This window comes from Sorex fumeus, unplaced genomic scaffold (genome assembly GCF_029834395.1).
Source record: "Sorex fumeus unplaced genomic scaffold, SorFum_2.1 ptg000098l, whole genome shotgun sequence".
Taxonomy (NCBI): domain Eukaryota; kingdom Metazoa; phylum Chordata; class Mammalia; order Eulipotyphla; family Soricidae; genus Sorex; species Sorex fumeus.
The window spans coordinates 69,840,368-69,984,546 of record NW_026606155.1 but is presented as its reverse complement, the minus strand read 5'-3'; the positions used below and the strand labels follow the sequence as shown (position 1 = coordinate 69,984,546).

The 144,179-nt window shown below is 38.1% G+C and overlaps 1 non-coding gene and 1 pseudogene across 1 annotated transcript; one reads left to right on the top strand and one right to left on the bottom strand.

Moving 5' to 3' along the window:
* Positions 1–29,921: 29,921 nt before the first annotated feature.
* LOC130041639 (protein Red-like) lies at positions 29,922–130,878 on the bottom strand (annotated as a pseudogene).
* On the top strand, positions 85,918–86,040 carry LOC130042252 (U6atac minor spliceosomal RNA). The gene has a single exon (XR_008795190.1). It is a non-coding gene; the product is annotated as a U6atac minor spliceosomal RNA (small nuclear RNA).
* Positions 130,879–144,179: the final 13,301 nt, after the last annotated feature.

The window sequence follows — 144,179 nt, the reverse complement described above, 5'->3', positions numbered from 1 at the left end:
GAACTAAAGTTGACATCAATTTAGTAGAACTGTCCTCTCGTTGTTCATCTATTTGCTTGGGTGGGCACCAGTAACATCTCCACTGTGAGACTTGTTACTGTGTTTGGCACATTGAATACATCACGGGTAGCATGCGAGGCTTTGCCGTGGGGGCGAGGTACTCTTGGTAGCTTGCCAGGCTCTCCGAGAGGGGCGAAGAAATTGAACCCGGGTCGGCTGTGTGTAAGGCAAACGCCCTACCAGCTGTGCTATCCCTCCAGCCCCCATGTATTTAGTACTTAAATACCAAGTTTTGTAAAAATGACTCATTCACTTCTATAGCAATCTGATGAGACATGGCTAAATAATTTGCCAAAGTTTATACAGCTAGAATTGAGTGCAGACAGATTGGAACCAGTCTGAATCAGAGCCTTTGCAAGACAGGTGTGTCATGCCTGATACGCAGTAGGACCTAAACTTTTCATTCTTTGCCTATTTCATTCTCCTGGGATGTAAACGTAATTAATTAAAGATAATTCATTAACTGCTAATTCAGCCTGGTGATAGTAATAGAAAAATATTAAACTTTAATTGAGTGTAAATCAAAAACTAAATCAATGAAGATTCAAATTAATGCTTACCAATATAACTATTGCTGAGCATTTGAGGAACCAGTACAAAGTTCCCTTGGTCATGATCTCTTTTCTTTCTCTTTACATTCTGATCTTAATATGAAAGAATTAATTGAAAGTTAGGTCAGAGGTTAAAAGCATCAAAGAACTTTTGTTTAATTTGTTTTACTAAATTTCTGTTAGAAATGAAAATGAAAGTAGTGAAGATGTTTATTTATTTAAAATTTACTTGTTGCATGATAAATGTTATCACCATATTTCCAAAAGGAAAACATTAGAATATGGTATTTTTCTAAATTATTGCAAATTTCTTTAATGCCTGGTATTTTATTTATTTATTTATTTATTTTTATTAATTTTTATTAGTGAAACACCATGAGGTACAGTTGTATACTTACAAATTTTTGTGCTTGGGTTTCAATTATACAATGATCAAATACCTATCCCTCCACCAGTGCCCATTTTCCATCACCATGGATCCCAGTATCCCCCCCACTCTTATCCCCCCCATCCCACCCTGCCTCTGTGGCAGGGCATTCCCTTTTGTACTGTCTCTCCTTTTGGGTGTTGTGGTCTGCAAAAGAATGCCTGTTATTTTAGGAGAAAAATAGATTTTCCTATTCTCTATTGCCTTTAATCTGCTGCAGTAACATATATCAGGTAACCTCCGGAAAACTCTCTTGCCAACTTGTGTTACAAGTAGTTCATTATCACTACTATGTTTTTATGATTTATTTTTAGTATTATTATAATTTCTCATTATAAAAATTACTAGTATTGTAAAAAATATAGTTTGACTTGAAAGTCCCCTGAAAGAATTTTAGATATTAGATCATGTTTTGAGAGAACACTATGGCAGGGATATTAGATCGTATTTTGAGGGGGATACCATGTTGTGGATGGTTGCAGACAAGTGCATCATTATTGCAGAAATCTCTCACTCTTTCTCTTTGCTCTTACTGAAAATTTTTGGGCACTGGTTTATCAGTCCAGCGTTAACTAGAGTGAATCCACTTACATAAAATTGTGCCAGGGACTCCAGAACATAAGGCACAAAGTATTGTAGCACAACAGAAAATATGAGTAAACTTTATTTTGATTTATTTGCATTAGTCTGTTAGTTTTCGCTGCCCCAATAAACCTAGCAACAGTGGGAAAGAAAGATAATGAGGAAAAGGATAGTGAAATTCAAGCCCTATTCCTCCCACACACCAAATTGTGTTCATGTATGTATGTGTATCTCATATCTAATCATAAGTGTTTCAAAGTGCCTAAAATATTGGTGCTCAGCACATTGTGTTATAGATAAGTAGGAACTTGGTATTTATGGTTTTATTTAATAAATATTATGCACTTGAAAGATTTTAAGAATATATGAAGCCCAGATCAATTCAAATGTGTATTACTGAGGCTTTGGTAATTTTGCAAGACAATGAATAATAGCGTTTTGAATCTTTTCGAAAACTCTAGTGTACCAGGATAGTGTGAAGTAAGGATGCTATGGTTATTACCAACATTTGCTCTTTTGTCCAGGCAGACAGATTAAAAGTAATGATGATTTCTCCTTTTACTCTTTCAAATAATCAGAAATTGTACTAAAGCAAGACATTTTTTAATAAATTCTCCAAAATCTTGCTATTTCTTGGGCTGAGTATTTAAACTCCATACATTACATGTGAATGAAGCGTGCTTGTCAGCCAGTTTTGATTTTCTTAAGAAACATGAAATACAACCCCCAATGTAAATTTAGAATGCCAAATATGCTGTATTATTCATATTTATGATATCTCAATTCAATTTCAATGTCACAGATAAGTCCAGTGAAATTACAACAGGTTAAACAGGATGGCTCATGTTAATATTGTACAGTTCTGCAAGAAGTTGTACATAAAATGTATACCATGAACATAATACTTATAATAGTATAGATTGTTTGACACGTTTGGTAGGTATTTTATAAGCACATCTGAAATTTTATATCATCTCAAACAGATGGGAAATAAACAGTAACAGGAGCTGTTAATTTTTTTTATTATGCAATGGAAGAAAACAGTAATAATGTTAGGAAAAACATATTGAGGCTAAAAAACTATATAAAATCTTTTTAAACCCATTTTAAAATCTTGGAAAAAAAATAAAATGTAAAGTAACTTGAAATGTTTCAACATCTGTTACCAATAATGGCAGCCCTAGGAAAAAAAAATCAGTTACTATTAGGTAAGAAAAACAATTTCTGGCTAAAATACAACCACCTGGGTTTTTTCTGGGTTTTTTTTTTTTTGTGATGCTGAGCACAAGTATTTGCTGAATAGATAATGGGGAAGAAAAAAATTGTAAAACTGAACTTCAAGTCTTAAATACTGATTTCAGTTTAAAGTAGTTACAAATACACACAGGAAGCACACACAGTGTCTTTTGTCAAGAGGTAATTTTGAGACAGCTTTGTTGTTGCCTTGAATCCTGCCTGACCCTCCGAGGAAATCTTTTCTCTCTCTTGCTTCTTCTCCATGTAGTTCAAGCTTTAACACCTCTCCCTGACTTATGCCGCTTATTACCTCTTGAGACCAGAAGCAAGTCTTTTCCAGCTCCCTGCTTTAATCCTCTTGCAAACAGTATGAACATTTCACCCCCAAGTTGACCAGCCTTTCTTTCATTGGCTCTGGTTGCCCCCACACAACCTTGTAAGACCATTTATTTATTTATTTATTTATTCATTCATTTATGCTTTTTGGGTAACACCCAGCGATGCACAGGGGTTACTCCTGGCTCTGCACTCAGGAATCACCCCTGGAGGTGCTTGGGGTACCATATGGGATGCTGGGAATCGAACCTGGGTAGGCTGCAAGACAAACTCCCCTACCCACTGTGCTATTGCTCCAGCCCCAAGAAACTTTATTTTTAACCCCACTTAATGTTCCAAACTCAACTTTGTCCACTGCTACTGCATTTGCCTGTAGCCCCTCGCCTTTTCATACACTGAACAGTTTTAAATTCTTTTTTGCTGGTGCATACTCTGTCTCCAATCTAGAGGTATGTGTTTCTCTATGAATCTCCTTCTCTTGTGAAAGGGGCAAATATTTCTTCCCTGGAATAGTGTCTCCTTATCTCCCAGGTATCTCAGAGATCTCATTGCCTTTGTACCTACTCTTGACAATGCCTCTAGATTCACAACTTTATGGAAAAGGCTACAATTTTGTTGAAAGCTAATAAGCCGACATATATTATATTTTTGAAAGTTTGTTTAGACATCTAATGATTGTAATTGTACAACACAAAGCCAGAGTGGTTAGAATTTTCCTTCCTCCAAAAGCTCAGCTTTCATAGAGAAAATGTGGAAGCAAAGTAAGTGAATTATTGTTGTATTTTAAATTTTATTTTAGGCCCTGTAATTTACAATATTAATAATGTTAGGGTTTTCTGCATAAAAATATTCCAACATCATATACTACATGTACATGAAAATTATCATTGGTTAGAACTTAAAGTCTAGTTCGCTGTGATTGGTTGTCTTTTGTTTTCAATTTTATGACCTTTAGACATTTACAGGATTCAGGGTAGGTTTGCTTAAGTGAAAAATTAGAGTACCTTCAGCCAAAAAGCCACCTTGTCTAGTTTAACAATGTTCTTTGGACTATAGGCCTCTGAACAGAATCTTGTGTTTTAAAAAGAGCACCATATTTTCTCCTTCCTTCCTTCCTTCCTTCCTTCCTTCCTTCCTTCCTTCCTTCCTTCCTTCTCTTTTCTCCTTTTTCCTCCCTCTGTCTCTTTCTCTCTTTTCCTCTTTCTTTTCTTATTTTTGGGTCTCACTCAAAGTGCTCAGGGATCACTCATGGCAGTTCTGGGGGTCCATATGCCATGCTAGGGACACATTCAATGCAAGTGCCACATTCAGTTGGCCACATCAAATGCAAGTGCCATACCCACTGTACTATCTATCTCTCTGGCTGAGAAGGGCACTTTCTTGATAAATGAATATTTGTTACCAATTGAGAGGTAAATCTCTGAAATAGTTTAATAGTTATGGAAGCCTATCATCCGGAAACACAAAAGTGACATAAATCCCAACGTACATTTGTTGAAATGGTGGTGGATAGATGGTGTTCTAAGAACTGAATGCAGAAACTCAGAGAAAAACAACCAAGTTTATAAGAATGCTGTGTGATAAGCAGAATGGGGGAAATTCCACAGGAAGATGAGGCTAGGGACTGTCAAGAAAAGAGAGGGGCCTCTTTGTTCTCTGTTTCCTTGTCTGAAGGACAATCTGATAGAGGCCTTTTGAATTAGAAGGGGAGTGCTGAATTTGTAAATTGTGCTTAAATTTGCTAAGTGCTTTGGATAGACCTGGTAAAAAGGTAATGCCACTTCAGGGAAAGGTGATAGGAACAGATAACTCTAATGTAATTTTTCACTTTCACCCAGAGAACAAAACCCAGGAGATGTATTGAATGCAGATGGGAGAGACACTTTGTCACCTCCAAGGAGGTCCTTTGGCTTAGTAACATGTGTCTGACCCATGCTGCCTCCTTGGTCTAAGAGGACATCTACTTATCATTTGAAGTCACAAAAGCAAAGGGCAAGGGCCAGAGCCATCGTCCAGTGTGTAGAGAACTGCCCTGTATGTGACTGAGCCACATTTGATCCGGGCATCCCATATGGTCCTATACCACTGCCAGGATTAACCCCTGAGCGTTTCTGGGTGTGGCCCCCAAACAAAAATAAAAAGCAAAGTGCCTGCACAGTTCTAAGGATTTGACAGTATTTTGTTGTCTCCAAACTTTCAGGACTTTCCACTCGGTTCACTAAATCTTAAGTTTGCAGTGTCTTTCAATTCCTCTAGGCTTTCTCGCCCACCTTCCTAGTGTGGAAACTGCCTGAAAAGGCTAGCTACTAGTGCCTGACAGAGCTAAGCTGTTAGAGACTGAGTTTACTAAATAAATTTCTTCTCAAACCAAGTAATCTTTCTGAAAGAGGATGCCTTGGAAGGAAACAGCAAAAAAGAACAAAGCACTAATGATGTACTAATAATCTCAAGCCTTAATTGGGGAAAGGATTTGCCCTCTAATTATGCGATGTGGGTGGTGACTTCATTTGTCTATGTACAAGGCTGGTGATCTTATTATCTTTACTTCTCCTTGTGAATCTAGTTTATATGGGTACTGAAAGAAATAAAAACCCTGTTCACAAGTGGGAAAATACTGGACAGATAAAATGTAATCCAGTTATATTTAACCAGCAATGGGATTCTACTTAACTGGGGTGAAGAGTGAGAGCATGAGAACAGCTCAATCAACACTGGGGAGGATGGGAGTAAGCTGACCTCTGCATATGTGAGAGGCTCCCCTAGCAGCTATGGGGATAGAGACAGACTTTTGCCCACAGCCCTCTTTCTTACCCAGATCATAATGAAGCTCAGAGGAACTCAGCTCCGCACAACCAATTGAGCTGTGCCTCTCCCACCACTAATTCCTGCGAATCTAGAAAAGGTAGCTGGGGAAGCAATTAGAGAAGAAAAAAATTTTTTTCAGAATCATACTGCCTTTTGTACAAAATCAGGGTTTTGTTGCTTGTTTTTTTTTCCCTCCCAGCACATAGCCTAAAGAAATAAAATAGTTCGAGACTTTAACATCAAATTTCTTCTTTCAAATTGGCAAAGGGGAAAATGCAAGGTAGACAAAAATGCCTTCATACAGAAACACACATGATTTCAAAAATAAATCTTCATTTGCATGGATGTTTGTTCTTTTCATGTAAACTGATTTTGGTTTAACAAACAATGATCATGTTCTTTTGATAAACACTGAATTAGATGTGAAATTAGGAAAAGAAATTTGACTTCATTCAGAAATAAGAACCATAAATAAGTGCCTTACTAGGATTTAGTAAGGGTACATAACAACAACTAAAACAACAAAGTAATCACTAACCTTTTATCCCCATAGTAAAGTTTTTCTTCCACTTCTAATTCACTTTTGCAGAGACTAGTTTCTTACTGGAATCAAAACATTTGCAATGCCCATTCAACTCTTGTTGGACATTTCAATTGCTTCCATTTCCTGGCTATTATACTAAGAGTTACAAGGAACATAAGAACATAGATATGCCTATTTCTTTCTGTGTTTTTTTTTGGGGGGGGGGGTGATACCTAAAAGTGGGAGAGCTGGTTCAAATGGGATCTTCATTCTTGCTTTTAAAAAGAAATCTCTACACTCAGCATCCTTGAGAAAAAATATAGTCATGCAGCTTATGGCAACTTGGATGATATTGGAGGGCATCATATTGGGCAAAAAAAATGCCTGGACAAAAGGAAAAGATAACTTCACTCATCTGTAGTATTTAGAGGAATGAACCAAGGGTATGGATAACATCCATTGATGATAAACTTATGATACTGGGATACAGATCTGGGAATACCAGGTTAGAGGAGAGGGAGTGAGGGGAAAAATTTATTGACTGGAAGTAATTTGGGAACATTAGTGGAAGGTCTTGATTTATATGGTCAGGTGAAGAGACTAAAACTGTAACTGTCAATCAACAAATAATGGAACAGGGCTGGGAGGGAAGGAAGTTCAGGCCAGAGGTAACATAGGAATGGGAAAAAAGTCATGGACACTTTGGTGGCTAGAGTATATACTAACTTTGTGCATCAATACCAGAAACTTGAACGCTATTGTAAGCTGGTTAACTAAATTGTTGTTTAAAATTTTTTTTAAATAAGAGTTTCTTATATTAAGAAGTGAAAAGAAGCACTTGGCATGAGGCAATCTAAATTTATCATCTCAGTTTTTTTCTAATGTAGGAGTACTGCTATTTATTCAGCCAATGATTGAGCTGATTGAAGCAGGCATGAACTCCACATTACTTTTTTTATGGAATGTCCATGAGATAGACCATTACAAAGCTGTTCATGATTGGGTTTCAGTCATAGAATGATCCAACACCCATCCCTTTTCACCATTGTACATTTCCCAACATCAATGTCCCCCATTTTCTTCCCACCATCCCCCAATACCCTACCCTCCACTGCCCGTCTCCCTCTATTTTTGTGCATTATGGTTTGCAATACAGATACTAAGAGGTCATGGTGTTTTTTTCAGGGCATTCATGATTTTTATCAGATTGGTAAGGCTGGAGTAGTTTTTTAACTGGATGTCAGCTTTGGGGTGTGTATGTGACTGCCAGGCTTCTAGAAATACAGGGAGGTGGGGGAAGATAGACCATCCTGACTCCGAGAAAATCTAGAGATTTCAGTCACAAAATCTGAATACTGCTAATTTTCATAGATTGTATCTCAATGATATCTATTCTGAGACAGTGGAGTAGGGTTGAGGGCATGGTGGCAATTTTGGATTGTGGGAGCAAGTGGCTGCTGGGGGCTCTGTTTGGGCAGACACCAAGGCTGATCTGAACCCTCACTCCCTCCAATCTACTCTGGTCTGTTCAGCCTTGTGTGGGTCTGAGGTTTACTGCAGTTTTTGATCTCTTTCGAGCTTTATTTATGGGTCTCTGAAGCAAGGTAAAAAAAAATGAACTTGTATAATTGAACCAGAGGTGGTTTTGGGGCATCACTCCCACATACCTATCTTTTGGCTATTTAGTTTCTCTGGAAACTTAGTCCCAAATTGTTGGGGTCTGGCCAGAGGAACGGCAGCAATTTTGGGGTATCAGGAAGCCTGAAGGCACCATCAGGCTGCTACTTGCCCCACATATACGGGTTGATCATTAACCCCACTTATCTCAGTTTGACACCCATGCCTCTTGCCTCTTGCTTTGGGTCTTATCTGAAGCTGTGCTATAGCTGTGTAACACCACATCCTGGTGCTTTAGTAATCTGGAAATGTGTGGGAATGAAGGTAGGTGTGGGTGGAGGGTATCTTTGCTTAGTCAAGAATAAGAGCTGTTGGATAAATACTTCCTTTCATGGTCTTTAGGGCTTACAATTCAGAGGATGCGGTTGTAGACTTTCCAGGAGGTTCTATGCAACCTATTCTATCACTTGCAGAGGTTACCAAACCTGCTACTGAGTCACCCTCTTTCCTGCTGATTCCTTCATCTTGTGTGCATTTTTCCAAGTGATTTACATGCATGGGAGTCTTTGCTGCAGAACTTTTACGAGGAACCAATCTAAGAAAAAATATTACTTTTGCGGGGATCCAGGCTAAAAGAAAAGATTATTTAAAAATTTGAATATTATTGAATATTTTAAATATTTTGAATATTTGCTTTGCAATGGGAATTATATTGAATACCCTATGTGATAGACAAGTTGATTCTTCAGATATAATTCTAATGTTAAAGTCTAACCTCTCACAGGAATAACAAAAAGCCTAAAGGCTTAGTATGGTGGGTGTTGTGGTACCCTGTTCAATGTCTGTCTCAGCTCTCTGCCTACATCTGCATTTCTCAACCAGGGAGCATATACCCCCTTATGGACCTCAGGATATTCCAAGGGGGCTATAGGATAAAATCACATAAATGAGGGTCACACCATGAGACCAGAGGACTGACCAGAGGACAGAGGGCCAAAAGAAAGAAACAGGGTAGGAAGAAAAAGGTTGAAAAACACCATTATATAGAGCATTGTGATTTGAATGGGTTTGGCCTTGCCTTTGTCCAACTTCAAGTGGAACCTTTGATCTGAATCTGATTCAGCCTATAATTTTTATCAGGGTATTTGCTTCAGATATTGCAGATATTGTCAGGTTCATGCTTGAGTAAAAGTTCAAAGAGGCCCCATAAGAGCTCACAAAATCCTTAGTACTAGATTGATCAAAGCTATGTATTTTGAGTCTATTTGTACTCTTTCACCTTGTAATCAGCTAGTGACATAGTTTTGAATATTTATACACCAAAATGTGCTGACATTTCTGTAAAGCCCAGATTTCTTCTTGAAACTTTAGTTGTGTATCAATTACCTCTTAGATGTTTACCTAATAATTTAGTAGACACATAAGACTTAGTAAGTCCCAAAAAACAGTGAACTCCATCTCCCCTTTTCTGTTGACTCAGTTAATGTCAAGTGCATCTTCTAATTGCTCAGATAAAAATTTTGGAGATATTTTTGACTTTTGGCTCATGACTTTTGGCCCATACAACAAATCATCAACAAATGACTGGCCTGATGTTTTAAGGCTGAGCAGCACATGCTACAGAGACTGGCACACATCAAAAAGAACAACTAGTGCCGGTGCATATGCAAGGAGAAAGGGACTCTCATTAATTGCTGGTGGGAATGCCAACTGATTCAATCTTTTTAGAAAACACTATGGGCATTCCTCAAAAATAAATTGAGCTAACAGATGACCCATTAATACTGCTTTTAGAAATATGACCCTAGGTGCCCAAAGACACAATGGAGAAAAGCCATCTACACTTCTATGTTCATTCTAGCATCATTCACAATAGCCAGAAACAACTGGTTACAACTGGAAACAACTCAAGTGTCGAAGAACAGATTACTGGATAAAGAAAGTATGGTACATCAACACAATGGGAAATTATGCAGCCAGTAGGAAAAATAAAGTCACAAAAATTGCTTATACATGGACAGACATGGACAGTATCGTGCTGGGTGAACTGAGTCAGGGGGAAAAGGACAGATGTAGAGTGATTGCTCATTTGTGGGAAATTTTTAAAAAAGCATTGTATAAAACTAATACTCAAAGACAGTAGAAATGAGAGCTGAGAGGACTGACTCACCACAAGTGGTAGGCGGGGAGTGCAGTTAGGACAGAGAAGGGAGCACTATGACAATGGTAGTAGGAAATTGTCAGTCCAGACAAGAACTGAGTGCTAAAAGGAAGACAAATGATATACATGATAACCTTTCAGTACCTCTACTACAAACCACAATTCCTAAACGAACAGGAAAAGAGAAAGGGAGGGAGGAAGGGGGAAGTGCCTGACAGAGAGAAAGGCTTACGGGTAGGTGGCAGGAGGGAAACTGGGGACATTGGTGCTGGGAAATGTACAATGATGAAGGGATGGGAATTGGAACATTGTATGACTGAAACCCAAACATAAACAACTTTGCAACTCTGTTTTTCACAGTGATTCCATAAAAAAGGAAGGAAAAATAAAGCACAATTTCATATTCCCTTAAAAGATATAAAGAAGCATGAATATCAGAACCTCTGTGTGCACACTACACTTTAGTCATCCGGCCCATGTTATTCAACCTTGTTTCTACCTTGTCCATCTGATTCCTTTGAGCTCTCAAAACCTATCTTTTTACTCACCTTTATCACAGGCTTTTCCTACCTTAACACCTTTGTTCTACCTTTGGAAAATGCTCTTGTCGTTTATACAGAATTAAGTGGTTCTGAATTTAAGAGTTTGTGAATGCATCATAATCATCTTCCTAGGCCTCTGGGGCAGAGTTGTTTTTAGTGATTGTTGAAATTCTTTAGAGGTTTTCAGAGGAATATATTCAGTAACATCATGACAAAGAAGAGGGAATCTTTTCTTTCTTGAACAGGTTCTTGAATGTTTTATCTTAGAGGTCAAATCATAACTTGGTTCAATTTTTACTAATTTAACTTGGCTACCTTGATATAGCACTGTAGCACTGTAGCACTGTCCTTGTGTTGTTCATTTATTTGCTCCGGCAGGTACCAGTAACATCTCTATTGTCAGACTTGTTGTTACTGTTTTTGGCATATCGAATATGCCACGGGGAGCTTGCCAGGCTCTGCTGTGCGGGCGGGATACTCTCAGTAACTTGCCGGACTTTCCAAGAGGGAGGGAAGAATCAAACCCGGATTGGTTACATGCAAGGCAAACACCCCACCTGCTGTGCTATTGCTCCAGCCCTTTAGAAAAGAGATCTAGGCAAGGAGCTAAGAAAGTTGATATTGATTCTGTCAATTTTTTTCCTTAGGTTTGTCACTTACGTTTCTGAGTTAATCTCCCCATGTATAAAATTAAATAAATAACACCTCACAAAGCCATTTTCCATACAATAAGATATAATTTATGAAGACTGACTTTTTTGAGGGGGGCACTCTCTGTTGTACTCAGGGATTACTCCTAGCTCTGTGCTAAAGGGTCACTACTTAAGGTGCCCAGGAACCATATGTGTTGCCAGTGATTGAATCCAGGTCAGCCACATGGAAGGCAAATTCCCTGTGCACTATCTGGCTCCTATAAACATAACACTTTTAACTGGTTCTCATGAAAATTTGTTAAAAGATGAGAATTCTTACAATTCCTAAACTGTAAGAAAAATAATATCTGTAACTGTATTTAAGAAGGGAGACATTCACGACATTGGCAACTATTGCCCGATCTGCCTATTGTCTGTTGTCTACAAGCTGTTCACTCAAGTCATCCTGAATAGGATTGGCAGAACACTAGATGAAGGACAACCATGAGAGCAAGCCGGGTTCTGCAAAAGATTCAGCATGATCGACTATATCCATACGATAACCAAGCTCATTGAGGTTTCTCTGGAGTTCAAGATGCTGCTCTGTCTAACGTTGATTGATTTAAAGAAGTCTTTTGATTCTGTTGAGATGGAAGCAGTCATCGAAGCCCTAGCCAAACAGGGCGTTCAAACTCAATACATCAGGATCCTCTGTGAGCTGTATTATAGATTCACTACCAGGATCTCACCATTCTACAAAGAAGTGATCATCCATGTCAAGAGGCAGGTTTGGCAGGGTGATACCATTTCACCGAAACTCTTCAGTGTCATCGTCAAGAATGCCATGCAATGAATGGAATGAAAAGGAATGGGAGTGAAGATAGATGGTCGGCAACTACACCACCTCCACATCACTTGATGACATCATTCTAATAACACCAAACATTAGCCAAGCAGCACAAATGCGGCCGACTTCGACCGTAAGTGTGGAAATGTCAGACTACAGCTGAATCTCATGAAGACAGTGTTTATGAGAAACGGTCTCATTCCTGATGCTCCATTCGCTCTCAACAGAACGAACATCTCCAAATGCAACAGTTATGTGTACCTAGGTTGAGAAGTCAACATGAAGAATGACCTGGCACCTGAGTTGCACAGGAGGAAGAGAGCGGTTTGGAACACCTTCAAGAGCATCGAAGACATAGCTAAGAGATGAAGAACCTCCAGCTCCGAGCACATCTCTTCGATTCCACTGTTCTTCCGGCATTAACATACGCCTCAGAGACCTGGGCCATACGAAAACAGGATGAAAACGCTATTCAGGTCTCCCAAAGAGGAATCGAAAGAGCTATGCTTGGAGTATCGTGCTTCACTCAAATGAGAGAAAGAATTCGGAGTTCCAACCTCTGTCAATGGTCAAAAATTAGGGATGCTGTCTCATTTGCCAAGGCATCAAAAATCAGATGGGCTGAACACGTAATAAGATTTGGAGATGACCGCTGAACTAGAGCTGTTACTGACTTGATTCCACAGGACATCAAAAGACTGTGTGGCCGCCCACCTACCAGATGGTCAGACTTCTTCGTCAAACCCTGAAAGATCGGTTTGAGGCTCTTTGTGTTCCTAGAACGAGCAGACACCATTGGGCTACACTACCATGTGACAGGGACAAATGGAGACATTATTGGCGCCCGCTCAATCAAATCAATGATTAACAGGAAGTCAAGTGATCAAGTGATTTTTCTTTATTTAAGTAAGAGTCCATAGTTTCATCTTATTTTCAAAATAAACTCAGATCAAATTTTTTGGTAGAACTGCTTGCAAAATAGAAAATGGGAATTATCACGCTGGACAAGATCTGAGGATTAAAAGTAGGTAAGGGATATTCTTGATAACCTTCCAATATCAATATTGCAAACCACAATGCCCAAAAGGAGAGAGAGAGAGAGAGAGACAGACAGACAGACAGACAGACACAGACACAGAGACACAGAGACACAGAGACACGGAGACAGAGACAGAGACAGAGAGAAGAAGAGTGCCTGCAAAGAAGCAGGCAGGGGATGGGATATGGGGGGTAATGGGAGGGAACCTTGTGACATATGTACACAGGTGGAGGGATGGGTGTTGAAATACTGTATGACTGAAATCCAACCATGACTGCTTCATAATGCTCTAAAATAGTTTTAAAAAAAGACAAAACAAAAGTACAATCTATTGGACCCTTGAAATCACCCTCAATTACCTTATGTATGTCGGGACAGAGATTCTTAAGTAAAAATTATAATTTGAGCCTTTAAAAACCAGTAATGAATCAAGGCTAGTGTGTCCACAGCCAATTAGCAAGGTTAGCAAAATTGGGTTCATTGAAAATTGTTCAGCAGATTGCAGTTCAATCATCCTGCTACTGCTGCAATCTAGAACTGCATATGAAGTCACGAAGACTATAGAGGTAACTACAATGGAAATATCTGAACAGTCCTTCTATTGCAATTTGCCAGACATAGCGGATTGCTATACTGAAAATTCCCTTCCAATAAGATGCTTTCCTCCCTCTTCCCTTCCTTCCTATTTCCCTTCTTCCCTGGCATTTTTGGAATGTTCGACCCTTGAACAGCACTCTGCTGCCTCACTTCCTCCAGTAGTCCTGTCTTGTGAATGTGGAGTCATCCGATCCCTGGTCTCTAGGGTAAAAAAGCGAGATTGTGAGACTAAAGATTGTGTGGGAGCCCGGTTGCACTATTCAAATCACTCAGTGACCCTCTGTGGGTCACATAACCCACGGGGCTGCTATTTGTTCCTCTCTAAAATTACTCTCCCACTTGTGTGCTACTTGTGAAGATAAAAGAAAATAATAGGTGGCAAAATGCACTGAATGGTAAAAGTTTAATACTAAATCAAAGTATTATCTTTTTAGAAGTTTATCCCTGACAGTGCTAACACTGACATAGCAAAGTTAAAACTGCAATTAGGGCCCTGCTTCAGATTTAATCCACCAATAATAAAGCCTTTTCCAAGCAGTGACCCAATTTCAGGTGCCCTATGGTTATCTGCGATGCTTCTTATTTTTGGTATGAGTACAGCAACTCAGAATTTTTAGGACAGTTCTAGTATCAGCTAGTTTGCTGTCTTGCTCCTGGAAGTGTGGGTGGGTTTGGGCAATGTATCATTAAAGCCACTAGGAGCTATATTAATGAATGCAGGCTTATTTTATAGTTTTGTTTTATTCAACACATCTTGACTAAGGCCTGTGTGGGTCAGAACTTGAGGATATAGATGTGGAAATATACATTCTAGACCTGAGGGAGCCAACAGTCTAAGAGGAGTCACATTAAGAAAATGTGTTCAAAGCGATGGGAATATAATTATAGCAGTTTTCCTTTAGGGAACATACTTTATATGCTAGGCACAGTGGTAAAGTTTTTTCATGAGTTATCATTTTTAGTCTCTTGACAATATAATGAAGTGTTTTATACTTATTTTCAGAGGTGCATTTGAGCCCCATAGATGTTATGACTTGGCCTGGATTACACAGCTCATATGTTTTAGCCAGGACACAAAGATTGTTCCAATTGTATTACTTATTTCTAGGTGTACCTATGTACTTGCATAGAACACTTGTTCATAAACTTTTATTTGAAGGGCTAAAGAGATAGTACAGCAGATAGGGCACCTTCCTTGCCTGTAGCCAACCTGAGTTTGATCCCCAGCATCCTATGTGGTCCTCCAACACTGTCAAAAGTAATTCCTGAGTACAGAGCTAGGAGTAAACCCTGAACATCACTGGATATGGCCACAAAAACAAACAAACAAACAAACAAATATAAACTTTTACTTATTTGTCACCTTCCAATCTATCTTTTGCAAGAGTAATTAATAGGGCTAAGGTTAGAGAAACTAAGATAAATAGATAAAAAAGATTTTTTTCCCCTCCAGTAGTCTCAGTCAGTGTCTGAATATGACAATTGTCAAATGGGTTATACAAATATGAACAGCTTTTCTTATATGAATCCTACAGGTTAGTGCTGTATTTGACATTGGAAGTAAGATAAAAAGGAAAAAGAAATCAAAGTAAATTAATTTAGAAATGACAAATATCATTTAATTTGAACATTATTAAAAGGTGATTTGCATAAACAACAGAGGTTTGAGATAGGGCTGTTAAATTTAATGAACGAAAATATAGAATATCCAGCTAAATTTGAATTTCAAGTAAACAGCAATTCTTTTATTCTGTGAATATTTCCCAAGTGGAGTGATGGAATAGGCTAATTGAGTTAATAGAATTAATAGATTGACAATAGATTAGTTTTATTCTATTAATTTTTCCCAAGTGGGAGTGGTGGAATAGGTGAAAGGAATCCTGCATTGGTTAATATAAAAAAGAAAAATACTTTTTATTTTAGCATGATTATGTCCCAAAGATGAGACTATTTTTTTTTTAAATCTGTGCTTATCTAAAATTCAGATTTATCTTCATTTCCTGTATTTTATCTGGCAGCTCTAGTTATGGCATTTGCTTAAATAATTTGAAGGGCTGGAGAGATAATACAGCTAGTAAGACGCTTGCCTTGTACCCAGAGGGCACAGGTTCAATCCCTAGCATCCCATTTCGAGTGACCGCTGAGTGCAGAGCCAGGAGTAAGTCCTGAGCACCACTGGGGGTGTCCCTCTACCCCCATAAAAAAGTCAGAGGGGAAATAAATAAAGGAAGATATATTAGTCTTTTTAAGATTGAGTGGAAATTTGAAATTCTTTCATGTGTTTAAAGGGTAGGAAGTGACTTGCTTTGGTTCATGTAACAACTTAGTTAAGACCCTTGTCTAACCCTCCAGCATTCTAATTCCCAGTACGGAGTTCTTTCTGTTCCTCTACTCAGTCGACTCTTCCCCAGAGGACACATTGCTGATTCCTGTGATTTAATACTAGTCTTTTAGAGATTTATTTGCCCTATGTTCCCTCCCTCCTTTTTCCCAATGGGTATTTATTATGAAATGACTTATTATTATTTTTTTTTTGTGGACAAACATTTGTGTGGTTAATTGACATCTATTAAAACTCTCTGCATGGATTTATAGATGTGTATTTCTATTTTTAAGATTAAAGTAGTTTTTATTAAAAAAATCATAAATGAAATCCTAACTATACATTAGGATTGGTAGAGTATATGCCATGCTTGTGTTTGATTCTCAGTGCTGCAAAACAAACAGGACAAAGAATAAAATAAAATTATCCATACTTGTCTATGTTTATAGATAATTACTATAAAAATTTTGGTAGGGGGAAAGAAAGATGGCGGCCGCACGGGAGCCTTGTGGAAAGCAGGTTTGAGCCGGGCTCGGGGGAGCGGCGGGGACCTCATGGGAAGGGGGGCTTTGTGGGCCGTCCCCCACGCCCCACCGAGGTCGCCAGCTGCCCCCCACGAGCGGCTCTCCGGCATGGCCACGGCCCCGGAGGCACAAGGACTTAGCACAGAGAACCAGCCGCTTGGAGCAGAAAAGCAAATGGACTTGTGTTGAACCGCGCCACCAAGCCTGCCCGGAGGGGGAAGGGCGTTGACCAGCCCGCCCGCTCCTCTCTGGAAAGAAAGATGGCGGCCGCACGGGAGCCTTGTGGAAAGCAGGTTTGAGCCGGGCTCGGGGGAGCGGCGGGGACCTCATGGGAAGGGGGGCTTTGTGGGCCGTCCCCCACGCCCCACCGAGGTCGCCAGCTGCCCCCCACGAGCGGCTCTCCGGCACGGCCACGGCCCCGGAGGCACAAGGACTTAGCACAGAGAACCAGCCGCTTGGAGCAGAAAAGCAAATGGATTTGTGTTGAACCGCGCCACCAAGCCTGCCCGGAGGGGGAAGGGCATTGACCGGCCCGCCCGCTCCTCTCTGGAAAGAAAGATGGCGGCCGCACGGGAGCCTTGTGGAAAGCAGGTTTGAGCCGGGCTCGGGGGAGCGGCGGGGACCTCATGGGAAGGGGGGCTTTGTGGGCCGTCCCCCACGCCCCACCGAGGTTGCCAGCTGCCCCCCACGAGCGGCTCTCCGGCACGGCCACGACTCCAGGGCACAGAAACCAATCTCTTAACTAGCTAACTTTTAATAGAAATTCTTCCAGGGTCAATAAGTAAAATAGCAGAAATTCAAATGATGTCGGCCGCGCGACATCATTTTATTCTTAAACCAAGTTGTAGAAAGCAAATCATTTCACAACGCTGTTTCAGCATGTCTGATTGTGGGGGGTGGGTCGTAAACTCTAAACAATAATTGTGCATCTTCTATCGAAATAATCTATCTAGTCAAAGTAGATAGAGTATTAACTAGAACTCATCTGCCTCACAAGAATTGGGAGGGGTGGGAGGTGGGGGTCTATTGGGGTTCGGGGTTAAAAATGAGTATTGGTAAAGGGAAATGTGTTCGGTATCTACATGACTGAGACCTAAACCCGAAAGCTCTGTAACTTTTCCCACAGTGATTCAATAAATAAATAAATTATAAAAAAAAAAAATTTGGTAGGGTCCTATTTTTCTATTTGATAAAACCAGCAAAACATAATTTAGTTATAATGTTAAAATAAAATTATAACTATATATAATGAAATCAATATATTTATATTTTAAAACATTATATTTAATATATGAACGTTTTTATGTTTTTAATCTTTACATGTTTAATTATATATATATATATATATATATATATGCTCTGGGGCCACAAATTGGTGGTGTTCAGGGTTTACTCCTGGTTTTGTGCTCAGGGGGGTAACTCTTTGCAGACTTGGGGACAATATGGGGTGCTGAGGATGAGAATTGAATCTGGGTCTGCTGCATTTAAGGCAGTGCTTTAAAGGTAAAGGCCCTCCCGTTGTTCATCGATTTGCTCGAGCGGGCCCAGTAACATCTCCATTGGAGACTTTGTTGTTACTGTGTCTGGCATATCGAATACGTCATGGGGAGCTTGCCAGGCTCTGCCGTGCGGGCGAGATACTCTCGGTAGCTTGCCGGGCTCTCTGAGAGGGGCAGAGGAATTAAACTCAGGTAGGGCACGTTGGCTGCGTGCAAGGCAAACGCCCTACCGCTGTGCTATCGCTCCAGCCCAAGGCAGTGCTTTAACCAATATATATATATATCGCCAGTCCCAAATTATGTAATATTTTTATTTAATTATATATCGTAAGCACTTCTACTTTAAACTTATTTATGACCTGTGAATTTTATAACCTGTTTCTGTAAATTAACAAATAACATTTTTTTAATTATTGTTTTATATTACAAAATACTTAATGCCTGGACAGGGCTTTATGAGTCTACTAGGTTTTACTCAACTGCCTTTCTACTGAAATATCTCGGGGAACAAAAATCTGCTACCCCTAATTATGTCTTTGATAACAAGATGATTTCATAAGAGGCACCTAAAGTGCAGATGAAGGTGCTTTAGAGAAAAAGAGATGTCATTCTTTAGGGTGCTTCCCTTTACAGAACTGGAGAAATACATTCCCTTACCTCTTGTATGAAAAGGCAGAACTTAACTCTGCTCTACCTTTTTTGGTTCCGTGCCTTCTTTGGTAACCTCCCCATCACACCAGCCCTTCTTCTCAATGTCTTAAATATGGTTTCTGGCATGACATGGGTAACTCACTCGGTTTTGCTGGGTCATTCCAATGTATACAGGAAGTAGTATACATGTTATTTATGTAGCACTGTAGCACTGTCCTCCCGTTGTTCATCGATTTGCTCGAGCAGACACATGTGATTTATATAATTTTATTTTCTTTATTAATTTTCATATCAATTCACCTGATGTTGATCACTTGGATAGTCTATAAAAAACCCAGAGGGGGTAACAGATGCTTGCTTTTGCATTCCCATCATATACTGTTTCTTCTCCTCTCCCCTACACATAGTAATTGATGTTCTGAACATTTGTTTAAATAAAACTTTGCTCTCTTTAAGACACTTCTACTCATAAAGGGTGTAATGAATTACTGATCTATAGAGAGAGGTTTCTTTAAAAAGTTATTGATTTATACCACATAAGTACTCTTCAGAAAGATTAAGCCAGTAAATAATTGAGAAACAATGCATGACCAATATCTTTAGTTTTGACTATTGCCACTTATAAAAAGTGTCCCAAAGAGAAATAAATAATAGATAGCATTATTTGTTTTTTTTAAGTCATTGATAACAAAAGAGCAGTAGAAATTTTTTCCATCATTTGTGGTCTATTTGTTTTATTTCTAGAGTGAATTGTTCACTTTTTGCTTTTTGCTTGCCATATTTTTCCCCCAGATTGGAGTGGTCATTTCCTTGCTGAGATTTTTAAAAATCGCATTAAGATTCTTAACCTTTTGTTTTATTAATGTCATATATACATATATTTTTCTATTTTGTCATTAGCCTTTAATTTTATTTGTGGATATTCTTATTATGCAAAAGTTCTGAGTTTGTATGTAATTAATTCTATCAATTTTGTCTTCATAGTCTTTGAAGTTATGCTGAGAAAGACCTTCATTGTGAAATATACTCACCTCATTTCCCTCATTTTTTTATGGACAAATTGAACTGTCTGCATTTAAATCTTTTACCCAGCCTGCACTCATTTTTGGTGGGCTATTTTCCTCTTGATTTTTGCAATCTGAGCATTTTAAATGCATTTAAAGACAAAAATTCCTTAGTAAAAACAGAGTTTGCACATACAAGTCATTTTCTCTCTTTCTTCATAGGAGTACATATGCAAAGAATGTGTAAATGTTCTGACCCCCAGGGAGCTCTCAAGAGAGAACACTTCTTTAATATCTTAATGCTTCAAAGGACCTGCTAACAAAGGAGGTTTTTCTTTTTCTATTGACCTATTATATTTGCATAATCTTTTCTGATGTCACTGGAAAGAAGAGAGAAGAGTTGTGCTGCTGTTGTCGAAAGGCAGAACTAGGACACATGGGTGAAAGCTGCACACAGAGAGACCTTCTCTCAAAACAAGGGGGAAGCTGTGTGGGAGTCACTGTCCTGACCTTCCAACCCACATTGTCTCTTTGCGGTCCTGTCACTCTCTGTGGTAGTCAGAGCAGGATCTCTCTTAGGACGGTTTGTAATGACAGTTAATGGGTAGACCGTCCACCTTCAGGAGAAAAAATGTCTTTCAGTTCCACCACTTTAACCTCATTATTCTGGTGACTCTTTATTGTCCCCAAACAAGGCAATTCAAACCATCTTTTAATGTTCATGACTTTCTGGGTCAGGAAAGGGAGTTGTTTAGTCTTGGGAATTTGCAGGCTTACAGTTAGCTCCAGTCTGAGGTGCAGTATAGTTGGGAGAACTCACTGAAGTGGGTATTCCACATAGCTGAGTGTGTGAGTTGAGTTTAGTGAGGACAGCTCACATGCATTTCTGTATGTGGATTCTCAAACATGCATAACTCAGGGTTATCAGACTGATGTTGGTGGGCCCCACAAGTGGCTTATGTGAAGTGGGGAGGAGAAAGATGGTCACTGTCTCCCCGTCTACCTCTGCCACCCTAGGACCCCCAGGGAAGACTAGGACTGATGAAATCCGCCATGAGCCCCTGCTCTGCACAGACCTGAGTCCCGCCAGCCCCACAGGGTGACTGTCAAGCCACATCTGAAAGGTCTGCTTGGTCTTCTAGGCATGGGAGTTGATCCCCACCACCTGATTTCTTGGGGAGCCACAGTCTCAGGTTGGAACAAGGATTTGTTCTTTGCAGGGAAGGAGAAACCAGTTCCAGGACTTAACCAGGATCTTGGGGTTCTTATCTCGCCTCATGGAAAGGAATTTCAGTAGACAAGCAGTGAAGTAAAACAGATTTTATTTGGAGGTTTCGAAGGAGAGGAGGGAGGGAAATTGGATGAAGGTGGAGAGTAATGCACTTAAAAGAGAGTGCAGGCTTCCTCAAAGATGAAGAGGCCTAGAATGGCCTTGTTCTTGTATCTGCTGAAGTGTGTCAGCTGTGTTTGTCCAGCCTTCTTTGGGTCTGTTACTGGCGCCAGGTGAGCCAGTTTAGCCTCAGTTCCTGTTTTCAGCAAAGTTGGTTTTTGCAACTTCAGCACTATCAGATACTATTAAATCCCAGGAATTACTTCCCTTGCCTTGGAACGCGGGGCCTTCCCTATCTGTCTGCCTACATCAAGTCCTTTTACATAGCACGTAGCTTCTCCTAAAGGAGGTACCCTTTAAGAAGCAGTCAGACACTGGATGGTCTTTTCTAATGTAGCCTTAATACTGTCACTGTCCTTCCATTGTTCATCTATTTGCTAGAATGGGCCCAGTAACATTGTGAGACTTGTTACTATGTTTGGCATATCCAATATGTCACGGGTAGCTCAGGGGTAGCTTGCCAGATTTTGCCGTGCGGGGGAGATACTCTCAGTATCTGAGAGTATACTCTCAGTAGCTTGCTGGGCTCTCCGAGAGGGATGGAGGAATTGAACTCGGGTTGGCCATGTAGGCCACATGCAAGGCAAATGCCCTACCCGCTATGCTATTGCTCCAGCCGTCCCTTCGATAGCTCAGCTGGTAGAGTGGAGGACTGTAGTTGTAGTCTTAACAATATTGTGTAATTTCCTTTGTCTTGTGTTGGGTTAAGCAATCACAGGTCCACCCAGATTCAGGAAAAGGGAAGACGTATCTCACTCTCATTGGGAGAAAGCTGGGGTGAGGGGGGTGGGGTGGGGAAACTAAACCTGCTCTATATTCTGTAATCATTTCCTGTTACCCCACTTTATCCTCTTTTTAGTTTTGCTCCTAAATAAGGGTCCTCTGAGCCATGCAGTGCTGGGGATTGAACTCAGGGCCTCACACATGCTAAGCATGTGCTCTCCCACTTGAGCCACCTTCTGAGCCTGTGCCCTGTCCTGTCTTGACCTAGGATTCATGATCTGTGGCTCCTTATCTGTGTGGCTCTACTGTGTTTTGTTCCAAGACTGACAGAGGAGGGGGGGTTGAAGTTTGCTGGAGACATGACTTCTTTTTGTTTATAGGGCATTTCAAGAAGATGATGTGCAGGGTTTATTTCAATTTTACAGTGGTTTACTATCTTCAGATTTATTGACCTAAAACACATAACCACACTCTAATTTCATTTACTTCTAGACAAACTCAGCTAGGGTGACAGGGTGTTGGTGTATTAAATTGTTTTCTGTCTCTGTTAAAAAGTTGTTTATTCCAGGGTTCAAAGGTTGACTTTGCTGACCCATAACTATAGACAGAATCTGCTATGGTTTCATATATTTCTGGGTCTGACCCTCTCTGACCTCCCACTTTGACTTACTCTATTGACAGACTACTTGATTCTGGAACACATTAGGACTACTTTACTGTGTAGAATTGTTGCAGATGACATGGGGGATGTTGAGAGTAAGAGAACTAGCCTTGAGAAAAGAATTCTTCTACTATTCTGCTTGACCCACCTCAGCCACCTGGGGAAAGGTTTGGTATGGGTCAGGATAGATAAAGACTGTTCTTGTTAGTGTGAAAGCAGCTTTTCCTGCGCTGCAGGGTTCTTGAGACTTGTATGAAAGATTTGCATACAAAAACTTGATAGATTAAAGGTTAGAGTTTATGAATCCAAGTCCCTCTCCAGCTATCCAGGCCTCTGCTTTACCTATGAACGTCACCAGTCCTGTGCCTTTGATGCACCTGTATAGGCCAGAAATGGTCTTATGAATGACTTCCCTGTCTTGTCCCACACAATCTACTTGCCTCTAGTGAACAGTGGACAGATTTTGTCCCTGTGCCACTCTTTCTATCCCTTGTACTCTTTCCCCAGTCTCTGGCCACAGTCACATGTGTGTGGGTGAGATACCTGTGTTCCTGAGTTTACCACACTGTCATTTCCTGAGCATCTGAACCTTACCTATATTCTGTCCCTCTCTGAGCCTATGAGGCCTGCTTGTACTAAGACATGTTTCTGGGATGCATAGCCCTACCTGAAAGAGGTGAGAGCCCAGAGAATGCTGCTTGGACTGGAGGTAGTGGTCTTGGGGCTTCTTTTTATCTGCTGCCAAATCCCAACCCCAGAATTCATTCTCTATTCTGATTGGATACCTGTTTCGTGGGTGGAGATTAATAGTGACCTGGATCTCCACACCTCAGCTCCTGCTGTATCACTCTGAGCATGAGTGATCCTCACCACGGAGTTCCCCAGGAGCCATGAATTCAGACTGAAGAAATGCACAGCTCTTTGCAGGAAAGGGGACATCAAGACTGACCTCAGCACATGTGTTCCAGGGTGGTACTTTCCCTTGCAGAAAAGAATTTCAGGAGGTGGTAAATGGCCAAGCAAAATACTTTTATTGGAATAAATTTAGAGAGATAGAGAGATATGGGGGGGGAGAGAAAGAAAGAGAGACAGAGACATAGAGACAGAGAGATAGAGAGACAGAGACAGAGACAGACAGAGAGACAGAGAGAGACAAATACAGAAACACCCTTTTTCAGAGGGTGTGTACTTTTCTCTGGGTGGTACCTCTCTGCCTCATCTCCAGAAAACTGGAGATTTGCATCTCAAAGGGATTTGAGAAATCTCCAAAAAACTGGAGATTTGCATCTCAAAGGATGCCATTCCTCATGCCTTTGGGCTAGTTCAGGGCTAATAAATTTCTTCTTAAGTTTTGTTATTTCAACCCCAAAGCTCCTTTACCAGGGCTCCCATTTCTCTGTCTGCAAGGGAATCTCCTGTAAGATCCTTTTATAAAAACAGGCTAAACAGGCAAAGACCCCTCATAAATGAAATTGGAGGATTCTGAGTTACAAATGAGTTTATATAATTCAAAAAGCTTTGCCATAACCCAGAGCTGAGGAATCTCTGGGTAAAGCTGGCGGGTAGAGCTGCTGCATTTGCCGTCTGGCTGAATCTGCAGAGCTCCTGTGTCTGCTTTAATTAGGGCATGTTTACAGTTCCACAGGGTATGAATGCCGCATCTATTTGTTGGTTTATATCCCAATAATGGCCTAGGGTTTATTTGCATCAACTGCTCTGGGTGTGGGTGGTGGTTTGATTGCTACCTTGCTTGGAGCAGCTTTGCAGGGACCCTTAGCATTGGAATGGGGAAGGAGTGACATAAAACAGAAGCTGCAGTGTTGAATTGTGGAGCAGCTTTCAAAGGGGGTGGCAACCAAGATCACAGAAGTTGATCTAATGGGACAGTGAACACTGGATAAGAGGAGTTACATCTCCCCTTTTTGACCTACTTTAGAAGTCCTTTTCCATGCAAGTTAACAAGAAAAAGGGCTGGGCAGAAAACTCTGGGCATCAAATATGTCATATGTTTGCTGTTCGATACGTGTGGTGATTTTGCAAGGAAACAGACTTGCCTTTGTAAGCAAGAATCTTCCTATTTACCCTTTGCTTGCTAGTGTAGTCTTACATGACATCATACCAAGCCTCCAGGCTACCTATGCTTGGAGATGAAGGCAAGAAATAAACAGAATGGATATCAAAACTCTCTGACATTAGCAGATGTTAGCTCACGCTCAAGGTCCTTCTCCCAAAGCCCTCTGCTGTATTCCTGGATCACAGCTACTCACATTTACTCCTTAGCTTCAGATCTTGATCCTGCACTGGCAGTTGAAGCTTGCCCTGTGCTCCGGCCATCACCCTTCTTTCATTTAGTTCATAACCTATTGCCTTTGATGTCTCAGTGTGACACCTGGAGTTGCAGCCACTGAACATTGTTCAGCTGTCAGATGAAATTTGTTTAGCGTGGAGGCATTCAGGAGCACTTTCTTACCAAAGCAGTGAAGAAGAGTTGATGTATTCTCTTTAGAAGCTGGAGATTGGGCAAGATTGCTTTATATTATGTTGAAGTCTATAACCACTGCTTCCCTCATGATTCTCGTACTTACTCAGTATTTAATATGTGTGAGGTACTAGAATGCAGTAAGACAATGTGACATTTAAAAAATGCTATGAAGGGGTAGGGATGGTGCTAGAGAGATAGCACAGAGGGTTAAGGGGCTTATCTTGCCTCGATCTCAGAAATGACATATGATCCCCAGAGCACCATGGTACAAGCAGAAGTAAGCTCTATTGGATGTGGTCCCCAAAACCAAACAGTAACAAAAGTGTTTTAGGGCCTGTGGATGTCCCTCAGTAGTCAAGAGTATGTCTGGCATGTGTGAGGCCCTGAACAATCCCCAGCAAGCTGTGGGGAAATTTAAATAAGACATTGGCATAGAGAATGAATGAAGGTCAGGCTTGAAAGACAATGATAAATTTTGTGACCAGAAAAAAGTGCTTCTAATAGAGAATGGGATGCAAAGGAAAACTATTAAAGGCAAAATTTGAGAGGAGAGGGCACTCCAGGCAGATGATAAAGTGTGTGATAATTTTAGGGAAGAATATAGTCTAACTAGTGCACATGGGCAAAGGTGAAGTGGAAAGAGTTAGAGAGACTGGAGAGATCTTTAAGGCATTGTAGGCCAGATTGTGGAGATCAGATTAAGACCTTACTTGTTAAGCCAAGGCAAGAGAATGGATTAGTTTGATTTTATACTGGACCACAAACTGCAAGCTATACACTGCTGATGCAATAGTTTTTCAGGTAAGAAATGGTGATAAAATGTGTGAGCGCGTAGTATCTTTGCTATGAAGAATTCATTAATGAAAATTCTAGAACTTGATGAATTTAGCTTGATATAAAATGGAAGACAAAAGAGCAAGGTCAAAGATGGCTTTTAGGTTTTTAGCTAAAGGAGATGTCATCTACTGAGATGGGTGAGACTAGAGAAGTAGCAAATTTGAAAGAAAAATAGATATTTCTATTGGGAATCTGGCAAAGTTAGATATAGGAATTTTAAGAAATTTTGTTGCTTTATTTATTTATTTATTTATTTATTGTTTGAGGGCCATACCCAGCTGCAATTAGGGCTTAATTCTGGCTCTGCGTTCAAGAATCACAAGTTCTAAGTTTTTACATGGTCTCTAAACCCTTCGGCAAGATGTAAATGTTCCTTCCATGAAAGCATCACACTAAAAAATCCAGAGAAGAGGAGCAGAGAAATAATTTTTTAGAGAAATCTGAGAAGTGGCTTAATATATCTATTGTATATAGAGTGAAAGAAAAAAACAAATGGACTTCACCTGAAGCAAAAGGGATTTATTGAAGCTAAAGAGACACATGAATCAACCTGAAAACCTGAAGAGAAAGTAGAATGGGTTTCATCATGATTTTTTAAAACTACATGTCAATATAGAGCTAGGAGCACATCTTATAAGTGGATAACACGCTGCTTTTTCACAAAATGAAAACATCTATCTGGATAACTAGCACCCAGATCAAGAAACATTACTGGAATCACTAGAATCAGTCATGTTCCTCACCATTAGAAAAGTGACTTCTGACAGCACAGATTAAACTTAGCCTCATTTAAATGTTTCAGAAATGAGAGCATGCGGCATATACAATTTGGGGAACTTCTTTTTTTAATTTTTGGTTTTTGAGTCATACCCAGTTGTGCTCAGAGCTTTCTACTGGCTCTGCTTCAGGGATCACTTCTGGAGGGCTCAGGGAGATCACCATATGGAGTGCCAGGTATCAAACCTGGGTAGGCAGTGTGCAAGGTAAATAGGTAAATGCCCTAATGGCTATGAAGCTCTTTCCCTACAGCATATACTATTTTGTATCAAAATATTTTCTCTCAATATCAGGCTTATAAGATGAATTTTTATTGTTTCAGATTCACTTTTTGTTGAGTAGTATCCCTGTGTATAAACAAATAGAATTGATTTGCCTGTAATTTCTATAAATTTACAGGCAAATAAATTCTATAAACATATAGAATGTCTAACCAAAACATATAGAATTTATTTGCCTGTAACTGGTTAGACATTTGTGTAATTTCTAGTTTAGGCTAATCCTGTATATATACCTTTCAAGTATATATTTTTGGCAAATATATCAACATATTTCTCCTGGGCCTAAAACTAGCAGTAGAATTGTTCAAGCTCCCCGTGACATATTCGATATGCCAAACACAGTAACAACAAAGTCTCCAATGGAGACGTTACTGGGCCCCCTCGAGCAAATCAATGATCAACGGGAGGGCCTTTACTTACTTTACTTTAGTATGTGCCAATGTTAATTCTGAGAATTTTTCAAAGTAGATATAACAATTTGCATTAGCAATGTTTGAGAGTTAACATTGTTCTAAAGCTTTAACAGTATTTGATTTGTTGCATTTTTTCATTTTAATAATTTGGGCTGGTGCATAAGTGATATCTCATTGCATAATATTTTGCATTTACCTAATATCTCATCAATTTGACTACAATTTTATATTTTACCTGCTCGAGCAAATCGATGAACAATGGGAGGACAGTGACAGTGACAGTGATTGCTCACTTAGGCATTTTCTGTTGTAAGGCATTATATCAATATTTTGGATAATTTTTCTCAGTTTTATGAGACTGACGCGCTGCCTACTGCGGAGCAATAGCACAGCGGTAGGGTGTTTGCCTTGCGTGCAGCCAGCCCGTCCGAGCCGGGTTCGATTCCTCTGCCCCTCTCGGAGAGCCTGGCAAGCTACCGAGAGTATCTCGCCCACACGGCAAAGCCTGGCAAGCTACCTGTGACGTATTTGATATGCCAAACACAGTAACAACAAGTCTCAAAAAAATGGAGATGTTACTGGGCCCGCTCGAGCAAACTGATGAACAATGGGAAGACAGCGTATTACAGGACAGCGTATTTCTCAGTTTTATTAACTTTTATTGGGTCGTAAAAATGCTTTATCTTTGATTGATATCTTATCATACCTATGACTTGTTAATATCCCTCTTTATTCTGTTGCTTTTATTCCCCTTTATGTTTTTAAAAAATTATTTTTTGCTTTTAACCCCTTTAATGGAATCTTGTGATAACCAGAAGTGATTCTTATAATAAAGTCAACAGTTTTATCCTTTATAGCAATTAAAAATTAATATTAAAATATCTTGGTCTACTTGTAGATCACACAATATTTCTCTCATATATTTTGTTTTAAAATATTTTAAATTTTACTTTTCACAGTTAAGTAGATACCAGAGTTAGAATTGGGGTGCTTTTATATGTGTTCAAGGGCTGGAGCGATAGCACAGCGGGTAGGGCATTCACCTTACAAGCGGCCAACATGGCCGACCCGAGTTCGATTCCTCCGCCCCTCTCGGAGAACCCGGCAAGCTACCGAGAGTATTCGATATGCCAGACACAGTAACAACAAAGTCTCCAATGGAGACGTTACTGGGCCCGCTCGAGCAAATCGACGATCAACGGGAGGGCCTTTACCTTTATATATGTGTTCACATATGTGTTTGTATGGTGCAAGGTATTTTTAAATACATATATGACTTTCTGTAGACATTCAAGCCAACCAGCAGAAGTTTTTGTGAAGTTCAGTGTTCCCTGATGGCAGCACTGCCTGATCATAAATTAGCTGACCATAAATGTGTGGGTTGGTAAAGATACCCAATCAATACCCAATATTTATCTGAAACGTCTTCCTCCATCAAATGGTAACCATAAAAGGCATTTAGGGTTGAAATATAAATTATGAGTAATCTGGTCCAGGGTTTCTCTTTGTTATGTCTATATATTATTTATTTAGAGCACTAAAAAGCCATTTATGATTGAATTTCAGTCATACATTATTCCAACACCCATCCCTCCACCAGTGTACATTTTCCAGCACCAGTGTCCCCAGGTCCCCTCCCATCATTTCCCCACCCCCACCTCTTGCCTCTTTTGCAGGCACTTTTCCTTTCTCTCTCTCTCTGTGTCTCTGTCTCTGTCTCTGTCTCTGTCTCTCTCTCTGTCTCTGTCTCTCTCTCTCTCTCTCTCTCTCTCTCTCTCTCTCTGTTTCCCCTTTTGGGCATTGTGGTTTGCAGCATTGATACTGAAAGGTTATCCAGAATATGCCTTAACTACTCTTTATTATTATTATTTATTTATTTATTTATTTATTTATTGTGAGGGCTACTTCTGGAGGTGTTCAGAGTTCATTAAGGCCACAACCAGCAGTGCTGGGGGAAAAGACAGGGAATACGAAGCCAGGGACCAATCCCTGTGCCTCACACATGCACACTATGTGCCCTGCCACTTGGGCCCCAGGATAACCAATTTTAATGGAGCCAAATGATTATACAGTAAAAGTTATAAACATTCACAAAAAAACTTGTGACTTTTCTGGGAACTTAAGAAAGAGCAATGGGACACACATCCTTGGAGAGATTTTTTTTTTTCCTTCCCCTTGGAGAGATTCTTTCTGTACATCAATGGAGATCAGTATTTTGGTCTTTTGACCTCAACCCCATCAGCTTCCATCTTCTTCCTCTTCTCAATGATTGCACTAATCTTCTTCCACTGACGATCAAGTTCTGCCTTGTCGTTGGTTTCCTTAAAGCACCTGGATTTCCGCCCTTCAGACATCTTGATGCCATACTGGAATGCGGCTTTGGTGAAAGCCTCTTTGTTGTTCATATATTCACTCTATTCCTCATGCCAGTGGAACCAGAAAATTTTTCATTGATGGACTTGATCAATGAAAATTTTTCATTGATGGACTTGATCAAATCCTTGGCAGATGCAGGTCCTTTGTCAACATCAATGGACTCATCTTCCACTTTTGGCTTCTCGAAGTAACTGTGTCTCTTTTTCTCCTCCTCTCTCTCACGATCCCGCTTCCGTTCCTCTCCCGCTCTCTGTCCCAGTCTCTGTCACTTTCACGATCACTCTCTGGTTCTCGGTATCTTTCCTGCTTCTTGTCCCGTGGTGTCTTGGTTGTGGAAGGTACATAATTCCCAATTTCTTCAAATATATTCATGTTGGCCTCTGGAGGCTTCCCTTTATCTTTCTTTTTGAGCTTCTTGTTACGGGTACCCTGCCTCAAATAGGAAACAATCTGTGTGAGCTTGCCGATGACAATGTCATTTGTTGTCAGTGTGGTCTGTGCCTCCATCAGCCTTGCTGCGGTTAAGAGTGGTGGGGATGTTCGTGTCTTCATACTCATCATCCAGGTCCACCACATAGGCCCTGAGGCCCGGCAGGAACAGCTCATTCCGTTCATATGCTTTGCTCTTGAAGAGCATACGGTAAACATTGGTCCTAAACGTGTTTTAAATTCAATTTTGTTTTCAGGGTCCTCATCTTTCTTGGTTTCCTTCTGGGGCTTTTCCATCAGTTCTTCCTCCTCTTTCTCCTTGATGGCAATCTCAGCTCGTATCTTCTGAAGCAGAGCAAAATCCAAGCCTTTCACCAAATGAGTATGTTCCATGTCACCACCCAAGAACTTGGATTCCTGAATCAACTGTCTTCTTTTCTCTGCAGCTGATTTCTCTGCCTCAGCAGTGGGGCCTCAGCTGTGTGTTTTGGGGTTCCCAGGGTATATTCCTAGAAGTGGTATTGCTGGATCAAATGGGAGCTAAATTTCTGTTTTTTTGAGAAACATCCATATTGCTTTCCAGAAAGGTGGTCCAGTGTTTTTTAAAATGGGATCTATGAGTGGCAGCAAGAACATTACCCTGGATATTATTATAAATGCAAGTTCTTGTCATACTGAATCAGAAAACTCTCAGGGTTCAACTAGACAATTGTAGTTTAACAGAATTTTCATCTAATTCTGACTCATATTCAATGTAGAGAAAGATGCTTTAGCATATCTTCTATTCAAAACTGAAGATATTATGGAAAACCCTAAAGATGGACATTTAAGAATTGTATTTAATTAGTTATAATTCATGTTGAAATAATTTTTGCAGAGATGGGGTACATTTGAGAAGTTCAGTATGTATGATATTTCTCAGCTGAACAAAATGCCTAGTACATTTGTTTAATAGAGTTTTTAAAAACTTTTTTTATTGAATCACTGTGAGATAGGTCCTTAAAAAGCTGTTCATGATTAAATTTCAGTCCTACAGTATTACAACACTCAACCCTCCACCAGTGTATATTCCCCAGCACCGGTGTCCCCAGGTTCCCTCCCATCCATCATCCCCCAACTCCACCCCCACCCCCTGCCTGTCTCTATGGCAGTTGCTTTTCTTCTCTCTCTCTCTCTCTCTCTCTCTCTCTCTCTCTCTCTCTCTCTCTCTCTCTCTCCCCTCTCTCTTTTTCTCTCTCTCTTCTTTTGAGCATTGTGGTTTGCAGTATTGATACTAAAAGGTTATCAAGCATATCCCTTTACCTACTTTTAACCCTCAGATCCTATCCAGCATGATCATTCCCTACTATTATTGTCATACTGGTCTCTTCTCTATCTTACCTACCCTCAGGTCCACACACACTTGTGGTTAGTTCCAATCATTGAGGAGTCCTCTTAGCCCCTGTTTTCCCTGCCATGAATATCAGTCTTCTACTATACATTTTTTTTATATACCACAAATGAATGCTAGACTTTCCTTCTAAGTAGAGATTTTTAGAGGATGAGTCACTGAGAAGGTTTAGAATCTCTTGCTTTCTTCCAACAGCTCTATGCCCTCAAACATAATGCAGGCAAATGGGTAAAATACCTAAGGCAGAAACGTGATAAAATAAAACTTTCTTCAGTTATTTCAAGCTATTGCTTGCAAAACATATCCATTTCTCTTAAAAGCTTTTCAAATCTTCTTTTCATTATCTTAGAATAGTAAAAACACAGTTTATTATTTGTGTGCAGTTCCCCTTCTTCCCAGACCTTTAGAGATGAAATCTGACCTTTGGTGCAAGACTTTGTGAGTTGTTGGTTAATTCTATGCAGCCCTGTGGATTATGTTATAATGACACTCACATACATGGGTCTACACTCCATGCTCACCTTCTTCAGCTCCTGAAATAAGCCATCATTCCTAAAGGATGTTCTGAGTGCCTTAGTAGAAGAAAGAAGGAATTTAGTGGATGTTCAGGAAAGGTCATTTGCACTATTACCACAATACCTTCTGCTCTTGAAATCATATGGCAAGACAAGTACATGCTACATAGGGGCTGCTCTCTGGAATGCAGATGTGGAGATCTAGGAACTGCCTCCAAAATACATATCAAATCTCAAACTACAGATTAAAATAAAAGAGCAGAGGGACACACTTAGGGATTCTCAAGTTCAACTTCTTTGCCTCTGCCTGCTAGTCAATTGATATTTTGCTACTCATTTGCCTTATGCTAAGACTGCATCTTCAGGGGAAGGATTCTAGTAAATATGAAACCACTTCAGAGGTTCTCTTTTCTGAGAATTTGGGGCAAACTTTTGAATCTTCTTTCTTACACAAGACAGTGGTGTTTCTTCACACTTAGCTTTGTAATGATAAATGAAGGACTCAGTACACTCGTGATTGCAAATGCAAAGGAGAGTCTAAATCTGAAAACAGAAGGTATTATTACTATTATTATTACATTTTATCTTCTTTTAGTAATTGCCTTTCCCCTTTATCCTTCTTTTTTTTAATTTGCTAGCTTTTCATGACCTTAATATTATTTATTTGTTTGCAGAGTAAGTAGAGTTAATGTTCATATTTAACATGGGACTTTTAATCTTCAAAGAACTCTTCAAATAAGCTAATTGCAAGGAAGTTAGCAGAAGAGTACAAAGTTAACATTTTAAAAAAACAGAGACTACAGCAAAAGGCAAGTGAATTAAAGCCATATTTGTGAGAATGAAATGAAGTCTGGATGAAGGTTGGATGATGTAAAGAATGGTGTAGAAGCTGCAAGTAAGTAGGTACACTCTACCGCCTTTATCAGCAAGGTGTTCAAACTTTGAAAAACTTCTACATATCTATTAACTCTAAGTTTTAAGATCAACCATTGTCATCTTATCATCCTCTTGCTACTGGTAGTCAGATTTAGATAAAAGGAAATTTGCTGCAAGGTTAGAGGTGGATGATTGGATAGTTTTCATACTTTATTTTTATGGAAAGTTGAGAGGCCTTTTGTGTGAACAATTGACCTGACTTTCATATTTTTTGTTTGCTGATTTAATTCTGTTGGCACCATTTAGAGGTATTTTCTCAGGATGAAAGAAAATAGTATGTTTGCGTCAGAGAGTTCCAAAAGTCTATATTTAAGTATGGCCTGATATCTTCACTGCTCTGTCCCATTGTCTATAATGTCTGGCTCCTAAAATACATTTACTTGATATTGGTAGAGTGAATGATTACATTAATGTGTCACCTTCAATCCCTTATAAAGCTCTTAGATGTTTAGTGTTAAGGGTCACCTGGATATGATCCTGTGTCTGATTGACCTTCCTTTTCTGTTGGTGATTTTTAGAAAATGTAAAACATTTATCAGAGTTCTTCCTGGTAAATATAGTTATTGGTTCATTCAAATTTCCCCATTGCTTTGAAACTATGAGTAACATATTAAGTTTAACATATTAAGTAACATATTAAGTTTTTTCCATCACAAGCATGGGAGACAATTTGCATAGAAGATCAGTAATTAATTTTACATGAAAAAATGAAAAGAACCGAATAATACTATAAATCTAGATACCCAAGTGACATACAAAATTTTCTTTTTTAGAAGTCTCTTTTCTACCTTAAGCCATAAACTATGCCACAGTTCCTCATATGAAGAAAATAACACCTTGTAACTAGTAAAAATTAGTTACTAGCAGAAAATAGGGAAGATCTTTGGGACCCTAGTTCTTTTTTTCTGAATTGTGTCTCATTCTTGAGATTTAACATTACTTAGATCATGGAAAACTTTCATGTTCTTTCACTTCTCTAACAAACTTTTTGTTTTTTACTGCAAATATGTTACTTTTTAAATGAGAAAAATGTGTGCATAGTTATAATTATCATTTTTATATTGCTTGTTTGGTGTCATCCACTATCCTTGGTGCTTGAAAAAGTATTTATTATTTTATTAAGGTACCATGATTTATAAAGTTATTCATATTAAACTTTGAGACATACAATGTAACAACACCAATTCTATTACCAATGTCAACTTTCCTTCACCAATGTTCCTTCATAGGCTCCCTCCCATTTCCTAGCCTGTCTCCTTGACAGAGCATTTTAAAGGTTTGTTATTGTAGCAGGTCTCATGCTTACAGTTTTGTTGACTCTGTATTTTATCACCTCTATACCACCTATGTGTCTTAGACACCTGTCCCCTGGACCTGTTACCTCCTGTCTGCCTCTTCTTACCCCCTATATTTTGCTTATTTTCTGTCCTTCTCATTTCTATAATCTAGGATCTAGGATAATATAGATATCCTCTTCTTGATATCTTATTCTCCCTTGTCCTGTTATTCTATATACCACAGATAAGTGACACCATTCAATATTTGTCCTCATTCTAACTTACTTAAATAATGCATTCTGGCCATGTGTGGAGACCTGACACTTTACTGCCCATAACAGAGTTTAGATAAGGTTGCCAGAAAGTGATGGTTTTTACTTGCGCAATACAATGAGTATTTCTGGCTGACCATTCCTAATAGTCTGATCTGAGCAGGTCACTTTGCCTCTCAAAATCATCCTTTGTCTGTGGAATAGAGACGCATATAATGTGCATTTTTTGAGATTTTGGAAAGTGCTGACTTAGACAATTTCAGGAAGATTTAGCATGGTCCCTCAGTGCATCTAAGTTCTCAATAAATGTTAGATATTACTTTTATGACAAAATGACACTATTGGTCAGGAAAAGGCAGAAAGAGATAAAGGAACATTAATGAAAAGGAACATTAATCTAGGTCATTGGATTTCTAAGACACAGATGTTTTCCGGTGCTGCCTATATTTGGTCTTCTTTATTTAATTTATTTATTTTAATGGGTGATAGCACAATGGGTAGAGTGTTTGCCTTGCATGTGGCCTACCCAGGTTCGATTCCTCTGTCCCTCTTGGAGAGCCCAGCAAGCTACTGAGAGTATCCCGCCCACATACAGAACCTGGCAAGCTCCCCATGGCATATTCAATATGCCAAAAACAGTAACAACAACTCTCACAATGGAGGCATTACTGGTGCCCACTTGAGCAAATCCTTGAACAATGGGAGGACAGTACTACAGTGCTAATGGGCGATCTATTGATATCTCCCAACATTCCCTTATAAAAATAATAGCAACAAGTCTCGTTAATAGTTCTCTTTAAAGGTAAAGGTAAAGGCCCTCCCGTTGTTCATCGATTTGCTCGAGCGGGCTGGAGTGATAGCACAGCGGTAGGGCATTTTCCTTGCATGCAGCCAACATGGCCAACCCGAGTTCGATTCCTCCGCCCCTCTCGCAGAGCCCGGCAAGCTACCAAGAGTATCTCTCCCGCATGGCAGAGCCTGGCAAGCTCCCCGTGACATATTCGATATGCCAGACACAGTAACAATAGTTCTCTTTAACATACGTTTTCACTATTTTTAAATAAAAAATTGATTTAACCACTGTTTACATTGGTATAAAAGTTTTGGGAGAATAGCAACCTATATCATTTATTTAAAAATTATTTTATTAAATAACTGATCTACAAAGCTATTGATAATTGAGTTTTAGGCATATATGTTTCAACACCAATCCCACCACAAGTGTTAGCTTCCCTTCACCAGTGTTACTGTGCTCCCTACTCAGGCACCCACTGCCATGCCACTCGCCATCTTTCCAGGTATATTTCAAAGTTCAGTGTCCACAGCTTAGATCTCATGTTTATTTATTTATTTATGTTGACATATCATTGTTGTTAATTTGCACTGTCCTGATAATCAGTGATAAAGAACACTTTTTTATAAGCCTGTTGGCTATCTTTATGTCTTTGCTGAGGAAGATTCTCTTCATTTTTAATCTTTTATTTTTTTGTTTTGCTTTTTAAAAATTAAGTCACTGTCAATTCCAAAGTTGCTCATGATTGGATTTCAGGCATACAGTGTTTCAAAATCAATCCCTTCACCAGTGTCCACTTCCCTCCACCAATGTCAGACCCCCTTGTTTTTTCTCCCTCCCACTTCTCTGTCTATATATGAGAGGCACTTTTTTTCTTTTTTTAAATAATGTTTGACATGGTGGTTTAAAGTACTGATGCTATAACACTTTACTGTCTTTTGAAGCTCCCCTCTCTTCCTCCCGATTGAACATGTTCCTCAACCACTGTTATAGGTTCCCTTCCCTGTCCTATCTTCCAACCTCGACCAGGCAAGGGGCAAGCTTCCTATTGAAGACCAGTTCTCAACATGCTGTATTTCTGTTGCCTTTGGGCATTTGCTATCCCATTATTATATTACTTTGAATTGACCCACTTTAACCACTTGATGTGCTCTGTGTTGTAGACACCATCCTAGTATATGGCATCTAGAAGTCTGGACTCAAGGTGTGGGACCGTATCATGAGAGAAATATCTTTTTCATTTCTACCTCTTTTTCTCCTACCCAGTTTCCTTTTCCTGCTGCGGAAGAAGCTGCCTCTTGCCAGATAATAGAAATGAGAACTGGCTTGCCCTCTGAGGAAAGGCCCCTGCTGGTGTGGGAGAGGAATGGGTGACCTCGGCAGGAAAATAGCACAATACAGCAAAATAAGCCTCACACACATAGAAGAGATACACGTAAATAGCAGCAATGGGGACATTTCATTATATCCAAACTTTTTCTCATTATTCTGTGATTTTCCCTATTACCTTCAAATGTGCTCTCCCACACACAATTAAGAGTTATTTTGTGTTCCATTCTTTTCCTTAAATTCCATCTGGGCAGCAACTTCTGGCAAAATAGGTCTTCCCTCTCAAACATTACAGACTAATGCAGACCCGGGAGACAGGTCTCTGTGAATAATAGCAAGGGGGGCCTACATAGCATGCCAGATGGAAGGATGACTTGTCTCCTACTCCATCACCAACTCTGACACTTAGGGGCCCTAATGAAAAGCAGACAGTGTGAGGATCAGCAGAAATCTGTGTGCTACTGCCCCATTTCAGAAAAGATCAGGAATATCACAAAACATAGTTCACTCAGAAACTTATTTTATGCTTCTCTGAGAGAGCATGATGAAAATGAGCATTTGAATAAGACATATCCATTGCACACTGAGAGTTTCTCCCTATATTCAGGGCCTCAAGGAAAAGAGAACATGTAGGAAGGCAGAATCCATAAAGGTGTCGGCAAAGACTTTGACTAGCACAAATCTGGGTTCAAATCCAGACTGTATCCCTTTAGTATCACTGTGATCATGGGCTGGAGTGATAGCAGAGCAGGTAGGGCATTTTCCTTGCATGCAGCCAACCTGGTCAACCAGAGCTCAATTCCTCCGCCCCTCTCAGAGAGCCCGGCAAGCTACCTAGAGTATCTGGCCCACACGGCAGAGCCTGGCAAGCTCCCCGTGGCATATTCAATATGCCAAACACAGTAACAACAAGTCTCACAATGTTACTAGGCCCGCTCAAGCAAATCAATGAACAATGGGAGGACAGTGACAGTGACAGTAACAGTGATCATGGGTATATTTCTTTGTGTTTTTGTTTGTTTGTTTTGGGTTACACCCAGCTATACACTCAGGAATTACTCTTTGCTGTGCATGGGGGGACTCTATGGGATGCCGGGATCAAACCCAGATCAGTTGTGTGCAAGGCAAGTGCCCTATTCACTGTACTATTGCTCAGGTCCCTGGGCACATTTATTAATGTCTCTAAAAAGTTATAGTGTTTTGCACTTGGCTGTACTCAGGGCTTACTCCTAGCTCTGTGCTCAGAAATCACTCCTGGCAATGCTTGGGAACCATAAATGGTGCCAGGGATGGAATCTGAACTGGGGGTGAGACAAGTATCTTTCCTACTGTACTAACTCTCCAACACTAAGTTGTAGTCTTTAAAAGGGAAATAGTTCTGTCAGGGACTGTACCCTGAAGGAAAAGGAAGACACGGTCAGACAAAGGATTGAATTCAGGTTGTTCATCTGTCAAAGAGAATAGCCACAGGGATCTGCAGTTGAGGAATATCAGTCCACTGATGGCCTGAGACTGAGAAACTGGGTAACAAAAGGGCATGAATCTAGGTAAAGAGTCCAGTTAAATGTTTTCATAATTTAGGCAAGTTGGAGTATAACAGACAAGTAGGACTACCAATAGAATTGCAGCTATGTTTGGCATTGTGAACTTTTGATTATCTCCTATCCTAAAGTTCAATTAACCTAGACTTTTGGGCAATTTTGAACTTGCAGACACAAGGACACACAGAAAGGGAAAGTCCGAGAACAAAGAAAGCAATATAGGCACCAAGATCAAGTCTAGATCCCACCAGGCCTCTGAACATCTCTTGCTCTCTGGCACCCTTTGTTGACTAGAATAAATTGATGCCTATAACCATACCAAAACCTCTACTTCCTGTATCACTTGCTTCAGAATGCAAAATCTTTCATATGCTATACTGAGAGCTGCATAATAATATAAAAGCATTATAACTGTGTTTTGGGAAAACATACTAAAGACAGCATTATAAGTGGGCCTGGCTTAGTAATAATACTCCTTTATTAAACATTAACTACTTAATTCAATAGAAACAAAATTCTAAGCATCTTCCAGAATTATGATTATTAAAAAAATTGCAGTTCAGAGAAATAATACCTCCTGCATGAGAATAATAAGCATGAAAATAAAAGTACAGAGTAGAATTAAAATGTATACACACAGATTTACACATATATGTACACATACAGACACAAAGAAATAAATAATTTTAACTTAACAAAACAACAACAAAATTTTGAAACATGAATTCTCAGGACTCAGTAGGCTAAAAAGTAGAAGGAGTACTCAAGCGTTAAAAATTACTTCCTTGGCAAAATGAGGTCTTTTGTGAAAGGAGTTTTTCAGCAAACACATTTTGACAATTGACACCCCATGAGCACCATTTGTGAAAAGCATTTTTTTTTTGCTGTAATTTGACGAAGCAGGAAGTGGAAATCGATAGGACATTGCCAAATTCGTTGTTTGCCAATGCCCCTCTTTCTCTCCTCTGCTCCTGTTCTATAGAAGATAAGAGATAGGAGGAGTCCAGAACACAATATATAGATTTTTTTTTTTTTAACTAGCAAAACAAAGGAAGCTACAGAATACTTTAACTCCAAAAGTGTTTCTAGTACCCTGCTGGAGATTTGCTATATAGGAGACTGATTTCAAGACGAAAGGTGGCTTGGGAGTTTCTATGATCCCCCAGAACTTTAGGGACAACCTTCCTCACTGGAGAGCTCATCTCTACCTCTCAGCACAGCTGGTTTCCATGACAACCGGGCCAAAGTCTAGTTCAGTTTTGCAAATACTTCCTAAAGCCCATTAGGCCTAAAATCTTCTCTATGGGCTTGCAAATCTGCTCCTTTTTTTTTCTCCTCCAATGCAGCTTTCCTACTGCATCCTCTAATCTTCCTCAATATAACATGCCAGGTGAGAAATTTTGTAGCAGCAAATATGCTTAATAGTCACACCACAAAAAAAAATAGATGCTAGAGAAAACAAAAAAGGGGACTAATTTAGTGTCCAGGTTGTCCTTGGGTCTGTTTCCCAATCATTAGTCCAGTGTTCTTATTCAGTTTTAGACCCTCGGGTGTTGGTCCGAGGCATAACTGCATGGTTGCTGTGAATGAGTATCCTCCAGGTACATAAATAAAAGGGGGAGATGCAGTGCAGTAGTGGGAATCCAGTTCAAGAACTGGAGAAGCTCTGTGCTGAGCTTCTGTCTCTATGACCATGAACTTCTGTAAAAGCAGTAAGCATAAAGAGGCTTTCTGGGGGGGAATTCTCTGCATTATCATTCCTTGAACTTGTAGGGAGTTGAGCTAATCTTTAAGTTTGAAAAAAATCGCTGTTTCCATAATTCAAGTATTTGACCTCACACTGGTGACTAAACAGGTCAATCCTAATCTTGATCAAGAATCTGAAAAACAATTTTTTTTTGCCTTAGAGAAGTACTTTGAAGTGTTCATCCAAATGATCCAGTTCTTTCCACAGGTGAGATGTGGAATGGAACATTTGGGGACATTTCTAAAGATAAAATATTTACCTTCCATTAAACCTTTACTCAGACTCACGCTGAGATTCATCTGACAGATTTATCTCTAATTTAAATATTTCAAAAATGTTTCTGTATTAACTAAAGTCAGAGGAAAATGTGTTATCGGAAAAGTCCTTTAAAATAAGGGTATTTTTTAGGTAGTTGGTCCAAAGTGAGAATATGTTTATTTCTCCCACAATTCTCACATGCCTAACATCCTAATTATCTTCAACCATGGCCCAGAATATGTTCCTTTGAGGGTCATTTGTGTATGTTTCTCATTTATAGATGACTTTAATCATTCACAGAGAAAGTCTTTGTTAGGGAAATTTTATGAGGTCATTATTTTAAGATCACACCAGAAACTGCTTTTTCTCATAGAAACTCCTTCTGAGAGAGCTTAGTAGTTGACTTGGTAGAGATATGCAGGTGCAGTTTGGGGCAAGATGAGTTGTTGTGAGGCAAATCGCAGCTATAGAACATACTGCTACTTGGTTGCTGGTAGAGTGGAGGAAGTCTTTTTACTGAGTGCCTTAGCTGGTTGGGGTGAAATCATGCTTTTCATTTTTCTTTCAATTGAGGCACCTTAATCTTTTATCTTATTATGTTCCTGTAACCTTTATTATTTGTGATTCCTGATTTCCCACTGGAGGTGTATTATGAGTGTCAGAGGAGATATCATAGGACAGGCAAATCATAGATAAGTATTTTGTAAAACTCTCTAGCCCTGGGCACTTTCAGGATTGTCCCAGCGGGCCTCAGTTTCCTTTCCTAAAATTAGGCAACCCATACCTGTTGACACAGTCAACTTGATTGGATTACATTTTGAGTCCCCCCCCCCCCCGCCATGTTAAGATGCTTCTCTAAAGTGTTACATTTCAGCATGGAAATGTTAGGTCATTGAGAGTGAATAAAGGTCAGTTGACATAGAGAAAGTATGGCCTTTGGAAACTTGGTGATAAATGGACGTATTTTCATTTTCTTAAGGTTACCTGCATTGCCTAAGAAGTAAGAGATATTTTTCTATGGAAGATTAAGGATTTGGCTGAATGCCTCTATATTTCACTGTACCAAATCCTAAGAACAGCCACTTGATTGCATTTAATTCAGCTCCTGTCAGCTTTGTTTAACACACACATACACACACACACACACACACACACACACACATACACACACACTTATACACATACCATAAAGTAAAACGCCGACAGAGCATTGTTTCCAAGTAAAATGAGATCTAAAAAAAATGAATAAAAGGCTCAATATCTATCTAATCAGTTTTCAAACAACTGCATTAATCCAAGAAAGAAGTATTTTTATCCCTAATGTCCCAGAAGGAAGGAGTTGTTTGGCATTCTGTCACCATCTTGCAGAACTTTGCTTTGGTTCTCTCACTATTGCTCAGTGTATTTCGAGAAAATTCAGAAAGAGGCTTAGACATCAAAGTGTAGGAAAGCCAACTTAAGCTTTAGAATAAATATCCAAATCTCTTATCTTTTCATATTCGTTATTTGCTCTAATCCTGCAAAGTTACCACTAATAATGAAGGGAGGATCTGGGAAATGAGGAGGAAGGAAAACTACTAGATTTGAATATCTGATTAAAACAAATAAATATGGGAATTCCCACATTCTTAAAATGTGAGTTAGAGAATGAAAGTAGGTAGAGGGACAAGGGAAGAGGGTCCAAAGTTTTCTTATAATTAAAAAATATTTTGCCAGTGAAAATAGTTTTTTTCTGAGGTTTTCTTGTGACTTAACCAGTGGGTTCTACTTATCATCCAGGAGAAACAGAAATTGGATTTTTGTTATTACCTTGATGTTTATAAGTCAAATGAAAACAGTGTTGGTCTCATAGTTGCCTGGATTTTAGTGTGGATTGTAGTCAGTTGTATAAAAGTGTTGTATAAAAGTTGGTTATTATAAATAATCCCTTAGTACCAGGTTTTTAAAACTCATTTCTACTGACAATTTGGCATGGATGGTTTATTTACTAATTTTATTTTTTAGGTCACACTCAGATCACAGAACCTGGAGTAAGCCAGGGCTTACTTTTGGCTCTGTGATCTGGAATCAATCCTGGCAGGGCCCAGGGGACCATATGGAGAGCCAGGGATCAAATCAAGGTTGGCAGTGTGCAAGGCAACTGACTTCCAGCTGTCCTATCTCTCCAGCCTTGAATAGTTATTCATTGTTGAGTACATACTAGAGTATTTAGTAATATCCTGAACTTCTGCCTATCAGATATCAATAACCCCTCATCCTGTTTTGTTTTGACAATTGGAGATTCTCTAAATACTGACATATTGCCAAATATTTTCTAAAAAGGTAAAGTCACACTCGGTTGAGAAGCACTGCCTTCATGTAAACCTGACACTCTTTCTGCAGTCTTAAATATCTTACTCATTGAAGATGTACTATTTGGAATGGGGAGGGCTTCCAAGTGGTGCTCAGAAGGCCTAGAGGTCTCTCTTGGCAATTCTCAGCTAACCAGCCTTTAGTTTAATGCTAGAACCCGAGGATGTGGTGCTGCTCTGGGATTATTCAGAGGTCTCCAGGGTCTGCTTAATGATGCTCAGGAGGACCCTGTGGTACCAGGTATGTAACCACACTTGTTAACATGCCAAATATGTCCCTTATCCTCTTTACTATCTCAATAGATGCTACTTTAAATTTCATCGTATAAATATAGCATCTGAGGATTAGAGAAAGGTTAGGTAATTTGCCAAAGTCACACACGGTTAACAATGGTAGTGCCAGTATTCAGATTTCATAGTCTGACATTCTTTACATGTTAAAATGTGTGGAAGCCTTTTAGAGTAAACAACAATGAAGGATATTATTAGTATTATTTCTGATGGAGTTATACTCATTTTGGGATACTGAAATGTGGTTAGTTGAATTCTAGAACAAACTAATTGTCATTCTCTACCATTTCATACAAAGAGACTTAACTAGACTACATTAACATTAATGATATGGATATGCTAGCATTCCCTGGGTTTCCTATGTATTCATTAGCCAAAGTAATGTCTTTTTGTCATAGTTAAATAACTCTTTTGGAACTTTGAAAGATTTAGACATTGTGTCACAAGGATTTAACAAACTGAGGAAAAACAGACTCCTGTGAGAGCTTGTCAACACCTGACTTTGAAAATTTCTCCTTTTCTTGAGTAAGAAAATTCCTATCCTTGTCTTGAGTAAGAAAGTCCCTAGCTGGAGACCCTGCTGTCACTGAGACCAAACCTGAGACTCAGTAGAGCAACTATGACAGAGTAAATGTCTTCAGCTGATTCTTGGAAGCTTCTGAATTCCTGGCTCCAGTTGTTTCCTAGGTTACCTGCGCTTCTGGGCCTCATGCAACTACCTCAGACATCTGATATTAAGGAAATCTCTTTAGATGATTCCCCCAAAGTTCGTTGTCTTTAAAAATCTAATTAAAATCACTGTCATTATTCAAGAAATTTACAAGGCTCCAGAGATATATCTGTGATACAGCTCTTGGAGGCCTTTTCTGAACTACCAGAGACAGAATCTGCCCAGTCTTTTCTTGGAGATCTGAGAACTCTTTATTATGAAGGTTGGCTGAATGAGGCCTCAGGTTGAGGATGAGAGATCTCTTGGGAATTTCTGTAGAAGTTCGAAGAGAAAGAAACGCAGTGTTAACATCCAGGCAAGATCAAGTGCTGATATAAATGAGAAAAAAAGAAGATACTGAATAAGATTTTCTTAAGTGCATAGTGTGATATAGGAATCATAGTCAAGATTAATATCTATGTTCTTTTGGAAATCCAGCAAGCTCTAATTTGGTTGTAGGTTAACTAGAAAGATCTTTTTTTCCCTTTGGTCTAATGAGAATAAAACTAACCATGAGAAGTGCATTCATTGGTCAAAAATATTAAGAAACTATCATATATAGATAACTTTCCAAGTGGATGATATAGCAGAAAAACACAGAAATAAAATATATCCCTTTGAATCTTAGATTCTTACAGGAGGAGAGATGAGCAAGACAGACAAACTTGGACAGTCAGGGAACGAGGGCAGAGGAAATTTTCAATTTAAAATCACTTGATTCTCTTTGAAAAGAAAGCATTTCTATTTCTCAAATAAGTTTTCTCCAGTCAAGGCTTAGGTAGACAACAGGAAAGCATGGCCCAGATCATTGCTTCTCACACGAGGTGTGCAGGATAGCCTTCTCATCCAAAGAAAAGTGAATGTATCATTATTTGCCATTCACTTTAAGGCAATGATTTCTGGAAGCTGATTTATACTTTAGAGCTAGTAGAAGCCTCTCTCAGCAGAAACGAGCTCCATGGTTAGCCTTTTAGACTGAGTGCCAAGGGGAAATGGGCTCGCCTGTGTCCCCCTGTTTATGCAGTAGCTAGAAAAGAAGCCAGATTCAGCAGTTTTATTAACAGCCAAATGATGCTCTCTCCAGAAACCCCTCCAGGAGCAGCAGATTTTTGGTTCTATGTGTGATGTGACCAAGTAAGGTCCCTCTGGGGGATCCAGACTGGAGACTCACCAGTGTGAGGGGTTGAGGTGAATGGCTGAAAAAGCAGGATCTTTTTTCTCATCCTATAGAGTTGCCAAAAGCATCTCTCTCTGCTTACAATAGATTCCTCTACCTCCTTTCCCTCTCCTCTTCCCCTAGGAGAGATAATTGGACTGTGTGATTTCCATTAAATGTAATGTACCACATGCAGATGAAACACAATAGCAAAATGCATTAAGATAGAATCCGTTGGAAAAAAAATGGCCTGGGTGTTTTTCCATTTGTTAAAATTAGCTACCAAATTATTTTTGTTTTTGCACACAATTAAATGCAAAGCTTTCATTTACTTTTTCTAAAGGTTATTTGCGTTCTTGTGAATAAATGATCTTGTTTTTAATAAGAGAAATATCACAATCATTTTTTGTTTTCTCATATTTATGTATATATATGCATATTATTTATATTTGAAAAATATATACACTCACATACTCACCAACAGACCACATAGTGGTGCTCTAAAACTGCCAGAATCACACAGAGAAGCTTTGAAGTTGTTAGATGAAAATGCATGCAGCCTGATTGCAGTTAGAATTCACTCTGAAATGGACTACTGATAAGTTTCCTTTAAAAATATGTCTTCTAGTATTCATCATTTTGCAAGATAGAGCCTTTGTACATGCTCTAAAATGAGTTGAACAAATAGCACTAAAGGAGAAAAAGTCATTTGAGAAAGCCCTTCTCATCCATAAACCTGAAATAATCATTTCTTTTTCCTTCCATAACTATCATATTAATAGGTTTTAATTAAGTTCATACCACAGCTCAGTGATCAGGTTCAGGAATCACATCCTCTGGACAAAAGGCAAAATGAATTCAACAGTATCTATTTCAGGCTCCCTATTTAATCAGTCTCCATGTCCCTCCCCAAACCATGTTTGACTGCCTGTTGTATTTGGTAGGCTATGTAATAGTTTAGAATATTGGGGGTCAGTGTTTTCACACAGGCCATATGCTATCAGGAATTAAGAAATTTATATTATTTTTTGAAGATGCTATTTTTTTCTTTTTAACAATTAGAGGAAACATGAGCAGTGACATCTGTAATAGAGCACACATGTAAAAGTGCAATGTGATCAAAACAACAATCAGTCTGAGTTGTACTGGAGACCACAGTATGTGGAAAGCCAATTGTCTTCTTTATGATTGACCTTTGCTATTACTACTATATTCCTGTGGGATGATATAGTTTACACGTAATTTAATTTTACTTGTAATTGTGTGATTGGGAATGGCCAGAGAAAACACTCTATTTGCTGTCTTGTGATAATTCGGGGAATTGTCCTTCAGTATACATTTGGAAAAGGTTTTGCTTTTATGGTGGTGTTTAAAAAATGCACCAGTTGTCTATTGTTATTCAATTACTGCATAGTAAGTAACAGAATCTAATGATAGAAATCTTAATTTCTTAGTCTATGTTGTAACTTAATGTGCTGGTCATGTAAAGTAAATTTTCTTCGATCTATTCTTGATAAATATTTGATTTGTATACCGATTTTGTATACCAATATACCCAAGTTTATGTAAAAATTTCTTGGGTGATAGAGGGAGTAAGTGAAAAAAAGTTTAGATAACCTTAGCTCAAACAATAAGCATATATTTTCTCATGAAATATAATTCTCATATCTGAGCTTGGTCTTCTGGTCTCAGCTATCTCACGACAATCTCAGATGAGTTTCTTCATGTGTCTGCAGTTAGGTACTAGACTGAGTTCTAGGCTCAAATGGTGAACTCCTCTGTGTGATCTTACTCCTCCAACAGATTAATCTGGGCTTGTTCTTATGGACAGGGCTGGCTCCCTGGAAATGAAGAAAGGGAATCATGCCAGACCCTTTGGGGTATATATAAATTTACAATCAGAATTTACAACCACTTCTGGCACATTATGTTCTCCAGGACCAAGCTCAGATTAAAGGGGTTATATGCAGGGCATGGGGAGGGGAAGAAACAGACTCTGACCCTTGACAGAGGAAGACTCAGAATCATTTATCTTTTTATTAATCTACCATCTCCTCTGTACCCTTACAAAGGTAATACAAACTCTGAAGTATAATGATACCAAGCGTGTGAGAGCCTAATTTAGTTGGGAATTTAAACCCAGTTTGTTGCTACCAGAGTATGTGGGATTTAAGTAAGATGAGTAATCTAAAGGAAAACAACAGTCAAACTTGTTTATAACATTGATGATTTCAATTATTAAACTATAAAAATTTATGTCCATATCTTCATGTATTTTAAAACATCTGTAGTCTTGTCTAATACTCTAATGAAGCCAGAATATTCTTCACTGAAAAAAATATTCATGACCAATTAGAGTTGGGTGGTTATAATAATGACTAATTATTGTTTTATTCTTTCTTTCTTTCTTTCTTTCTTTCTTTCTTTCTTTCTTTCTTTCTTCCTTCCTTCCTTCCTTCCTTCCTTCCTTTCTTTCTTTCTTTCTTTCTTTCTTTCTTTCTTTCTTTCTTTCTTTCTTCCTTCCTTCCTTCCTTCCTTCCTTCCTTTCTTTCTTTCTTTCTTTCTTTCTTTGCTTTTTTGGGGTGACACCCGGTGATGCACAGGGGTTAACTCCTGGCTCTGCACTCAGGAATTATTCCTGGCAATGCTTGGGGAACCATATGGAATGCTGGGAATCAAACCTGGGTCTGCTGCATTAAAGGCAAATGCCCTACCCACTGTGCTATCGCTCCAGCCCCTATTGTTTGTTTTTTTGTCTGAGTCTGTATATGTGACTTGGCCACACCAAAATCACAAAGTCAGTAAGATAGAATATGCACTATGAAGTTCTCCCTAAAGAAACTGTTAGAATTCTTTTGCATTAGACTTTATTTAAATATAGAGAAAAAGCATATCATAAGTCTGGTTTGCTAACTATGACAAATAGAGTGATTTTAATGAAGTACAAGGTTAGCCTGTGTGGCAGGTGTTCATCATGTTTGCCAATGAGAAGGGTTCATTATTATATTCATTTCCCTTCTGTTCTCCTATTCTCAACATAAAACTATTAAAATCCAACACAGAAGCAAAAAAACAAAGCAGACAGCCATGACTTGTCAAGCAAGTTCTTTGTTCTCAATATTAGATCACAGTTCTTTAGAGACAAGCTGCTGGAGATTGGTTGGTATTTGTGCAAAACTACTTTTCTTTTAAAAATTGAATAATGAAACATCTACAATAAATAGAAGCTGGTCTTCCTTCCTTCCTTCCTTCCTTCCTTCCTTCCTTCCTTCCTTCCTTCCTTCCTTCCTTCCTCCCTCCCTCCTCCTCCACCCTCTCTTTCTCTCTTCTAAATTTTGGTGCTGTGACTCAAACTCTGGTCCCCACATGCGAAGCAAGTACTTTATCACCGATATATGTCCTTGGTCCCAGTTTTCAAAACTGGAAGCTCAGTAGAATCATCAAGAAATCTTTTAAAAGACTTAAATTTCCTTCTTATCAAATACAAATTAAATTTGAACTTCACATGAGGTGGGCTCAAGCATCAGTATTTTTACAAATTTTTCTAGTAGTTTTACTGTTTGGTTAAAATAATATTTCAATTGAAATGATAGTATGCTAACTTTATTCAAGATTTAAGTCTAATCATATCTTCCTAATCTTAATTTTCAAGTCAATCTAAATGGACAATGTCGCTTAAACATCTACATTAAAAGGAAAAGAAAAATAATTTGTCTTTATGTAGAGACAATTGATCATTTTCCCTTTTAACTAGATGCTGGGGTCCTTGGAGATAGTATATTTGCATGGTGTTCTCTAGCAACATGAATTCTTACTTTAGGGAGAAGTTTTGAAGGTTTTCTCTCTGGTACGTTTCTTTCAAGGCACAAGTAAAGTTGTACATGAATTTGCAGGTTATCTAGCTTCATTCTAATAGGCCTGCATTAGTAAAAATTGTCATTTATTATATAGTGCTCAGAATTCCTAGAGAAACACCCAGTGATGCTCAGGGGTCACATCTGGCTCTGCATTCAGGAATATATTCCTGGAAGTACTTGGGGTTCATCATATGGGATGCAGGGATCAAACCCAGCTCAGCCACATGCAAAGCCCTACTCACTCTACTATTGCTCAAGCCCTTAATTGTGATTTATTAAAAAATTACTTTAAAAGTATCTACTTCTTATAGATAAAAAGGGCAAAAAAAGAGGAAAATGAATTTTTAAGGCCTTTATTGTCGTTTTACAAAGTTACCTGAGAAAAAATTATACTTACACCAATGGCAGCTCTCCAAACTAACAGTGAGGATGGCAAAATGAGTGGTCTTTTTCCTTCAAGCAAATGGGACAAAATTAAAATCCATTGCTTTGGAATGTTTTTATGAACCAGTCTTCTTGTAGTCTTTGCTTCTTTAGACATTTCAGGGCTTGGGGATGTGTTGTATGTTTGGGGATGATTGGTACATATATCACAATGTTCATGGGATACTCATTGCTCAGTGTTCAGGGACCACTCTCAGTGGTGCTAGGGTGGGGAGCATGTGGTGCTGGGTATTGAACCAAGGCCTTCAGCAGAGAAAGCAAATACTCATCTAGTTGAGCTGTTTCTTTAATCTTGGGATTTTTACCAACAGTACTATTCCTGGATTTCTACTCTTGGCTAACTAGAAATTACTGATTTGTTCAATTACTGATTTGTACTATCTTCACTAGATAGATGCCTATCAGTGTAAATAAATGCTAACAGGGGTTTGTTGTACAACCTTGAACTGGGACTGTGCTAGTTTCCATACCTTAACTTATTTAATTTTTCTTATAATCTTATCAAATTTGTCCTGCAATTCTTCGCCTTCTATAGAAAAAGAAATAAACATTTAAGGAGATGAAATGATATACTCAAGGTTGTTTAACATGTAATCTAATAGGACAATGTATTGGGTACCTGAATCTTTTATTATTATTTTGTTGTTTGTGGGGAAAGTCTCTCCTGGAGGGACTCAGAGAACTCTATATGGTGCCAGGGACCAAACCTGGGTTATGTAGCTGGAGCCGGAGCACAGTGGGTAGGGTGTTTGCCTTACAAGTAGCCAACCTGGGTTTGATTCCAGCATCCCGTATGGTCTCCTGAGCACCGCCAGGAGTAATTTCTGAGTGCAGAGCCAGCAGTAACCCTTGTGCATCGCTGGGTGTGACCCAAAAAGGAAAAAAATACACCAAACCTGGGTTAGCTGCATGCAAGGAAAGCATCTTCTCTGTGGTTATTTCTCTGGCCCTGTGAATCTATAATATTTTAAATAATTACATAATATACTCCCGATAGCAGGGGCTGGAGCGATAGCACAGCGGGTAGGGCGTTCGCCTTACACGCGGCCAACATGGCCGACCCGAGTTCGATTCCTCCGCCCCTCTCGGAGAGCCCAGCAAGCTACCGAGAGTATTCGATATGCCAGACACAGTAACAACAAAGTCTCCAATGGAGACGTTACTGGGCCTGCTCGAGCAAATCGACGATCAACGGGAGGGCCTTTACCTTTACCTTTATACTCCCATACAAAGGGCTGGAATGACAGCACAGCGGGTAGGGTGTTTGCCTTGCATGCGGCCAACCTGGTCAACCCAAGTTCGATTCCTCCGCCCCTCTCGGAGAGCCTGGCAAGCTACCAAGAGTATCTTGCCTGCACGGCAATGCCTGGCAAGCTACCTGTGACGCATTCGATTTGCCCAGCATAGTAACAACAAGTCTCACAAAAGAGATGTTACTGGGCCCACTCAAGCAAATCGATGAACAATGGGAGGACAGTGCTACAGTGCTACTTACATACAAATGGAAATCTGATTATATAAAATCTAATAAAACTGATGTTTTTCTTTAGTGTAGTTTTGGTAGTGAATTCACATACATATCACAATTATGCCTTTGCCTTTTTGTTTTTTATCACAGAAAAATTAAGTCACTGCTTCATTATACATTTTCAGATTTACTTAACATCTTTATCATTGCCATTATCTCAAACTACAAAATCTATTTTTTTTCAGATAAATTCTGTTCCTTTACTCTCTTTGTCCTTCAGAAGTTGGAAGTTTGAGAGAAGTTAATTTAATGTATGATATAAAACTTAAGTCTAAGAAATTTGGGTAATTTTGGTTTAGTATCCCTTTTTCTCCTTAAGCAAAACTGGTCTCCAGTGATAAGACCTTTCTTTATTTTTCCATTCGTTCCAGTACACCATGGGACTTCTTTTAGTGAATCATACTTTTTCTCAAATCTGAGAAGGCTCCTGTTTTTGGATCTATCATGTGATTTCACATAGGCCAGCTTGGAAAGCCCACCATGCTAAGTTGAATGAATTTGCTCAGTGAGCTGTCATCTCACTAAAAATTTGGATGTGTTTTCAAAATAGCAAATGTGTTTTCTGGGAGCCAATTTTTCAAAGGTCAAAATGTTGCATTTTCAAATCTGGACTAGAATTTTTTTTCTACACACTTGTTCGGGCACATTTAGTTATCTGTAAGAGTAGAAAAAGAGTTTAGTAATTTTTCTTGATAAATTACACATACAAATGTATATGAACATAATATATACATGTATTTTAATATACATATATAATATGTGCATATAATATATATATGTGTGTGTGTGCCAGGATATATCTAAAACATAATACATAAAGTCATCAGAGGAAAAAACATCAAAACAAATTATTCAGTCTTTAATTATAGTTGGAGTACAAATAGTCTCAGTTACTGAGAAAGTTTGTACAGATAACTTGGAGAAACAGGATCTAGGGTTATATTTAAATATATGGCTATCTATGTACATATAGAAATCTGTAAGTTGAATTGGCTGCACATAACTCTGGTTTTCTTTAATAGTTAGAATATTGTTGCTCTATTGTACTATGAGCTACTTTAACTTGACTAAACTAAGTTCTATTAAATGATCATATCAACATGCATCATTTGGTACAACTGAAATGAAGCCATTGTAGTAGAACGTTTTCCTACGATCAATGTTTCTCAATTTGCCTCGACATTTACTTTTAATAGATGTCTAGCTTTACCTTGGCATTTACCTAGTAACAGAGAACATATCTTGTGACAGTATTCTAGTTCCATGACATTATCTCTCACATATATATTTTGAAAAATATGGCAGTATTGAACATATTAGGGAGAGGCAGAAATTAAATGAAGAAACCAGATAAACAATTGTATTATTGATATTAGTATTTAGTGAGATAAATTAAAATTTTATTTTATCTAAAAAATGATGGGGTCTTTTGTTCCACATTCAACTCTGTTCAGGGCTTATTCCTGGCTCTGTACTAGGGGATCACTCCTGGTTGAGACTGCAGGGCCATATGTAGTTCCTGGGATTGAATCAGGTATGCCATATGCAAGTAAGGCACTCTACTCTCTGTACTACCTTGCTGGACCTTAATTTAAGAAAAAAATACTATAGTTTAGGAAATAATGATTATAATAGCATTAAAATTTATGGTATTGATGTACAAAGTGACTATATTACCTACAACCAAAGTGCCCATGGCATCCCACCACTGTTTTTATTCATATATGTTTGCCCCAACATTTTAAATTTGGTCTGTTATTTGTGTTATACCTGGTAATGCTCAAGGGCTACACTGAGCTCTGTGTTCCATGCATGCCAGGGATTGACGCTGGTCCTCATGCATGCAAAACATATGCCAGTCCATTGAGCTATAATTTTTGTCCTCACTGCAACCCTGGATTTTATTTATCTCATCTACAAAATGGAGATGCCTAGTTTACTTGCTTAATATCTTTCTAGTATTATCACTGAGGCTATGCTTTTACAAGTTATTAAAAGACCAAAGTTATGGTGAATTGACAACAGCAACAGTATGGTAAGTTGTAATTTTAGTGATCTTTCTTATACATTTTTGCTTTTCAGTATATAAACTTATACATTTATTCATTCAGTTCTACCACAAAACCTAAGTATTGTTGCTAACTCACAGTCTCATTTTCCCTTTCATATGTTAGTGACCCATCTATGTACAACATCACCTTTGGCTAAGTGTCTTTACCTATGTCTGTATCTCATGAATTTTATTTGATAGCTCGGTGTGCCATCTCTCAAGCAGTAGTAATACATTTTTAGTGATAAGTAGTCATCCACTGAGTAATAGAATAAAGTCCTAGGATTTTAAAACATTTTCCAGCTAGATGCTCAGTCCATTGTTCAACAAGAGAATCTGTCATGGGAAATCCAGAACCAGTGTTGTTATTATTAACAGGGCTGTGATATGGTTAATATAACCCAGGGTATTAGGGCATCATAAAATAAAAAGAATCATGATTACTTTAGTCAAACTTCTATCTGTATTTTAGATAATTGCACATAGAACCTTGAGGAATTTTTTTGTTGTTAAAGGAAGCATTTTCCCAGATAACTTGACCATGACTCATTAACACATGCCACTGGAGGGAATATATCTGTGAAATTAAGCATATAAAATTAATATAAGAAGAACTTTTTCTTTCTTAGATGGACATATTTTATTAAATTAGAAGCATTTCTAGAGGAGTCCACTGTTCTGGAATTTTAAAACAAGTTTCTTAGGTAACAATGGCTAAATGATGGATAGATAAAATTAATTAATTCACATTCTATTTAAGGAGATCAAGAAAAGTATCCTGGAATAAATATTTAAGATGGGTATTGAAGGAACATTTAAGGATGTCTCCAGAGAAAAATTAAGAGTACACTGAGAGAACATACAAAAAATATCAAGGTATCAAAACAGTGAAAATATACCTATTGGTTTTGTGTAACACTCTGAGTTTAATGTAAAGAATTTATACTAGGCATAATCTTGGTTTGAAAAAGGTGGAGGCAGTAACCTATCAGCAAAGTAGTAATTATAGAGATCTAGACAATGGAGATACTGAAATTATTTGAACCTCAAGTCTCAGGAAAGAGTTCTGTAAGTCCTGTAAGTCACTAGGTGACTTACAAGGAGGGGTACTAAGTGACAATGTAAGTATCTCTCAGAGGCCTGCTGTATCTGATTCTGCAAAACAGTAAAAATATTCCAAACAGAACTTGGCTACTTCTATAGGAAGAAAACTGCTGGGGTGATAGCACTGCACGAGCTATATCTATGGTAATAGAGTGCAACCCGGTAGCAAGCAGAAAGGAAAAATTCCCTTCCTCCTTTTTCAGTCCTGCAGCCCCCATCTATTCCTTTTGTCAAAACAGTACAAGAAGATACTGATAATGCAGAAATGATACTTGTGAAATCTGAGCCCAGCATCACAAAGCTGATGATGCAAAAGGCTGGGTTTCGAACTAAGAGATAAATATGTCACATGTGGCACCTAAATATACAGAACATACAAGGTAAGCTTTTGAAAAAATTAGCCTAAGTGTAGGTTCATACCAAGTGAGGTCTGATTTTTGTCTTGTGCACAATGGAAGGCACCAAAGATGACTCAAACTCATATATAGAATCACTCATGGCTTTATAGTACAGTGTATTATCAGTACTGGCAGAAGCTTGCCCAGTGTTTACCTTCTGAATGACTCTTTTGTGTTGTTTTTGTTTTGGAGACTATGCCTGTGGTAGTACTCAGAGTTTACTTCTTGCTCTGTGCTCAGGGAAAACTTCTGATGAGTGCAGCAGACCATATGGGAGGCTCAGATTGAACTTGGGTTGGCCGCATGCAAGGCAAACAAATGCCTACTTCAGAATAATTCTTAATAGTCACAAATGTTTTGTATATTCTTCAAGAGCTACCACTACTAATGCCAGAAAAGTTTGGTATAACAGTGAATTGCACATTTGGTTGACATTATTAGTGACTGCTGCATTAAATTTGTGTTTACTGAAGCTCCACTTCTCTCAGAGATTTTATAGATATCTGAATATATTTCTTAAAAGTGTATATGCATACTTACTGACAGAAACACACAGCACAAATTTCCCTCTGAGTTCAGGACTTGTTCTTCTTATTTGAAAACTGAAGCTATTTTTTACTGTAACTGCTATAGAAAATTGAGCGCGCATTCTTTGGGCAGGGTGCTAAATACTTAAGTTACGCTGTGCATTTTCTATACCAGACTGAGAAATTATAAGAACAAAGGAAATGAGAGAAGAGCAAGTCATGGCAGGAAAGCTTGACAGAACAAAGACGCATGGTTGGTGAATGTTCGAAAGTATTAATGACTTTCTTTTCTCCACTAGCATTATGTTGGGTCAAGAAAGATTGCAAAATATTTTTAAATTTTAGGAAGTGAGCAGTTATATTATACTTTACTAAAATAGTCTAAAAAGACATAAAAAAGACTTAAACATGGGGAATGTGATTTGAAAGTGAGCTATTCTACATAATTCAGTGGATAGGAATAAATCTTATTCTTACTCATTAACTTGATTTTTTAATACCTTACAGTCTTTATCTAATTTTAATAGAGGCATTTAGAATGTGATGGGACAGAGGAAGATTGAAACTTAATAAGAAAATTCAGATTTGTTAACTCAGACATACTTACTGATGGTCTTTGTTAGTCTCAAATGTTTGCCCTATTTTTTGACAAACCTTTTCAAATTATTAATGCTCCCAAATAATTTTATAAGGACTAAAAACACTGAAGCAAAATTATTTCATCGGTATATATTTTCTACTTCTAGTGTGTCATCATTTAATGGACTTGATATTAATAAATTATTGCAATAGAATCTAATAACAGTGGATTCCTATGTGACAAGAGCAAATTTTCTTTGAAAGTGAGAACATATATTATGATTGGAGACAGGGGGCTTGAATTGAAGATCACCACTCTTACAATAAAAAATAATGAAAATGATGGGTGAGAGGAAAAACATGTCAAGTAGAGGCATGTTTTAAAGTCTAGATTAATTTTTTTTATTAACTCTTCATGCAAATGAGGATTTAACATGTCAACATTTACCCTTAAAATATTTGTCATAGCTTGTTAGGTGACCTATTTTTTATTACTAGTAATCTTCTGTGCTTTGACTTGAAACCTGTTCCTATCAATAAATACACCAAACTACAGAATCTAATTGAGATACACAAGTAGGAACCTTGATATGAAGCTGCATTTTGAGAGGTAAGTGGGTAAGAGACACCAGTGATCTCAGGAATTAAAGAAGAAACAGAAGAACTAGAGCCCAGGAGACATTGACCCATATTGTTAGAATCCTCCTGGAGAGACAGAGACAGAATCAAGTTCAGAGAGAGAAGAAACTTCCAGGGAACTCTCAAAGGCATTGGTGGCTTATAGGAACATTTGTGTCATAATGAAAACCTACCTTCAGGGAGAGGTGAAGAAACTTCACAGCTATTTTAATGCAGCATTTCTATATCTGATCCTGTCAGTTTGGTGCTATTGTCTAAATACTTATATTCCTTCCAAATTCATATGTTGAAATCTTAAAGTACATTGTGTTGATTTCAAGAGGTGGGGCCTTTGGGACATGTTCAGGCAATCTTGTCTTTAAAAAATAGACCCCACAGAGGTTCCCATGCCCATTTCTTCTTGTATGGATATGAGGAAAGTTTCTGCAGTCTGGAAGAGGGTCCTCTTCCATCTTTGCTGGTTTCCTGATCATGAAATTGCCATCTTGAAAACTGTGAGAAATAAATTAGTTGTGGGGCCAGAGAAATAGCACCATGAGCAGGGCACCTGCCTTGCAAACGGTCAAACCAGGTTCCATCTCAGGCATCCGATATGGTCCTTCGAGCATTACTGGAAATGATTTCAGAGTGAAGAGCCGGAAGTAAGTCCTGAGAATAGCCAGGTATATTTCAAAAGTCAAATAAATATATGTTTTTAAAAAATAGTTGTTTATAAGCTACATAATCTGTGGCATTTTTCTGGTAGCTTGAATGCACGGAGATATTTGGGTGTAGTTGGTTGCTGATGGCAACCCAATATCCATCAACTTGAATAATTGCTAGACCCTGTGTAAAGTCTGAGCGTACTAGTTCTTGCTCAAAAGCAACAAAAAAAATTTGAGTAGGTGCCTACAGAGCAATGACAAAAAGTTGAGTCCTTATAAATGTGAGACCCTATGCAAGTGCTTGGTCACAAGTTCATACAAAATTTTCAGTCTGTTTATTCGTGTGTGTGTGTGTGTGTGTGTGTGTGTGTGTGTGTGTAACGCCACCTCCTATCTTATGACATTGTGACCAATGTTATGAATGCGGAGGGAAACAAAGTAAGCATGTTTTGTGTTGGTAGTTGAAGGTATTGGAAAGATTTGAGGGAGGGGGCTATCGTTCTCTGAACAATTGCAAGTCATATTTTGGAAGTCTTGTGACCATAACAATAAGGTTAAATACATATGGCATTATGTATGTGAATAGTAACTTTTGTTACAGGATTTATACCTCTTTGTCATCCTAAACTGTCATCTTAAGCAAAAGAAAATCCCTGAATCATGACAGTCTCTTGGGTCATTTACCTTTACTTGAGATTTAATCATAGGATTTGCTCATTAAAAATCTCCTTTACAAGAGGGATGAGATATGCAAAACATTTGTTTGGGTTTTAGTTCTTGGGTTCCTGAGTAAAGACATAATTGATTAATCAACAGGAATTTTTTTTTTGACACCTGATTTGTATGGTACTGTGCCAGTTACTAAGAGGGACACTCAGCTGACATAAAGTCCTTTAAAAGACTAAGCACAGTGACAACATCAGAACAGTAAAAAGGGCAATATTTAGGTAATATAATGCCCTTCCTGAGTATTGATCTTGTGCCATAGTCATTAATAAGTACTATCACTTAATTTCACACAATCTTCAATCTAGTGTTGTAAGGTAGTTCTTATTACTGAGTATCAAAAGGAAAAACAGTTTTATCAAGGTCATACAACTAACTAGCATCAAAGTCAGTGGCATATACTTAAGTACTTAGTGGAACACCTCTTTGAACTAGCTTAATTGGAAAAATCTTCATGAATGAGGTCACACTGGCATGGTGGGACCTATTCTTCCCAGGTCTCCTTGCCTGAAGACAGCCTCAGCCCCTCCCACTAAACATGTGGGGCTGTATATATAGTAGAAGATGCCATGTTCCCTCAATGACCTCAGTTGTTTGAACTAAATGTTATATTTGACTCAACCTGGGCCCATTTGATTTTCTCTTTGGGGAGCCTAAACTCTGGATTCAATCTAATTATCCCTTTGTTCTCTGGGAAGTTATGTAAATAAGGTATAATAGGGCTGTCTTGTTTGCTTTTGCTCATTTGGAAGCAGAACAGTCTGAATGAGAGACTGGGAGTTGGGTGCGTGAGCAGATAAAACCTAGTGAGACTGAGAGAAGAATGGGGAGCAAGAGAAAGACAGACATGTACACAAATTTAAAGGCATAGGAAAGGACAGAAAGAACCTATGAAGACCCATATGGACACCTGACACATGGTACCATAAAGAGACACTGACAGAGAGAGATGGAGAAGCAGAGGAAAGAGAAGGGAGGGTGGGAGGCAGGGACATATCTGAAAAGTGGAATTACCTTTTAACCTATAGACCCTATATCACTGTATTATCAGCCACCTGAATAATGGCCAGGACAGAATTCCAGTATAAAACCAAGTGGTGATTTCCTAATACCTTTAATCCCAGAACCTATTATTCCTTCTTCTCAATCTTTTACTTTCGTTTTACACTAATGATGCAGTAGTACATTCTTTTCTTTCATTTCATATTTTTCTATTCCTCGATAAACCTGCACAGCTGCTATTTATTTGGGTTTCCTTTTATAGCTTGAAAAATATTTAGGCATGTTTACCACAAGTGGGAATCTGCAGGCAGTTTATGTATACATACATATTGGCACATTTCTTTTTTGAACCCAGTTTATAAAAAAACAAATTAATTTGTAAAATACCAGCTGATTAATACATTATGGAAAATTTCAGTAACTCATTTTATTCCATCAGGTTCTTCCACTTTCAGTTCCAGTCCTTGAAAAACCAATGCTGTTTTTTTTTTTCAAAAGGAACATTTGGGAAGATGTGATTAAGAACTCAAATGCCACCTATCTCTGCAAATTCTTTAGTTTCTATGGAAATAACCAAGTTAAATTTAATTCCCTTATCAGCAACTAAGAGCTCAAAATGATTCATATTAAATCGACAAATGCAGTAGTGGCTGCTTCTTATCAGAGGAGAGCATCTACTTGTCGGCCATCTCGTTGTACAGTCACACTGCTTTTGTTTTCTGAGTGCCCTCCCTCAAGTACAGGGAGAGAGTTCTTTCTCAATTGGGAGATGTACACAACTCTTCATGGCCAGAGCATGATAAAGCTCCTTTTCTAGTAGATGGGTGCCATTACTGCTTCCTTTTAGACTGAAAGGCTTGGGTCTCAGAATTGCAGTGGGCAGAGGCAACTCATTCATGACCATGTGTCCTTAGGGGGAATGTCACACTTATTCCTGACATGGTAAATGTTTTGCTAGTGTTGCCATTGTTAGAATGCTCTTCTTTGAAACTATGTATCACTTTTGAAGAGAGCTCCAGTTAAAGGGTCAAGTGTTATTGAAACAGCAGGCAAGTCATCAGCTCTAAAGGAGACCAAAAGTTGTGGCTGAGAAGGAAACCCTAGAGGTCAAAGTATCACGTCTCAAATCAGACTGAAATGACTTACTCTTGGCAGTAACTCCAAAGTCAGGTGAACTATCTCTAAGTAGATAATAAAAGGATAAATCCAAATGGCTCCAAGGAGACATGGAGAATAGTGATGTGTTATGTATGTCTTTGATGTGCAGATTCAAGAGTCCCTGAAGAGTTCTTCACACCTAATCCCTAACAGCCCTTCAGGTTTCATTACTGTCTGTTGTGCTAGAGACTGTGATTTTAAGAGTTGCTCATTGCATAACTTTGAACATTGTTGTGTCTATGGGATATATTTCATATTTACCGAGTTTAACGTCTTGTATGATTTTTATTTCTCTTCTTTTAATCAAAACTAGCATATATTAGAATAGATGCTCAACTATATCTCTTTCCTAATACTTTGTTAAGTTATAATTCCCTTTCTTAAATATATTTAAGAAATATATATATATATATATATATATATATATATATATGCACAGTTTGGGACTGGACCTGCCAGTAACTAGATAGTTACACCCACCAACTGCCGTGTAACTCCAACAACGGCCAGGATCCAGAGATCATCACACTCAACTCCTGGGAGAGAACAAGGCAGAGTCTCCTACCCTATGCCTGACTGTCTCCACCAGGGCCCAACAGCTGAAGACCACCGAGGCCCAGCCAAGGCCATGCTGGGAGCACTCTCCACACACTTGGATGAGCCTCACGCATAAAAGAACTGACAGAGGAACCCAGGTGTGTGGGACCCGGGGCTGAGATCTCCAAGCCTGCACAGTTTGGGACTGGACCTGCCAGTAACTAGACAGTTACACCCACCAACTGCCGTGTAACTCCAACAACGGCCAGAATCCAGAGATTATCACACTCAGCTCCCGGGACTCACTCATTCATCTCATTCCTAATTTGGTCAAACTGGCAGGCTACCAAATGTAACATGCCCACACGGCAGAGTCTGGCAAACTCCCCGTGGTATACCCAATATGCCAAATACCAGTAACAATGATGGGTCTCATTCTCCTAACCCTGAAAAAGCCTTGAATATGGCACTTAAAAAAAAATTTCAGGGCTAGGACGAAGAAGACGTTACTGGCACCTGCTCGAGGCAATCGACGAACAACAGGGTGGTCGTGATCGTGATCGTGATAGGAAATATATGTAACTTAGGAAAAGATTATAATATAGGAAAAGTTTAATTTTTAAAAAAGAAATAATTTAGTGGATTCCTCTGTCTTGCCAAGTTTCCCTCCATATTCTTTTACATTTTTTTTTCTTGTTGAATCACAGTTTTACAAAGTTGCTCATGATAGAGTTTCAGTCCCCACCCTCACCCCACTTTTCTTTTGCCTCTCTCTCTCTCTCTCTCTCTCTCTCTCTCTTTCTCTCTCACTCTCTCTCCTCTCTCTCTTCTCCTCTCCTTTTGGGCATTATGGTTCACAATACAGGTCTGAGGAAATGATCACTCTGGAGAAGAACTGCGTGCTGAGAGTAGGTAAAGGGGGGGTCATGCATGATTAGTTCCAAGCAGCGTTCTCTTTTCCTCATGGGCTATTGTTTAGGCATGCTGACTGTCACTGCTAGTCTAAGAGCCTTTTGTGCAAATGGATCTCCACTCTGAACTCTTCTCAATTTGCCAATGACATGAAATAGAAATATAAATTAGAAAAGAGCGTATGGATAGCCTATTAGTCTGCCTAAACGCTCAGGTTAAACTGGGATATATGACAAATGAAGGCAAAGATGGGAGAAATTACAGGGTACGGCATCACTTAAGTATTTGACACCTTTCTAATATCTTAATTTTGGATTTTCTAATGAAAAAAAGAAAAACTAAAATAGCATAAATCTCCACCTTTGTGTTTTGTCTTCTTGTTTTGACTACCACTTTTATAAAAATTGCATTCTTGCCATTTCAGGGAAAGATTAATGCCCACAAATCTCATTATTGTGCAATTGTCCCCTGGTGGCTTCTTTGTTTGCATATTGTAATTATGGATAGCATTAATTGTTCATGAAACTACCATTTATTTTATTTATTTTTCAGTATATTTCAAATAACCGTCCTAACTTCTCGACGAGATGTGAATCTGTTTCGTTGTGTTAGGACAATGTGCTTGTCTCTTGCACTGCGATGAACTGGGTTAGAACAATTTGTATGGAATTCACATTATTATTTTGGAGCAGAGCTCAGTGTGGGTTTCAGTGTAAATCTCTCTAAAGCACTTCGTGCCATAGTAGCAACATTTTTTTTCAGAGATGCCATAATTCTCAGTTGCATTTGTTGCTTCCTTTGGCACCCAAAAACCCCATCATTGAAAATTGATGGCAGTAAAATTGACCTTTATTACGGCCTTTTTATTCGCTTAACTCAAAAGGATTTACAACATTATATTCTGTTACCACATTGACTGTTAATGGGAACTATAAAAGAATGACTGAATTCTACATATCCTTTTTATTTTCTAATGGCCTTGGCATTATTTACCAACTAAACTTTCAGATTTTAAGATTTCTTTCTTGGACAATACAGGAAGGGTTTTGTAAAATGCACACGTCTTCCTTATGTGAGATGCACATTTCACCAAACACTGTCAAAATAATTAAATGCTTGTTATAAATTTGGGCACTTAAAATGACAAACCGTTGCATGTAGAATAATGAAAGAAACAAAAAATATGAGAAAGAAAACCTACAAGGTAATTCAAACTGCTTCATCTGTAAATAATGAGAATTTAATGAGGCTCTTACTCCAAAATCTCTCCTTTCTAAGTGCATAATGCATTTATTTTCATATTAATTGTCTTTCTCATTGCATTCTAGAATGGAATTCAGAGAGTAAAGGTTATATTCTTTGGTGTCGAAGTAACAGCTCTGTCCAGACCTGCTCAAGGCTCCCTTCAAAATGGAAGGACACTGCATTTGTAAAGTTGGGCTGAAATGCAGTATTCTTATTTTTAGTAATGGGAGGAAGGAGAATCTTTTGTTGGTAGAGGCTTAGGAGTAAAAGTATGAGGAGGAAAGTTCTGAGGGACTGAATAGGTGCTAATAACTTATTTTCCCGTATGACAAGTTCATGACCACAGGGAGGAAAATTAGAGCAGTCCTCAGTCCACAAGTTCTGACTCTGCTGATAAACCTGAGTTTCTTTCTCAATTTGCTGCCATTCTAACCAGTAGTATTGTACTACTGTAAAATTCTCTTCTAATTCTCAAGTATCATTTAAAATCCTAGCTAAATACTTGCTGGTTCTTTTGAAATAATAAGAATTTCATATTATAAACTTTGCTTTTTAATGCATTTCTTTTAGTGGGAAAAAGTAACTTTGTGTTGAAAATAAGTTACAACAGTAAATGGTCTGTATTCTTTAAATGTCTAAATTGAGACTGGAGAGATAGTATAGGGGTTAAGGACCTCTCCTTGCATGCTCATGACCCTGGTTCAATCCTCAGCTGTACCTATGATCCTTTAAGCTCTGCTTGGGGTCACTCCTGCACACAGAGCCAGGACTGGACCGGTATGCCCAAACAACAAAATTAAACAAAACAAAAAAGTCAGTGTTGTGAAAAAAAATTATTTCAAAGTTTCAAACAAATGTAAAATTCCAACTATAAATGGTCCCTATTCTGATCATGTGATTTGTGACAATTCAGCTTATTTTTTTTTCAGTTTTACAATGTATGAAAAGCTTCACACATTCATTACAAAGCCATAAATTAACAGTTGAATCTTGCCCACATTCACAACACTTGTTTCTATTTTTTGTGTTGTGTGCCTGTCTCACTGGAGTGAGATGATTTCTCATTGTTGCTTTGATTTAATGATAAGTGATTTACAGCCTGTCTTCATATACTTTTTAGCCATCTCTATGTCATCTTTGAGGAAGGTTCTGTTCATCTTCCCCCCATTTTTTGATGGGGTTATTTTGTTCTTGTAAAATTCTGCCAGTTCTTAGATATAAATCCTTTATCAGATGAGTTATGGGTAAATATTCTTTCCTACTCTGTAGGGTGTTTCTTATTCTGGCTGTTGCTACTTTTGTGGTGCAGAAGTTTAGTTTGATATAATTCTATTTGTTTATCTTTATTTCTGTTAGGTCGACCAATGACATTAAATCATTAAGGAACCCACATTCATGGCTGGAAAGAATGTCAACTAGTCCAGACTTTTGGGAGAGCAAATTTTAGCACATCTCAAAAAAACTGTGTATTGAGCTCCCAACTGATCCAGCAATTTTATTTCTTGGAATCAAGGGCCCAAAAATTCTAATGAGAAAAAATATTTACCGTCATATGTTCATTACTCGAGCTGGGCTGGAGCGATAACACAGCGGTAGGGTGTTTGCCTTGCATGCAGCCAACATGGCCGACCCGAGTTCGATTCCTCCGCCCCTCTTGGAAAGCCCGGCAAGCTACTGAGAGTATCTCGCCCTCACGGCAGGGCCTGGCAAGCTCCCCATGATGTATTCGATATGCCAAACACATTAACAACAAAGTCTCCAATGGAGACGTTACTGGGCCCGCTTGAGCAAATCGATGATCAACGGGAGGGCCTTTACTTTACTTTACTTTTATGTTCATTACAGCACTATTCACAATATCCCAAGCAGAAAATAACCCAAGTTTCCAAAAAATAATATGGATTTTTTTAAAATAACAAACTATGGTACATGTACACAATAGAATATTACTCAGCTAATCATGTGATTTGCTGCTATGTGGATGAATCTGGAGAATATAGTGTTTGGTGATGATAGAAGGAGGACAGAAACAGAACAGTCTCTCTCATATGTGGATTATAAAGAAATAGCACTCTAACACTGTCCTCCCATTGTTCATCGATTTGCTCGAGCAGGCACCAGTAACATCTCACAACAAATTGTGAGACTTGTTATTGTTTTTGACGTATTGAATATGTCACGGGGAGCTTGCCAGGCTTTACTATGCAGGTGAGATACTCTCAGTAGCTTGCCGGGTTCTCCTAGAGGGGCGGAGGAATTGAACCCAGGTGGACCATGTCTACTGCATGCAAGTCAAACACCTTACCCTCTGTGCTATTGTTCTAGCCCTATAAAGAAATAAAATAGTAAAATAACAAATACCCAAAGGCAACAGAAACTGAAAATTGGTCTTTAATAGGAAGCTTACTGGGGGTGGAATGGTGGAGGCAGGAAAAGAATAGGAGGAATATTGGGACAATGTTGGAGAAAGTAGATACTGGAAAATATGATGCCAGAATATTTTATGAAAAAAAATGCGAAACAAAAACAGAAAACAAACCCATAACCAAAACAACTCTGTTTTTCTACCATCTTGGCAATGGAATTCTTGTTAAAATGTTGTCTAACAAAGTTGGAAGGTATGTGAAGATTTTTTTTTCTCCAGGACAGGTATCAATCTGAAGGACTCAAAAAGATGCTTTTAATTTGTGTAATCTTACTATGAATAAAATTAGCTATCTTTTCATATTTGTTAAGGTTCATTTATTTTTCTCTCTTTTTTGTTTTGTCGACAAGGCTGTTACTTATTTTTTTATTGGGTTGTTGGTATTTTTATTATTGATTTCTGGATTGTCTTTAAATTTAAAATGATACACAAATTCTAAATTCTTAAATCAGGACTCTATGACCCCCTATTTGCTATGTTAAGTGAAAAAAAAAAGCATTTTTTTCATTTTTCCTATTTTACCATTTGTCTTTGTTTATGGTGACTTTGGTTTGTTTTGCCAAAGAGAGACTTTATTTCTATTTCCAAATTTATCAACATTTTTGGCTTTTTTTTGATTTTGAGACACATTAATTTCCCTGTATTCTTTGTAAATTAATCTTAATTTCTTGGTTATTTTTTTCTTTCTGTTTCATGAGGTCTGCTTATTTCATAACTCCCTCTGAGCAGAAGGCTCATTTTCTGATATCTTCCTAATTCCAGTTGTTTATTTAAGATTTCTCTCCATTTATATGAATAGCTTTTTCTTTCTTTTCATATTTTGTAAGGTTACAAAGATATTTTTGATTGGGTTTCAGGCACACAACATTCCAACAGCCATCTCTTCACCAGTGTCCATTTTCCTGCACTAATGTCCACGGTTTTCTTCCTGCCCCCGAGCCTGTGTTTGTGGCAGGCACTTTTCTCCTTCTTCATTTTCCTAGTGTTACCTTCCCTAACTTATCTCCCTTACCCCACTCCCAGTGCCACGCTTCCTACTGAAGTTCTTCTGCTCTTCATTTCTATTGCCTCTAGGCATCTGATATTCCCCTACAAGGTTCCTATATATGCTACATATGCGAGCAATTATTCTAAGTCTGTTCCTCTTCCTCTGACTTATTTCACTTAGCATAATACTCTCTAAATCCATCCATCACTGTCATGGTCACGGTCCTCCCGTTGTTCATTGATTTGCTCGAGCGGGCCCAGTAATGCCTCCATCGTGAGACTTGTTACTGTGTTTGGTATATCGAATACGTCACGGGTAGCTTGCCAGGCTTTGCCATGCGGGTGAGATACTCTCGGTAGTTTGCAAGACTCTTCGAGAGGGGCAAAGGAATCGAACTCGGGTCGGCCATGTTGGCTGCGTGCAAGGCAAATGCCCTACCTGCTCTGCTGTCGCCCCAGCCCTATCTATCCATGTAGCAATAAATTGCATGACTTTATCTTTTCTTAAGGCATAGTGGTATTCCATCAGTTCTTTATTTGGTAATCTATATATAAACAGCTTTCACAATTCCCTGGACACCATTTTTATCAAGGATTTTTATCAGTAGAATTATTGCATTGCTTTAAAAAATATTTTATTTATATTATTTTATTAATACCCACATTTTCCTGAATTACCAATAGAAGGAGTCTGTGTTAGGGGAACACCCAGGTACTTGAGGGTTCCCATCTTAAGGGTACCCTCTCTGCTGCTTCAGAGAAAATGGGCCCTCCTTAGTTCTGTGTTCAATTTTGCTACAACCCTCTCATCCATGCTCTTTGGAGGCTAAATAAGAGACCAGAATATGAATTGACCTCCTAGATTGATCATTGGCCCCTTATTAGATTATGATCTTAGATTATGGTCAAACGTGTGCCTTTATATTCTTGTGGGGCAAAATAGGGATAAAAAGAGAATCAATATTTTAGGATTGTTGAGATTAAAGGAGCCAGTAAAATGTCACGGCTAATAACAGTGTTCTGCATATAGCATATGCTCTGGAAGAGTGAGAAAATGCAAGTGAGCCACTATATGTGAGGTTTCTAAATATTCCCAGTGTTGGATCCCACTATCAGTAACCCTAGTCCATCTACTGCTTTGGGAGAACCTTGGACTTCCTATTCCTTCACACTGTCCTAGGATACAAACCTTTGTATTCTAGAGATAGTCCACAGTATTGGAAAGTGTGTATGAAGATTATCTCAGAAACTTGTCTCCTGGGGGTTCACCTGTTATCTTTCCTTGTTCCCTTCCAGGATGGTACACTGTGCAACTTCACATCTTTTATAAAGAGACTTCTCTTTTGGGAGATATTCTATGCTGATACCTTTTTTTAAAATGTAGGAGTACTGTTATTTATTCAGCCATTGATTAAATTTATTGAATTGGGCATGAACTCCACATTACTTAAAAAAATATTTTTAATTGAATATCCATGAGATAGATCATTACAAAGCTATTTATAATTTGGTTTCAGTTATACAATGATCCAGCACCCATCCGTCCATCAGTGTACATTTCACATCACCAACGTCCCCTGTTTCTCTAACCACTATCCCCAATATCCCATTCCCATCCCCAGCCTCCCTCTATGGGAGGCACTTTCCTTCTCTCTCTCTCTCTCTCTCTCTCTCTCTCTCTCTCTCTCTCTCCTTTTCTGCATTATGGTTTGCAATAGGTGCTAAAATGATATTTGTTCAGAACATTCGGTATTTTTATCAGGATGGTAAGGCTGGAATAGCTTTTGAATTGGGTGGAAGCTTTGGGGTGTGAATGTGACTGCTGAGGCTTTAAGAAGTACAGGGAGGTGGGGGGAGGTAGCCCTCCTGACCCAAAGAAAGCCCGAAGATTTCAGTCACAAAACCTGCATACCCGAATTTTCAACAGATTTTTTCTTGACCTCTTATTGTCTAGTTCTTGCTTTCAGAGAACACGACAGGTTACTGAGAGTATCCTGCCCACACGACAGAGTCTAGCAAGCTCCCTGTGGCATATTCAATATGCCAAAACTCAGTAACAATGATGGGTCTCATTCCTCTGACCCTGAAAGAGCCTCCAATGTGGCACTTGTTAAAATCTCAGGGCTAAGATGAATGGAGTTACGGGTGCCTACTAGGGGAAACTGATAAACAATGGGATGACAGTGATACAGTGATTTTTCTCAGTGAAGTCTGTCCTGAGACAGTGGAGTCAGGCTAGGGGTATGGCGGCAGTTTTGAATTGTGGAAGCAAGCGGCTACCAGGGGCTCTGCTTTAGTGGGCACAGGTCAACCTGCCCCGCTCTGATTTACCCCGGTCTGCTCAGCCTTGTGTGGGTTTGAGATTAACTGCAGATTTTGCTCTCTTTCAAGATTTATTTATGGGTCTCCGAAGCAAGTCCTGTAATAGAGCTTATATGATGGCACTAGAGTTGGTTCATGGGGGGCGGGTGACTGCCAGTACTTCAGAAATATTGGGAAGTGGGGAGAGGTAGCCCATCCCAACTCTGAGAAAGTCTAGAGATTTCAGTAACAAAACCTGCATATACAAATTTTCAGCAGATTATATCCTGGTGAAGTCCATCCTGAGAGAGTGGAGTCAGGCTGGGGGTATGGAGGCAATTTTAGATTGTGGGAGCAAGTGGCTGCCAGGCATTCTGCTTGGGTTGGTTCCAGGCTGACCAGCCTTATTCCAGTTTACCCAAGTCTGAACAGCCATGCGTAGGTCTGAGATTAATTGCGACTTTTGATCTCTTTCAAGATTTATTTATATATCTCTGAAATAAGGCCAATAAATGAGCTTGTAGAGTTGAGGAGGAGGCTGTTTATGGATGTGGCTCCCACAAACCTCAGTTATGGCTGTTTAATTTCTTGGTAAACTTGGTCCCAAATTGTTGGGGTCTGGCCAAAGGCACAGTGGCAATTTTAAGATACCAGAGAGCCTGAAGTCACCATCAGGCTGCTGCTAACGGATGTTCTCAAGTGTTCCTTGAGAGGCAGTTAGTCCCATTTTATAGATAAGGACATTGGAACATAGGAAATGCATATACCTTTCTGAAGGATGTTAACTAAAGCCATCTGATTCTAGAAGTTTGTGATCTATGAATGTGTTGTTCTTCAGTATTGTTGTTATGGCACTTCAGATATTGCACTTCACATTAGACAAGTCAAGAGGAAAGAAAACAGCATTCTGGAAATCTCAGGAAAGCAGGGCTTGGGCTAGGAATAGCTGCATCCAGTGTTGCTTAGAACATGCTGTCAGGAAAGCAGGGTTGCCAGTGGATACGGCATAGTGAAAATAATAACTAAGTTGTAAATAATCATTCTAAGGTTGTGAAGGCTAACTGCAGGCCTGGCACTTTCCAAAGCACTTTGTGCCTTTGCTAATTTGACCCTGACAATACTTGCATGGAGAGGCAGCCTCCCTTTTGGCCATGTAGATGAGAAATTTGAGGTTAAACAAAGCAAGGATCTTAGTGCAGGACATAAGGCTCAACAGGGCAGAGTAAAGAATGTTTGGCAAACATTGGTGATCTGGATTCGGCTTCCTAGACTACTGTGCTTTTCCTGTGACTCTCGGAGCCTGAAAGTACCCATGCACCTTGCAGTTTGCAGCCAACTAGGGATTGTCATTGCTCAAGAGATTTGACTCATAGCCTTGGGCAGAATAAAACCACTTTCCTTATCTCCAATGAGAATAATAAACATTTAGAAAATCACAACCTCGGAATGTCATTTTATGAAACAAAATAATTCTCAGAGGAAGGACAGAGCCTTTAATTCAGTTGGAGTTATGTAGGAACATCTTTCGATTTGCTCGAGCGGGCCCAGTAACATCTCCATTGGAGACTTTGTTGTTACTGTATCTGGCATATCCAATACTTTCGGTAGCTTGCCGGGCTCTCCGAGAGGGGCGGAGGAATCGAACTCGGGTCAGCCATGTTGGCTGCGTGCAAGGCAGATGCCCTACCCGCTGTGCTATCGCTCCAGGAACATCTTTACCTTTCCAAAATAGCTCCATCTACAAAGGGGAGGAAAAAAGTCATTGAGGGCCCAATCACAATTCAAATATTTCACAACCCCCCAATGTCTATAACCTTAAGCTATATATATATATATATATATATATATATATATATACTCATTTATTTAGCCAGTAATGATTTTCTGTTTTTACCAGAATTATTTCAACAGCACCACAAAATACTTTCAATAGGTGAGGTCAAGGAATATGTTTATTTTCACTTGAGTTTTATTCTCTGTGCATTTAATTTCTAGTGATTTGTCTACCATAAACCCATGTGACTTAAGGACTATTTGAGGAGAAAAAAAGAAGCAGAAGATGCTTAATTTCTAAAACAATGTGTTTCTTTCTACATGGAAGAAAAAATTGTTACCTGGCACAGCATTGCAAATATTAAAAAAAAATGAGTAGGAAGGCTGAACACATCTGTTTCTTTGTCTGCTTTAAGAATAAAAGCCTCTTTCCCCCCTCTGTTGATTTTGCAAGGTAAGGCACTGAAAATGTGTACCCAGAGAGTCTGCATAAAGTCATTCAAAATAACCACACGTTTCCTAATTTCCTCTCTCTCCCTTGCTGTCCTTTCTATTCAACGTACAACAATTAGAAAAAGCTTTTTGTGTGATGAGTGCACAACTTGGCTTTTACAGATGCACATAAGAAATAGGAACTCTACCTTAGAAAGTTTATGGTCCAAAGCTGTTTGTGTGATACTTAAATTAATGGCAATGTAAACACTTCAAATATTTCTTACGAAATTTTTTCATCAAATTAATTGGTTTATTTAAGTATGACAGGTATGCACACATATATTATGTCCATGTGTGTATACATATGTTTTATATATATATATATACACTATATATATAGTTACTTATTATTGGACTGTTTAGAGCTTTATATGGCCATTAGATCCACTGTGTGTATGGAATCAATAAACTTTGGGGAAAATATCATAGAAACATATCAGTATGTTTAATTTTTAAAACTATAATAATTTAATGGTTGCAAAATTAATCTCTTTGAACTTTTACAATATAGTTAGTAAATGAGGATATTTAATTGACAGAACTTCAGATACATTGTGAATAAAGTTTAAGGTAAAGGTAAAGGTAAAGGCCCTCCTGTTGATCATCGATTTGCTCGAGCGGGCCCAGTAACGTCTCCATTGGAGACTTTGTTGTTACTGTGTCTGGCATATCGAATACTCTCGGTAGCTTGCCGGGCTCTCCGAGTGAATAAAGTTTAATAAATGTAAATACTTCATTTTATCTCAATATATTTTGTGTACACAATATCCTTATATTTTGCTTGTCACGCTGTAATGATGGTTAGGGGGGCATTTATAAGCATTCCCAACATGTAAGTATGTAGGATATCTGGTTAATGACTGGAAAATACCTTTATGGTTGTGGACTAGAAAAACCACATATTTATTCCTAATCTGAATTTTCAACCACATTGTTAAAACATAGATTCTATTTAGTATCTTTACAGTTGTCTTTCTGCCAGTCCAAAGTGCCCACAGAGACAACCACCAGTAATAGGACTGAATAAAAGCTAATTAACAGACCAACTTCTGACTTATCATATAGTAAGATGTGAACTATCTTAGTACTCTGGAGAAATATGTACTTACTCTTTCTCCTCTATAGTATATGTAGGGATTGTTCAGATGGAGGTCACTGCCTGTGACTTAGGGGGGTCAGTAAGAAAATGAGGGGTTTGTGCTGGGTTCTGAAGGAAAAGTCAAATTGAAATAAGAGTTATATTTGTTTTGTAGAGGCCAAAAATTAATTTGTGATTTATATTTGTAGACTATTCTATCTAAGTACAATTTCCAGATCTTTAAAGTTCATATTCATTCTCTTTCCAGCCACACCAGCCTCCAAACAATATTGAATCAAAAGAAAGTTTCAATCTTTCTGCTCTTGCATTATTGAACACTCTGAATATTCCCCAGGCCTAGTCTTTCTGAAAACACTTTCCTACCATATGCAACTGTCTGAGAAAATCTACGTGTACGCACTAGATTGCTGTTATTCATTATTCATTACAACATTATTTAGTTGAACAACCTACCAAAGAAAACTTGGTTCTGCAGGGGGAAATGTAGAAACTCAGAGAACTAAATTATTTTACTATAAATGCTTTAAAAAGAGCAAGCTTTATGGTCCTCATTATTTGGTCTGTGCTGAAGAAAACAAGTTTTCTCCAATGGAAAATAAGCCGTAAAGGACAGAAGCTATGTGATCCAGTGAATTCAATAAGAGTTGGAGATGTAGATTCTGCCAGCTGCACACTAAATGAATAAAGAACCACCTTTAAAGTGTTTACAATCTTCAATCAAATAATAAACACTTTGTGAGTAGCCACAATCTGCCTAGTACTTTTAATTTGAAGAATCCATTTTAACAGCCAGCCTGCCATGGTATATTGACTCTGACATGCCCTAGCATGTTATGGTGAATAGACTTCTTTATCTTGATGATCCCTGCAAACTTGCTATGGCTCTGTAGTTTTTCCTTATGCTAGGAGAAAATCTTGGGCAGGTTCCTAAGCTTCTTTAGTCACATCTCGGTAATCAAATGTCTACAGCAGGATAGATAATACTTAAACCACAAGACTTTATCCAGTAGAAAATACTATTCCTTCCTCAGCTTTCTTTTTTGATTTTTTTTTTAAATCCCACCTCTCTTTCATTTATTATTATCTTATCTGAGTTTGATGCTTCAGAGTATCCATAAATCTCTCAAGATAACCCAGTCTGTCCATGAGAAATCTCCCACCCTTGGTTTTGATGAATCCAAATGAGCAGGTCTTCCCAAAACAACCACATTTATTTTAAACACCAGAACATCTGGAATGTCATTACCAGTTCCTATGTTCCTCAAAACCCAGAGGAGACAACTGAAGTTCTTAGAATAATTTTATTGTAATATTTCACTTGGTCTATGAGAACCTCTTTGTCCTTCCCCTTTAAAGGAGGGAACAACACAGAACATTGGCAACTCTTTCCACATATGTCACTTCCTCCTGCTCTTTAGGCTTCCTCCAAGATTTTCTATTTTCTGTTCAATGCAGTCCAATTGTGAATGTTACATATAATACAATAAAAGATACAGAGTGGGTTTCAAATCTTTTAGCATGTGGGTCATCAGTGAGCCACTACCTCAGTTTAGTATCTGAGAGAACTTGGTATTTACTTTTGTGCTGTTGGCCTTTGACACAGAAAACCAACACAGTTAGTATTTTGTCTTATGATTAATAGAATCATTCTTAATAGAATGAATCTTGAACTCTTTCTAATTCTTACTGAAATGGGGCATATTCTTAAATGACTTAACTCAGTTTGGTAACAGAGTGTTGTTTGACCTAAATATGCTAGGCAGTTTCTGCAAAGTAAGAAAATATACTATATCACTAATCATCTGTGAAAGTATTTGGCAGTAATTTATTATCAGCATCTTTTTATGAAAAAAAAATAGCTTAATATGTCATTTAATGTTAGAACTGACATGTTAATAATCGTTAAGAAATTAATGTTTTTGAAAGAAATTGATGCTATGGAGAAAACCCTGAATTTTTAAAATATGTTTTCATTCATATTTTATATTCATGTTATGTAATAGCTTGTCAAAAGCAATATGTGTGTCATATATAACAATTTTCATCTGTTCACTTAAATATTTTAAAAATGTGTCATTATTGTCATTAAGAAGTAAGAAAATAAGACAGCTATTGATGCTTATACAGTTCTCTTTGGAAAATTCATATTTGAATTTTAAAAATAATATGCTCACTTGCTATTTTGAAACTGGAAAATAAAGAGAAAAAAACAAGCATTTATTCTGCTTTTCTGTTTTTTTCTATTCTAATTGTATTCTTGGATAACTAAATGGTAAAGAAAAAAATTCTTCTTATGAAACTCTTCAGATTACCAAGGGAAAGAGGACATTTTCCAATTAATAACAGTAACAGTTTCAAATTAGTCCACTAATAATATTATCGACAATTTTAAGTGATTACCAAAGTTGTTTAAATTTATAATGAAATAACTTAGAATAATGGGATTAAGCTTTTAACAGTTTTTCATTGTAATATGAGTAGTCATCCAAGGATAAATATACAAACAAACTCGTGTACAAAGATTGGGGACTAGCCCTTATCTTCACTGATGTATTTACAAAAATAAATGGTTTGGAGAACCTGTGGTTTCATAAGCTGGAGACACTGCTCTGAAATATAAACACCTTTTCTCCATGTAACTCTACTTCCTTCAGTCTCTCCACTGTTTCAGGAAAGAGTCTAACTCCTGAGCCCGACCAACAGTGCTCTTCATGATCTGATTTTTATGTTCCCCACTGTTGTATTTGGTCATGTTGCCTAACTGACTGTGCTATCTATAGTTTTCCCAATGTCTAGTACCCTCTTATATCTTCACTGCCTTATTTTATTACAGATGTCACTGTCTCCATCCGGTACTCACACTTGTGTCTTTATTTTTATTTATTTATTTATTTTTGCTTTTTAGGTCACTGTGTCTGGCATATCGAATACTCTCGGTAGCTTGCCGGGCTCTCCGAGAGGGGCGGAGGAATCAAACTGGGGTCGGCCATGTTGGCCGCGTGTAAGGCGAACGCCCTACCACTGTGCTATCACTCCAGACACAGTAACAACAAAGTCTCCAATGGAGACGTTACTGGGCCCGCTCGAGCAAATCGACGATCAACGGGAGGGCCTTTTAGGTCACTCAGTGATGCACAGGGGTTACTCCTGATTTTGCACTCAGGAATTACTCCTGGTGGTGCTCAGGGGATCATATGGGATGCTGGGAATCGAATCTGGACCGGCTGTGTGCAAGGCAAACACCCTACCTGCTGTACTATCTCTCCAGCCCCACACTTGTGTCTTATCATTCCTCCTTTACTCACACCAATTGTCTATTTCTGTATTTGGTTAACTTTGATGCATTTTTCAAGATATGCCTCTACTCAGTCTTATGACTCTATCAAAGCATGTTTCATCTTTCCTAAAATAACACCTTTTGCTTACGTTCTTTCTTCTTTGTGCTATAATCTTCTGGTAGAAACATTATCTCTGTATCTGGAATCTTGCTGTGGGTGTTAATGGATAACATTTAATAACAAACATTTTTGCAGCATATTTATATTATGGGCTAGTTACTTTATGTAGTTTGGCTCAGGCAAGTCCCAAACTAACTCCATGAAACACATTATGATTAATCCCATTTTATAAATGGGGAAAAAAGAGAGGAACAAACAGGACATAAATATCTGATCCAAGAAATTAAAATCTAGAAGTGGGGTTTAAGTTAGGTACTTTAACGCTAAACTCTTACCTTTAGGAAATTTAAATGTGGTATGCTAAATTGTGGCTCTTAAAGACTATGTCTAAATCCCAATCCTTGTTATAATCCCTGTTATCTGTGCACAGATATTTGGAAATAGGGTCTTTACTTCGAAAATGATCAAAGGATCCCTGAGCAACGTGGACTATGTTTAGCATCCTGGATTACAGTGGGTTATAAATCTAATGATAGGCAGAAACAAACACAGTGAATAAGAGCACTGAGTGCAAAGAGAGGCAAAATTAGAGTTATGCTGCCCAAGGTAGAAATTCTAGCAGCCACTACAAATTAAAAAAAAAATTGTTTCCCTTCTAATTTTTCCGAGTAAATTTGGCTCCACTGACATCTTGATTTCAGATGCTTGGCCTCTAGAGTGTGAAAGAACAAATTTCTGTATTTTAAACCACCTAATTTGTGTTAATTTGTTATGGTAACTCTAGAAAAGTAGGAGATAAATTTATTTTGTATTTTAAAAGGTTTTAAGCAAAGTTTCTGAGGATGAATGAGGCAGTTATTTGAATATTTCTGTGTTCCAGTCACTAAGAGTAGATGCCAGGAACAGGCAGATTATTAAAGTTGATTTACTTGTCTTCAAAGATATCACTGTCTAAATTTTAAGGTTTTTTTTTCTAACACTACTTCTTTCCTAGTTGAACTTGCATTATCTTTTGTTATTTATATAAGTCTCTGGTTACATTTCTATCTTTTGACTTTTCAGTTCAAATGTATTTCTACAAGTATATTTCTGTAAAAGATATTTTTCTAAAAATATTTAATTTGTAGAAAAATATTTATCTTTTAATTTTTATGTTTTTGGTTTTTTGACACCATCTGGTGGTGCTCAGGACTTTCTCCTGGTTCAATGCTCAGAGACAATATGGGGTGCTTAAGCTTAGAAGACCTTATGGAATGTGCAGTCAGAACCTGGGGCCAGCTGTATGCCTTAACCTCTGTACTATCTTTCAGGCCCTGTAGGAAAAAAAATATTGAACTCTGTGTCCCTTTCCTTTCTTCAGAATATTCATTGTTAGCATATTATTCAAGCATCTCCATTCACCTGGATATTTTCATGGCCTATCTTTCTCTCTCCAGACTTCCTTTACAGTAACTAGTTTGATGCCAATCTTCCCCAATGGAGGGTTAAAGCTACCTCCATCGTCACAAATGCCTCCCAACTGGCCTCCTGCAGCATGAAACATGCTAGTTGCAGGTCTCCTTTGTTTTCTATAAATAGAATATTCCTATAAGATAGCTTTTTTGGCTCTTGGCTGATAAACTTTTTCTTATAATTTAAGTGTAACAGTGTTTCCAGACCCCCTGAATTAACAAATTTTGCCGTACAGAAAGATTCAACTTTCAGACAGGAAAAGAACACAACGGTAATCTGTTTTCTATCTGAAACTTCCCAGTAATTTCTCAGAACTCTCCAGGAAAGCTCTAGTCCTTCCTCTTTTATAAGCTCTCAGCTTCTACATGATTCCTTAGTGTTCTCTGTTCTAACACTGGTATCTGGAAATGGGCTCAGACCAACAGAAGACAGTGCTGCCTTGGGGTCTTTGCTTCTTCCTGCTTCCTTGGATATCATGATTTTCTTAAGAAAGACCCTGGTAATTTTCTTTCCTTGGGGTTTTGCCTCATATTTCTACTTTTGTTTTCCAGATAAAATTGTGAACACAGGATCTCCAGGGCAGTTTATGTCTCCCCTTTTCTGCTTCCCCAGCCGTCTCCTTAGAACTTAACCACTCTCCACTCTCTAGTACTCTATTTGTACTACTTTTGTCTTTTGTTTTTCTCTCCCACAAATATGTCACCATAGACTTTGTAACTGTTTTATTCATAGCACTGTCTCCAGAACCTAGAAGTTGGCACATGGTAGTGATGTAGGCAAGTAGATGGGTCTGAGAATAAGAGCAAGAAGATTTTAAAGTGCTGAATCCCAGAAACAGAGTCCCTGGTAGCGGGGGTTTACTTCCATTATGGTGGATCTGACGTCGATCTTAAGGAAGTAGAATCCTGAGGTACAGGATTCTGTCACCAAGTATGTGATGAGTAGTCACAGAAACTTATGGGATTGTGTGTCTCTAGCCGTCTAGTGAAAGCATAACAATGACACTCCCAGGCAGGAGAGAATTACATCAAGGAAATCAGTCAACAGGTGGCAGCATTCCTATTAGAATATTGGACTAGAGGCAAAAGCTAGGTTCTAGGTGAAGTAGAGAAAAGAAAAAGGTAAAGGTCTGTCTTATTGATAATTTCGCCGGGGGGCAGCTGATTAAAAACCCAAGGATTTGCGCATTAGAAATATATTAGAAATTTCCATTCTAAAGTCTGGAATGGTTTAAGGTTAAGTTCTGTGTTTATCCCTAGGGGAGCAAGTCAAGCAGGGAAAGGAGAGAACCCTGAATGATGATTGCAGTAAGGGAGGCTCATTTCTTCTGGACACCTTTACTCAAAATCCCAGAAGTTAAAGGATTGAGACAACAAACCCTGTGTGGGCTGGGATGAGAGGAAGGACTGCAGTCAAGCAGACAAGTCCCTTCTACTTGCCTCTCTGGCTTCCTTTGTCATGGAAAACTGTCTTTATCCTTCTGAATTAAACAAAGTACCTGTGACAGAAGAAGACCAAATTAGATCCACAGTTATATTTTGGTTTGCCAAGTAGTAGTTTAAAAATTGAGTTTGAAATCCTTTCCATGGGGCATTGATGATACAGTTTGCCTCAGGCTCTATCCCTCTTGTGCTCTCAGATTTCTGTCACCTGGCTGGCCCTGAAGGCATGTCTTTTTGCTGTCCCTAATTGTTTTTGTTACCCTCCCAAGTCCAGCTCTAGCCTCTTCTGACATTTCTCTTTTCAAAATCACTGCTCCCTTTACTTATTGTTACAGCTTCATTTAACACACTGTGTTTGCTGAATGAATACCTGTTCTAATATGGTCTGCTTATAATCCAGAGTTTGGTGTCAGGAATGAGGTCTGAGTCATCTTTATCTAATACAGCATATTAAACTTAGAAAGGCTTAGTAAATATTTCAATTGGGATGCATTACTCAGAGTAATCTCTGGTCATCCTGAAAATAAAAAAAAGAGAATACTTCAACAATTTACCAGTTTACCCATCTTTGCATCATTCACTGTTTATGTCACATTGAAGTTAATCGCAGAGAAAAAGATCAATTTGCAAATGTTCTGGGTGCTTCATGACTCAAAGAACAGAACTATACTGGTTAAAGTCAAATACTGAAGATAATTGGAGCTGATGGCCATTTTCTAAATAAGCAAACCCTTTCTTATTAGCGAACTCTAAAATGGTGGATGAAATGACATAGGTACACATACAAATAATTGCTGTCCTCACAAAACTTCTAAATGGAAAAAAAAACCTATATTTTGAAATTTGTATAGATATGGGTCTTGGTTTATGTATGATTTTTTCTTTTTTTTTTAAAGGCTTGGAGAAAGGGTGGGGGAGGCACTGAAAAAATGAAAATCTAAGAGAAAAATATTCAGACTTTTGCCCTGGTACTGGATATCTGCTAGTTGGTTGCTAAGATGAGTAGAAGAGATTTGACACAGACCTCTCAAACGGGAAAAAAAATCAGTCTATCTGCACTGAGTTCAAAATAAACCTACAAATTAGAAGTGAGATGATGCCATGGGGCAGCTTTGATCTGTTCTTTGACTGTGGGTGGGGGATTTGGGGTTGTTCCCCTATCGTGCATTTGCCCATACCTCCTTACTAAATCTGGTCTTGACTTCCATTGTTCTGGTGACAACTAAATGAGCCCATTCATTAACTCCTAGAGTTAAATGGATGGAGAAACTAAATTAGGATGGGAAACAAAGGTTTGTGTCAGTTACCACCTCCTAGATCCTTCAGGTTTTATCGCTCTATTTCTGATTCCTTCTCCCCAGAATTGGTTACTTTAAATCAAATGTGGGGAGAGACAATTCCACCTTTATAAAAGTGAAATAAGCATTTTCATCTTTCCCAAATATCAGCTCATATTATTTTGTATGATGAAACTCAACAATTCATTCCCCGCCAAAAAATGAATCCACTTAAAGCATATTTATTATGGGGGTTGCTGAATCATGGTTTTTTTTTTTTTATGAAAAAGGTCTTTTTTATTTTTGATTTGGAGGTCACACCCGGCAATGTTCAAGGATTACACCTGACTACACTCAGGATTTACTCCTGGCAGTGCTTGGGAAACAGTATGGAATGCTGGGAATCAAACCTGGGTTGGTTGCTTATAAGGCAAGCATCCTACCTACTATATTATCTCTCCAGCTCCTCAAAAGGTCTCCGCTTTCTGAGCACCACTGCAAAGTACCCCTGAGCACTGCAAGGTAAAGCAAACAAACAAACAAAAACATATTTCTGGGATCAGAAAGGTGGCTCAAAGGGCTGAACACATGCTTTACATGTGGGAAACCCTGTTCATCCCAGGCATGACATGATTCCATGAGCACCACTGGGAACCCTCCATGGTAATAGTCTAAGCACAGAGCTGGGAGTATCCCACAAGCACCACCAGGTGAGACCTCCCCATGAAAATGAAAAAAGATTTTTTGCTTAAATATTTTTTAGCTTAGACTGACAGTAAAATAAACTTGAATCCCCTGATCTTATATCCATGGATGGTGATAGTAGATACTTCGAACTCTGCAAGGTGTCAGGGCAATGATGGATAGTATACATCGTCATGACCATCTTGGCAGTTGGCAATTCCATGATTAACTGCTAATCACTTTTTTGGGTGCATTTCCTACTCTGCTCTATTAATCTGGTATTTCAGTACAGTGGTGTGAGAGTCTTCTTTATTCAGTGGGGGCAAACTATAGCTGCTCATTTAATTGACATCTTGAAACATAAATCTTACTTCCCTGGCTAAAGCCGAAAAGGGCAACATATTCAATTTTACTTATTTCTCTTGGATTTATTGGCTTTCTTCTGCCCTCAGGGATCTGCATGAAATCTAGCAACTGTAGTTATTACAAGGCTTTGGGGAGAAATCAGCAGTTGCAATGGCCATAATCATACAGTAAATAAAAGTACAATTTGCTTTTTATGTAGATTTTGATTTGTTGTATGTGAATAAAGGTTTGAAGTAAGAGCCAGGATAGAAATCAATTCGAAAGGTGATAGCACCTGCTGGGTCTTTCATTGTTTTGGGGGTTAATTCTCTATCTTTTGTGCCAAAGTGATCTGCAGCTAATTGCAAAAACAGAAAAGTGTGTGTATGTATGTATGTTGTGTGTGCATGCATGCATGCATGCATGCACACGCATGTGTGTGGTGGGGGGATTCTCAGATTTAAAAGCTATAAAATATCTTGCAGTTGTGTGAGCAGAACTCCTTATTTTACACACAAACTTAAAATGACTCTCAAAATAGTTTCCCCAACTCACAGAGATTACAAAGTCACACAATTACAAGTTAAAACACGAAAGTCAAGAAATAAGTGTTTACATAGGATCATCTTTGCATAAGCAGCTATCAGAGGGGCTGGAATAAGTCTCCTAAGGCCAGCAAACAAAGAGTGAGCAAGGAGGGCTGATCTTGCAGCCTTGGCCTCCACCTGTCCTTTGCTCCTGTCATTTTATGCAGCCACCTTTATTATCTCTCTTTAGCGTCTGAATACTACTCTTTCTCAATGAGGTGGGGAGTAGATTCTTTTTTTCATAATACTTCCCTTTAGGGAACACTTCCCTGAGGAAGAAGGTGGGAATAACAGGGGTTGCACTTTCCATAGAGAGAGAAGAGACACTGCCAGCCTTTCCATATCAGGCTCTTAAATCTGACTTCTCTGGGACCATATTTTCTGCTCTGCCATGTTCTCTGCTTATGGCATGCACACTTTTAAAACAAAACAAAACAAAACAAAAAAAAAACAAACAAAAAAACCACTTCTAAGAGTTTCTGAGATAGAATCTGGAGGGTTTGCAAACTTTCTCCTTCTGGACTGCTTATTCTGCCAACTTCCCTTAACTCTTTTGGCTGGTGTAGCCATTTGATTTTTCTGCTGGGCAGGTAGTAGTAATTTGGGGGGTCCCTAATTAGATTCCAGCAGCTCAATTCCCTGGTTCATTTACCCTGAACCACCTTCAAATTGAATTGGTTTTTTCTCACCGCCAACCCAAGCAGGAGTGAATCCTGGGGAATTACATAGAAATAACAGCCTTCTCCCCTTCCCCAGCCTCTGACTCATTCGCCTGCCCTTTTGTGCCTCTCTTCCATTATGCCTTCACAACCACATGCTCTGCGCCTTCTGCTTAAGCTGTCTGAGCTCGTTTCCTCCATGAACCATCGTGATGTACAACACGTACAGTCCCAAGGCCAGATGAATGGTTTTCCATTAGAAGTACACTGTGCCATCTGGGGCACCTGGGAAGATAATGCCACAAAGACGCCCCCATCTTTCAAACACTCAGAAGGAAAGATTTGTACCGCTCTGCCTAGCTCGCCCAGACTACTGCAATCTAACGTGCTGCTCCTCTGTTCTGAAGCCTGCATTCTTTCTCCCTTCCTCATTCTCTGCAGTATCTCGGTGCACTGAGTGGCTTGGGTAGGGAGGTCTTAGAATGAGATTCTGAATTCACCAAAAGGTAAAACACAATGACAAGGAAAACTTTCAACACATAAAAGGATTCCTTCAATTAAAGCCATCAGGTAAAATACTCGCCTTTAAACAGGTCTTACTTAAGGAAGAGAGGACTGCTTTTTAAAGAGCAGGGTTCTTCATTGGGGCCACAAAATTAGTGTTTTCTTATTTTAGCATGCTATTTTTCTGAGACTGAAAGCAAATGGCAGGAAGAAATCTTGGTCACAACATAAGCCTTCTTAACTGATTTCTTTTGTGTGTGTGCATACATGCACCTCAATTTCTTTTAAAGCCGGTTAAGACAATGCAGTTGCCTTAAAAAAAATCCTGATTAGTATTCTGCATAAGGTTCAGTCTTCATTGCAGTAGATATATAAATCTATCTTCACTTTCACCCTGTCACCTGAGAATTTTAGAATGATCTAGCTTTGCGATTGCAGGAAGCAGCCTTTTTTGATTCTCATCTTCACTCCCCACTCCCCCACCCCACTTTTTGTCATTGGCACTGCATCTACAGTGAACTCCAGTCCATTTTTATTCCTTTGTCAAATGCTTTTATTCATGGAAAACTGAAGGCACATGTTTACTAGGGATAGAAATAGAAACACAATAAAAACCAGTTTGATAGATGATCTAGCCTATTCTTCACACTTCCCCGTTGTTTTATTGATTTACAGAACACAAAGACTAATCCGAATTTACATTGCTTGTATTTCTCCTGATCTCAAAGGACTTGCTCCCCTTCGCTCAGATTAACCAAGCCAATTTTTGCTTTGTATCCGGTAGCCTCTGCGACAGTCGAATAGCCTGTCAACTAATCAATGCATGCCACAAAAACTAATTTTTACTTTAAACAAACATCCTAACATAGTGTTGACACAATTAAATGATTTCTGCATTATACCATATATCTAACACACACCCCGGGGAGCAGGTAAGAGCTACAGCTGAAATCACTCGCACATGCTCCTGCATCAAATTAAATATTTTCCCCTTAATCCTACCACCAGCAGCTGTTAGGTACCCTGGCTTATTGCATATGGCCTACATAATGAGACCAATCCAGGCGGTTCCGGCTCCTCCACTGAATGCTGAGTAGCTTGCTTCCCCCCAAGGACATTAAGAGTTACAGCTATCGAAAGAAGTTCTCATGCCAATGAAGAATCTCAGCATACATGTTTGGAGATAAGGTAAGAAAGCATTTCGAGCCAGAGCTTCTACCTTGATTAAAATGAAAGAGATTGGTCTTCTGCCATGACTTGAAACTGGCAAACTCCCCAGAGTGAGGGCAGAGTGATGAGGGAGAAAGGGGAGGTACAGCAAGAGAGGAAATCTTTGCTCTCTTTGAAACCTGTCGAAAAATTAGGTCAACGTGATTTTGTATTTTAATGAAATAACTTAAGGGTAAGCCTGAGACTGGGAGGCCGCTAATACTTTTATGCTAGAGTGGCTTGTCATGCTTGACGTAATGTCTGGCTCTTGTATGAGAAGTATCGAAGCTAATGTTCTCCATGGCTAATCGGCCTTTAGCTGCTCCTGTCCTTTTAAATTCTCAGAAGCTGGAGCATCAATATGGATGTTTCTATCGCTAACAGTATAAACACAGTGCAGGCTGCACATCATCATTTCAATTGTCAAAACAGATGAAAGGATTCCTGATACTCCAATTAAACTAACCTGGAAAAATCATTTTAAAATGTGCTCCATAAAATAACCTGAATGTTAAAACACCAGAACCTTGCAACCATTTCCTCTGGCTGCGTCATTAGCATTCCCCCCGCCCCCACAGTCCTTATCTGATTTGATTACTTTTAGAATGAATTTGGTTTTGAACATGAAAGCTGAGGAAGCTAAATTGGAAGAATAATGGCTTGGCATTTTGTGTCATTTGGTTGAAATTGCAGGTGTGGGAGTGAGGCTGCTCCTCCAACTCGTGCTTGGCTATTTCCCTTTAATTTACCGAATTTGAAATGGATTGCCAGTTCCAAATTACACTACACTTAAGGGACTTGCAAAGAATGCTTGTGATTTAGGATCCTACATTATTGCCTTGATGAAAAATTATGCAGACACACTCACAGCCCTACAAGAAAACTACTTCTTGTAAAACAAGAGTATTTGACAAACACCAGGAAGCTGAAGATGATAAAACACATTCTGAGCTCCTTTTCTTATTAATCAAGAAGGGGCACTTTGTTAATGGCGGCCCGAGGTATTGAGTGGGAAACAATCAGTGCAAAGGGGTGTATAACAGAGGGTCAAAGGAGTCAGAGCAATAACTACGGTCTGAAAGACTCAAATAAAATTGCTCATTTGAAGCCACCACACATTAAAGGAGAGTTTCAAAATACCAGGATAATAATTTCTTTCAAGTACCTTGCATTACAATCAACAGCATCTCCGAGTAAAAGGGGCATCTTATAAGGAGTGGGCAAGTCTCTTTTTTAATTATTAGTAATGCTAGCTTAAAGAGATAATCTATTCTAATGCCAATGTTTTCTTTTTCTTTAGGCTATCTAAATTGCACATTATTCCTTTAGGCTGGGTGCACTGGAAACCTTTATATATTTTAGATCAGAAGAAAATTTAAAGGTGAATTTTACAATTTCTACATTCATCACTGAGCTCCAAGCCATCTTTTAAAGCAGTTATAACCTACCTCTGCTTCATACCAGGTGCCTGAAATGTACCCAGAAGGTGGACAGGAATGGGGTGTTTTAATTTCCAAATATTGCCCAGAATAGGATTAATCTTTCTGAAGTACTCAGTTCATCTGAAAAGACTGCCAAGTTGTTATTGCTTGTTAGCAGTTTAGTCTATACTTTCATCAGTTTTTTTAGTTCTGAATTTTTGTTTTTATGTTCTTCCCCCCCTTTCTTAGATTACTTCGTTATTTTCAAGATTTTAATTATATATTTATATTGCTTAATTTATTGCTCTTAATTTTTTAAATACAATGCCTACCTTTCTTATCTACTTATACATCATATTTGGCCATCTCAAGTAAAATATAAAAGGTTTAAAACCATATAGGCTGCATTTTTTAATGTTACATTTACAAACATCACATCTTCCTAAGCTGCTTTTTTTATTTCAAAAATTACACATCAATAACATGATGGTAGAATAATAGTACATCATATTTACTCAAATAGTTGCTATTTCTGTTTTCTATTGTTTTTCCTTTTTAACTAAAGTTCCAAGTTTTTTCAATATTCTATAGCACTGTAGCAATGTCCTCCCGTTGTTCATCGATTTGCTTGAGTGGGCCCAGTAGCATCTCCATTGTGAGACTTGTTGTTACTGTGTTTGGCATATCGAATACGCCACAGGGAACTTGCCAGGCTTTGCCGTGCAGGCAAGATATTCTCAGTAGCTTACTGGGTTCTCCGAGAGGGGCAGAGGAATAAATCATGGGTCTGCAGGGTTGGCCGCTTGCAAGGCAAACACCCTACCCACTGTGCTATGGCTCCAGCCTTTTTTCAATGTTACTTTTTAAAATGATAACCCTCATTTACTATTCTTTTATACCAGATACAATTGTTTTAAATTCTTAGTTTTTCTTCACCTTAGAATGTTTTTACCTTCATTTCTAAAGGATATTTTCACTGGATATAGAATTCTACATTGAGAGGTTTTGTCTGGCTATTTACTTTTGTTGTTTCTGGAACTTAAAAGATATTCTTACTGTTTTCTTCCCACAGAGATCTTTGGTGAGGAATTTGCAGCTATTTTTCTCTGGCTATTTTTAGACTTATTTCTTTAAAATATTGGGTTTCATCAATATAAAGTATCTGACCTAATTATGTATCTATTTATTCTATTTGAGATAAGTTCAGTTTCCCAAATCTATAATTTTGTATAAACAATTTACATCGTTCAGTTAAATAGAAACATACCCTTTTAACTACTATAGACTTTCTAATTAGAGGGAAATTAATAATGCATTTCTGATATTAAAAACATTTTGAAAATTATCACAGATGAAAGGTATAATAAAGATAAAAAGACTTTAATGCTCAACTTATGAAGGTATAGGATTAAAAAGAAAGTACACAAATCAGAGTTAGTCTTTAAGTCTTGTAAACTTGATAAATATAAAGATAAGTAGAGAGTTAAATAGATAATCAGAAACTGGGGTGAATTTACTATGAACAATTAAACCTGATAAATCCCATTTCTTTTTTAGGTAGATTTACTAGACTCTAAAATTAGAGTGCTTAATGCAAGGACATATTTTTTCAGCAGGACGATATAGCAGAAAGGAGAGAAGGTTAGCACTCCCCTTGACAAGGATGGAAGAGGCTTTGGCCTGCAACATGCATACGGTTAAGATGCTGCCACCTACTTCGTGGCATTTAACCAACGTTTTTGGGCTGGAGCAATAGCACAGCGGTAGGGTGTTTGCTTTGTGCGCAGCCAGCCCGGCTGATCCGGATTCGATTCCTCCACCACTCCTCTTGGAGAGCCTGGCAAACTACTGAGAGTCACCTGCACACCAAAACCTGCCAAGCTACCCATGATGTATTCGATATGCCAAACACAGTAACAACAAGTCTCAAAATGGAGATGTTACTGGGCCCGCTCAAGAAAATCGATGAACAATGGGAGGACAGTGTTTGTTTGTTCTTTGAGCAAAAGGCAGAAATATCAAGAGTATATTACCACCATTAAATGGCTTTATAATATGGTTTTGTAGCAGCTGTCCCAGGTAAAGGTCTTGTTTTAATATCACTGCCTACTTATAGGAGGTAGTTGTATAGGGTAGACATTAATTATGGACTAGTATTATTTAACGTGTTCTCTAGGTTGATGGAGTTGGCAGCATACAATACTCTATAACATCAATTCCAACAAGGTGCTGGTTATTCAATTCATTTGACTCTGGAGAGTCATTTCTTATGCTTCCACTTCTTATGACTCATGTTTTATATCTGTTATTGGGTGAAACTGTTGAAGTTGAAGAATATAATACATTCTAATGCCTGGGTCAAGATCTAAAATAAAGTTTGCCTCCTAATTAGGGCCTGCAATACTTTAGACAGTATTCTAGGAGCTTGAGATTGGAACTGATGTGTGAATTCTCAAGTTACCTCATCTTTGAGCAGCATTCAATAGAGTGAAGTGGTAATCAATTTCTCTTTCTTGAAAATCTGTGCCCTTCAGAAGAACACTGCCTCATGATTCCCTTCCTACTCCATTGATTTTTTGTTTTGATTCATTGTCATTTCTTTCCAGTTTTAGTAGGTTAAGCGTTCTTTAATTTCTCCTTCCTTCCTTCCTTCCTTCCTTCCTTCCTTCCTTCCTTCCTTCCTTCCTTCCTTCCACCTTTCCTTTCTTCCTTCCTCAGTGCTGAGTGTACAATCTAGTATCTTACATATGCAAGATGAGTACTCTACTGCTGAGTAATAGCCCCAGTCATTCGTTATCCAACTTAGGAAACTGATCATGTCCATTAACTTTATACATCTCTATTGATTTGAACTTCCACATTGTAGTTTCATCATAAGCCTTTTTCTAAAATTCTGGCATATGTTTTCAACTGCCTACTTTATAACAACATTTCATTGTCTAATAGTAATTCCAACAGAATACATATAAAAGAGCTCCTGAATGCCAAGACAACTCACTATCTAATTTCTTCTCTTGCAGTGTTAATTTGCTTAATGTCAGCTCTATTTTCCAATTTATTTCAAAAGATCATTTATTATTTCTAACAATAAACATTCTATCCCCATATTTAAAATATAATTGTAAGACAAAGAGAAGAGAAAGTTCTTTGTCTCGGTTACATAGCCTGGAATGCACAGTATCAGGTTCAAATATTAACTAATATAATGCCACTATCCTGATGTTTCTAGTCAATCAGAAGGTTTTATTGAAGTTCTGTGCAAATGACAACAAAGAAAGTTAAAGTAAGTCTGTTAGTGTAATTCAGAAAAACATGGTTTTGAAATAGCATTTTCTGTTAAAGGACTCAGTTTGATACTGTTGCCCTTCTTTAGAAGGTGCTGCTGACATAGGATACTATTAATGTGGGCTATGTTCTTTGAAGAGTAATTTCTAGGTTGATGGACTTTCCAGGATAGTCAACTCTGTATTTTTAAGAGCAAACTTGCAATATTCTATCTTATTTTGGAGTCAACACATTAGAAAATGATGACAGATGAAAGCAGTTGGATGAACAGAGCTTTCAAAGTCATGACTAGAAAGGAGTTCTTGAAGACCTTGAGAGAAGATGATCTGGGACACATTATTTTTAGGTCTATTTATGTTCTATTTAATAAACAATGAAATCCAGCTAAATGTCAGTTGAACACTGTCACATTCACAGGGGATACAGAGATTAAAAAGTGCATTCCTTACCCTCCATGATCAAATAAGAGGATAAAAGTTGCAGGGGGATAGAGAGATTCGTTCTTTAGACTGAGGTGAAACCTAATGGAATTAGTCAAGTATGAAATGAGCTAGCCTTTTTCCTTCACTAAAGATATGCAAGCACATGTTGAAAGTCTATTTGGTATAGGAAGATGTTTAACCATCTTGTGAGTGATTGAACTACAGGATCTTTAGAACTCTGAGGTTCTAAAGTTCTTTTATCTGCCATTGCAGTCCCTTATATCATAAATAATTGGAATATAACTGTAAAAGCTACATTTCCATGGTCTATATAAATCTTCTACTTGATTGGGTAAGACTTGTCCTCCATTTCATTTGTGTGATTTGGGGCCACACCCAGCTATGCTCAAGAGTTAACTCCTAGCTTTGAATTCAGGAATTACTCCAGGCAGTGTTTGGGGGACTTTGGGATGTTGGGAATCAAACCCAGATCATCTACATGCAAGGCAAGTGCCCAATATGCTGTACTACCATTCTGGCTGATTGTCCTCCATATTTTAGCTTATGTTACTTAGTGTATGTCTTCTGTCTTAGAGAAGAACTATAGGAAAGATAATCTAAAATAATAATAACTATAAAAGTTTTGAATAAAAGGAGTTTAGTTATTTTTTAGTTATGTATGTTAATTCTTGTACCTTGTTTTGAATAGAGCTAAATAAAAATTGTGTTGGTGAATGATAAGTCTCAGGTGGCTGAGAAATATCATTTTTGAAAGTTGCTGTGCCAATAAATTAAGGACCAATGTCATACCATCTTTTAATTCTGTTAGTGAAATATCACTTTTCTCAGATTAAAACAATGTTGATCCTTCTGATCATGACCACCTTTAGTGTTTTCATCATTTTAGTAGTGGGTGAGTCTATTATTTTCTACGTACCTTAAAAATCAGGAAATTTTATAAGTTAATTTGATTAGGTGATTAAAAAAAGGTTAATAGTGCACTAAAAAGAAGGGGTTTGGTAGGTTTTGATAATTTCCCAGGGTTTCTTAAGAAAAAGCTGAGATTTTAAGTTTTGAGAAAAATGAGAAAACCATATCGATTAACTCAAGATACATCTTTGGAATATATTTGATCATTCTAATAAGTCACTTATGTAGTTTCTGATCCCTATGTACATTATTTCACAAGACATTTTACACCTGCTGCATTTATTTTAAATGGTCATGAGGTTTATAGAAGTGACAGAAATGCAGTGTAAATATTTGGGCAGTCATTCAAGATTGACCAATAACCAAGTGGAAATATGTATACACCATTTTGTAACTTCTATGCATAATCTCATATGATCCCCAAGAATAATTGCTAAATGTGTTTAATGCTACTGAAGTTTTACACATGAAAACAACAAACTTTAAGTACCATGACACCCTTCTATTTCTTTCTTTCTTTTTTTAAATTTTATTGAATCACCGTGAGATGCTCACAAGCTTTCATGTTTGGGTTACAATCACACAATGATCAAACACCCATCCCTCCACCAGTGCACATTCCCCATCACCAGTATCCCCAGTTAACCCCCTATTTCCCACTCTCTCCCTGCCTCTATAGCAGCCATGATTCCCCATAATCTCTCTCTACTTTTGGGCATTATGGCTTGCAATACAGACACACAGAGGTTAATATGTTTGGTCCTTTATCTACTTTCTGCACACATCTCCCATCCCGACCGATTCCTCCAGCCATCATTTTCTTAGTGATCCCTTCTCTATTCCAGCTGCCTTCTCCTCTTTGCTCATGAGGCAGGCTTTCAGCTATGGAGCAATCTATCTGTCCCGTGTATCTACTATCTTTAGGTGTCAAACTCGTGTTATGTTGTTTCATACTCCACAAATGAGTGCAGTCCTTCTATGTCAGTGCAGTCCTTCTGTCCCTCTCTTTCTGACTCATTTCACTTAGCATGATACTCTCCATGTCTATTCATTTATAAACAAAGTTCATGACTTCATCTCTCCTGACAGCTGCATACTATTCCATTGTGTAGATGTGCCTAAGTTTCTTTAAACAGTCATCTGTTCTAGGGCACTTGGGTTGTTTCCAGATTTTGTCTACTGTGAACAGTGCTGCAATGAACATATAGGTACAGACGTCATTTCTACTGTGCTTTTTTGCATCCTTGGGACATATTTCCAGAAGTGGTATCGCAGGGTCATATGGAAGCTCAATTTCTTGTTTTTGAAGGACTGTCCATATTGTTTTCCAGAAAGGATGGACTAGTGGGCATTCCCACCAAAAGTGAAAGAGTGTCCCTTTTTCCCCAAATCCATGCCAGCACTGGTTGCTTTTGTTCTTTTGAATGTGTGCCAGTCCCTGTGACGGGATGCTTCTATTTCTAAATTTCTGCTCATTCCACAAAAATCTGTGATGGCAAATCATTTCACAGACCTGAGAATAAGTTTCATTGAGTATTGATTGGATTATTTGGGCATTTTACTGTTCCTGATACAGAAGCAAATGTGACTAACTATGTTCCTACAAGTAAATTAAATAAGAAAGCCAGCATATCCTTGAAGGGTAATTTAAATCTTTTCAACTCTCAGGCTACAAAACTATCTCAGAAGGAGAAGGAGTTATTTTCTAGGGTGAACTGGGGAAGAACGTTATGCAAATAATCATAGTTTCTTATGAGAATCTAGAATAGGACTTGGATTTAAACAAAAATTGATGGATAAGTATGGGTACATATTTTCCATGGCTTACTTCAAAATAAAAATATGATCTCCTTGTTAAAAAATCATAAAAGAAGTACCTTTTAAATGACTGAATACAAAGCTTTTCCCTTTCTTTCATGGTTTATCTCTCAACTTGTCATAGTAGTTTTGTTTTGTTTTTGGGGCACACCTAGCTGTACTCAGGGCATATTTCTGGCTCTTTACTCAGGAATGACCTCTGGCAGTTCTTAGTGGACTATGTGAAATGCCAGGGATTGAACCTGCTTGGCCGCATGCAAGGCAAGCACTCTACCTTCTATTCTGTATTCAGACCCTGTCATAATATTTTTTATTTGCTCTTCAATGTCATCCTACACTAGAAAATTATAACGATAAATTATTAGCATGAATGTTACCACTTATTCATATTGTGCAAAACCAGCTTTAAATGCAAATGTAAGAGCACTTGAGTCATATGCAGAATAACTAAAATTACACATTTTGTATATGAATATGTATCTTGTTTTTACCAGAATAGTAGAAATGTTACACAAGACTAGCCCAACTGTTTTCTTTGCTCACATATTACCCATCTTCTCTTCTTTGCCTTACAGACAATAAAGGACTGAAATAAACCTATTTTCTAAAGGATTAAAATTAATTTTTTAAAATGTATTATTTTCTCCAACTCTTTTAAGTCATAATTTTCAGTGTAAGTTGTTTGTAATAGGAAAGTTGCATGAAGAAGGATAATACAAAAGGTTCCTTGGTCACTTGTTTTAAAATTTTCTTTCTGTATTCAAAGCATGTTTTGATTCTAATGAGGTATTCTTACTGCTTGGGAAAAAGAACATCTCCTCTTATAGATATAACATAGTTACTTTTTACTCCTCTCTGCTTATAGATTTACACTATTACTTTATACTCCTTCTGAGACACTATGGGACTACTGGAAATTCTGGCTTATTATTTTGACTATTAGAAAAATGGGACATCATGAATGCTACGTGCTTGGGGGTTATAATAGTAGTATATATGCATATTGCGTGAGTCTCCTCAGCTCATATCCATAGGAGCTTGTCCAAAGCTCCTATCGAACTTCCAGCAAACAAACAAATCATTAATAACTTCAAGATGGCAACAACGGGTATAAAATCAGGCAGAGGTGTGAGTTTGAGAAGAAAAGTGGGGGGACTTTAGTATTCAGTAGCTTAGAACCATTCCCCTGGCCTGCCCACTGCAACAGACAGACAAAGGAAGGAGAAACAAAGAAATGGGAACCCAGGATTGTTGGTAGTCAGTTTATTTCTCTTTCCCCCGCAGTATAGTCAGATCTCTCCCCTTACAGCACAATCATTGTTGTAGTTTTAGTCGCAGTCCCAGTCATCATAGTTCCATCATCTTAGTCTCCTCGTAGACCTCAAAGACCTCTACTCTAGTCCTGTCTTTCTTATCTAGCCCTTATATTCATCATAGTTCCCATTCTGCCCTTAAAGAATACTTACATAGAAATCTTGAAGGGCGGGGTTACACATAGGTGGGGTTGAACATTATCATAAACAACAAACAGATGTAAAGCCACTCTTTCAAGGGAAGTTCTAGGAGATTAACTCAAGGACAAAATCTAATCTGAGGGTTCAGCACTCTAGATTAATAGGAGATCCACTCAAGGACAGGATTACATTTAGAGTATACTGCTTTCTTCTTTCCTCAGCTAGTAATCCATTTAACCAATCATAGTAAATTTACTTCTTGTAATATTTTTAGTCATTTTGTATGGACACAGTAAGAGACATATTAAGCTTAAAGGTAGGCTCTTCCCTGGGGACATCTCACTATTTATTCCAGACCTCAGTCTTCAGGCCAGGTTAGTCTTTCCAAACCCCAACAGGGTCCCTATTCAGTTATTTCTTTTTGGGTCTTGACAGACTTTGTTTCATGACCATAATTTATTATACGTATGGTATTTAGCTTGTCCTCTTTCAATGCCAGGGTAGCTTACCACTTGCCCTGGTTCCATCTAGCCCCTTCATCGGGACTCTCCTTTTGGGGGTGTTAGGAAGTAAAGTCAACTGAGACTTAAGTCAGATAAATATGATGGATGACCAGGAGTAAATATTATTTAGAGTCAATTAACTCCCATGTTACAAAATCATAGCACCAACTGTCTTCCTGTGTCTATACAAAAGGACATTTTTAAACCATGCAAGTGACATAAAGGAAAGAGAAAAGCAATATAGGATTATTAGTGCTTGATGAAATTGGGTGTGTCTTAGAGGCACTGTTGTGGGAGTAGATCAATAAATCTAAGCTCCCTCCAGGAGGAGCAACGTTGGATAACCCAATGTTATCCAACACACAGGGTCCTTCAATGGAGCAATAGGCCTCATGTCAATGCAGAGATTGTACATTCCTGAGGCTGTTTTTCCCTGCTGACAGCTATAGAAAATAAGTTTGCACTTCTGGTGCTTGCCAAAATGGAGTACGATCTGGATAGAAATCCCCATGACTTAAGGACAGCAATGTAAAACCACAATAGGTAGTTTGGGGAAGTAAGTCAATCACAAACAACTAGTGAGAGAAGAGGAGAACACTGTCCTCTTCCACCAATAACTTTCTCTGTTTTCAGCCAAGGGCAGACCAAACCATGTAACTGAATGGTGGGTGCAAACTCTTTGGAAAAAAACAGTTTTCCTGACTAGAGGACTTTGACTAGGGGATCCCATCCTTTAAGTCTCAGAGAATGAGAATCTGTTTTATTTTCCTTTTCTTCTCCTAGGCCAGCTCTTGTCACAGATTTTCACTGCTGGGTGACTGGCACTCAAGGAGGTGCCTCAAGCCAGAAGGAAGGCTGTATTTCTAAAAGGGTGTTTTTGATTGTAGGACATATACACTAAAGTGTTTGAGGGTGATGTGCTATCGTGTTGTCAAGTTGGCTTCCTCATTCTTATTTCTACATTAGTCTCTGTACATAGAATATCTGAATTCACTTGGGCATATCCAATTTCAAAAGCAGAGGTTTCTTTTTTCTTTTTTTCCTATTAATTGAATCACTGAGAGGTACAGTTACAAACCTGATCATGGTCGGGTCTCAGTCCTACAGTGTACCAATATCCATCCCTCTATCAATGTACATTTCCCACCATGAATGTCCCCCATTTCCCTCCCGCCACTCTCTCCCCAGCCTGTCTCTTGGTGGTGGGCTGGATGTCCTTTTTCTGATAATTCCTTCTTTTTGGCTGAACCATTCAACTGTATGATTTCATGAGTATCAGATCATCAAATCTTAGTTACACTTTATCATTTAATCTTTTACATCTCAATTTTGTTCTGTCAGTAAACCCTTAGTATTATATCTCTTTATAGGTTTCTTTCATCTAAGTAAGTGCATATTTTTGACTGTTTTTATTTGGAAGGGGACATTATACATAATTTTTTTCACAGTGACTGGCTATACTGTTAAATCTGGGAGCATTTCTTCTTTGTTGTTACTGTTGTTTTGGGGTCATATCCAGCAGTGCTTATGGATTTCTGCACAGGGATCACTCCTGACTTGGATCATGGAACCATATACGGTATCAGGGATTTAACTTAGGTTAGTCATGGTTCCTGGATGGCAATCATCTTATCTGCTGTACAACCCAATACAACTCTATATTTCTTTTAAAAATTGACTCAGTGGACTCAACTGGGAATTACCATAAATATATAACCAATTTTCATTAAACTCATTATTCCCAATATGCATATTTTCCTCTCAGTCAAAAACCTCAGCCATGATCTCTAAATTTTCTTTTAAAATAAAATTTCTATAGCATACCTAGGACTTCTAAGTTTGTGAAGTTTGTAGGTATTCATTCTGCATCTTCTCTGGGAGTGCTAATTTTTTTCCAGATAGGGTTTGGTACCAAATACATGTAAGCAAACTTTGTTACATATTAGACATATTATATAGGCAGTTAGCAAACCACTCCATTCCTCCAAACTTGGTTCTTTTTAATAACTGCAATAAATAGTTTATTTCAGGGCTAAGAGTAGACTTTACTAGACTTCATAATTCTTATTGTCATGAGCATCTCCTGAAAAACACTAATCTCTTTCTTTGACCTGGTAAGAATGTACCCTATGGGGATCCTGATCAAATATGAAGGATCTGGAGCACTTATCCTAGAGGAAGTAAAGAGGCAGAATCTTCTAGTGATAAATTAAAAAGCAAAGTGAGACCATTAGATGGATTTACTAGCTGAAAAGGGAAAGACAGAATGTGGAAGCCAGATCTCAGCTGAGATGGGATTGAGCAGACAGTGGGAGAAATTATCTGAGCCCCACAGGGGTCTTTATCAGGAGGCTCCAGGCACTTCAGTTCAAGACAGAACCTTTGCTGTTAGAGTTGCTGACCCAGTGTGAGCACTTACCATATGGCTCCCAGGCTGCTGGGCTTTTTAACTCTGTCCTTCCTGCAACCATACTGCTCTAATTTCCCAGCCTACTGACTCGATTTTCCTTCATTGCAGTGCCCTGAAATGTAGAAACTTAGTAGTGACCTGCATTTGATCGATGGGATCCTACAGAGTCTCCTGAGTCTTCCAGGAGTGATTCCTGAGTGCATACCTGGGAGAAATCCCTGAGCATAACCGGGTCCCCAAACTCAACAACAACAACAACAACAACAACAACAAAAACCAGGAAAAAACAACAAAAAGAACCCCCTCAAATACACATCTTCCCTCCCCTCTCAAAAATATACTTGACCTGTGCACAGCATACAGCTCATGAAACTCTATTCTTCAGATTGATCCCTCCCTTGAACTATGGCCTTTATCCTGAATTTAATGCCCAATCACATTTCACATTTTTTCCTATTTTCTGATGATAGGATTTCTCATTGCTGACTCCCCCCATTAGGTCTCTTGCACTATTTCTCTAGTTGCTAACTTTGCTTCTTTTCTAGACTCTGCTTTGTCTTTACTCCAGAATCCCAGCAACTAGTAGTGAATAGTAAACCTGGTCAACCTAGTCCTCCAAGTCTCTCTACTTGCATACTGCCATGATCTCTGCATACAGAGAATGATCTTGAGCCCTTCTATTAGGACCCCATCTCACTGCCGTCCTCCTGGAGAATTTTCATCCCCTAGTTGATAGGAATGTAGAGACACTCCTCCAACAGGGATTACTCACAGCATTTACCACTTTTGCAGGGAATGTTGGCCTCTGGCAAAAAAGACAAACAGCATACCCTTTGCAGCTACAAGAAAGGATTCCTTGGGCTTTCATAACTTTGTGATGCCAAAGTGCAATTGTTCTTTATGGTTTTATCCTGCTGAACCCCTTAATGTATTTGCAGAAACTACTTGTATGGTACAATTCCTTTGCATTCATGCTCTGTAAGACATTTTCTTTACTTTTGTTTTGTGTGTGTGTGTGTGTGTGTGTGTGTGTGTGTGTGTGGCATCTCATTCTTCTCTCTGTTTTAGAGCAACAGTTTAGGGGGACACATTTCAGCAAATTACCTTTTATGCTTAGAGTGCTGGTACATTTCAGAAGGCCCTACATTGTCTCCTATTATCAAATAACACAAAAAACCCTAATAATCTTGAATATGCATAGCGAACCCACAATTTTATTTTTCCTTTAATTTTAAACTTCCCCTTCCACACCCCTCCCTCCCTTCTTCCCATTCTTTTGCCCTTATTTCCTTCCTTCCTTCCTTCCTTCCTTCCTTCCTTCCTTCCTTCCTTCCTTCCTTCTTTCTTTCCTTTCATAGTTAATAAGAACCAAAATGGACGTACTTGAATTTTATTTCACTCCCTTTCTTATTCATAACAGTTTATTGCAAGAGAGCACTGTAGCACTGTCCTCCAGTTTTTTATCAATTTTTCTCAAGCAGGCACCAGTAATGTCTCCATTGTGAGACTTGTTACTGTTTTTGGCATATTGGATATGTCATATGTAGCTTGCCAGGCTTTGCCATGCGGGCAGAATACTCTCGGTAGCTTGCCGGGCTCTCCGAGAGGATCAGAGTGATCGAATCCAGGCTGGCTGCATGCAAGACAAATGCTCTTGTTATCGCTTTGAACTGATAATAAATATTTCCCACATGCCTAGGTAATATTTTTAAAAAGTGAAAGAAGAGTGTTTTGTTTATTTTAGGAGTTTAGGGTCTAGTATGGGGTGGTAACCTACATCAAATGGAATATTACAGAGATTTTGAGAGGAAAGTAGTCTAATTGTGTGGACATAGGGACGCTAAAGTTACTTAACAGAGCAGACTGAGATGAGGCTTTTTTATTCATGATGATGCCTGCATTGCCATTTAAGGAATGACAGAGAATTGACTAGGAGCCATGGACTATAGTTTTAGAGGGAACAGCAAAAGAAAAATTTTGTGTAGTTGTAATAAATTTGGCATGTCTTAAACCTAGGGGAAGGGGAGAAAAGGGAAAGGAGTAAGGTTTGGGAGGAAGAAGGGTTGTGTCTGAGCTGTAGCTAGAGGGCTTCATGTGCCTTGTAAAGGAATCTGAGATATAGGAAACAGGCTGGAAATTCGCTGAGTATATGAGGAGGGGAAAGGGCATTATGATACCTATGTGTTTAAAGGAAATTTTGGCTCCAGTGTGGTTAGTAGTTTAGAAAAAGGGTAAGTCCAGAGACCAGAAATAGTTATGTGATTCCTACAGACCCAAACTAAGGTAGAAACAATGAATTTTTTTGGGGGGGAGTTTACAAAGAGAACTGAGGGAGATTAATGAGAATTCAATGTCTGTTTATGTATTACAGTCATAGGTAAATATAGACTAATTCCTAAATTTGTCTTTATGCTTAAGTAACTAGCTGGTCTTCTTAATAAAGGAATTGTTAAAAAATAAAATGAAGTGCAGGCATTTATTGAGCACTTTCTATGTACTGAGTAGATTATTTGGCATAAAGGATATGTGTCTCATTTTATCTATAAACCATACTCTGGAACAAGTGTGATTAAGTACATTTTATAGATAGAAAAATTGAGGCTTGTAAAAGGCAAGCATTTCTCACAGAATTACAGCATAAGAAGCCAGACTTGTATCTGAATTTAAGTTGTCTACATACCAGAACTTATCCATCCAGATAGTGGTTAAACATTTGTGTTCAACCACTGTCTTATTTTGTCACACAGGAGATGGATTGGTTCAGGGAAGAGGCAATGAGTTCTGGTTTGAAAATGAAGATGGATTTCTAGCCACCAGTTGTGGTATGGGTTTAAGGGCCCATAATAAGTGATCTCACATAGAAACAGGTATCTAGGGAAGCAACCACATAGAGAAATGGGAGTCAAATTTGTTATCTAAAATTTAATTTGCTGTGCCCCTGAGTTGGTTCCTTATCTTTTGTTATTTCATTAGAAAAAGAAACTGTGATCATCCTCAACAAAGTCAGGCCATACTGCCAGTTTGTCTCTTAGTCTCAAGCCATGTCCTCCCTATGCCTTTTTGACAGGAGTGGGTTAAGTTTGCTCCAATTTCTCCTTCCCTTATGATGATTCTTATCATGAGAACACATTAATCTTGTGCTATTTTCTGTTTTCATTACAATCTTTGTCACACAAGTGGAGCATCAGAATCTTAATGCCTCATATCTTCTGTGAAGGATAGTAGAATTCTCCATTGCTTTGACCTTTCCAATGTTCTGTATTTCGATTGGGTCTGGAAGTTGATGATTAATGATAATTACAATAATTACACCAAGGGACTCGAAATATAAATTACCAAATGTTCAAAGGAAGCCACTTGAAACCTTTAATAGAATCTTGAACAATCTCTGTCCAAATGTTCCCACATCCTCAGTCAGACGTCCCTCAGTGAGTAGGTTGAGAGAGATTCAGCCTAAGTTTCATCCAGAAGAATAAAAGAGCTGTGATTTGTGAGCCATGTTTTAGTTATATGAAGGGAGAAAAAAAAGAAATCAATTTTTAAATCAATAGAATGGTCCTTCGCCCAAACAGCTTTGCTTAACAAAGAGTGAGCATTCCATAAAACAAGACTTCACTTTCGATTCAGATCATTAACTACGATTCCCATTAGGCGGGAGGTGCCACAGGGAAAGGGGATATTTACTTGTCTCCTCTGCTCTGGTTTCTTGGCTTTAATTTTAGGGAGGTGCAGTTTGGAAGTGCAGAGGGCTTAGAACCCTATGTAGCCTTTCCCCCTTCACACCATAGATGACTCCTGGACCCAGGGCCTGTACTCTGTGTGCTCTTTTACAGTGGGGCAAGAGGCAGATTCTTTGAGTCAACCCCAAACCCCCACAATCTTTGAAAAATATTTTAAAACCATGAAAATAAAGATTTTATATGGAGACCCTTGGCTATTTTCTTACTGTTGTGGTAAATACTGTTCACACAGTGGTTCCAGTGTGCTTGTAGAGTATTTCAGTCTCTTTCCAGAAAGTTAGAAGTTCCACAGCTTATTCAATTTCCCTGAAGACACTGGAGAATGGGTTGTTAGGGGGCATATAGGTATCACGATGCCCTCCTCAGATTCTCTCAGTGAATTCCCAGCCTGTTTCCCATATAAAACTATAGTATGGAAAGAATCATCTCTTGCTGTAATTTTGATGCACCCAAATATAGGCCTAGTGCCTACTTTTGATTCTGTCCATTCATGATGCATTCGAGCGGGCCCAGTAACGTCTCCATTGGAGACTTTGTTGTTACTTTATCTGGCATATCGAATACATCACGGGGAGCTTGCCAGGCTCTGCCGTGTGGGCGAGATACTCTCGGTAGCTTGCCGGGCTCTCCGAGAGGGGCGGAGGAATCGAATTCGGGTCGGCCATGTTGGCTGCGTGCAAGGCATTAGCAAAGCGGGTAGGGCGTTTGCCTTGCATACGGCAGACCCGGGTTCGATTCCCAGCATCCCATATGGTCCCCTGAGCACTGCCAGGAGTAAGTCCTGAGTGCAGAGCCAGGAGTAACCCCTGTGCATCGCCGGGTGTGACCCAAAAAGAAAAAAAAATCCATGATGCATTCAACAATTTTAATTAGCTTTAACCAGATTGGACATTAGGAGTTTATGTCCTGAGAAAGCTGTGGAAGGGCAGGAAAATATGATATACATATCACATATATATCATATCACTTTTGATTTCAGACAGAATCAAAAGTAGGCATATATATATATATAAAAGCTGTGATTTGTATCACATATAGCTTTATATACATATATATATATATATATATATATATATATATATATAAAGGAGGAAAGAAAATTCTTATGGAGTTTTTCTCCAAATGAAGTTTTTATTGAGGCCAGAATGACTTGAAACCAAATGCTACAAATGAGAGCAAAATGTGAACTTCCTGAGTTTTGTTTCGTGTTTAACGCACTGGCAGCATGTACAACTGATGGCTTATACTGGTATGTGGAGAGACACAAATTACAGCACCAGCATGTTATTAAGAAGTAATAAGTGGTAATAAAAGATGCAGCCCAGGACAGGCTATTTTTGCCAGTAGAGAACAGGTCTCTTTTTTGTTTCTGTTCTGAAATCTAAGGACATACAAGCTCCATCAATATTCCTGTAGGCATGCCCTGAGTATTCTCAAGTCCAGGTAGGCTTATCCCTAGACCAGGATCCTTTGATAATTATATTTAGTAATGTATTTTCTTTTCCCAGATGTGCCTATCATTCTAATTACTGTTGGAGTGCATTAGGCAGCCTCAAGTAACTTTGCTTCTTCCTTCCTTCCTTCCTTCCTTCCTTCCTTCCTTCCTTCCTTCCTTCCTTCCTTCCTTCCTTCCTTCCTTCCTTCATCTTTCTTTCTTATTCTTCTTTCTTTGCTCTTTCCTTCCTTCCTTCCTTCCTTCCTTCCTTCCTTCCTTCCTTCCTTCCTTCCTTCCTTCCTTCATCTTTCTTTCTTATTCTTCTTTCTTTGCTCCTTCCTTCCTTCCTTCCTTCCTTCCTTCCTTCCTTCCTTCCTTCCTTCCTTCCTTCCTTCCTTCCTTCCTTCATTTTTTTCAGACCCAGTAGTGTTCAGGTCAGCCTCCTGGCTCTGAGCTTGGGGATCATTCCTGGCAGACTTGGATGACCATATGAAGCACCAGAGATTGAGGCTGGATAGGCCACATCAAACCAGATACCCTACCTGCTGTACTATCTCTCCAGCCCCAGAATCTGACTTTTAATTGCACTTCATAGTCATGAAGAATTTGGTGTTGAATGTGTGCTTTGCATGCATCTATATTCTATTTTAAAATGTTCCCTTTTTGAGAGACATCAACCTAGTATTTGGCCTATATTAAATTCCAGAGGATACAGATATGCCATAGGAATTTTAGTCTATTATAACTGAAGAATGACCATTAGTCTCAAGGTTGGTTATCACTAATACCATCTTTATGTTGTACTTGCTTTAGAAGTCAGAAACATAGATTTGTAACACCTGAACTCAGCCTGGATGCTTGATCAGCTAATGAATTAACCCAGAAATATTTGGAAAGTTCTTCTTCCTTTTTTTTTTCCCTCAAAGCAGACACATACTTATGTGAGCATTTTATTCTGTGCAGATATTCAAAACCTGTAAACAAAAACTCAAGAAAATTCAGACTGTGACAGTTGATCTTATAACCTGGGCAGTTACTACTTTATTAAACTGCTTACTGATTATCTGGAAAGCACAATGCTTTTGATCAGCGATTGAGGTCATGTTTGTGGGGTCAAGTATCTCATTACACTTGTATTTTCTTCCAAATGGATTTGTACCTTTACTTTATTTTGCTGGTTGTTTTTCTGGCCTATTATTGCAACCCATTATTGCAGTCTTAAAAATAACTTCTATTCCCACTTCCAGAAGTTAAAATAATGTCTCTAAAAAAAAATAAAAAAAGAAAAGTGAATCTAATGAAAAAGTTAATATACTAACTTCCTCCTTTGTGTGAATGTTGTGTTTGAGAGACAAAGTGAGTGTTTTTAAAGAAAGAAAATTCATATTTGTACTGAACTTAGTGAGTGAAGATAGATTTTTATATTATCTTAGCAAAGTGAAGCAAAGAGGATTCAGATTCACATGAAAAAATGAAGTCAGTAATTGAGGGAATATATGGCATTATCAAGCAAAATGAGAGGAACTAATGGAAATGCTACAGTAAGTTTGGGAAACTACCCAACTTCTCAGTTTCTACAAATGCCTCACTTAACTTAGATTTTTATGAACACAAACAGAACTGGAGATGGGGTCTTGGTATAAGTACACTATTGGTCAATTTATTTATGTTGAGCAGGGCGTTAATTTAGATTCCTAGAATACCTGCTGGTCTCTGAATAGACCTGAGCTGAAATTAAAATCACTGAGTCATTTGCCCCACAAATATTTATTGGGCATTCTGAAGCCCTCCAATTGCCTCCTCAGAAACTGAAAGTACTCCGTGGAAACTCTTACAAGACTGTTGAAAAGGAATAAAAAATTCATTGGAGCGACCCTGGAGAATTCACTCATCTCTTTCAGAGTAACTATAACTATCCTCGAGACTTTAATTTGCTGGGGCCTCCAGATACTCTGCTTGTATTAGAGACAGATTCTACCCTTGAACTTTGTCCACCTATTGTTTCTGGATTCACTCTCCCTCCTTTAGTTGCTTCATGCTTCTATTTTGTCCCAGTCAATTTCCTGTCCCTGCTACAGGCATTCTAGTTTTAAACCCCAACTAACAGCTCTTCATGTTACTGTTTTGAAGGTGACCTCGGATTAAACAGAGATAATAAGACTGGCAAGGGTCCTATTGACAAGGAGTTTTAGATCAGGTGCTTTTATTATGTGATGCACAAAACAATTTTATATTTAAAATGAGAACCACATAGGACTTAGATATCCATTGCTTATTAGAAGTCATGTCAGTTTGGGAATGATAGTAATATCCAGAGGGGTTCCAAGACAAAAAACTATTAATTCAAAAAGATATATGCACACCTGTTTTCATTGAATTGCTTAGTAAAATAGCCAGGATAAGAAAACAACCATGAGGAATGATGAAATCAATCTGACACAATTTGGATGAAACTGGAAGATATTCTGTTAAGTCAGAAAAACAAATATTGGATGTTCTCATGTATCTGTGGTCTATAGAATGACATAACAAGGGGATGAAAAGTATCAAAGGTGGGAAAACCCTTGGCCTACATTATAAAAATGAAAATGCCAGTGGAATGGATGCCTGAAATGCTACTGTGAACAACTTTATATATCACAATAAAAGGTAAAGGTAAAGGCCCTCCCGTTGATCGTCGATTTGCTCGAGCGGGCCCAGTAACGTCTCCATTGGAGACTTTGTTGTTACTGTGTCTGGCATACCTAACCAAAAAAAAAAAAAAAGAAAGAAAGAAAGAAAAAAAGAAACATCCAGTAATTGATCTGTCATGCCCATCATTACATCTTAACATAAATACCATTGTGACCACAGCCTATTGCTGGGTAAGAGGAAGAATTGGTTAGTTTTCCATTCTTACTTTTACTCTTTCTTGCCTAAATCCCGCAGGCTCTGATAAGCACTTTCTCCTTGATTCAGCATTTTCTGGTATGGGGTTGGAAGCTATCAATTAAGTGCATGAGAACTATGTGTTCCAGGCAGCAGCCTCAGGTAAGATACTATCCTACTACAAAAGAGTTAACTATGGAACTGACCTCTCTTAATAAGAGATAAACTGACTAATGCTTTGCAGGTGTTAGTCTCATGTGCCCTGTTTTATCACCCTCCCAAACCTCCCTCCAACACACACTCACATACACACACACACACACACACACACACACACGGAGGTGATCATCAGATGGCCATTACCAGTATTGTATCTGTATATGTAAAAGACATCTTTACAATTTACAGAAGTTATACATGCATTTGATATAATAAAGGTATGTTGTGGGCCTATAATAATTATGAAATGATGACCCTACCTATCAAATTCTTCAGACCCAAATAACTTGATTCAGTAAAGACCTTCCAGTATCCTGGTTTTCCGACTGTCCTCCATAGTTTGTAAATGTGACATTAACCATCCAGATTTATAATTTTTTCTCATTGGACTCTTGACAGATTACTTCTTTCATAGCATTCTTTAGTAACAATATTCACTTTGTGATTCCTCTGAAGACTGAAAACTCAAAACATTGAGCAAATTGAAAAGTCAAAGCAAAAGCCCCTCGTACTCTTGATCATTAATCACCAGCTGGGTGTGTGTGTCAGAACTCTGTAACGCTCTGATTTCGCTCTTATGCCCTTCGGGCAGAAACCTCGTCTTATTTGTGTCTTCTGGAGCACCCAGTACACTGCCGGAGCCCCATAAATAATTAATCTCACCAATAATAATGAGAAGCAGAGGCTTCCAAGAGCCTTTCTTTCCCTTCTTCTGTGAAACTGGTATTATGGTATTTTGACTATCAAAACAATGATTAAGCAGCTTTGGCACACTTTATGTTTGGGCTAAATGTGATTTTACTAATGCGCCATCTCATTTCTCCCTCCCCCAACACTCGTATTTTAATGATTTCTAATTAATATTGTAATATTTCTTGAATAATTCATGGTTTTAAACAAGAAAGGCTGGCATAAATTTATGTCAATCTGTTTGTGTACTGCAGAACTGTGTATAACAAACAAACATAGTCTGCTTCCCTTGGAGACTAGGGGAAGGGAACCACAGGAAAGAAGTACTTCAGTCAGGGACTCTGCATCCCATTCCTCCCCAGAAGTCATAGACAGACCCTATTGTCTTTGCTCTCAGCCCCTTATCATTTAATCTTTTCTTTTGATCAGTAGTGCCTCATTTTTAACCCATCACCAACTGTTCCCCACTCACTGACAGCCTTCTCCTCACTTTCTACTATTCCCTGAACTCCACATCTGTTTGCCTTTGCTCCCATCACAAACTTGCCTTTTTGCTTCTCTACACATTGCTCAGGAAGAAGTACAAAGTATAATCTAAAAGTATAGTCAGGGCCAGTGGATACTTGATGATGGGAATATTCAATTAGTTGACAAGTTTTAAATGAGCATCTTCTGCCATCTTGGACCCATACAAAGATAGAGGGTGCCAAAAGAATCAGTTACTAGATAGTCTTGGCCAAGTCCTCTTCTTTACCAGGATTTTTGGAAGATACATCTTGGTCTCTCTAGAAAGCTAGGTGGGGATTTATTTCACGGGAGCTTTTATAAAAGAAAAAAAATGTAGACATCATAATTTACAAAGTAGGACTTTAGGCACAAAGTATTCCTATTTCCAATCCTACCATCTGTGACTCCATTCTTCCAATGATGACCCAAGTTATTCCCATCTTCCACCCTTACTCCCTTGCAGGTAAATTTTTTTTTTAGTTTAATTCCTGTAGTTTAGGACCCATATGTATGTATGTTGACTCAAGTGATTTGGATTATGGATGCCTTACCTTCACATCCAATCAATGTTGGCTTTTAAGCCCCCTCTGCTGACCCTTCACATTGCTCAGTCCATACTCATCCTGAGGTAGAAATCCAGGGGTAGGTTTTTAAAATTAAAATTAATTTCTTTCAAGAGAAAATGTAATAGGGAATCAATGAAAGTGTTAGAATTAAAAACTTGGCTTTGTCATGACCCTACCCTCCTCCTCATAACTCACATAGTAGTGGTCTTCCTTTACTTGGTTCAGGACGAAGTTCATGTTCATTCACTTCAACACTGAATGATTCAGAGACACTGAATGACCCCAAAGCAGGGACTGGCTTTTAGATAGCCCAGGTTTAGGGAGCTAACTGTTTTAGAGAGCAGTTTCCATGTGACTTTCATTTCCCTCTTCCTTGGGGCTACAGAGAAGACTTTCCTATCTATCATCTCTGCTTACATTATGGCACTACTAATGCTGTGCTGACCCTGATGCTGGGGCCATTAATGTGTGTCACTGTTAATTAGCAGCCAATGGTATACTCCAGCCAGCGACATGGTTCACTGAGATGGATGTGGTTGTTTTGATTGCATCGCTATTGCTTGCCTAACTATCATTTGTACTAATGATTTCCAAGTAGGTAGCAAAAGGGTAGGAGGGAAACAACTTAATTTGATTCCCCCCCCCCACACACACACCACACACTCACACACACACCATTTCTAAGAGCAATTTTAGCAGTGAAAACTCTCTGTGAGGCATTAGCTCCTGAATTTGTTCCAGTATTGGAAAAGACAGATTGTTTTTAATGCACTGAATTGAGGCAGGAAGTGTTGGTGATTATGTTGGAAGTAAAATCTCTGCAGAATGGAGGGAACATACCTGGGATGGCCAGTCAGCAGCCTCGGTAGACACCAGTTACCCTGCAGTCAGAGGCTTTCCCATGGCTGTGGCTCATCCTTGTGACACAGAAAAGTAGAAAGTGAGATTGAAAATCAGTACAAAGTCATAAGAGGATGCTGCTGGAAAAAAATGGAGAAATGTGGCTTGTTTGCCCATAGGGCCTGGGAGGGCAGGATGGAATGCAAGAGGAAATGATTAAATCTGCATGATTTGAGCCTCTGAATAACTTTGGGAGTTTTAGAATGTTCATTTTCCTTCTTGTTGGCTGAAAGTTCCCTTGGCTCTTGGTTATAATGTTGTGGCATCTTACAGTACCATTGTCACATTCTCCAAGCCCTAGAGCTTGTATTAAGCATGGACATCTGCCTAGAACTGGAAGGGAAGCACAACCTAATGTCTCTAAGTATAGTTACACTCTGACACGAATGGGCAATGTACGTGTCTCTACAAAGACATGTCCTATTTTTTGCCATGTGTTCAAGATTCTTTCAATTTTTTTCTCTGTTCTCAAACTTCATCCTGTCACTACTCTCACTCCCAGCATTTAGCTCTCTGAGAGGAAAGTGCTCACACTTTATTCTTATTTACTTAGAAACATCCCAGTTTGCACCCAGATTCCATCTGTTTTACAATGTTGCTGTCTCTAGGGTTGAGGAATCGTTCTTATTTCTTCCTTTTCAGCCTTTCCTAATTCCATAACATGTTTCTTTCAATTGAAAAGAAAAGTTTAATTTTAATTCTCAGTTGCCTTGAGGCAAAAGTGATATTCCCCCCTCCCTTCATATGAATACTTTTTTGAAATAATCTGCAATGACTATCATGACTTCTGAAAATCATTCCTTCAAATGATTGTGTTTCAACCTATGTCTCTAAGACCTGTTTCAGCTGCCCAGCGAGACCACAATCTGCAAAGCCAAACATTGCTGGGATTTTACGATCTCCTTTTCCCTGGCTCCTTTGTAAAATTTGAGGCAGCACTGGGATTAAAATGTCAATGCATGCCAGTCTCCTTAGTATGGTGTTTTTACATGTCAAAAAGCCGCCCTCAGCCTAATTTGTGAAATATCTTTTTTGGCATGGGGGAGGGGGAGGGGGTTCTGGAAGTACTCAGGGCTTACTCCTGGCTCTGTGCTCAGGGGTCACTCCTGATGGTGCTTGAAGGACCATACTTAGTGTTGGGGTGGAACTAGGGTCTGTCACTTGCAAGGCAAGTGCTAAATCTCCATATGATCTCTCATTCTAACTACTTTCCTGCTCAGAATTCTAGAATTCTCCCTAGTTTCTTACAAGATATAAAGCTGTTAGCTCCTCTGCCCTCTTCATTTTCACACTGCCTACATTTCTTTCTTCATTGCATCATATATATATATATATATATATATATATATATATATAAAATTTACTTCCCTGCAGATCTAAGCAATGCCCTTTCCTTCATCAATATTCTACTGCATGTTGGAGCTTCTATCTCCATGTCCCTTTGTTCATCATCTCCTATTCTTTTATAGCCCAAGTAAAAATCTTCTCATGAAAGTAGAAAGTTCTTCTTGTAATTATTCTTTTCCAGTTCTGGAATTATTGTTTTAATATTAGTTTTTGTTTTATGCACCTTGAAATCGAAGCCTCTTGAATGGATGAATTATCTGGTTGGGTTTTGATTTTTGGTCAGGATCTTGGACTACTCCCATTTGAGTGCACATGGTTTGCTTATGGTGGTGCTTGGGGGTCCATGTGGTGCTGGGGATGGAACCAGGGCCTTTTGTATGCAAAGTATGTGCTCCAGCCCATTGAGCTCTCTGGTCATGGCCATTTAAAAATTAATTGTAAATAATTATGACAGATTCTCACTGCGTCTGAGTGTAAATGATTAACAAACATTTATTAATGTGAAAATAATGTCCACCCTCCACACATTCAAGGTCATTCTGTGTTTTCTTCAGCCCTGCATACATATTTTAGAAAAATTCAAGAAAATTAATTACAATTCCCTAGATACATACAGCAAGCTGGATTGGCACTGTGTCCTTGGCATTGTAAAAGGAATGTTACTTGAGATAAAATGTTTGATCTTTCTAGTCTGAAGATAGGGCATAGAATGAGCTCAAGACTTTATGAATGTTCCCGAGAAGACCAGGGTTTCTTGAAGGCAAAAGGCAGGATGAGAAAATCTGGACCCGCCTTCCTTCTTTGTTTCAAAGAGCAGTTGTACATTCATCAAGCTCATATATTGTGCTCTATGTAAAAATTTCTTTAAACCAAAGATTCCACAGTTAAAATATAATTTTAAACCATTTCACAGGGTTATCTTTCATTTTCTTCTAGCTGGAAAAAAAAGTCTGTGTTTCTGTGAGCTGCATAGTAATAGTGGCCTGACAAAGCACATCTTCCAGCAGCATAATGAAAATGCATTACATAATCTTTCGATAAATACACAATTTTACACTTTCAACATAAGAGAGGGGGAAAGGATGGGGAGGAAAGCAAAGGACAAAAAAGAGGGGGTTAGGAGGTCAGTGGAAGGGAAGACAGAAAGAAGGAAAAGCGGAATTTCTTCAGCATAGAGCTCTTGCTTTTCCGCACAGGCATTGCTTCAGAGAGAGCCTGCCCCTCTGAGTGCAGGTGAATGAAAGCAAATCTGCTTTCCTTTCTGAGTATCAGCATCTCACACGCCAAGTAAAAGTATTCCAAGATCCATAATTTTCATGTAACACAGACCCAGAATGCAAACCAACATTTTCACTTAGTGTTTCATCAAAGAAACTGTGGCTCTAAATGATGTCCTGTGAACTGTGTTTTATGTGCAGTTTAAGAGGTATTCAATTTTCTGCCCAGAATTGAGCATAACATACAACTCCATTATATGGCACATCTTAATGCCTGGTGTTGTGTGATTTTCCAGTTATCATGAATCATCATGAATCTCTTCCATGCAGAAGCTGCTTTACATGTAAACCATAACAATATTTATTTGGTGTAGTTAGTGGTGGAGATAAACAATGTAGAATGTGCTGGAATCTGTGGAGGAGGTGTATAAGTACTGGGACCAAGTGAAAGCTGCAGACAGCATTCATAGTGTCAGCTTTGATTTACATCATCGCATTTAAATGCAAGAAGGAATGTTGACTCTAAAGAAAAATAAAATACATTAAAACAAAGCTCTTTGCATTTTTAGAGCCATAGACAAAACAAGCTCAAAATCTACATCTTGTTTAAATGTCCTTGGTAAAAAAAAATAGAAATTCTGCCTAATCATGGAATTGAGGAAAAAAGAAATAAATTCAGACACCAAAGGGCAGAAGACAAAATGCTAAATAATGATTTTATAATGTAGAAATATATTTTGCTCAAGAAGTACATTTTAAAATCCCATAAAAATGCTGTATAAAGTCCAATTGTCCTCAGACTTTGAAAAATAATATGGAGGATAGCTGGAATTTCAATTTGGGAAAGAGCCTGCTTTTTAGCAAAACAATTTTATAGAGTAAAAGTGTATTGGCTCCTTTCTAACGTTGCTATCATCCTCCAAGCAGCATATATGTGGTTGTCAGTTCCATTTAAGACACTTACCTATTAGCACTGCCCTTGGAAAACCCAGAATGGTTAAACAATAGCAAGTTTAAAATTTATTATTTTGCTTTGTAAAAAAAATGATGCCAACTGAGAAAGAGACTGGGTAGAAACTTTCATTAGAAGAGTTTATGTCTATTATTCTGAAGTCTTTGGGCTGTTAATGCGCTCCAAGCCATAAGTTAAATCAAAGGAAGAGCTTTGAGACGCAGCAAACTGATATATTTTCCACAATGCATAAATCCAATTTCTCTTGAAATCATTATAGTTCATTGGGAACTCTATTCCCCTCATTTCTGTAATTGGCAAAAGTCACATTTCAGAAACTTGCCCTTGCTTTGCTCAAATAAAGTGAATGTGACTTAACCAACTGATTTGGGAAGCAGAGAAAATATCATATGAGGCAGAGTCTGCACTTGTAGCTGGCACTCATGGGTGCAGTACACCTGGTTTCTTATAACGAGGGAGGTGAGTTGACTTCTCATGAGCAGATGCATGTTGTAAGGCATGTGTGATTGCTATTGGGAATTGAGGGTTGGAGCACATTGTCCTTTCCCCTAAGGTATTGCTTTCGCCTCACTCTATTTGGAGGATAATCTATCTTCCATTTCCTCAGATCTTTCACCTTTGCTTCTGTCAATAGTCTAACAAAGAACCAGTTCATTTTTTCCAGTGTCTGAAGCTATGGTATGGTATTTCTTCATTCCAGGGTGTGTGTGCATGCGTGCGTGCGTGCGTGTGTGTGTGTGTGTGTGTGTGTGTGTGTGTGTGTGTGTGTGCGCGCGCACGCGCCTCCCTGATTTCTCCACACTTGGGTTTCTTTTACCTTTTTTTCTTCTTCAAATTATCTGTAGAATGGTTTGGACTCTAAGGGAATACATGGTTTATTCTGTTCCTCATTTAATATGTATGTTTATATGTATGCTGGAAATTCCATTAACTCTTCTAGGATAAGGTCTCTTCTTTTTTTTCTGTAGCAAGGCAAAATGGATAATAGAGCATCACCTGAAACTTCAACCATCCCACTTCAACTTCTTTTAATTTTGATTTTACTGAGGTATCATTGGTTTCCAAGAGTATAAATGTTTGTTAAGTTTAAGGGGTACAATGTTACCACATGATGCCCAAGATCAAAGGGTCAATAGCCCCCTACCACAGCCTTTTAGCTTATTTCCACCTCACCTACCCTTGGTAAGTTCACTTTGGAAGCTAGAATCAAAGGTTTTATTTTTATTGGATATTTCCTCTTCCCTTCCTTTTGTATATACTACGTATATGATATTTTTCTTCCCCTAACTTATTTTGCTTAGCATGTTCAACTTCTTAGTCATCAATCTAATGGCAGATTTCTTCATTATCAGAGGACCTTCTTCATTAGAGGTCCCTTTTACTGCTATTCAGAGTTCTGGTAAGTTTCTTCAAAGTAATTATAAGCAGCATGGATTTACATTTGGTTGCAAGCTTATTTGAGTAATGTCTGCCTTTTTCTGCACCATGAAGTCAGAAACCGTGGCTGCTTTGTTTGCCATTTTAATCTATTCTACACCACAGTCTGGTACATGTGTAAAATAAAATAAAGTGAAAATAGTAAATTAGAATACTTATGTCTGTTATCTTTCAGATTATCTATAAATTATAGGGCATTTGCAAACAAATATCAGTGAGTAGTTAATCTTTTAGATATTTTCAGTGTTGAAATACAGAAAAATAGATTTACAGATTTCTATTTAAATTTTCAGACAATTTAGAGTATATAAATAAAGGATGAATGCTCTGTATTTTCCCTTGATGGTAGAGTTATGAAACCATGAAATGTAATTAAATTTTTAAATATTTTATAAAATTCTAAAAATATATTTGAAAATGGATACAGAATAGTAATGTAATTCTAATTTTATGATATCATAGATATAATAAAAATGAAAAAAATGAGTATTTTAGTGTTTCAACTTTTCTCTGATTTTGGAAAAAAACTTTCATCTTGCTGGTTTCAGCATAGGCCCTGGGTCCCCACAGGAATTCATAGCATGGAGGATCACTGTTGGGAATCTGCTGGTAATGCAGGTATTTTTCCTTCACTAAATCTTGGGTGATGAGCTTCCTGGGCTCCCCATAGATGAAATCTTTCTCCCCAGGATGGACTCCTATCATACCCAGCACTTCCCAGATCTTCTTCTCAGGGGCACGGTTACTCTCCATAAAGATATTAGAATCAAGAGGCCGGTCTTGGGCATGTGCTGGTCACCACTCAATTCTCCATCATAGGTTAGGTCTAGTATTCTGATGAGTTCATATACGTGCTTGGTGGGATTCTCTGGCAGAGTCTCCTGACCCCGCGCCTGGCTGTCCTTGCCGGGGCCCCTTGGAGGGGAGCGGGTTGAGTTTCCCTCCCCGCCCCAACCAGGGCTCCAGCAGCTGAAGACCTCCAGAACCAGTCACCACCATGCTGAGACCACTTTCCACATGCATGAAGGTACTGGCAGAGGAACAAAGGCATGCGGATCCTGGGGCTGAGATCTCCAAGCCTGCTCGGATCGGGGCTGAGCATCCTCCATCCAGATCCTCCAAATTCCAGTAGGCAGGGGTCACACCCACCAACTGGCCCCTGGCGCCATGTAATCCCATCAACGCCCAAGACTCAGAGACTATAAAACCCAGCTCCCAGAAGTGCGTGGCTGCATTTGCGGCTGTGCGACATCTTATTATCTCATTCCTATTTTGGACAAACTGGCAGGCTACCGAATGTAACCTACCCACACAGCAGAGTCTGGAAAACTCCCCGTGGTGTACCCAATATGCCAAATACCAGTAACAATGATGGGTCTCATTCTCTTAACCCTGAAAAAGCCTTGAATATGGCACTTTTTAAAAAATCTCACGGCGAACACAGGGGATTGCCCTGCCACAGAGACAGGGGGGATGGGGGGATGGGGGTGGGAGGGATATTATCTATGGTGGTGGAAAATGGGCACTGGTGGAGGGATGGGTATCTGATCATTGTATAATTGAAACCAAAGCACAAAAAATTGTAAATCTACAACTTAAAAAAAAATAAAATAAAATAAAATAAAGGGGGGAAAAAAAAAATCTCACGGCTAGGAAGAAGGAGAAGTTACTGGGGCCTGCTTGAGGCAATCGACGAACAACAGGAAGGTCATGATCGTGATCGAACTTTTCTCTGGAATTATGAATAACTTCATTATTTGTCTTTTATATTTTATAGACTTTTAGCCAACAAATTCATTTAGAATATAAAACAGTTTATGGAAAAAGTACAGGAAATAGTTTCTCTATACCTATGTGTCTGTAATATGATATACTACATTTATAAATGGGAAACATTTTATAGGAAGAATGAAAGTTAGAGGTGAATGAAAATAAACTTCGAAAAACATTTTCTGTTCTGTTAAATCTTTTAAATCTAGAGTTATTATTTTGAGTAATCTATACAAATAATTTGATTTGTTTTGTGAATTTAGCTTCTGTTTTTCTATGTCAAATAGACTTTAGTTTCTAGAGTAATTTTTAGGTATACACACAAACAAACTGGAATAGAGTTCTCATATTCCCTATCTTAGCATAAGAATAGCTTCTTCCCCACTACCATTGTTCAAACGAGCATTGTTGTTATGAATCAATGAATACACCATCAGTCTATTTTTAAATTAAGAAAGCATTTTTAATTTTCTGTGTGTAGTTTTATAAGAATAAATTCTTGAAAATGAAAGTATCTCATTATGGCTCACTAGTGACCCAATTCCCAAGCACAAAAATTTGTAAGTCTACAACTGTACCTCATGGTGTCTCACTATTAAAAATTTTTTTAAAAATGAAAAAAAATGATTTAAGGTAAAGAATCTATGTTGGAACCCCTCATTATATTTAGTTTTCCATAATGGAGTTAGGTCATGTCTGAAAAAAGTTATGAAAATAGGAAAAATATGGTAGGGTGTGATGTTCAGTACATTGCTTTCACTCAGGAGAAATAGCAACTTCATGTGCAAAGCTGTTTTTGCGAATGCTAAATTTTAAGGGAGATTTTAACAAACTAGAACATGCTATTGGGACAATATAATTGTATAGTGCCATGGAAATATTTTGGGGAAAATGGTTTTAAAAGTTAGTGCTGGGTAGTTGGTGTATAATCTTAATTTTTCTTTTTTATTGAATCACCGTTTGAGATAGCCAATTAAAAAAGATGTTTATCATTGGGTTTCAGTCATAAAATGTTCCAATACCCATCCCTCCACCAGTGTAATTATTTGATAATGTCTCTCAGATCATTTTAGTGGTCTGGGATCACACAGACGCCAGAGGACCAAAAGACAGAAGTAATTCTCTCCCTCCCTCCCTCCCTCCCTCTCTCCCTCCTTCTCTCTCACTTTCTCTCTCTTTTTCTCTCTCTTTCCATTTCGATATTGTATTTTGCAATACAGACACTGAAAGATCATCATGTATATCTCTTTACCTACTTTCAATACTCAGTTCTTATCCAGCATGATCACTTTCAACTATTATTGTCATACTGGCAGGTGTATAATCTCTACCTATTGAAACTTTTGATAATATGAAAGGATTAGTCCTTTTCTATGATATTCAGAGTAAGCTACAACCCCTTATAGCTAAAGTGAGTCATAACCTTTGTCTGAGTTTATAAGAGAGGACTCAGCACAGTACAGTTGCCCTGCTGGTGCTCACCCAAAGTCTGGGAAACACCTGCCACTGAGTTTGTTGATGAGACACTGGGTCTTATGGCCCTTGGTACTGAGCAAAATGCAACCCTCGACATTATATACCTTCGAAGGTATTCACTGAACGTGCTAATGCTCAGCTCATACACATCTGTAAAATGGGAAGTACCATGCATGTGAGATGGTTCTGTGAAGATACAATAAGATAATGTATAGAAAGTTGAGAGTATGGCTTTAAAGGTGTCTGGGGCTAAGTAAATGCTGGCTATTAAAATGGATATACAGCTGTACTTTTCCCCTTGATACATACTTTGACTATGAAGTACATACAAATCAAGATATTCTTTTCTCCTCCTATGAAACTTTGATTCAGTCCCTCACATTATATAGCAAATTGACTGTACACACCCAGACACTGGGAGGAATTCTTCATTTAAATGTTGAATTCTGGGGTCTGTAAAAATAACACAGGAGTTACCTATATTCAATGCACAATACCACATATAGTTCCCTGTGCATAGAGACAGAATTAAGCCCTGAGAACAGTTGGACATAGACTTAAAAAAACAAAAACAAAGTTCAATTCTGTATTCTGAATGCTCAGTATTCCAACTCTGGCCAAAATGAGTGTCATGAATTTTTCCAAGTTCTGTTTAATAGTCCTTGTTCTGTGAAAAGAGGCTTGCAGTTTAGGCTGTGGCTATTTGATTATAGTTTGGTTAATGGACTACGGAAGGAAGCCCATTTCTTTATAAACTTGCTTCATGTCTCTTTTTTAGAAATCTTACAGAACAGGTGTTTATGTTATCAATCAAAAAATATAGAAATAGACTAGATTCCTGGGTCATCATCTGGAGAAAAATCACCCCAGAAAAGAGCCACTTGACACACATCAGACTGTGACTTGAACAATAAATTATTTTTCTTATAGGAAACCTCTGAGAATGCAGTTTTAGTTATTTTTAAATCATAGAATAACCAATTTTGTCTTTATTATACATAAATTATCACCCCCCCAAATACCTTTGTTTGGATAAAATAAAATCATAAAACATGATATGATGCACTGATTTCACTTTTGAAGGTAAATAGTGCTGCCATGAGTTAATCATGTTTATAATTTATCTATCTAGTTCCTAATCATGTATCACTATATTTTCAATCTCTGGCTATTAAAGTTAAAAACTAAAAATACTGCTGAATAGAATTTATCAAATTTTTACTATGTGTTAGGTACCAAACTACAGTATATTCATTAGCTTGATTACTCCTCACAGCAATTTTGTAATAAAGAAGCAGTTATTTTCCCTTGATTATAAAGAAATTTACAATTAATAGGCCTAACTGCCATGGTATTGAATGCACAACGGATTATGTAGAAGCTGGGTTTTCCTAACTCTATATTGTCCAGGGAGAAGTAAGAAATATTCTAATAGAAAGTATTGATGAACTTAAGTTGCAAATTTACCTAGTTAGTTGAAAAATAGCATAACTCACTGAGACTTATTAATATGCCATAGATACATTTTAAATTGTAGAAAAAGAAGTCACATGCACCAATGAGTAACAGATTAATACAAGCATGTCTATATTTCTTGCCAGATCACAAATAATTGAAAAGTTTGGGGTACCGAAATAACACATAGGAGTTAGAGGAGCATGAATTTAGCTGTCATACTGACCTTTGTTTAGAGCTATTATACAATATAGTGGCCACTACTACCTCTGTGCACTGAGCACTTGAGAGGGTGTCTAGTTCAGAGATGTACATGGTATAAAATACACATTTGTGTATAATTACATATTTGAGGATTTAATACAAAAACTATGAAGTGTCTCAATATATTTTTATTTTTTAATATTACTTGAAATTTTATTTTGGTTTCTCCTGGATTTACAATAGTATTCATGAGTGTTTCCATACCTACAACATTTCAATACCACACAAATCCTCCATCGGAGTTTTGAAAGTTTAATGCTATTTTAGATATATTTGGTTTTATAATATATACATAACTAGTTTTATGTATTAATGTTTTGTTTGTTCTGTGCCACACATGGTGATGCTCACAAAGCCTTTGCTCCTGGCTCTGTACTTGGGAATTACTCCTGGCAGTCTCAGGGGACTATATGGGGTGTTGAGGACTTAACCTGGGTTGGTTATGTGCAAGACAAACCCCCACTGTACTATCCTTATGGTCCCTACATATTAATTTTTTATCCCTTAAATATGGCCAGTAGAAAATTTAAGATTATACTTGTGGCTTACATTATATTTCTTTTTGTGTGCATGTGTGGGAGGGGGTATCCAGCTGTACTCAGGGATTCCTCTTAGTTCTGTGCTCAGGGATCACTCCTGCAAGGGCTCAGAGTCTTATGTGATGTCAGGGATTGAACCTGGTTCAGCCTTAGGATAGGTGAGGTCTTATCCCTATGCTATCTTTCCAGATTCGCATTATATATCTGTTGGACAATCCTAAGCTAGAATTGAGCAAGACAAAGTCAAACCAGAGAAATGCTGTGCCACAGTGTTCATATTCTAATGCAAGTGGTACTTTGAGTTAGCTTTGGAGGTTTTTGGAAAACCTCATTGATATTTTGTCTATTCTTGAATACCTTTTCTAGCTTCCAGTCATATTAATTATCTAAGGTATTCGTTATGGTGCATTTGCTTATATTGAGATATCTCATCAACCCTCAAAATAGTTATGGCCAGCCCAGCACATCTTAAGTGTACAGAAGTCATGGGGGTAGGGATTGTTAAATGCAGAGTTTGAATTATCAGATATGGGAAAGGGCTAGATCTGATGTCAAGGTTTTTGGTCTGGAATCATACGGATAAACAAAATGCCAGAACACATTAGACTCACCAGGTATCATTTGGTAACAGAAACGTTAAGTGATTGTCATATACTGTCTATCCTTAATTAACTCTTCTTTCTCCTCTCAGATTGAGCTGTAACTGTAGAAGGTGAAATGAATAGGCCACAGCACAACTAATGTGCTCAGTACTACTGTTGCAAAGATTGATGGAGACTATTGTGTGATCAATTTGGTCATGACACTGGGTATCAGTCATAAGTATGACTGAAATGAATGGAATCACTTTACTCAATCTGGTTTGATTTCACTGTGTAAACTTAGCTGATCCTGAAGGTTGGGGTCAAAAAAGTCAGTACTACACCTAAGTCTACTAACCTTCCTGAGATAATTTATTAATGAGACTTAAGTATATTCATTTATAATAGTTTTATAAAGGACAATCAATCAACTTGCCTACCTTACTCATGTTCTCAGAGGATATGCTTGCTTACTTTCTGTTGAAGTTAGAAATTGTCACAATTTATTATTTATAAAATGAAACTGTCATAAGGAAATTACGTTAATTCTCAATTCTCTAATGAAATAAGCTCAAAAATGATTTTAAAGGTGAATTAAGGAAAATTATTGAAGTAGTTATAGTATTTATGAAAAATTTATAATTTGCCCAAATGGCTACTTTTTAAAAAGCCCTTAATAGTTTCAGAACTTAAAATGTATTTTTATATCATCATTTTTACTTAATTATGTCTCACTTTATACTGATTTTGAAGACCATTGTAATGTGAATTTAGTGACATAGTCAATCATATCCAATCTAAGAAGTAATATTTACGAATTTGGGTGCCTTTTGAGGTTCTCTGAATGAAAACTTTAAATTCCTATGACCTTGAATCTCTGTCTCTCTCTCTTTTTTTGTCGCTCTAACATCAAATTGCTTTACTGTTGATTCTTTTCTTGTTATTCCTGCAGTGGCCTCCTTATTTGAATTCAGATCTGGTTCAAAACATTGGCTGCTACTTTGACCTACACTGACATTTCAAAGGCTGAAGAATAATTAGTGAAATAAAAACCTCATAATTACTTTCTAACACACACCCACACAAAGCCTTTTGTTGAGCTGGCAGAATGGATTGGGATTTTTGTTGTGTTGTATTTTGTTCTAAATGATTGAGCATGCAACTAAAGTGAAGTGACAGACATTTCTTGAATGCACAAAATGATCTGAAAGCTAAGATACTCAATGTTTCACCTAATAGTATTGAAGTCTTATTCAAGAATCAACTTCATCTAATACCTGATTTTAATGTTTAGCTCTATCAAAATAGGCTTTCTTGAAAAATAACTTTAAAATAGCATAGGATATTATATTAATAAGAATATGATATTTTTGTTGACTCTTAGCTAGAGCAGTAAATTATTCTTTCAGATATCAAAATCATAGTTAATGATTTTACACTGTTTTTTATAGCATGTTATATATGTTTGATATGTGCTTGATTGTATCAACTATCCTTTTAACATATCTTTTAATTAGGCTTAGGGGTGTGTGTGAATATGTGTGTGTATGTGTGTATTTAGAATTTGCTTGTCCTCACTTCTTTGGTCAAAAGAAGCAAAACTAGCCTACTTATCAATGTATGTTGTTTTGACCCATTATGAAAGATTTCTGATTGAGTTTTCATGGTCCACATATTAATAGAAAAATTTGTTATTTTTGTTGCTTTGGGTTCACACTTGGCAATGCACAGGGGCTATTCCTGACTCCATGGTTAGGAATCACTCTTAGAGGTGCTCAGAGGAGCATTTATGGTGTTGGAGTTCAACATTCAAAAATGTTGAGGGCAATCTGAGTCCAGGCAAGGCAAGTGCCTCCTGACTGCTTACAATCAATTCTGATGCTGATTTTTATGTGCACATGGTACTAGGAATTGAACTAGTTCTTCCATATACAAAATAAGTATTCTACCACTGACTACATTGCTGACTCAGAAAAGACACAATTTTAGATGCTGTGTAATCATGCCATAATAATACCCTCTACTACTTGCTTAGTTTTCCCTACTCTGATTCTTTGCTATATACATTTTATTTTTATAAGTTTTTACAATTTGTACATTTATAGAAACTTTATAATAATACCTAATATAACCGATGTGTTGGAAAAATGTGTTCTTTTGTAAACAAAATATGATCTATAAGGTGAACTTTTTTCTCTCATGGCTCCATTGTAACGATGACTGAGAACCCTAAGATGTATTTTCTTTTTTTTTTCTTTTATAAGTTACTTTACAACATTTGATTTCATTTAATGTTCAAACACCAGTGCCACAATCATTACACCTTCCCACCACCAAATTCGGGATGTTTCCATCCCAAGCCCCAATCCCTGTCCCAAAACACAAACGAAAGGATATATTTTGTATAGTCTGTTATTAAGAACTGATGAGCATGCTTACAAAAAAGTGTTCATCTCGAAAACGGTCCGCCTATTGTTCATCGATTTGGTCGAGCGGGCCCAGTAACGTTTCCATCAACTTGTTGTTACTGTGTTTGGCATATTGAATATATCGCGGGTAGCTTGCCAGGCTCTGCCGTGCGGGTGAGATACTCTCAGTAGCTTGCCGGGCTCTCCGAGAGGGGCGGAGGAATCCAACTCGGGTCGGCCATGTTGGCCGCTTGTAAGGCAAATGCCCTACCGCTGTGCTATCACTCCAGCCCCATCTCGAAAACAGTGTGAAGATTTTTCTGTTTTGACAGGAGCCATTAAGACATTCTATAGGATATCACAAGCATGTTGTTAAAGTTTGGGTTATGTGAGCTTTGATATTTGTGTCTGAAAATATGTATATATGCATATATACATATATATTTCCCTCTGTGATTTGCTGTCTACTCTCTAAACCCTATCAAATCTGGTATGGTAATTATGGAAAATGGGTTGGGAGTGTCTTATGATGTGTTGTGTGGCCACAAAAGCGGCCGTGTGGTCCAGGATTATGTTCACTCATATGTGAATCTCAGCCCTGAGCAAGTGGAAAGTGGCCTGAAATGTGGCAGCGGTTGGATTGTGGAGGTTTTTGGTTGCTAGGCTGAGTCCCATGGGGCAGGGAGAGCACTCACCCGCCCCCCTCTGGGGCTCCCTGCATGAAAACAAACTGCCATGGAGTCTGGTGGCATGGTTGTGGGGTTTCATTTTATGTTCCCTTCTGGGAGAAGCAATCATGAGTTCTGGAGGGTGGCTGATAAGGAGATTATCTGGCGCTGGCAGGAGGTGGCTTATGGTTGTGACCCCTGGGTCACTGGAGACTGGGGGAAACAGGCAGAGGATCCTCTACCAGGTCTCCTTGAGCCCAGAGTCCAAGTTTACAAAGTTCCACATTACCTGGGTTCTGTGGGACTTCATTTATGCGTGAGACTTGGCCCCAGCATGTGGAAAGTGGCCTGGAGCATGGCGGTGGTTGGGTTGTGGAGGTTGGATGACAGTACTGGGTCTTTTGGGGTGGGGAGGGCTATCACCCGCCCCCCTCTGGGGCACCTCTAGTGAAAACAGCCTGAAGCAGAATCCCAAGATGCATTTTCTATGTGCATAATATTTATTGATTTGGAAAATTAAGATTGAGAAGCTGAAACACTAACACATAAAATAGCATCAAAGAATATATTTATTGAATAATAATGTCTTCATAACAAAACATGTAGTGATAAGAGGGTCATTTTATGTTTGAAAATTTTGATAATGCTTAATTGGATTGAAAAATATCAGCAAGAAAATATTACAAGACATGGAGCCAATGGAATATTCTACCATGTGGCCTAATGAGAAAGAAAAAGACTCATCATTTCTTAGCATTATTATAAAATTAGTTTTATCCTTATGGACTCACTGAAATTATGCTGGGGAACATCAGGCATCCATCTGTGAAACAGCCCTTAAAGAACTCCTGGTCAGAAGATGAAACAGAGTGTAACTACAAAATGCTTTATTAAGATTGTTCAGAGATATTTAAAGCAGTGCTTAAAGCAGGGAAAAATGTGTTTCAATACTCTTTAAGGTTATGATTCACAGATCCTCTCATTAACCAATAAATTTCTGTCATTTAAGTGTTTACCTTTAGGAGGATTCCAGGAATAGCAAAGTAGGAAGCACTCATTTGTGGACACCATGTCTGCCTTATGGAAAGAAAGAATAGCTTCCTAGGAAGCCAACCGATTTTTAAGAGAATTATATTAAGACATACACTATCACCTTAAAAGAGATAGGTTGGGTCCAGGGTTGGTTCAGTGGCAAAGTGAATGACTTTCAAGTATGAGGCTAAAGAGTTCAATCCCCAGTGCCACCCGCATATACCAAGCAAGGTCCCAGAAGCTCTCCTGTTTGGGATTCCAGGTGTCCTGACCATATAGTATTGCACTCTCTGGCACACCACAGCCAGTCATATGTGAGAACCACAACCAGGTGATATTTGATGCACAAGGTACAAACACAAGTAAAATTGTATGAACTTGTGTAGTGTGAGCCCCACATTCTAATGAATAGACTAACATAAAAAACAGCAACAAAAAAGGAGAGGGGAACTTTTTTTTTTTTTAAATGGATACTGTCAACTGTTCATTGGTTTGCTCGAGCAGGCCCAGTAACATCTTCTTTGTGAGACTTGTTGTTACTGTTTTTGGTATACCGAATACGCCATGGGTAGCTTGCTAGGCTTTACCCTGTGGGCAAGATACTCTTGATAGTTTGCCCGGCTTTCTGAGAGGGGTGGAGGAACCAAATTCAGGTCGGCTGGGTTGGCTGCATGCAAGGCAAACCTTTAGATATTTTTTGTTTGTTTGTTTGTGCTAGGGCGTTTGCCTCGCACGCAGTCAACATGGCCAACATGACCGACCCGAGTTCGATTCCTCTGCCCCTCTCGGAGAGCCCGGCAAGCTACCGAGAGTATCTCACTCGCACGGCAGAGCCTGGCAAGCTCCCTGTGATGTATTCGATATGCCAAACACAGTAACAACAAAGTCTCCAATGGAGACATTACTGGGCCCGCTTGAGCAAATCGATGAACATTGGGAGGACAGTGACAGTGACAGTGTTTGTGAGCCAATATGATAATGCTCAGGAATTACTCCTGGCTTTTTACTCAGGAATCACTCCTGGAGGGTCTTTGAGAACCATATGGAATGCTGGGGATCAAACATGAGTCAGCTGCATGCAAGGCAAGCATCTCACCTGCTATATTATCTCTCCACTCTGGATCTCTTAACTGCTATAGGCAGGGAGCAGGCCAAGGAAGCATTTATAAAACAATGTCTGTTTATTATTAAAACATATGAGTCAGAGGAGGAATAAAGTCTAGAAAGTAGATCCAAGGGCTATATGGATCATCCTCAAAGACTACGGGTTCAACCTCAAACAGGGAACCATCAAAACCCTGCTTCAATAAGAATTCGTGGGCCTTTGGATTTAAATAATTTTTCAAAGAATCTTTCCACATGGTAATGACATGGCTCTTGTGTGAACAGTGGACATATGACAATAGTCAGTCCCAAATTTTCTTTTAATTATTATTGCATTTTAGTTACCTTTTACATTTTAGCTTTGTGTAGTTACTTTTCACATTTTAACATTAAACCATGTGACCAATAGGATGTAGGGGGAAACCAATATTTCTTTGTCTAGGTATAAAAGGAATTTAAGATCAACGTTGGACTCTTAATTTCTCAACCAGCTGAAGCCAGTGTCTTTGTCAAGAAAAATTGACATTTTGGACAATAGTGAGTTCTGCTAATCCTTTGAGTAATTCTGTGATCTGCAGAATGGATGGGTCAGTTTAAGCCCACACTTGTCTGCGGCTCAGAAGACACTCTGAGCCAGATTCCAGATTCTAAAATATTATGATTGTCACTACAACACATTAAATTTTGTGTGATTTGTAACTGTTAATAAAATAGGTTTTATTTATAAATAAACCTGAACATCTTCTGATAAGACAGTACATGGGGGATATGGTGCTTCCAGGAGGTCAATCTATACCTGTGAGGCGAGTGCATCAGCAGCCTGATGGTGCCTTCAGACTTCTAGATACCCAAAAATTGCTGCTGTGCCTTTGGCCAGACCCCAAAAACTTGGGGAAAAGTTTACCAAGAAAGTAAACGGCCAAAAGTTAGGTATGTTATCTCATTGTGGTTTTGATCTGCATCTCCCTGATGATTAATGAGGTGGAACATTTTCTCATGTGCCTTTTAGCCATTTGGATTTCTTCTTTGAGAAAGTTTCTATTCATTTCATCTCCCCAGTTTTTGATAGAGTTAGATGTCTTCTTCTTGTGGAGTTCAACCAGTACTTTGTATATCCTTGATATCAACGCCTTGTCAGATGTGTATTTGGCGAATATCCCTTCCCATTCTGTAAACTGTCTTTGTATTTTGGTCACTGTTTCTTTTGAGGTGCACAAGCTTCTTAGTTTAAGATAGTCACATTTATCTATCTCTGTTTTCACTTGCTTGGCCAGCGGCATGACATCTTTGAAGATACCATTAGCTTCAATGTCATGGAGGGTTTTGCCAACTTTTTCCTTAATGTACCTTATAGATTCTGGTCTGATGTTGAGGTCTTTAATCCACTTTGATCTTACTTTTGCACATGGAGTTAGGCAGAGATCTGGGCCCAGTATTTTGCATGTAGCTGTCCAATTTTGCCAGCACAATTTCTTAAAGAGACTTTACCAGAGACTGGCCCACATCCACAAGAACAAAAACAACTGGTGCTTGTGCGGATGCGGCGAGAAAGGGACCCTCCTTTACTGCTGGTGGGAATGCAGGCTGGTCCAACCCTTTTGGAAAACAGTATGGACGATTCTCAAAAAATTAGAAATTGAGCTCCCATTTGACCCAGCAATACCACTCCTGGGAATATATCCCAGAGAGGCAAAAACGTATATTCTAAGTGACATTTGCAATTGTTTGTTCATTGCAGCACTCTATACAATAGCCAGAATCTGGAAAAAACCTGAGTGCCAGGAAAAGATGACTGGTTAAAGAAACTTTGGTACATTTACACGATGGAGTGCTATGTAGCTGTTAGAAAAGACGAAGTCATGAAATTTACATACAAGTGGTACTACATGGAAAGTATCATGTTAAGCGAAATGAGTCAGAAAGAGCGGGATAGACATAGAAAAATTGCATTCATCTGGGGAACATAAAGTAACAACCAGGGGGAAAAGGGTGCTGTCCCTTCCCCTGCTCCCCCTAGGTGGCTCGGTGGCCAACATCCTCCAGAGACCATTGGACAGTCAAGTTTGGGCCCTCAGTGATGAATCACGTGGGGCCTCACGGTATGGGGGTGTAGCTGGCCCTTTCCTCCCCACCTCAGCAAGACCCTGAGTCGCTGCCCACGAATGGCCTTTCTGGCTCCTGATCAAGCTGCTTAACGGCCATGATCCCAGAGACTCAGGAATAAATCTCGAAACCCAGCAGATTTTGGCAGAAATCCCTCCAGATTTAAGTGTTAAAATTTCGAAATTTCAAAATCGTGCGGCTACTACTGCAGCCATGCGACATCATATGTTATTCTCTTAACCAGCAATAGAAAACAAATTGTCTATGGTTGCCTTTTGTAAGTCTATTTTACCCCAACACTCAGCAAATCTGAGTGTTGGGGTAAATCCCAAATAATAATGGTAGGTCTGGTGTCAAAATATCGAATGTAATCAAAGTAGAGAGAAAGTAATGTGGAAATCGTCTACCCCACAGATAGGAGGAGGGTGTGGGATAGGGGTATACTGGGGGTTTTGGTGGTGGAGAATGGGTACTGGTGAAGGTACAGGTGTTTCATTGTATGAGCAAGACTTAAACCTGAAAGCTTTGTAACTGCTCTCATGGTGATTCAATAAATAAAATTATAAAAAATGAAAAAATATGTAAGGTGGAGTTCATGCCCAATTCAATCAGCTAATCAGTGGCTGAATAAATAGCAGTATGCCTACATAATAAAAAAAACGACAGTACATAGAGTAGGAATATTGATAAGAATCAGCATGGTTCATCTGAGAAGCATAGGACTTTGCAGGGAGTATCTTGTATTTTTTTTCTTCTCAAATAATCATGGCTTAAGTTGTAGTTCTACAAATTTATAAGTATGAGAATTCTGAAAAGACTTTTAAACTTTCTGTTGATTAGTAAATTTAATTCAAAAGACATTACTTATGTTACTTGATTTCAAAGACCCTTTCACATTTTAAAATACCAGATTTTTGTAAATATATTTCAATACATAAAAAAGTTAGAACATTGCTGGAATATTTTTACCCATAGGAGATTGAGTAGAATTTTCAATAACTTAAATGAACCACCATATTTTATGGCATATTTTATTTAAAAAATTTTTTAAAATGTAGGTGTACTGTTATTTATTCAGCCACTTATTAAGTTGACAGAAGCACGCATGAACTCCACTATGGCATCTGTTCAAGGTACCATTACTTGAAACATTCCAACCAGATTGAATATATGTGTAGGTTTACATTTCCCTCAGTTAGAAGTTAAAAATACAGCATGCCACCCAACTTATTTTTAATTTAAAATATAGTTCATCATTTCAATTTTGCATTTGCAATAACCTTGGATTTTGGTTATTATTGGTTTAAAATATATTACACGGAGGTATGGTGAGCCAGCAGGTCAATCTGTACCTGTGAGGTGAGTGCATCAGCAGCCTGATGGTACCATCAGACTTTCAGATACCCCCAAATTGCTGCTGTGCTTTTGACCAGACCTAAAAAACTTGGGGCAAAGTTTACCAAGAAAGTAAACAGCCAAAAGTTAGGTATGTGGGAGACACACCCACCAACCACCTCTGGCTCAGCTATATAATTGGAGGCATGGCTTCTCTGGTTCCTGATTGAACTGCTTAACGGCCATGATCCCAGAGACTCAGAAACGAATCTCAGAACCCAAAGGCTTTTGGCAGAAATGCGTCCTGTTCCTGCAGTAGGTTACTGGCGCTGGGCCACTCCAGGTGGGAATAGGTTTTGTGCCTTGGCCTGTTCCCCCTGGTGGCCCGGTGACCACCATTCTCCAGAGGCCACTGGACAGTCAGGCTTGGGCCTGCAGTAATGAGACACATGGGGCCTCACCAGATGGGGGTGGAACCGGCCCCTTCCTCCTGATCCAAGCGAGACACACTGCGTCGCCACCTACAAACGGCCTCTCTGGCTCCTGATCAAGCTGCTTAAGGGCCATGATCCCAGAGACTCAGAAACAGATCTCGAAACCTAGGGGCTTTTGGCAGAAATGCATCTGAACCACATACAAGGTGGCCACTGCCTCAGAGCTCATAGGAAAGCCCGGTATGAGCCGGCTGTGATGGGGCAACTGCAGTCTCATGGGAAGGGGGATGGTACCGGCTTGTCCTTCACACCCTACTGAGGTCATGAGTTGCCCCCCATGAGTGGCTCTCCGGCACAGCCATAACACCAGATGTACAGAAACCAATCTTGTAATTATCTGGCTCTTTGCAGAAATCCAAAATCGTGCGGCTGCCATAGTGGCCGTGCGATATTATATGATTCTCATAACCAGCTATTGAAAACAAAGTATTTCACAATGCCTTTTCAGCAATTCTGATTGTTTGGGGGGGTGGAATTCTAAACAATAATCGGTGCATCTTTTGTCAAGATAAAGAATGTAATCAATGTAGAGAAGAGTTAAGTAGAAATCATCTGCCTCACAGGCATTGGGAGGGATGGGAGGGGGGTATATTGGGGTTCTTGGTGGTGAAAGATGAGTACTGGTGAAGGGAAAGGCGTTTGATCATTGTATGATCAAGACTTAAACCTGAAAGCTTTGTAACTTTTCCCACAGTGATTCAATAAATAAATAAAAGAAGAAAAAATAAATAAAATTATGAAAAAAACATATTACAAAACAAGTGTAAATGTTATAGAGCAGCAAAGATATTGGTGATAAATGAAATAAGAATTTTTGATTGGAAGGATGTGTGGTTCATTCCAACATCAGAATATTAATATTTATAATCTGAATGGGAAGATTTATTTTATATTATTCATAGTGTTCATTATCGTGTTACATTTTACTCAATGATTGGTAAATTTTGAAGGTAATTTTGACATTAAAAAATTTCTGCCTTTATATAGCAAGGAAAGGTAATGAAGAGGAACTACTGTCTTTTCATATTAGGATCTCTTTAATTCAGTAATAAATATTCACCACAGAGCATGCTATCTTGAGATAAGGTCACTTTGGCCATCTATTCCATTAAAAATATGTTTATTTTACTTACAGGTGTCATCCCTTAGGACAGGCAATTGACGTTTCAGCTAGTGGTCTTTGTCAAGAAAATAAAACTTATTTTAATTGATGGAAGTTTCTAAATGACCCATCTCAAAAGGCATGCACTTTGGTGAATTTATCTATTATAAATTAGTCAGCTGAGAATGCAATTTGTGCTGCAGAAGCTGATCTGGTTATTTATGAATAGCATTATATTACTTGTCCTCATCTAATTAGAAAAAAAACTTTGAGGGACTTAAAAGATTCATGCAGACATTCAACAATATTTTTTATTTCTACTCTTTTTTCCCCCCTTTCCTTTTTTCCTAACTTCTCCATTACCACTTCATTAAATTTGAACCAATCCTTTTTCCTTTCAGGAAAAAAAATTATGAAGTTCTAGTAGGCACACATTTACCTTTTCCCCTTTTAGCTCTGTTTCTCTTTTTCTCCTTAACCCTGACTCCTGTAGTATCTTTTCCCTAGATGTTTTTCCTGGTCAGGCAAGCCGCTGACCCTGACCCAGTAACTCCAGGAAGGGCATAGGGTCATCATTTTATTTTATTTTATTATTATTTTTTTAAATTTATTTTTAATTAGTGAAACACCATGAGGTACAGTTGTAGATTTACAAATTTTTGTGCTTGGATTTCGGTCATACCATGATCAAATACCCATCCTTCCACCAGTGCCCATTTTCCACCACCAGGATAATATCCCTCCCTCCCCATCCCCCCATCCCCCCCTGCCACTGTGGCAGGGCATTCCCTTTTGTTCTCTCTCTCCTTTTGGGTGTTGTGATCAGTAAAAGAGGCATTGAGTGGCAAACATGTTCAGTCCAGTCTACTTTCAACCTGCATCTCCCCTCCTGGGAGAATCCTCCAAACACCCTCCATTTGGTGCTCCCTTCTCTATCTGAACTGTCCTTTCCCCTAGAATACCCGGCTGGCCTCTAAGCTATGGAGTAATCCTCCTGGTGTTGATCTCAGCTATTCTTGGGTATTAATCTCATATTTTGTTATTTTATATCCCCCAGATGAATGCAATATTTCTATGTCTATCCCTCTCATATAGATTATGTCTCAGCAGAACAATAGCACTGTAGCACTGTCCTACCATTGTTCATCGATTTACTTGAACGGGCACCAGTAGCGTCTCCACTGTGAGACTTGTTGTTACTGTTTTTGGCATATAGAATATGCCACAAGGAGCTTGCCAGGCTCTGCTGTGCAGACGGGATACTCTTGGTAGCTTGCCAGGCTCTCCTAGAGGGGCGGAAGAACCGAATATGGGTTGGCTGTGTGCAAGGTAAATGCCCTACCTGCTGTGCTATTGCTCCAGCCCATAAAAGAACAGAACATATGGATCTGTTCTGCTGTGTGCAGCAGAATAAGGAAAAGATAACCAGTTGCTATTCTGCAATCCTCAGATTACTGAGTATCGTTTAGTCTTTATAGTTTGCATCCCATTTTATTTTGAGGATATGGTAATCACTGTTATATCTTCTGTGCTACTCAAGATCAAACTGATAAGTTTATCAACTTGTTCTTGCTTGATAGCAATTGGTAGCAATATTTCAACATATTTGGACTGGTCAATGTATTAGTGCTAAATGGTACTTCTAGCTCTTTAAAGACACTAGAATAGTACTAGAGGGGTACCACAAATAGCTGTAGTTTTGCGTGTTGGATTCCAGGGTACAATATGCAGACCTGCATTGTCCCTTGAGTGCCAAAACTTAAGTAGCCCCTAAGCACCACTAGATATAATAAGAAAAGCCAAAAAATAAAGACACTCAAAATGAACTTTCTGTAGTCAGAGTGTTATAACTTAAGCCTCTGGTAATAACTTTCAAATTTATAATACTTTATTATTAGAGCATTCCTATCATACATAACATTTATTTTGTAACTAGAAAATTGTACCTCTCAATAATTTCACCTATTTTGCTGTCCCCTCTCTTTTCTACTCTTTCCATAATTTGCAGTCTTTTATGTCTCTATGGTTTTAGTTTTGCTTACTTATGAAATATAATAGCATTTGTCTCTTTCTGTCTGACTTATTTTAAAAATAGCAAGATTCTTTTTTGAGACTCTTGGTTCTTGTCAGTATTTCAATGAGTGCAGGATGGACATATATACATATATGTTTATGTCCTTATACATTTATATATGTATGTATATAATTTTCTTTTTCACTGGATAAATACTCAGAAGTAGAACTGATGGATCTATTCTGAACTCTCAAATAGCTACTCTGCTGTTTTTCCAGAATGGCTGCACCAAATTCAGCACTCTGATCCCAGTGTGCACCACTAGTAGCCCATATTTGAATTCAGTTTAATTAGTACAAATTGCTCTGCCAACATATTTTATCAATTTAACATGCCAACATGTTAAATTACTGAGAGTGCATGAGGGTTCCCTTCTCTTCACATCTGACACATTTCTTTTTGATGCTTACCGTTCTTACAGGAGTGAGGCAATACCTCCTTATGGTGATGCTGAACTTTAATCTTAAAGCAGCTGCTTATTAACTGAATAGATCACAAATATATAGTAGATATCTTAGCTTATCCTCCTCATCAGTCCAGAAGAAGTTGTTTGCCTCTTCGAAGTATTCTCCAACAGTACAGAATTCAGAAATCACTTCCTCCATACAGATGATGCTGTATTTACCAAGACTTTGAGCAATCAATGAATTACCTTTTAAGAAGAGCCTCTGCTTATGGATTTTGCCATAACCATGCTTGTAGATGAATTCATTTATTGTCTTCAGGTTTGGTTACCCCCAGGCCATATAGGGTTCCACAATGCTAAGTATGTTAATTGAAGACTTGCTGGGCTTTAAGAAAACTGCCATTGAAGATCTGGTGAAGACAGAGAAGTTGTAGCACCCTTAGGACCTGAGGACTAGCACTATTGGTTACCTCTGATCCTGATGACAAAAGATAATTTGGGTTCTGCAGGGCTGTCAAAGTTCCCAGTTTTTCTCACCATCCCTAGCCATCAATTCTTTGTCCTATTTATTTGCCTATATTCTTTGCTATAGTGCTTAGCTTTTTTATGGATCAGCTTCCTCCTTGACTTATGAAACATCTCTTGGACAAACTTTTTTCTCAGGCACTTAATAGTCAGCTCTGCAAAATTCTTTTGTTTTTCCTTCAGTGTATCTAGTACATCAGGAACCTTTTTTTCCTTTTTTTTTCTTGTCTCAGATTGCAGCAGGCTTAGCAGGAAACTTTTTCTTCTTTTCTGCCCCCTCCATGCTTCCAGATGAAATGTGACTGAATATTGTTTCTATGCCTCCAGTGTCTTTGGAAAAATGTCTATCCAGTTACTCACCATCCCTTGCTTTTGATGATGATGCAATGGTGATGGGGGGATGCCCAAATACTTGGTTGTCGTGCTTGCCCGAGGTCACACAATCCTCTGGTTGTTGCAATTTTCTGATGTTGCTGAGGTGCTCACACACATGCTCTTCAGGTTGTGATGCTTGCTTGAACATCTCCTTAGTCCTAGGGTTCAGAGACACTGGCAGGAGATGGGCTGGAAATCATGTGTGGTGCTGACATCACAGACAGCAGAGCTCTCAGGATCAAGCTTGGCATGAGGTGGGATCTAGAGTCAAATTTATGACCTCAACATGCAGAGTAGGTGCCTTGCTCATTCAACTATCTCTTGCTCTCCTACTCTTTTAAAATGTGATTATTTTAATAAGGCATATAAGTCCCTTCAACATCTTCAACATAAACCCTTTGTTAGAGATGAAATTCACAAATATCTTCTAGCATTAAGTGGATTACCTTTAATTTAAATTGCATTTCTTTTGCTAACAGAAATTTTTTTCTTTGATGTAGTCCATTTGTTTATTTTTGTTGTTGTTGTTCTTGTCCTTGGGGTCTAATTCAGAAAAATTGAAAGGTTAAGGAGCATATCAAATGTTTCCTTCTATTTTTTTTTATGATTCCAGGTTTTATAATCAAGTATTTTAATTCATTTTGAGTTTTCTATTTGTGTATAGTAAAGGACAATTGTATAGTTTCATTTCTTTTTAAAGATAGGGATCACAATCAGTAGTTCCCAAGAATCACCAGGGAAGAAGTCTTAGATCTCGCACATGTAAGGTATATGTTCTACCATTGAGCTTCTTTATATTTGATTTTTGTTGTCCTTTAGTATTAGGTTAATATTATAAATTAGCAGGTAGGGCATTTGCCTTAAATGTAGCCAACACGGGCAATTCCTCCACCTCTCTCGGAGAGCCCGGCAAGGTACCGAGAGTATCTTGCCCGCACGACAAAGCCTGGCAAGCTACCCGTGATGTATTTGATATGCCAAACACAGTAACAATAAGTCTCACAATGGAGATGTTACTGGGCCTCCTCGAACAAATTGATGAACAACAGGAGGACAGTGTTACAGTACTACAGGGATGCTCTTCTTGCACCTCAAGCATGAGTTTCTGTTCATTCAGTTCATTCAGATCCAATTTGATCTAATTTTTAGGTCTTCATTTTGACCTGTTATATAATTCTATAAATAATCACCATCTAGTTATTATTATTATTATTATTATTATTGCTTTTCTTGGTCACACCCAGCAATGCACAGGGGTTACTCCTGACTTATGCACTCAGGAATTACTGCTGGCAGTGCTCAGGGGACCATATGGGTTGCTGGGAATCGAACCTGGGTCAGCTGTGTACAAGGCAAATGCCCTACTCACTGTGCTATTGCTCCAATCCCATCATCTATTTATTATCTCTTGATCACTTGATATCCCATTACTCATTGATTTGCTCGAGCGGGTGCCAGTAACGTTTCCATTCATCCCTGTTGTGTGCTAGCGTAGCCCAATGGCATCTGTTTGTTCTAGGAACATGAAGAGCCTCAAATCGATCGTTCAGGGTTTTCACGAAGAACTCTGACTATCTTGTAGGTGGGCATCCATGCAATCTTTTGACGTCCCGTGGAATCCAGTTGGTAATGACTCTAGTTCAGCAGTCGTCTCCAAATCTCATTACGTGTCCAGCCCATCTGATTTTCGATGCCTTCGCAAATGAGACAGTGTGCTTGATTCTTGATTGTTGGCCGAGATCGGAACTCCAGATTCTTTCTCTCATTTGAGTGAAGTGTGATACTCCAAGCATAGCTCTTTCGATTCCTCTTTGAGAGACCCGAATAGTGTTCTCATCCTATTTTCATAGGGCCCAAGTCTCTGAGGCGTATGTTAATGAAGGAAGAACAGTGGAATCTAAGAGATGTGCTTGGAGCTGGAGGTTCTTTGTCCTCTTAGCTATTTCTTCAACGGTCTTGAAGGCATTCCAAGCTACTATCTTCCTCCTGCGCAACTCAGGTGCCAGGTCATTCATCATGTTGACTTCTTGACCTAGGTACACATAATTGTTGCATTCGGAGATGGTCGTTCCATTGAGAATGAACGTAATACCACTATGTATAAGTATCTACCATATAATAAGATAGATTGGTGTATATAGAATAATCTAGATAGTTACATATAAAAAATCTAGATAGATTCTTATATATAGTGGTATAATATAATTATTATAAAAAGTAACTGATTATTTATACATTTATATAAGAGGAATTGACTAGATTCTTATATACAGTATATAATGTATACATATGTGTATATATAGGTAAATCATGCATTATATGTATACATATATGCATGTAGTATGTGTTTATTATATGTATATACTGTGTAAAAGCAGAATATTAATGACATTTATGTCTAACTTAGAAGATTCTAGATCCTGCCAGTTTCTCTCCCAACTGGCTGTAATAAGAGAAAATAAGAGATTTAAAATTAATCTGAAGTGATACTCAGTGCATGGTTGCATCTTCCAGAACTATGAAATCTGAGAATATTTTTTTAAGTTTGGAAACTCCTTGTGAAAAAGAAAGCCAGAGTCTTTCTTTGCTTCTCATTCTTAGAATTATTAAATACACTAATTCTGATCCATGTATGTAATTAAAAATATAATATTGGCAGTATTCATGGACAGAGTTTAGTTGTTGAATTCTCAAATACTGCATGGGCTTATGTGCCAGTGGAATGCAAGGTGCTGGTAGGAAACTGAGAGACCAGTGAAAGGAAGTTGCTTCTCAGTCCAAATCACAAAATCACCCAATCACAGGACCAGAGATATCTGAGAAAGAACTGGGGCTGGTGTCACTATTTTGAAATTACTCTAGCATAGTAGGACAAATGCTAAATCCCAAGGAGGCCAGTATGCCAAAAGTTCTTAGAAGGACTGATCACAGAAATAAATTTGAAACAGATTCTCTCATTCTAATGAAGAGCAAAACAGTAGAACCAGCAGGGTCTCTGAATTGATAGTGTAGTGGTTCTTCACTTTATTGTATATGAGAATCCACTGAGTAGCTTGTGAATATCTTAATGTCAGACCTCATCACAAATCAGTTAATTTAGAATCTCTGTTGGTGGAAACCAAGCAGTGGCAGTTTTTTAATGCTCCTCACTTGATTGCAAAGTGCAGGCACATTTGAGAACAAGTTCTCTAGGATTCTTTATCAGATTTACTAAATCACATAGGAGGAACAAAGGGGAGGGGATGACTTACAGCATATCCTCATTTTATCCTCATCGAAGATCTCATGAATCAGAATATCTAGATTTGTGCTCCTACCCATCAAAAATCTGTTCAAAGAGTTGGAAGAACAGATTTGCAATTTGGAGATCACATTGTAAATACACTTAAAATTAACAGGTTTTCATGGGAGCCAACATTTTTTAATAAAAGGAGAAAGTAACAAATTCACTTTTTTTAATGGTTAATATAGCCTTATTAATCTTTCATATGGGTAATCTTTGAATTGACCCATATGAATGTTTTCTAAAATAATCACAAGAAATGCAGAGACAATAAGAAACCAAGACTGTTGGAGGTAGAACAATTCATGTTAAGGTTTTCAGTGTGGAGACATGATTTAAGATTTTCTTCTTCCAGATGTGGAATTGCAGCTGCCAATTTGTAGACAGTTGCTGGCCTGCAGAAGAGAAATAGTTTGAAAAACCACTATTCTATGTCACTACAACACCATTTTTACTTCCTTAAAAAAATTTTTGGGTGTCACCCAGTGGTACTCAGGCTTACTTCTGGCAGTGCTCAGGGGACCATATGGGTTGCCAAGGATCAAATTTGGGTTTGTTGTATGTAATGCAAAGCACCTTACTCACTTTACTATAGTTCCAGCCTCCACACTATTTACTTACGATGTAACAATGTAACACTGCCATCCCATTGTTCATTGATTAGCTGGAGCAGGCGCCAGTAAAGTCTATATTTGTCTCAGCCCTGAGATTTTAGCAGCCTCTTCTTACTCATCCTTCCCAATGGTATTGGAGGCTCTTTCAGGGTCAGAGGAATGAGGCCCATTATTGTTACTGTTTTTGGCATATCGAATATGTCACAGGTAGCTTGCCAAGCTCTGCCATGCTGGCAGGATACCCTTGGTAGCTTGCAGGGCTCTCCAAGACGATGATCACAGCGCCAGGCGCTCCAGGAAATACTGTGTCATGCTCTTTCAAGTGCTTTGCTTTATAGTCTCTGGATCTTGGCCATTGATGAGATTACATGGCACCGGGGCAGTTTACAGGTATGACTGCCAAGCTACTGGAAAATGGGGGAACTGAGTGGAAAAGGCCCAGTCCTGATTTGAGCAGACTTGGAGATCTCAGTCACGGGTCCTGTATACCTGGGTTCCTCTGCTGATTTCTTCATGTGTGAGGCTTATCCAAGGGTGTGGAGAGTGGCCTTAGCATGGCTATGGCTGGGTTTTGGAGGTTTTCAGCTGTCAGGGCTCTGTTTGGGATAGGGAGGGAAACTCAGCCCGCCTCCTTCCTAGGGGCCCCGGTGAAGACAGTCTTGCGCAGGAGGAGGGTATACTTATGCATGTACAGTGGGTGACTTCTAGATTGATTTCAATAAGGATAGAATGGTAATATACCATATGAGGTTAGATATGACCCTATTTCTAGTACATGGGAAAATTTGTGCAGTTTCAGTACCAGTATTGCTCATGATCAGGTTGGGATCTATAGGATTGTCTTTATATAACCCTTCTGTTAGCTAAGTGAACATCAGTGATACAGAGTGGTGGTTTAAATGCCAGTGAACTTATTGTGACATAAGATAGTTAAAATTAATTTTATCAATAGTAGCTATTTCTTGAAGAACTGCACTGTGCAAGCAATTATAAGAATTATCTAAGTATTGAGCTCACTTATTCCCAACAGAGATTTTTTATTATATCATTTTAAAGTTCAGGAAATTGATGCTGAGACATAGCATATTCTTACTTAAGATCATTCTGTATTGGTGAGAAGGAGAGTCTGTTCCAGATCTAGCTTATGTCAATTGGTGCTCAAACATTTTAAGAAAATGATTTTAATTGCTAGCATTTAGGATATTGCTAGCAGATAATAGGCAGACTCCTGTGAAAAAGTACCTGTGTATCTTTGTCTAAGTTCAAAGAAAGTGATTTTATCATTAACAGTCATATCATTAAATTGTTAAAATTTTATAATCTGGACCAACAATTTTTAAAAAATTTATTTAAGCACCATGATTTATAAAGTTATTCATAGTTGAGTTTTAGACATGGGATATTCTGGCACCAATCTCTCCATCAGTGTCCCTAGGTACCCAGACTCCCTCTCACCCCCTAACACTCCAGTCTGGCTCCTTGGCAGGAACATATTTTAGTTGTGGTTTGAACATATGTCTTTTCTATATCACTGATGTAGGTTCTTGGCCTTTGCCTGGTTACTTCCCTCCTGCCTTTTCTTACTCCTCTCTCATTTTCTTTTTCTCTGTCCTTCTCCTTACAGTCTAGAGTCATGAGTGATTTAGGAATAATACCCCCTTTACTTCATCACATTTCCTTGCCCAGTTATTCTCCATACTAAAGATAAATGAGATCATACTATGTTTGCCATCTTCCTTCTGTCTCATCTCATTTAACATATCTTTCAGTTCTATTCATGTTGCAGTACATTACATCATTCCTTAGAGCTACATTGTATTCCATTGTTTGTATAGCACATCTTAATGATCTATAATTGGACACCTAGGTTGACTTCATATCTTAGTTATTGTATTAAGCACTGCAATTAATAATGGTGTGCATATATCCTTTTGAATGGATTTTATTTTTGTCCTTGGGGGGTTGATACCCAGAAGTGGAATTGCTAGGTCATATTACAGCTCAGTTCTTAGGTTAGTGAGAAATTCTCTATCCTGAGGAACAACATTTTCTTTTCCTTCCTTCTTCTTTTTCTTTCTTTTTTTTGGGCAGGGTTTAAACCCACAGACTTATACCCACAAGGAAAATGCTCTACCACTGGAATAAGGGCTGATATTTTCTTACATCTTTCTGTTCTCACAGAGGATATAACATTGTAAATAGTAAGGTTTTGGTTTTCAAACTTTGGTGTATTTCAGAATTACCAGGATAGCTAATAATGAACATATGAACATATGTCTTTGAACAAAGTATTTGCTAATAAAAAGAGGGCCAGTGTTTTTGCATGTTATTAAAGCTCTTCATAACAGAGGTGACTCTACTACCTATCAATATTTAGCAGCCATTGTGGTATTAATCAATGAATCATGTATATATGCCATTAATTACAGAAGGCAAGACTGCAAGAAAATTAGTGGTAAATATTAGAGCTATATCCAGATGTGAATATATGTATGTATGTAAAACATTATAATTGTTTAAGTTGCACTCTAGAAAAAACAAGTTCTGACTACTGTTAATACATGGCCATGGTTAGATTATGGTGAATCCACTTGAGAAACACTATTACCCAACAGACCTTCATATACATTCAGAAATGATAGTACATAAAAAGCTTCTATAAGTCCTGAATTTTAAATGGAAGTGTTTTTAAAATTATTTTAAATTGAGGTAATGCAGGTTTATAAGAGTGAAAATGTTTATTTCCTTTAGGGGCACAAAATTAAGCAGAACCCACCAGAGTCCACTGGACATTCTGTGATCCCTGTCCCATTTAGTTACTTCAATTCTGTGGTTAGAGTTTAAGGGTTTATTAGACATTGTTCCTTTGCTCTTTCTTTATATACCACATGGGGGAGATGAGCCAGCATTTGTCATTCTCACTTATTTCACTTAGCATGACTTCCAGTTCCATTCATGTTGAAGAAAAAGGCAAAATTTCATTTTTTTCTAATATCTGAATAGTGTCCCATCAACACTCATTGGGTTCTTGGGTTGCTGCCATATCATCACTATTTAAGTATTGCAGTGAACACAGATGGGCATATATCCTTTCAAATTAGTGTTTTTGCGCTCTTTGCATAGATATATAGGAGTTTAATTTCTAGATAACATATTTAATTTTTATGAGATATATCCATATTATTTTCCATAGGCATTGAATAAATACATTATATGAGCATTCCATTTTCTCCATACCCCAAAAGCACTTGTTGTGGTGTTTTTTAATATGCTATTCTCCTGGTTTGAGGTGGTAGCTCACTGCTTTGATTTTCACTTTCCTGATAATAAGTGATATTGAGTATATTTTTATGTGCCCGTATCTATAAGGCTCTTCTTCCTATTTATTTTATGGATTGGTCTGTTATTGAGTTTGTAAATTCTTTATATATTATGGGTATTAGCCATTTTTTAAATGTATAGTATAAAAATTAAAAACAACAGGCATGTTTAATTTTTAATAATCCATGTAAACTCATACACTTACTAATTCAAAGTTATGAGACATTATTTTTAATACCTCTATATTAATAGATTCTGTTACTAATTTGAGAATTACTATAACACAAAAATTAAATTATTAAATAATTTATTAAATTATTATTTTTACTATTAAATAATTTAAGCCATATAAAATAATATTTATGAAAATTCCTCTCTTCAAAAGCTGTAGTGATTTTTATCATATAGAAATGTAAAATTTAATGAATTTCTGAGATATTAGCAAACAGGATATATATAATGAAGGAACATATTAATGTAATAAAAAATACTTTAATGAGATGTGTAGTTGTAATATAGTGACAGGATGCATAAGATATAAGGGTAGTGAGATAGGTACCTTCCAAGATTTTAATGAGATTCATGAAGAGTTCTATGTAATAAGACATATATGTTAAAAAGCTGTAATGAGGTGAATACATGAGATGGTTTAATGAGCTGTCTCAGGAAGTATCCTGTACGATGGGCATCCTTCAGGGCTGAAATGAGATGAGTAAAAGGAAAAGTGTAATGAGCTGGTCAGATAAAGAAGAGGCAGTATAATTATATGCATAAAAGAAGGGAGAGTATATAAATTTTCAAAATATGTAAGATATAATAGAAAGTAGGTTTTAATGTAATAAGATGCAGAAATGAAATGACAATGAGATACAAAAATGGAATCGTGTAATGAGATATGTAAGGACTGTGTAATGAGATGTGCATGTTTAAGGGGTGTAATGAGATGCAAGATGGGAAAGGTGTAATGAGATGGGCACGTTAAATAATCTAATGAGGGCCATGAAGGAAATGATGTCATGTCACATGAAAATGGAAGAAAGTAATGAGATGTGCATTTTTAAGGATTGCAATAAAATGGATAAAAGAAACTTGGAGAAAGAGGGGAGGCATAAATAAAATTTTATAAAATAAGAACAAAAAGTAACAATAGGAGGTAAGAAAATTCACCTTCTATATATTTTGGACCTTAATAAACATTTTTGCTGTCTAACTGCACCCTCACACCTTCCGTGAGAATATAAAGATTCTTAGAACTCTCCTCAAGTACCCACAATGACAGGTATGTAAAAAGAAGCATTTAGATATTAATTGAATATTACAAAAGTTCAGAGAAGGAAAATTATTTGGGGTCAATATATTTTACACATCACACCTGAGTCAACTCTTTCCTCCAAACTTTCATAATTCTATGGTTAGCATTTCTTCATTGCTTTAATTTCTTCATTCTCTCCTCTGTACTATTCATTCTCAAAGTAACCTATCTTTTTTCCAGCTTAAAAGGAAAACCAACAAAACAAGAACGTTTGCAAATCTTTCCATGTATAACACACTTTGGTGAGAAATGAACACTAATGATCTTTCTGTTAGTGTGTTCTTCCTGGTCAAGGATAGGTATGACTCAGCTTTATTTTACCCACAAGATTGGAGGTGTTTACAAATAATTGAGTGAATGAATGACAAGGTAAAGATGCATACTCTGACATACTATTCATAAGTAAGTAAAGTAAAGGCCCTCCCGTTGATCATCGATTTGCTCGAGCGGGCCCAGTAACATCTCCATTGGAGACTTCGTTGTTACTGTGTCTGGCATATCGAATACATCACGGGGAGCTTGCCAGGCTCTGCCGTGCGGGCGAGATACTCTCGGTAGCTTGCCGGGCTCATGAGAATTAAAATATCAAAAGTTAGAAAAATATTCTTAAAATAGGTCAAGTTACATAACAATATTAAGTAGAAATTACCTGGTTGGTGAGTAGTTTTTCTTTATATAAAACTTGGAATTCTTCAGTGCGAAAGATTATGTTCACTTCTTGCTGAGGGGATTTGGTATCACTGTAAGAACCCTAATTCCTGTAGGAGTGTGTCCTTGTTTTTCTACTAGGTATCTGTTTGCTTCGTTTCATACTTCAATGTATTCAGGAACCCAAGAACTATTTTAATCAGTCCTGGAAAGAAATAACAGAGCAATTCATTACTGAGTTTATCAATCTGTGGAACTATTGTTTGAGATGTCATTTTATAGTATTTTAGAGTTTTCTTCATTGTTAGATGGCCACCAGATGATAACTAGCCCAATGAACAACAGTGATATATTTTAATATGCACTACACTGGGTTCCCCTGGAAGATAGACTGTGACAAGGGAATTGTGCTCAATTATTTACAAAGTTGATGCAGCTGTGAGATACTTGTTGCAGTAATTCCAGTCACAGAGACGTTCCCTCACAGATCATGCATATGATAAAATAATGGTTCAGTGCTCTGGAGACAACCACAGGCCACAATACACGGGGCATATACTTGTCAGATAGGTGAGACTATCTGATGGGATGTTAACTGTTTCTCTTGATTATTCCCTTTAGAAAAACCTGCCTACTAGTTTGGTATTCAGGACTATAATTTCTATAGGTATCTAAGATATTGATTGGTTTCCAAATTATTTCTCCTCTACTCTCATTCTCCTTGACCTTTCTTCTCATACTGATGACTAATCAAATGTTTCTCCAACCAACTTTTCCCACGTGGGTCATTTCTCCCTTGCTTTGGACAGGTTCATTGTTGGTTCCTACCACGGGCTGGCTTATGGCCTCCAATCATATTGATTAGCAATTGCAGCACTAATAGTTTTGTAATGTATACTTTACTCATGATGATTTTGCTTTCTCTGTCCAATGTTGGCCTGTCATCTTATTCCAAACACTCATGAGATGTATTTCCAATCACTTTAGCCTCTGTGCTACCTATAAATAAAACATGGAGGGAAGAGTCTAGAATTTCTGGGCAAGGACTACCTTCACTGTTATTTAGAAAGGGGTAGCTCATTCTTTCATTTGAAAATAAAAATGTGCCTGACTCACATCTACAAGGATCTAGCTATCCTTATTCATCTCTCCTTAAAACCTAAACCTTTAAGTTGTCTTAGCATTTTACTCTAAATGCAGACAAGATTGACTTGATTTTTCAAACTCCTGCCATATCTGGAAATTCAGGTGCTCATCTTCTTCAAAAGAGATTAGTTAATATTGGTCTCCTGGACCCATCTCTAGATTTTAGCTTCTTAAACTATGGACTATGAACACTTATGGGATAATGAAACTAGATGTACATGGGATTGTGAAAATTTGGCAGCAGTCAAAGATTTCTGATTGTGCAAAACCCCAAAATTAAAAATCAAATGTGCAATTATTCTGAACTGATTCTGGTAGTCCCTGCTGCTTACATTTGTCAGTGAAAAGGAAGTATACAAAGGAAAAAGTATAAAATTCAAACTTCTTAATAGCCTAATTTCAAACATTTGCTCATATATTTTTCCATATGCTAATCTACTTTTACCCTATATTTAATTGATAAATATTATGCACATCTATTACATAAAGTAATCAAATAATTTATCCTGTATTCTACTTCAAGAAAAAACAACTCTTGATACTGAACCCTTAGACTTACTCTTGATACTGAACACTTAGATTTAGGTTCAATGTCAAGACTGAAAAAACTGCTTTTTTGGGGGGGGTCATACCCTGCGATGCATTGGGGTTACTCCTGGCTTTGTGCTCAAGAACTACTTCTGGCAGTGCTTGAGGGACCATATGAGATGCTGGGAATCAAACCAGGCTTGGACGAGTCCAAGGAAAAACTCCCTACGCTCTGTACTATTGCTTTGAAAAAAAAGTTTTTTTAACAGTATTTTTTCCTTTATCATTAGGTTACAATATTATAGATTTTTGAGTTATATATTAATACTTCTATATGTATTTGGGTTTTAGCACCCCTATTTCTAATGTGCCTGTCTACCACCAAAAGGCTCCTATCCTCATCACATCTATCTGTTTTTTCTTCTAGTAACTACCACAATTTTCACTAAGTCTAGGACTTGCACTTTTGTGTGTGTGTGTGTGTGGGGGAGGTCAGGTTGCTTTGGTGTGCAGTGTTTTGCACTTTTATACTATAAAGTCAACATATAAGAAAAATCATCTTTTGATAATCGTACTAGTCTTTCACTTTTTCTCTTAGCATAACCACCTCAAGTTCCATCTGTTTTGTCCCAAATGACAGAATCTTTCCTTTTAAAAATGATGTAATGGTAGTGCATTTAGTACACATACCAAGGCTTCAACATATAAAGAATGTATGTTCTATTGTTGGACATATCGACTGATTTCATAATTTGGCTATTGTGGAAAAGTCTTCTATGAATATGTTGGTTAAAATATCTTCTGAACTTAGTGTTTTCACATGAATGTCTAATTTTATTTTCATAAGAAAATTTCATACTGTTTTCCATCTTACTGCTTTGTATCAGTTTATATATCCACAACAGGGTACTAGGATTTCTTTTCCTCCACATCCTTGCCTATGTTTATTTTCAATCTTTTTTATATAGACTATATCAAAGATGTACGGTGATATCTCAATGTGATTTTGATTTATATTTCTCTTATAATAAATGATGCAGAGAATTTTTTCTTTTTTAACCCTCTACTTGATGCAGAGAATTTTTTTTATATGTCTGTGGACTCTGGTTTTTGGGTAAATCTAAACAGATCTTTTGCTCATCTTTTCATGGATTAGGTTTTTGTTGTTGTGTTATATGTATTTGTGTGTATGTATTTGTTTTTGAATCACACATAGTGGTGCTCAGGGTTCACTTTTCGCGGTGGCTGGGAGGACCATATAGGATGCTAGGAATTGGCAGGCATGCGCTCTACCTGTACTATCACTCTAACTCCATATTTATATATAATTTTTATATTCACTAATTGTCTGACATATGACATGCAAATATCATTTCCAAATTTCTAGTTTTCCTTTATTTTTTAATATTTTCTCTGAATCACAGCTTTCCCCATTTGATGTGGTCCTATTAATTTATTCTTGCTTGTTTCTTGTGTCAATGGAGTTGAGTCTCCAAATTTATCTCTGAAAATTGAGGTTCCGAAGTCGACTTTCTATTTTTTATGAGTTCTTTATAGTTTGAGGTCTCATATTTAAATGTTTGGTCTATTTTGAATTGTTTTATTTTGGGAACCCACACCCAGTGGTGCTTAGAGAATCATACATGATGTCAGGCAAGCACCTTAATCCATAGACTATCTCTTTTGCCCTGTGAATGCTTTTAAATAGTGATTTAGTTTTATTTATTTTATTTTTTAAAACATGTGGCAGTCTTGTTTACCCACACCCATTTCCTTGAAGAGGCTTTACTTTATTCATTTATGGACTTGGTTTCTTTGTCATAGATTTTGTGTGTATTATACATCAAGTTTGTTTCTATTACCACATTTACAGAATTATATATTGTCTGCTGTTATAGCAACCCTCTCTGATACATTTCCTCCCTAGAGATTAAAATATTGCCAGAATTTTAATTTTAAAATATAATCAAAACAATCACTAAATTAAAATATAAACAAACAAAATTAAAAAAATTACAAATCTTAGGGAGGATTCAGGATACTTAGAATAGGTGGAAAGAAATAATATCTCAATAAACCTGGAAAATAGAATGTAAAAAATGTTCCTGAAAAATAAGACACTAACATTTTGTTACAAGTCAAAATTCAGTTACATATCCTTCATAACAATAATAAGGCAGGTTGAAAAATAATGGGATAGGCTAAGAACTACTAAGATATGCAAATAAAAAGAAAATTGGTTCAGTATAAATATTAAACAGTATGAAATATAAGAGTAAAATGACTAGACATGATAAAGAGGAGATCTTATAACTCCAGATCTGTAACTTATAAGGATAATATTAAAGTCATAAATCTTTCAGGGTCAAATAACAGAGCATCTAACTATATAAAGTGAGAATAATATTAAAAAATGGAAATTAATATCCCTTTTAGTGGAATATTTTAATTGAATTCTTGCAGAGAATAGATATTTTAAAGAAAAGTAAACAATAAAATCATCAAAATTATTTAATATATATCTACACATTTAGCATTCTTTGGAGAGAAAAATAATTGTGTTGTATGCTTTTAGAATATGCACCAAATTCTTGTGT